A 144,179-nucleotide genomic window follows, 5' to 3' on the forward strand; every position below is an offset into this window, starting at 1 on the left:
TGAAGTCCCTTTTGATTGATTTAAGACTTCTGGTATTGACCTCATCACTTCCCACCTGCATAACTAGCAAGGGATAGTAATCAGAGGGCTGTACTACATTAGGCAGCCTTCTGGTAACAGCCCTGATCTGGGCTCCAGGGAGGCAGCAGGCTACCCTGTGGGAAGGGTCCAGCCGACATATGGGGCCCTCTGTTCCTTTCAGAAGGGAATCACCAATAACAGTTACCCTCCTCTTTTTCTTTTGTGTACAAGTTCTGATGCAAGGGGGGGGCTGTTGTGCAAGGGCAACTGAGGAGGTGAGGGGGACTGGAAGGGGTTTACCTTGCCCCTTCTGACAGGCACCTGTATCCATTCCCCGCTGTTTCTTGGGTCACTTCCCTCTGCTAAGGGGGTCTGCAGAGCCTGGTGCCACATATCTAACTCCCTTTCACATTCCCTTATGGTCCTTAGCCTTTCTACTTCATCCTTCAGCTCAGCCATTAGGTTAAGCAGATCATTGATCTGCTCACACCTAATGCAGGCATTGGCTCTGCCACCCTCGACCTCTCGTGCCAGGCTCCAACACTCGTTGCAGCTGGTTGCCTGAACACCTGCGTGCTTACATGTGGGCTCTGTTTGGGTACCCACAGTTTTACAGACAGCCTGAGACCGAAAATCCTACTGAACCCAAGAAAGATAGAGTGTCCTTCTTATTGATGGGATGTGCCATGGTGGACACTTTGTTTATCACATCCATTGGAATGTAATGGCAACCATCCTGGTACCACACTCCCAGAAACTGGATTTCTCTGGCAGATCCTTTCACCTTGTCTCAATGGCAAAACCGGCTTGCAAGAGAATGTCAATGATTTTGTTACCTTTCTCGAAGACTTCTTCAGCAGTCTCACCCCAGATGATGATATCATCGATGAACTGAATGTGTTCTGGAGCTCCACCTTTCTCCAATCTATCATGGATCACTGCATGACCGATGGTTGAACTGTGTTTCCATCCCTGGGGTAAATAATTGACCATATACTGGACTCCTCCCCAGGTGAAATCAAACTGAGGCCTTCATTCCTCTGCTATGGGAATAGAGAAGAAAGCATTAGCTCATACTGGAGTTCCCTCATGTCCAGTACAGCCCCACACATGGATGGAGTCACTTCATTCAGGGCATGGAAGTCAACTGTGAGACACCACTTTCCATTTGGCTTTTGCACAGGCCAAATTGGACTGTTGAAAGGTGAATGAGTTTTGCTGATGACTCTCTGACCTTCCAGTTGATGAATCAAGTTGTGAATAGGCACCAGAGTCACGGTTGGTTCTGTATTGTCTGTGATGCACAGCTTGAGAAGCAACCGGCAGTTTCACAGCCTCTATCTCATTTTGTCCCACAACTGCAGATTCATCTGAGAGTGCAGGCCTAATAGACAATCTTAATTTTTCTCCATCAATTTCTACAGTTGCTATTCCAAAAGTCCATTGGTAACCTTTAGGGTCTTTGAAATGCCCTTCTCTCAGAAAGTTAATTTCCAAAATGCAAGGTGCTTGTCGTCCTGTTACAATAGTATGTTTCTTCCACTCTTTCCCTGTTAAACTTATGTCAACCTGCAACTTAGTCAACTCTTGAGACCCACCAGTGATTCCTAGAATAGTTATAGACTCTGCCCCTTGATAATTTGATGGTATTATGGTGCACTGAGCTCCTGTGTCAACCAAGGCCCTGTACTTCTGAAATTTTGACATGACAGGCCCAATAGACTCTCTTATCCCCATTATCCCTCTCCTCCCCCTGGCAGGAAGCAAGGCACACCTAATTATGAGAATTGCATTTACATGTGCAGTTGACACAGTGCTTAGTGTCAGAACCACTGTTGGAGTAATTTGAATTGTTCTGGGAAACTGAGGAAGTGGCAGCTACCCTTCTGGTATTGTAACCTCTAGCTCTGCACTCTGCAGCTCCCACACCTTTTTGAAAAGAACAGAAGTGGGCTGATGTGGTGGGTTGAAAATTCCCCCCCAACATAAAATTGCCAGACTAGCTCAGTGAGAAAGCAAATGAAGCTGTATTTACTCGCAAAACTATAATCTAGAAATGAAATGCAATTAATATGTACAAAATATACAATATTTACATATATGTACAATTTATAAACATCACAAGAACCCCCCCTGGACAAACCAGGGGGCTACTGATAGCTTCCCCCTCCCTGCTCCCTTCCCTTTCCCCTGTACACCGGACAAGAGCAGAGAGTTTCTGTTAGTTAGTTAACCATAACAAGAATGCATTCAAGGTCAGCAAAGCCAGCAGAAGCACAAGTTAGTACCTGCCAGAGTGAAGAAGCCAAAAAGAAAGTTAGTCTACAGATCTAACTTTTATGCTTGTTATCTGTCCAATGGGATTATTTAGAACTTGTCATTATTTTCCTTTTTACATCCAATAGTAATTTATTTACATTCTACCACTTTCTGTTCAAGATCTGTGGAAAATTTTCAAGGCATAGCCTTAAACTAACACAGATGACCATCCCAATTATTCATGTTCTCACCAAATTGGTCACGCAGGGTTATCCAAAGACTCCCACGTGATTATTGTTGTCTGTTTTGGATTGGCCTAGTTTGAACTGGCCTTCTAGGAGGACGTCTGTTCCTGACAGCTGAAACTTGTATCCATTTAGAAGAGGAAGGAGTGATGTCATCCCCCTTTGCTGATTTGGATATTGAGGTTTTTAATTCCTCCTTCAGCTCTTTCATGCAATCCTTTATCTCTCTAGTCAGAGTTTTAATGACTGAGACCAAAGAAACATATGTGAGACTATCCTCCAGTTGTCTCATTTAGTCAGTAAAATAATCAACAGTATGAAGCACTCCCCCATAGTTTCTTGCCACAGTTCGGCTTGCCAAAGTACCAGCATAGGAAGGAGGAGCAAGTTTAATGAGTTTCTTGGCAAGACTTGTTCCCACAGGAATTTCATCAGGATTCAGCATACCATCATTTCCATAAATTATTTCTCTCACAACAAACTCTCTCAAGCGCTTGATTCCCTCATCTATTGTAGACCACTTCTGTGGGTTCCAAGGCAAATCATCCCTGGATGGATACCACATCAGCACAGCCAATAAAAGGCGTGTCCACAGAGAAACTTTACCAATGGAACTCCTTATATACTTATCTATTCCAGAATCTTTTGCAAGTGAACCAAATTGTTTTGCAGACTTGTCATTTACTTGTAAAGCAGGAGCACCTGTGTCATAGAACCTTCCCAACCAACTCATTACTAGTTCAGTTTCTCCTCTGAGATATTTTCTTACATGCCTAACTTCCTGCCTGGGTGCATCAGCTGACTGTATATCATCATCTTCTTCTTCATCCTCCTCTTTCCCAGGGTTCCCTACTAGAAGCCTCTGTTGGATCTCCTTAAGTTTACAATCACCTTCCTTGTTTCCTCATCTCTCAGAGGCCTTAACTCTTGGTTAACTTCAACAACAAACAACTGCTATCCAATTGTGAGGATTTCTTCCACAAGTAACTGAAATGTCTTGACCAGTAGGTGGAAAAAGACATTTTTTTTTTTTTTTAGAATTTAATATCAGTCATCCAATTTCAAGTTTCATAAGGTGCAAGCTGTGTATGATGCCTAGACAAAGGTTGCTGATAAAGTGCTGGAATGGCCTTTCTTGGGTTTTACTTTCCTCTCTCTTTGTGGGTTTTCTTCCCCCCTCTTTTCCTTACAATTTTTTTCTTTATGTGTTTTTAATTATTAAATTGTTTTTATCTAAACCCATGATGGACGATGAGAGTTTGCAAGCAGCTGTATGGTGCTTAGTTGCTGACAGGTTAAACCACAACATGTTATCCACAAAAGCTTATCTTAATGGCTTTTATGCTCTCCAAGTACTACCCTGTCAATTTTTTATAACTGAACTGCCAATTTTATAGTACAAGAAACTAGAAAATTCACCTATAAAGTTATACTTAATTTACTGCCATAATTTCCCTAACTGGCCTTAATATAGTCATGACACATAGTAATGTTCTTAAGCCTAAGGAAATAATAGATGTAGCAGTCTTGAAGATACGAAGATGTATAACCTGACATAAAAAACACAGTAGATAGTTATGGATGAGAGGTTATCACAGCTGCTGTGTGAGCCTACCAGGGGTGAGGCTTTGCTTGACCTTCTTTTTACAAATAGAGAAGGGCTGGTGGGAGATGTGGTGGCCGGAGGCTGCCTGGGGTGCAGTGACCATGAGATAATTGAGTTTTCAATATGCAGTCAAACTAAGAGGGGAATCAACAAAACCTCCACTCTGGACTTCCGGAGGGCAGATTTCAGATTACTTAAAGAACTAACTCAGAAGGTACCTTGGGAAACAGCCCTTAAAAACAAAGGGGTCCAGGAGGTCTGAACCTACTTCAAGAAAGAAATCTTGAAGATGCAGGAACAGGCTGTCCCAGTGTGCCAGAAGATGAGCCGACGGGGTAGATGGCCGGCCTGGATGGGCAATGAGCTTCTGGATGAATTAAGGGAAAAAAAGGTGTATCACCTTTGGAAAAAAGGGGAGGTAACCCATGCAATGTTTAAGGATGTTGCTAAGTCATGTAGGAAAAAAATTACAGAGGCAAAAGCCCATTTAGAACTTAGGTCACTGCTGTGAAGGACATTAAGAAATGTTTTTATAAATATATTAATGGCAAAAGGAGGGGCAAGGACAACCTCCACTCCTTAGTGGACATGGAGGGGAATATAGTAACAAAAGACAAGGAAAAGGCAGAGGTAGTTAATGCCGCCTTTGCCTCAATTTTCAATAATAGAATAGGTTGTCTTCCAGACAACTGGCCTCCTGAGCTGGCAGATGGAAACAGGGAGCAGTACAGTCCCCCTGTAATCCAGGAGGAAGCAGTTAGAGACCTGCTGAGCCACTTGGATCCCCACAAGTCTATGGGACCAGATGGAATCCATTCTGGGGTAATGAGAGAGCTGGCAGATGAGCTTGCTAAACTGCTCCCCATCATTTTTCAACAGTCCTGGCTCACTGGAGAGGTCCCAGATGACTGGAAGCTGGCCAGTGTGATGCCCATCCACAAGAAGGGCCGGAAGGAGGAGCCAGGGAATTACAGGCCTGTCAGCCTGACCTCAGTGCCAGGCAAGACTATGGAGCAGGTCCTCTTGAGTGGAATGACATAGCACCTACAGGATGGCCAAGGGATCAGGCCCAACCAGCATGGATTTAAGAGGGGCAGGTCCTGCCTGACCAACCTGATCTCCTTCTATGATCAGGTGACCCGCCCAGTGGATGTGGGGCAGGCTGTGGATGTAGTCTACCTGGACTTCAGCAAGGCCTTTGACACTGTCCCCCACAGCAAACTCCTGGCCAAGCTGGCAGCCTGTGGCTTGGACAGGAGCACTCTGTGCTGGGTTAAGAACTGGCTGGAGGGTGGTGCTGAATGGTGCCACATCCAGCTGGCAGCCAGTCACTAGTGGTGTCCCCCAGGGATCAGTGCTGGGCCCCATCCTGTTCAATATCTTTATTGATGATCTGGATGAGGGGATTGAGTCCATCATCAGTAAGTTTGCAGATGACACCAAGCTGGGGGCAGGTGTTGATCTGTTAGAGGGTAGGAGGGCCCTGCAGAGGGACCTTGCCAAGATGGACAGATGGGCAGAGTCCAACAGCATGAGATTTAACACATCCAAGTGCCAGGTTCTACACATTTGCCACAACAAACCCCAAGCAGTGCTACAGGCTGGGGACAGAGTAGCTGGAGAGCAGCCAGGCAGAGTGGGACCTGGGGGTACTGGTTGACTGTAGCATCTGTTGCATGATGTGGTGAAGAACCTTTGCCTTTGAACATCCAATTCAGAACTGGCAATCTAGGAGCTAGAAGAAGTTGTGACTCAGTTCCAACCACTTCAGAAGCAGCTTTCACTCCTTCATAAGCAGCTAAAATCTCTTTCTCTGTTGGAGTATGGTTTGCTTCTGAGCCTCTGTAGCCACGACCCCAGAAACCAAGAGGACGTCCTCGTGTCTCCCCTGGAGCTCTTTGCCATAAGCACCAGGTTGGACCATTGTCACTCGCGGCCGTGTACAGAATGTTCTTAATGTCTGGACCAGTTCGGACAGGTCCCAGACCCATCGCTTGGACTACCTCTCGCTTGATCTGGTCAAAGGCTGCTTGTTGCTCAGGACCCCACTGGAAACTGTTTCTCTTCTGAGTCACATCATAAAGATTATGTTAGAACTTGCCAAGGTCAGTTATCTCCCCAGCGAAAGAAGCAAGAAGAGAAATGCAGAAACACCCTGCTAGTCTGCTGCAACAGACACTGAACATTGTTTTGAGAACTAAATCTTAAGGGAGCTATCCCTCCAATGGAATAATTTAGATTAAGTATTATTTTCCTTTTTTATATCCAATAGTGATTTATTTACATTCTTACTACTCTCTGCTCGAGATCTGTGAAAAATTTTAAAGGGATAGCCCTAAAACCAGTATAAGGGGCATGATCACTTCCTTAATCCTGCTTGGCCACACTCTTGCTGATCCATGCCAGGATGCTGGTTGCCTTCTTGGCCTCCTGAGCACACTGCTGGCTCATGTTCAGTCATCTGTCAACCAACACCCCAAGGTCCTTTTCTGCTGGGCAGTTTCCAGCCACTCTGCACCAAGCCTGGAGCATCCATGGGGTTGTTGTGACCCAAATGAAAGACCTGGCACTTGGTTTGTTACTCCTTATAGAATTGACCTTGGCCCATTGATCCAGCCTGGCCAGATCCCTTTGTAGACCCTTCCTGCCCTCAAGCAAATCAATACTGCCATCCAATTTAGTGTCATCTGTAAACTTACTGAGGGTGCCTCGATCCAAATCATTGATAAAGATATTAAGAGAACTGGCCCCAGTACTGAGCCCTGGGCAACCCCACTAGTGACCAGCCTTCAACTGGATTTAACTCCATTACCCACCACTCTTAGGGCCCAGCCAACCAGCCAGTTCTTAACCCAGAAAATCCTCCACCCATCTAAGCCATGAGCTGCCAGTTTCTCTAGCCTTTCCCTCTTTCACCAAGTGGGTCACCTTGTCGTAGAAAGAGATCCTGTTCATCAAGCAGGACCTGCCCTTCATGAACCTATACTGACTGGGCCTGATCCCCTGTTTGTCCTGCACATGCTGCATAATGGCACTCAAGATGAAGCACTCCATGACCTTCATTGGCACTGAGGTCAGACTGACAGGTCTGTAGTTCCCCGAGTCCTCCTTCCATCCCTTCCTGGAGGTGGGCATCACGTTTGCCTATATCCAGTCAGCTGGGACCAGCCCACTTAGCCAGGACTGCTGGTACATGATGGAAAGGGGCTTGGTGAGCGCTTCCACCATCTCCTTCAATACCCTTGGGTTTAACCCATCTGGCCCCAGAGACTTGGGTATGTCTAAGTGCTACAATAGGCCACTAACCATCTACTCTGAGATTAACCATCTTCTCTTTCAATTTTTTTTGTCTTCTACATTCTTTTAAATGTTTTTGAAAACTATCCTGTAAACTGAAAAGGGCATTAGTATGGGTTTTATAACTTAATGTCTGTTGCCTTGTGACTGGATTCTTATGGTGAACTGGATTCTCTTAAGTATTTGTTTTGTATCCTCATTAAATAAATAGCAATTTTATTACATAATATTAAGCTACAAGAAAAAAAGAAGTTTAATATGATGTTTCTAGTGAAAATTGGGTTGCACTTATCCAACATAAGTAATAAAGTAAAATGAAATATTAAGAAGCTCTTGACCAGAGTCTCACAGTAGGGATGGGAAGTCCTTTTTCTTGTGTATCACAATTGTTCATATATGTACAGTCATGCTTAATTCCTTTGTACTCCACAAGTAAAAACTCTTTTTAGATTCAGTTATTTGCAGTCCTCAGCTAAGGAAACTAGGCATGCAGGAGACTTGCTCCAGGGAACAGTGTGATACCAACAAAATCTTTATAGATGGTTCATAGAGCATTTTGCAATAAATCTATTCATTCTCTTTTCTGCTATTCCCATCATGAATAAAGAAAGTTATGCATATTTCCTAATACAAGAATAAAGGTGGAAGCTTATACTCTCATCTGAAATATCTGTAACAGGAGAGCATTCAAATTAAGTATTAGTTGTCGTTAGCATTGGAGAACATAGAAAACTTGGAACTTTTGAGAAGGAAATAAAGGTGGCTTTTTAAAATTATTTTATTTAAACTACTTGTATTTTCATTTTTTCATTGATTTCTAATTAACACTGTAATAACTGACTTTTTTTAAAAGACTGAGTAGTGTTCTACTCCAGGAACAAAATCAATTAGGAAAGCAAGAATAGGTATTCCTAGGAGGTCAGAGAATAGTGTCCTGTGATTTTTGATTCTTGTTTTCGTTTTTGTTTGTTTGCTTGTTTTAAAGGGTTTTCTTGAAATATATCACCTTTCATCTTACTGAGATGTTTTTTGTGCACAATACAAATTCTGTTCTAACAGTTCCTTAAAGTGATGATCACAATCTTAAAATTGCATCATGAAACAGTCAGGCATAGTTTTGAAATTAAATTTGAAATGTAATTTAATTAGAATTTGGTCATTGTTTTCTTGCCAAACTAGGCATACAATCCATTACTAATTTGTTTCCTTTCATTGTTGACTAGTGTAACAGGTTAACCTGCCTTTTTCCCTACAACACAGAAGTGAGGGAAAGTAACACACAAAAAAAACCCTCTGGGTTGAGATTAAAAAAGTTTAATATAAATGAAATAACATAATGCACAATTACCTTAGCCTATTTGCAGAAAAAACACATCAAAATGCAGAAAACAGAAGCAAGCAGAAGCCAGCAAGCTAACACCCCACCCCTCCCATCTCATGTCAACCCAAGCAGAAGTAACCCACACTCCCAAACCCAGAAACCAAAAGCTGCACCTGGAACAGAAAACCTTTCATGTTACAATCTGAACTTCAAGCCCTATAATACACCAGCCATCACTTTCATTTTGAAGCTGGCATGGCATGAGCATGGTATGAATAATAGCAGATTCAACTCAACTGTGTCAGTGTGAGCTGAAATCCCCCCCACACCAACAATAACCAGGCTAGCTCAGTCTGAAAGCGAATGAGAGCTGTATTTACAAGCAAATCTACAATCTACGATGAAATGCAATGAATATGTACAAATATACAAAATTCACAACATTTACAAATATATACAATCAACAGAAAAGCACAACCAAGCTCCCTTTGCTTCCCCCCCAAAGGGGTCCTTTCCCAAGGGGCCTCTCTCCCAGGGGCCTCCTCCCCCCAGACTCCCCTGGTAGAAAGCAGAGTTAGCTAAAAGCAAAGAGGCTGTTAACTTAGCTCGCCAAGGTCAGTGTGTTATCTTCAGCCAGAAGAGAAGAAGAAACAGCAGCCAGACAGCCCAGCAAGTTGCCCTGACTGTGCCTACTTTGTTTTGAGTAGTAGTTCTTAAACATTTCTATCTATCCAATGGAAGTGTTTAGAACAATCAGTATTTTGCTTTCTTACACCCAATAGTGACTTATTTACACTCTTTAGCTTTCTCTGCTTGAACTTTGAGAAGAAAAATTAAAGAGACAGTTTCAAACCATCACATCAACCCATGACAGCTAGGAGAGATTTAAAGATATATTTGTAGAAAATACTCCTATTGGTTTAAATGCATCTAACTTTTAAGCATCTTTTGTTCCTGTGGCAGTTTAGGCTGGGTGCCTCCTGTTACTGCCACATAAGTTACACCTCCGGTGTCCTGAGTGTCCAACCCAATAAGGTGGACACAGGAAACGGCGTATTTCTACCCATAAATCCTGCACCCTATAAATCCATCTGCAAAGTCATTCTCTTCCTCTTTCTTCCCTCTCTGCTCCCATGGGAGATGCTCTCTCTTATCGGGTAACGGTGGGGGAGTATCTCAAGGCCTCTTAGGCCTGTCTAGGCCTAATGCCAGGAGAAGAAAAGGGGAGGCAGTCTCAGACCTGGCCAGCCTGAGACTAGCCTAGCAGTGGGAGGGGGAAGAAAGAGCCCTGGGGGGTTTGGTCATACCGTCAGGTGGGGAGAAGGGAAGAGTTGGGAGGCCTTTGGGTGTTGTGTAAGGGACTCTGTATGCTTTGGGATATCTTTTCAACTATGGTTGTAGTTTCTGCAGTTTCACCAATTGCTTTTCCATTTAAACTTTCCATCGCTCTTCAATCTGTTTGTGTGAGTGTCATTCTTTTGTCCTTTATCGGGGCAAGAGAGGATCTGTCTGGCCCCAAACCAGCACAGTTTCTTTACTTGCAACTTTTTTTTTTGCAATGTCTTTGGTCAGATTTGCTGTAGGCTTTATGCTCTGTGTGTTGTCTCACTGATTTCAATGAAATTACCAACACTCCATGAAACTGAGAATGTGTTTTAAAAAAACCAGGATCTGAAGCCCTCTATTGATTTCACCTGTAGAAATTGTCTTAAAGCATACATGCAAATTTTCATCTAGTCTGGGGCTGAATGTAAGCTAACTCTCTTTAGACACTGTATAGGTGTACAAAGAAACATGAAGTATTAGTGTGGGGACACCACTGCTCAGGCATGACTATGCAGCATCCAGATTAGATGTGACTAGAATCCAGTCAGCTGTTGGTATACACGGAGGAACTGATCTATGCATGCTGTCATACTTCTGCCTACCTTCCATCAAGTTCCCAGACCACTAAGAATAATAATTTCACAGCACAATATTAAACCACACTGTGAAATGTTTTCTAGCATTTTTGGAAGCAATACTGAGAATTTAGGTAAAGTTTTCAGGTGGTGATTATCAAAGGATGATAGCTTAAAGCAAATAAATAAGTGACCACAGCATGGGGGAAGGAGGGGCAACTTTTGCTAATCACTTTAATCATATTTCCCTGAGTTTGAGAAATCTGATATTTTAAGTTAATTTTTTTTAAATGCACTTAAACAGGATGATACACTTGCTGAACATACTTGAAAATAATTTTCTGATCATTAGTTTTATTGCTTATAGACAGTTTTTATTGATGTAGAGACATTTAAAACCAGCAATATATGATACTTTTTAAAAATTTTGTTGCTGGAAGCTATTTTCTCATATTAAGACTCTTCTAATTCCAGTTAAGGTTGTAGGGGTTTTTTTGGGTTTTTTTGGAGGGAAGACCAATATTGGATTAGAAGATGAGATATTAGTGTAAAAATGGAAATAAATTTTAGAAAGTTATGTTAGTGATAAAGCAAATGCAATTAAAGTGAATTATCATCCAAAAGATGATTTCTTGGAGGATTTGTTTGTGTATGTATAGCAATTGGCAGGTGATTTCATTTATAATAATGCAGCATGCCTTGGGAAGGAGAAAGAGGTACTTATGACAATATTTGTTCTGTTGTTAGAAAAAGGTTAACAGATTAATCTGATAATCTTAAAATCTGTTCAATAGGTTCTTTGATAAATACATATAAGACATCAAATAAACCCCCAAGAAATACTTTTGAATTAATTTGGTTTTCTTGTGTCACTTTTAAAATATTTTGACTGTAAATCTTCTTCATAATGACTGTATATGGGCCTAATTGTAGTTTCAAAATGTAATGAAAATTCTGTGATGATGTCTGTTTTTCTCTGTGGAAAAGAAACCTGGTGTGGTGCAGCTTTTTCGGGTTGCATTATAAAACTACTAGTAGGAGGTAAGAGAAAAACCCATAAAATCTGAGACAGAGGTTGGGATGTCAATGATTTGGTCTGTATTTAGGGAAAAGACCACAGAGATTCTGCCACAGATTTTCTCTACCTACTGGAAAAGGGAAGATTAGTGTTTTATGTACACTAAATAATATGAATGCGAATGGACAGAACTGTTAATGAGGCATAATGAATCCTTAATTTACCAGCACTGTTAGAAAACTTTTTAAATTCAGATTATGAACCAAAATAAGACTAAATTTTGTGAAATAGAGCAAGGATACCTTTTTACAAAGGAAGTTCACCAATTTGAATTTGTTTATATGCCTGACAAAATATTTTATCTGAAATTCATAATGTTAATTTCTAATTGCAGTGTGAACAATAAATGTAACCTTCGAAACAGCTGTCCAATGCATCCAGGTATATCTAACTGTGGTATTATTTGTTAGTGGATATACTGTAAGAAGTTCCTGAGGAAGGACTGTAGTGTTGTGCCTTTATTGTTAGCCTCAGGTTCACATTTACTCTTCTTGCTCTCCATTAATAGGTAGCATAGATCAGTCAGTGTTAAAGGAGTTGCCTCCTGAGCTCCTTGCAGAAATTGAATCCACCATGCCACTTTGCGAACGTGTGAAAATGAACAAGCGCAAACGTAGCACAGTTAATGAGAAACCAAAATATGCTGAAATCAGTTCTGATGAAGACAATGACAGTGAAGAAGCTTTCGAATGTAAGTAGTACGTTGTTCTATTTCTACTCCTAAAGAAGGCTAAAACTTTAATTTTGCAAAAAGATATATTTTATTTTCTTTTTTTGTTTGCTATCCTAAAACATGAAAATTAAATTGCTGTCCAGACAACTACTTATTTGAGCAAGAACCCTTTTTTACTTGATTTCAATTTGCCACTCAAGATGAAAAGCAGCTAGTTGGTAAATTTCTTTCCCTAATTACCTTATGGGAACCCACTGCCTAGATTTTTTTTTTTCCAGTTGTGCAAGTAAACATTTTTAGCCAATCAAATTAAAGAATCCTAGATGGGATCCTGGGATGTATCAAGAAAGGTGTCCAGCAGGTTGAGGGAAGTTCTTCTACCTCTCTACTCTGCCCTGGTGAGACCACACCTGGAATATTGTGTCCAGTTTTGGTCTCCCCAGTTCAAGAGAGACAGAGACCTGCTGGAGAGAATCCAATGGAGAGCCACAAGGATGCTTAGGGGACTTGAGCATGTCCTCTGTGAAGAGAGACTGAGAGCCCTGGGGCTGTTTAGTCTGGAGAAGAGAAGACTGAGAGGGGATCTGATCAATGTCTAGCTGAGGGGTGGGTGTCAAGTGGAGGGGGCCAGGCTCTTTTCGGTAGTACACAGTGATAGGACAAGAAACAATGGGTTCAAACTAGAACATAGAAGATTTCACCTCAACATGAGGAGAAACTTCTTTACAGTGAGGGTGACAGAGCCCTGGAACAGGTTCCCCAGAAGGGTTGTGGAGTCTCCTTCTCTAGAGACTTTCAAAACCCACCTGGATGCATTCCTGTGCAGACTATCCTAGGTGATCCTGCTTTGGCAGGGGGGTTGGACCTGATGATCTCTTGAGGTCCCTTCCAACCTCTGATATACTGTGAGACTGTGAAAATATACAGTTAAGCACTAATATATTTTACATTATTCTGAGTTTCATTGATAAAAGCATTTTTCTGACATGATAGATTAATACTATTAGTGCCCAGAAGTTTCTTAAAAGATTTCTCCTATTATTTCCATGGTGTATTGCTTGAAAAGATGGAATTATTGTTGATGGTTTCTCAAAATTATACGTCTCTAAGTTAGGAAGGAATTTCATACTTACAAATAAGAGTGTAGTGTGGTAGGTTGAAAATTCCCAACATTAAATTGCCAGACCAGTCCAGTTGGAAGCAAATGAAGCTGTATTTACAAGCAAAACTACAATCTACAATGAAATGAATATGTACAAAATATACAGTATTTACAATATTTACAGGTATTAACAATTTATAAATAGCACAAGAACCCTCCTGGCCAAAAACCAGGGAAGCTGCCAATAGCTTCCCACTCCATGCCCCCCCTCCTTACCCCCGTGGACACAAAGGGACAAGAGAAAAGAGCAGAGGATTATTTTGTTAGGATACTCAGCCAAAACAAAGAACACAGCCAAGGTCAAGCAGAAGCAAGTTAGTGTCTCCCAGAGCAAAGAAGCCAAAAGAGAGAGAAATAGCTTACATTGCCAGCCTTGTGTTTATCATCTATCCAATGGGATTGTTTAGAACTTATTATTTTCCTTTTTACACCCAATGATAATTTATTTACATTCTACCACTTTCTGTTTAAGATCTGTGGAAAATTTTCAAGGCACAGCCTTCAACTGGGTGCAGCCTAAAACTACCACATATAGTTAGTTGGTGTCTATGGTAGTTCTCTGAAATGTCATTAAAATGGAGTGTTCAGTCTGAGTAACATCTTAATTGTATTACCTGTGCAAGGCTATAAAAGTGCCTATTGCTGAGAAGGCATCTTGCTTATAATGATTTTTATCCAAGTTTACACTCTTTCTACCTTTGCTTATCTAAACATCTTATTGAACTTTTGTAAAACTTTTGTTGATTAGTCTTTTTTAGGGTCCAAGAGAAAGATTTGTTTGTCCTGTTTTTTTACTGTTTCAAATTCTCGTCCAACAGATACGCAATGCATATGCACATAAAAATTATAATACTGATATCTCTGCTCTTTATCAAAGCAGCAGAAAACCCGGCCTTTTGTTTGATTGTTTTTAATTTAAAATATAACTGAATAATGCAGTGCTTCTTTAACTGTATGAGATCTTGAAGTAACTTCTATTCAGATTATTTTCTTAATTGAGGATTCCATAGTCTCTGTTTACCATATCAGTTTACCTGTTTCTGATGTCAATAATTTTGAATGGTGAATTAAAAGAAAAGAATAAGTAAAGCAGAATTATTTATTGGTTGGGAATGGAGAGGATTGTCAGGAATTTCATAGAGATTTTTATCTATTTAGCCACACTGGCTGTTGAAATTCTTAAATGCAAAGTAAAACTAATTAAAGAAAGCTTTCACATTAAATTATGTTTTAAGGGATTCTAGATTCACTATATTCACTCAAGATCTGACCATCATTCTACACAATTAATTGAGGACATATCATTTCATAAATATTATAATTTAGTTTTAAAGGATACTGCAGAACTAAACTGAGTTAAAATGAGACAAAATATTCAAGAGAATGAAAGATTTGTGACAAGTACACTGAATAGATTTGTACTGTTACTAATATGTATTTCAGAATTCTTTTGGTTGTCTAAAACTGAACGTTAAAAAAAATCTGAAATAGCAATTGTTATAGAAGAAGATAAATTTCTTCGAGTATCTCATGAGGAAGTGGCATTCTGTTAAATGATGAGAAATTAAAAATTGATTATATCTTTCTCAAACAATAAGCACTGTGTCGGTGTGAGCTGAAATTCCCCCCCCACCGACAATAACCAGGCTAGCTCAGTCAGGAAGCAAATGAAAAGCTGTATTTACAAGCAGAGTCTAAAATCTACAATGAAATGCAATGAATATGTACAAATATACAAAATTCACAACATTCACAAATATATACAATCAACAGAAAAGCACAACCAAGCTGCCTTTGCTTCCCCCCAAGGGGACCCTCCCAAAGGGGCCTCTCTCTCTCCCAGGAGCTTCCCCCCAGACCCCCCTGGACAGAGAAGCAGAGTTAGTTAAGCAGAAAGTTGTTAACTTAGCTGCCAAGGTCAGTGTGTTATCTTCAGCCAGAGGAGAAGAAGAAACAGCAGCCAGAGAGCCCAGCAACTGCCCCCACTGCCGAACGCAGAATGTGCAGAATGCCTACTTTGTTTTGGGTAATAGTTCTTAAACATTTCTATCTATCCAATGGAAGTGAACAATCAGTATTTTGCTTTCTTACACCCAATAGTGACTTATTTATACTCTTTCACTTTCTCTGTTCTGAACTTTGCAAGGAAAAATTAAAAAGACAGTTTCAAACCGTCACAAAGCACTCAATGCATTATTGCATAATTGTTTGACAGAATTCAGAAGGAAATTGGATGTTTTTATTCTGGATAGTCTTTGGTATAAAATGAACTATAACTCTTGAAATATTTGTTAATACTTACATTTTTAGTTATTTTTTTTATGTCCATCAAAATAAACTTTGTAGAGGAATGACTGATTGTGAATAGTTGTTCCCATATTCATCTTATTTGCCTTGCAGAGCCAGCACAACTGTAAAACTTTCTGTTTTGTTGTGAAGCATTGATAAACTGATCAATTTAAATTTCTGCTGAAAAGCAATATTGGAAGTTATTTTTCTCATTGAAGTTTATCTGGGGTCAGAATTCATCCTACAGAGCTTAAATTGGTACTAATGATTTGTAAACTTTGGAGACCAATTTACACAGAATCACACAGAATCACAGGATGGTAGAGGTTGGACGGGACCTCAAAATATCATCCAGTCAACCCCTCCTGCCAGAGCAGGATCACCTAGAGTATGTCCCACAGGAACACATTCAGGTAGTTTTTGAATGTCTCCAGAGAAGGAGACCCCACAACCTCTCTGGGCAGCCTGCTCCAGGACTCTGTCACCCTCACAGTGAAAAAGTTTTTTATGTTCACATGGGACCTCCTCTGCTTCAGCTTGCACCCATTGCTCCTTGTCCTATCATTGGACATCACTGAGAAGAGCCTGGCTCTGTTCTCCTGACACTGCCCTGCACATCTTTATAAACATGAATGAGGTCACCCCTCAGTCTCCTTGTCTCCAAGCTAAAGAGACCCACCTCCCTGTTGCAGTTTAAGCTTTTCCCAGAGCCCAAAAGCAGAGATTTAGGTTGCCTCCACTCTCCCCTTTTCCCGGTAGGGAAAAGCAAATTAGGCAGGAGGAGAGGAAATAGGTAAAAACTATGAAAGAACAGTCTGGAATCGATTTGGAAGTAAAAAAAGTAAATTTAACAAAATATAAAAGGCATTTGAGTAAAAGGAAGGTTACAAAGGTATAAGGAAAAGGGCTAAATAAAAATAGATACAAAACCAGACACAGCTGGCAAAGGATTCTCTGGATATAAGATGGATTCTCTTTAGATGCAGTTCCCTTAGGTGCCTGGAACAGCGTGGACAGGCAGGGCCATGTGGCTAACAGCAAAAGCAACAACAGCAGCAGCAGGGTGTCAGAGAAGTGAGAGCAGGAGAAGAGAGAGTGAGGCAGGAAATTACCCCCTCTTAAACAGGATTGTGGACAGGCAGTGGGAATGGAATAGACTTTGACCTGGAGACCCTTCCCCCTGGGAAGGGGCCAGGTCTCTCTGCCCACCTGGGTCAGGTTTCCTTTGCCCACCTGAGGCTAGGTTTTTTTCCAGCCCACCGCTCTTGGACTGGGCTTAACCCAGCACACTCCACCCGTTCTATTCCATTTCCACTTTCTGCCACAGTCTCTTCATCCAATTAGGAATTGTATCTCTATATGATGAGTATTAGAGTTCCTTTGGCAATTCCTTCTTCATCCCAACTGTCTCTCTCTGAGGACACAGCCTCAAGCTGTGCCAGGGGAAGTTTAGGCTTGAGGTGAGGAGAAAGTTCTTCATGGAGAGAGTTGTTAGACGTTGGAATGTGCTGTCCAGGGAGGTGGTGGAGTCACCATCCCTGGAGGTGTTCAAACGGGGATTGGACATGGCACTTGGTGACATGGTTTAGTAGTCATGAGGTCTTGGGTGACAGGTTGGACTTTGATGATCCTTGAGGTCTTTTCCTACCTTGTTGATTCTGTGATTCTGTGATTCTCAGGGCAGTCTGTCTCTCCAGTGCAGGTCAGTGCAGGTTGTGTTTGAGCAGGGCAGGAATGTGGAGGAAAAATCAGGAAACCAGGAAAAACAGTCCTTTTCTCTGAAGGGAATCAGGAACAGTCTTTTGCTGTAGGGCATCAGGAAAAACCTCTCAGTAGAGCATCAGGAAACAGGTACAGGTGAGATGGTACAGGAGTCCTCCAGGTTGGTGCTTGTGGGCTGTGGGTTCATCTTGGATTCTGGATGCCACGTTGTTATTTAACTAGAAAAGAAACTTATAACCATTTATAACTATTATACATTGACTATATTACATTAACCTATGTTACACACTGGTATTAGACCTTTTCAGCTAAAGTTAGATTTCTTTGTGGCCACACACTGAATATCCCCAGTTTCTAACATGACCCAATATGTGTGACCAGGACCTTCAGCAGAAACCACTCCTCAGGTTGGTTTGCCCCCACTGGCAGCAGGAGAAACCCATACAGTTTTCCCCAATAGATTCTTTTCACAGACCACAGGAACTCCCTTCCACTGTTCGTAACAGGTTAGACTGGGCAGGACCAGCTCGGTTTACAGACCCTCTGCTATTTACTAACCAAGTGGCTTGTGCTAAATGTTTTTCCCAGTTTTTAAAAGTTCCACCACCACCCCCATTGCTTTCAGGGTGGTCTTTAGCAAGCCATTGTAGTGGTCAATCTTTCCTGCAGCTGGTGCATAATATGCGATATGGTAAATCCCTTCAACCCCATCTTCTTTTGTCCAGTTACTTATGCAGTTGTTCTTGAAATGGGTCCCATTATCTCTCTGGGGTACCATGTCTCCACAGGATGTATCTCTTCAGGCCCAGAATGGTGTTGTGGGCAGTGGCATGAGGTGCAGGATAGGTCTCCAGCCACCCAGTGCTTGCCTCTACCACGGTCAGCACACACATGAATAACCTGTGCAAATAGCATCCATCAGTATGTCCACTGATCTGCCATGAGCCCATTGGTATGTGGCATCTTACCCTCAGTGACCGGAAGTGTCATGGGCCCAGCAAACTAAAAATAGCTCATCTTTGTGTTCCCAGTCCAAGTCTATTTGGGAGATTTCAGCAGCCAAATCTGCTTGATGGTTATGTTGGTATTCCTCAGTGGCTCTGCTTTTGGGAATGTGTGCATCAATGTGCTGTACCTTTATTGGCAGCTTGTCCAGATGGGCAGCAATGTCTTGTCAGCAGCCCAAACAGGCTTTCCTTTTCTCTGCCATCCATTCTTTTTCCAGTCCTTCAGCCACCCCTACAAGGCGTTTGCTACCATCCAGGAGTCAGTATAGAGGTAAAGCACTGGCCACTTTTCCCATTCTGCTACATCCAGGGCCAGCTGGACAGCTTTTACCTCTGCATACTGACTGGATTCGCCTTCTCTGTCTCTTGCTTCTGCCACTTGCCTTGTTGGGCTCCAGACAGCTGCCTTCCATCTCCTCTTGCTCCCTACAAGTTGGCAAGATCCATCTGTGAATAGAGCATAGCCCTTTTCATTATCAGGGAGGTCATTATATGGGGGAGCTTCCTCAGCACGGGTCACTGTCTTCTCTGGTGGCATCCCAAAGTCAGCACCCTCTGGCCAGTTGGTGATCACTTCTACTATGCCAGGGTGTTCAAGGTTCCCCATTTGAGCTCGCTGAGTTATCAGAGCTATCCATTTACTCCAGGTGGCATCTGTGGCATGATGTGGGGTTGAGCCCCTCCCTTTAAACATCCACGTCAGGACTGGAAGCCTTGGAGCTAAAAGGAGTCCCAATTACCTCAGAAGCAGCTCGGACTCCCTCATAGGCAGCCAGAATTTCCTTTTCTGTTGGAGTGTAGTTAGCCTCAGAACCTCTGTACCTCTTACTCCAGAACCCAAATGGACGACCTCATGTTTCTCCAGGAGCTTTCTGCCATAAACTCCAGGTAGGACCATTCTCGCCAGCTGCAGTATAAAGTACATTCTTAATTTCTGTCCCAGTTCAAACAGGTCCTAGAGCCATAACATGGACCACTTCTCATTTTATCTGGTCAAATGCTAACTGTTGTTCAGGTCCCCGCTCAAAATCATTTTTCTTTTGAGTTATGTTGAATCTGACTACATGCAGGAATGTGTGTTTTCCAAAATCCCACAAGCCCCAAGAAGGATTGTGTCTTTCTTATTAGTGGGTTGCACCATGGTGGCTACCTTAGTTACCACATCCAGAAGGATATGGCGACGGCCATCTTGCCATCAAACTCCCAGAAACTGGATTTCTCTGGCAGGCCCTTTTACCTTGCTTCTCTTTATGGCAAAACTGGTTTCCAACAGGATATCAATTATCTTCTTACCCTTCTGGAAGACCTCCTCTGCTGTCTCACCCCATACAATGATGTCATCAATAAACTGCAGGTGCTTCACCTTTCTCTGGATCACTCCATGGCAGATTGTTGGGCTATATTTCCACCCCTGAGGGAGATGATTCCAAGTATATTGGACCCCCCTCTAGGTGAAAGCAAAGTCTGGCCTACATTCTTCTGCAATGGGGATGGAGAAGAAAGCATTAGCAATGTCTATTGTGGCATACCACTTGGCCACCTTCGATTCCAGTTCGTACTGGAGCTCCAACATGTCTGGCACAGCAACACTCATCGGAGGAGTCACTTCATTCAGGCCACGGTAGTCCACAGTCAATCTCCATTCCCCGTTTGCCTTCCGCACTGGCCATATCAAGCTGTTGAAGGGTGAGTCTTGCTGATGACCCTCTGGCTTTCTAGTCGCCAAATCAGTTGATGTATGGGGAGCAGGGAGTCATGGTTGGTCCTGTATTGCCTGTGATGTACTATATGAGAAGCAATTGGTAACTTCAAATCCTGCACCTTATGGCTGCCAACTACGGAAGGGTCATCTGAAAGGTCAGGCGTAGTAGACAGCTGTTCCCTGTCTGCAGTCCCTACAGCTGCTACCCCAAATGCCCACTTGTTCTCTTTATGGTCCTTAAAATATCCCTCCCACAGAAAGTCAATGCCAAGAATGCAAGGTGCATCTGGGCCAGTCACTATGGTGTGTTTCTCCCACTCATTCCTGGTCAGGCTTATCTCAGCCTGCAACACAGTCAATTCTTGTGAGCCCCCTGTGACCCCTTGAATGGGCTCGGTCCCTCTGTAGCTTGATGGTATTAGGGTGCATTGGGCCCCTGTGTCCACCAGAGCTCGGTACTTCAGGGCTTCTGAAGTGCCAGGCCATTTCACAAACACATCCCAGTACACTCTGTTGTCCCTGACCTCCGCCTGGCTGGAGGCAGGGCACCTCTAATACTGATGGCGATGTCCACACTTGTCACATGGTCCTGAGTTACTGGCAGAGCTGTCTCTTGGATGAGAGGAACCACTCTGGGAAACTGAGGCAGCCCTACTCCTGAAAAAGTTATTTCCATTGTGGCCACCTTGCAGTTCCTGTATTCTGGCCCAGAGGGCAGAGCTGGGTCGGCCATGCCATCTGTTCATGTTTTCTCCATGGTCACAGAGGGTTCGCCACAGAGACCCCCATGATGCCCCCTGCTTAGCTTGGGCTGATATCCTAGGAGGAGGGCATTTTATTTCTGAGGGCTGAGACATGGATCCTTTCAGAAGGGGAAGGGGAAATGTCATCCCCCTTCTTCAATTCAGACAGGGAGGCTATAAGCTTTTTTATCTCTTGAGTCAGACTTTCTAGGGCTGAGACCATGGACTTGTGATTGACACTGTCTTTGAATTGCCTTAAGTCATTAGCAAATTAGAATCATAGAATCAGTCAGGGTTGGAAGGGACCACAAGGATCATCTAGTTCCAACCCCCCTGCCATGGGCAGGGACACCTCACACTAGATCAGGCTGGCCAGAGCCTCATCCAGCCTGGCCTTAAACACCTCCAGGGATGGGGCCTCAACCACCTCCCTGGACAACCCATTCCAGGCTCTCACCACTCTCATGGGGAAGAACTTCTTCCACACATCCAGCCTGAATCTCCCAACTTCCAGCTTTATTCCATTCCCCCTAGTCTTATCACTACCTGATATCCTAAAAAGTTCCTCCCCAGCTTTCTTGTAGCCCCCTTCAGATACTGAAAGGCCACAAGAAGGTCACCTCGGAGCCTTCTCTTCTCCAGACTGAACAGCCCCAACTCTCTCAGTCTGTCCTCATAGGAGAGGTGCTCCAGCCCTCTGCTCATCCTGGTGGCCCTTCTCTGGACACCTTCCAGCATGTCCATAGCCCTCTTGTAATAGGGGCTCCAGAACTGGATGCAGTACTCCAGGTGGGGTCTCCCCAGAGCTGAGTAGAGAGGGAGAACCACCTCCCTTGACCTGCTGGCCACACTTCTCTTGATGCAGCCCAGGATCTGGTTGGCTTTCTGGGCTGACAAGTGCACATTGACAGCTCATGTTGAGCTTCTCATCCACCAGCACCCCCAAGTCCCTCTCCTCAGGGCTGCTTTCCAGCCAGTCACTGCCCAGCCTGTATTTGTGCTTGGGATTGCCTCGACCCAGGTGCAGGACCTTGCACTTTGTCTTGTTGAACCTCATGAGGTTGGCTTGTGCCCACCTCTCCAGCCTGTCCAGGTCCCTCTGGATGGATCCCTTCCCTCCAGGTGTCTGCTGCACCACACAGCTTGGTGTCATCAGCAAACTTGCTGAGGGTGCACTCAGTGCCACTGTCCATGGCACCAACAAAGATGTTGAACAAGACTGGTCCCAGGATTGATCCCTGAGGGACTCCGCTTGTCCCTGGCCTCCACTGGGACATGGAGCCATTGACAGCCACTCTTTGGGTGCAGCCATCAAGCCAGTTCTTTATCCATCTCGTGGTCCACCCATCAAACCCATGTGTCACCAGTTTGGAGACCAGGATATGGTGTGGGACAGTGTGGAAGGCTTTGCTCAGGTCCAGGTAAATGACATCAGTTGCTCGCCCCTCATCTATTAATGTTGTCACCTTGTCATAGAAGGCCACCAGGTTTGTCAGGCAGGATTTGCCCTTGGTAAACCCATGCTGACTGTACCCAATCACCTCTTCACTATTCTTCTGTCTCAGAAGTGCTTCCAGGAGGATCTGCTCCATGATCTTACCAGGCACAGAGGTGAGACTGACTGGCCTGTAGTTCCCTGGTTCTTCCTTCTTCCCCTTTTTGAAAATGGGAGTAATGGTTCCCCTTTTCCAGTCAGTGGGGACTTCCCCAGACTGCCAGGACTTCTGGAATATAATAGAGAGGGGTTTAGCAACCTCCTCTGCCAGTTCTCTCAGTACCCGTGGGTGTAGCCCGTCAGGTCTCATGGACTTGAACACTTTCAGGTTCTTCAGGTGATCACGAACCTGATCTTCACTTATGATGGGCAGTTCTTCCTTCTGGTTCTTGCCATTAGCTTCCATGACTATTCCAGGAGTGTGGCTGGAGGCCCTTGCAGTGAAGACTGAGGTAAAGAAGTCATTTAGAACCTCAGCCTTATCCAGGTCACTTGTGTCCATTTCACGTGTTTCCTTTCTGAGGGGGCCCACACCTTCCCTAGTCTTCTTTTTACCATTAATATACCTGTAGAAATTCTTAGTGTTCCCTTTAACCTCCCTGGAGAGATTCAAGTCAAACTGTGCTTTGGCTTTTTTAACCAGGGTTCTTGCTGCTCGGGCAGCTTCCTTACCTGCCCCCATTCCAGCTGTCCTTTTCTCAACTCCTTGTAGAGTTTCCTTTTAAGTGATAGCATGTCCAGCAGCTCCTTGCTCATCCAGGCAGGCTTCCTAGCATTCTTCCCTGCTTTTCTCTTTGTTGGTATACATTGCTCCTGGACACAGAGGAGGTGGTCCTTGAATACTGGCCAGCTGTCCTGGGGCCCTCTTCCCTCTAGGGCTTTGTCCCACGACACTTTGGCCAGCAGATCCCTGAAGCCATCAAAGTCTGCACGCCTAAAGTCTAGGGTCGTAAGCTTAGAATATGTCCTCCTGGTTGCCCTGAGGATCTTAAATTCAACTGCTTCATGGTCACTGCAGTCAAGGCTGTCTCTGAGCCTCACATTGGTTGCCAGCCCTTCCCTGTTGGTGAGAACAAGGTCCAGCATAGCACCTTTTCTTGGTGGTTCCTCTACCATTTGGAGGAGGAAGTTGTCATCTATGCAATCCAGGAACATCCTGGATTGCTGGTGCAATGGTGATGGTTGGAGGATTTCCACCATCTCCAGTCAAGATTGTCCCTCCCAGTGTATGTGCATATATAGGAGGGGCACACTGGGTAAGTTTCTTTAAGAGAGACCGTTTCATGCATACATCATCAGGGACCAAGGAGAGTTGGCGATTTCCATAAATTATTTCTAGCTTGGGCATTTGTCATAAACACTTAATCCCCTGTTCCATAGTTGCCCATCTAAATCGGGTCCAGATCATGTCATCTTTGGAGGGGTAACAGTGTCTTACAGCAGCAAGAAGGCAGGCCCAGAGCGTGTGTACACCATCAAGACTTCCTAACTCTTTGTTGACACCCGCGTCATGAGATCACAGCATCACAATACGTTAGAGGTTGGAAGGGACCTCCAGGGATCAAGTCCAACCCCCCTGCCAAAGCAGGATCACTTAGGGTAGTCCACACAGGAATGCATCCAGGCGAGCTTTGAAAGTCTCCAGAGAAGGAGACTCCACAACCTCTCTGGGCAGCCTGTTCCAGTGCTCTGTCACCCTTACTGTAATGAAGTTTCTCCTCATGTTGAGGTGAAATCTTCTATGTTCAGGCTTGAACCTGATGTTTCTTGTCTTATTAGTGTGCACCACTGAAAAGAGATCGTCCCCCTCCACTTGACACCCACCCCTCAGATATTTATACACATTTATGATATCCCCTCTCAGTCTTCTCCAGACTAAACAGCCTCAGGGCTCCCAGTCTCTCTTCATAGGGGAGATGCTCAAGTCCCCTAATCATCCTTGTGGCTCTCCGTTGGATTCTCTCCAGCAGGTCTCTGTCTCTCTTGAACTGTGGAGCCCAAAACTGGACACAGTATTCAAGGTGTGGCCTCCCCAGGGCAGAGTAGAGAGGTAGAAGAACCTCCCCTAGACCTGCTGGCCACACTTTTCTTGATGCATCCCAGGATACCATTGGCTCTCTTGTCCACAAGGTCACATTTCTGTCCCATGATGAACTTGCTGTCCACCAGCACTCCAAGGTCTTTCTCTGTGGAGCTGCTTTCCAGCAGGGCAGCCTCTAACCTGTCCTGGTGCCTGTTGTTATTCCTCCCCAGATGCAGGACCCTGCACTTGTCCTTATTGAACTTCATGAGGTTTGCCTGCACCCAGCTCTCAGCCTGTCCAGGTCACATTGGATGGCTGCACAGCCTGAGGGGTGTCAGCCAACCCCCCCCCCCCAGTTTTGTATCATCAGCGAACTTGCTGAGGGTACTCTCAATTCCCTCATCCAGGTTGTTGATAAAGATATTGAACAAAACTGGACCCAGTTCTGATCCCTGGGGGACACCACTTGCCACAGGCCTCCAAGTTGACTCTGTGCCACTGATGACAAACCTCTGAACTCTGTTGTCGAGCCAGTTTTCAATCCACCTCACGGACCAGTTGTCAGGTACCTCTCCTGTTCTCCATGACTTTTCAAAAATGATGGAGAAAGGTTCAGCAACAGTATCAGCCAGCTCTCTCAGCACTCATGGATGCACCCCATTGGGGCCCATGGACTTGTGTGTCTTAAGATGGTACAAGAGATCTCTAACCTGGTCCTGACTGAGTAGTGGAGTGTCCTCTTCTTGTTCTCTTTCACCCCTCTGGCAAGACTCAGTTCCAGGATGGCCTTGGCCTTCCTTGTTGCATCTCTACATTCTCTGGCTATATCTCTATAATCCTCCCAATTAACTAGTCCTTTTTTCCATATATTGTAAACCTCCTTTTTCTTTTTGAGTTTTACTGAGAGTTCCTTACTTATCTGTGCAGGTCTTCTGCCTCCCTTACTTGATTTTTTTTCATAGGGAATACATTTTTCTTGAGCTTGGAGGAGGTAATGTTTGAATATTAACCAGCTCTCTTGGGGCCCCTTCCTTCCAGAACCCTAGCCCACTGGATATTTCTATGTAGAGTCTTGAAGAGGGTAAAGTTGGCCCTCTTGAAGTCCGGGGTTGAAATTTTACTTATCACCCTGCTTCTTTGTCTGTTGATATTAAACTCTAATATGTCATGGTCACTGAAGCCAAGATTACCCCCAACTTTAACATCTACAACCAGTCCTTCTTTGTTTGTTAATACCAGGTCCAGCATTGCACTTCTCCTTGTTGGTTCTTCAACTACTTGCAGGATAAAGAGAAGAGATGTTTTGCTTCTCTTATCTAATTCTACAGTTTCTGCACCCCCATCCCAACATCTCATGGCCCAGGCCAGTAATGACTCACCATCAGCTCATGCATAATCCAGGTGGATTTGTCAGATCTCCTTTTGAGGCATTGTAGTGATTGTAGTGATGGTTATTACCTCATTATCTGAATCATTGCCATCCACTGGTGGGTCTGGAACTGGTCTGTCTTCTGTAGCTTTTTCCTGCATGTTGTAACAGGGGCCACAGAGATTATGTGTGTAGAAACAGCAGGGGTTAAAGCTGGGCCCCGGGCAGGAGCTGCCGGGGGTGAGGCAAACTGTCAGGGCCGTGGCTGGAGTGGGGCCATGGCTGGAGGTGGAGCTGTGCAGCCGTCCGCGGCAGCCAGACCCCCCCCCCCCCCCCCCTGTGGGGCTCTGTTCCTGCAGCAAACATTGCTGATCGGAGACTCGGTGGAGGTGAGAGCTCTGCCATAAGCAGCAGTCAGAGCATTGCCGCATCCATACCGGCAACACCCACAGCCAGCCACATCCATAGGTTGTCCCTTACCTACTGACATAGTCACTTTATCATAAAAAGCCACTGTTACTCAGCCAGGAATTGCCCCTAGTAAAGCATGGCAATATATCAAGGCAAAATTTTAGTTGTCTTTGTAAAACAGAATAACGTTAAGCAACTAGGTTGCCAAGTCTCATTGGAACTTGCTATGTTATATGGTCAAAGCAATCACCGAATTGGAACATGGATACCCAGTAATAGTCACAAAGTAGATAACTGAAGAAATTATCTTAGTGATCTCTTATGAAAGAATGAAACTTATTGTGATTTGTTCTTATTTTCCTGACTGTTTTAAAGGACAATTGCCCTGTAATTTTGTGTTTAGAAATGTTTGCTGGTGTCTTTGCCAAATTCAAGCACAGCTTTCCTGTAATTCAAAACAAATCACAGGGTCACAGGATTGCAGGATGTTAGGGATTGGAAGGGACCTCTGAAGATCGAGTCCAACCCCCCTGCCAGATCAGGACCATAGAATCCAGAACAGGTCACACAGGAACACATCCATATGGGTCTTGAAAGTCTCCAGAGGAGACTCCACAACCCCTCTGGGGAGCCTGTTCCAGTGCTCTGTGACCCTCACAATGAAGAATTTCCTCCTCATGTTGAGGTGGAACCTCCTATGCTGTAGTTTATATCCATTACCCCTTGTCCTATCACAGGGTGCAACTGAGCAGAGCCTGTCCCTGTCCCTTCCCTCTTGACACCCAGTCCTCAGATATTTATAAACATTTATTAAATCCCCTCTCAGTCTTCTCCTCTCCAGACTACAAAGCCCCAGGGCTCTCAGCCTCTCCTCCCCAGGCAGTGCTCCAGTCCCTTAATCATCCTGGTAGCTCTCTGTTGGACTCTCTCCAGCAGATCCCTGTCCCTCTTGAACTGGGGAGCCCAAAACTGGATGCAATATTGCAGGTGTGGTCTCACCAGGGCAGTGTAGAGGGGGAGGAGAACCTCCCTTGATCTACTGGACACCCTCCTCTGAATGCACCCCAGGATCCCATTGGCCTTCTTGGCCACAAGGGCACATTGCTGTCCCATGGATAACTTGTTATCCACCAGGACTCCCAGGTCCTTCTCCACAGGGCTGGTCTCTCTCAGATCATCTCCTAACCTGTACTGGTTTATTCAAGACCTGCCTGGATGAGTTCCTGTGTGACCTGGTATAGGTGATCCTGCTTTGGCAGGGGGATTGGACTAGATGATTTCTCGAGGTCCCTTCCAGCCCCTGTGCGATTCTGTGATTCTGTGATTATTCCTTCCCAGATGAAAAATTATTAGAGTAATGCCATAACGGAATTTTATATGATAGTTTTAGTGTTCACTTGTTTTACAGAACATCTATACCATAATGTTTAATCTGCAAATGTATCATTCTGTGCTATTAAAAGTAGAATTTTTGTACTTTTAATAAAAATGCATTTAATTTCTAGCTTCTCGTAAAAGACATAAAAAGGGTAGAGATGAAGCTTGGGAATATGAAGAACATGACAGAAGAAATTCTGGTGACCACAGGAGAAGTGGTTATTATGAAGGAAGGAAAACTGGTGGCCGTTACCGTAATCGCAGTCCCAATGACTCTGATATGGATGATTATTCTCCGCCTAGCCTCAGTGAGGGTAACTGATTGTTTTTTTAAAAAAATTATTTTCTTTCATAATACTAGTGTATTTTTAAAGGATCTATTAGACATTTTAAAATAAACATTTTTATCTGCAGTATTTAATATAAGCACAAGAAATGTAGACAATCCTTTATTTTCTTAATTAGTGGCTAGAAAAATGAAGAAAAAAGAAAAACAAAAGAAGAGGAAATCTTATGAACCTAAACTAACACCTGAAGGTAATTTTAGAAGATTTACTTTCTACAGTTTGTATTTTTTGTTTTGTATATAAAATAATGATATATACATTTCTTTTTTCAACCAGAAATGATGGATTCTTCGACTTTCAAACGATTTACTGCTTCAATAGAGAATATTTTGGAAAATTTAGAAGACATGGATTTTACAGCTTTTGGTAATATGTCAGAAAGTTTCAAAATACTTCCTCCGATTAGAAACAAAAAAATTTGCATCCTGATGTTTTCAAACTTCCTTCTTTGATTTAATTGCCTGTGATACATGCTACAGTATACTGCATTTATATGATTTCTACCTTGAGTGGAGGCCTTTACCTTTCCAATTTCACTTGCTGCTACAGAAAGAAGTTCCTCCTTCTTCCTCCCTACAGAATCCAAAGGGACATAAATAGCAGTGAGACAAATAATCCCCTGGAGTGGAAAGGATACCTCCTTGAGATGTCATTAGGGTGTTATTTTCTGTCAAACATATCTTGTTAAACAACGCTAACATAAGATGTTTCTCTTGCCAGTAATGTCAGAGACACATGATTTTGCATCTGTTGTGACCTTTGGCAGAAACAGATCTTGGTTAGTCAATTCAGCATCAGAGTGTTTATGCACTTATGGGTGAGGCACAGAATCACTGTATGCTCCTTACCCATTTCAGTGGAAAATAAGCCAGCTTCCTAGAATAAGTGTCTGATGAAGTAGTTCAAGTTGACCTAGAAGACTTCCTATTTAAATGGATAATGGATCATTCATTAATTTTTTTCCTACCATCTTTGTCACAAGATTAGAGCAAGGAAAGTAGCACAGTAAACAAATCACTACAGCAGTGGTGTCTAACCTTGGATTAAAAAGTGAATTGATTTTTTCTATGTTTTGTAACATCGTGGGGTTTTTTGTGATTAAGATGCAGTGTATCCCAAGGTACTTAATTTCCTATGTGTTTTTCATCTATTGCCTTTCCCCAGATTTGAACCTTAGAATTAGGACTACAATAATTTAAGATTTGTTTTACTGAAATGAGGATGATGATGCAAGAGCTGCAACAAATGGATTTTGCTAAATTATAAATATTTTTAACTTATGATTTGCAGTCATATTTAACAAGTAGTTGTTTTCACACAACCAAAAGTTTTCATCAACAGTCTTCATGGATGGACAGAACTATTAGATGGGGCAGTCAGTTCTTTTGCTTCAGTTATCTTTTTCATATTGGCTATAAAATACTGGTTTTCTTGAAGTCTTATTAAAAATATGATGTATTTTTTTAGGTGATGATGATGAGATTCCACAGGAATTGCTCCTGGGAAAGCATCAACTTAGTGAATTGGGTAGTGAATCTGCAAAAATCAAAGCAATGGGCATTATGGACAAGGTACAGCTTCTCATAGTATTTAACTCTCTTCAAACATTTAATTTTGTTAAACGTACCAAAAATTGTGTCCCTTGTAATATTCACGCATCAACCTATAGACTTTGCTTCTTACAGCTAGTGTTGAGCAACCAGAGTAAAACAGAACCTGCTAGCAAAGTAAAAAAATCCACCCTTTGTGATATATGTGCGATGTAAATGTATGATGTCCAGACAGCATCACACGGAATTGCTTACTTCCTTCCTCTTTCCAGAGTCCTTTCAAACTCAGAAGATTTAATGCCCCAGATTATAAGGTTAATTTTATGTAGATTGCATATTGTAGGGTTTTTGTCATACTCTTCCCAACTTCAGTTCAAGAGAACTTTCTGTTGACACAAACTGTTGATATCGCACCTCTAGAAACAATGTTCTTGCTTTTGTTATCTTCTTACAGCTCTTGGGTTTGATCAGTCTTGTGTTAAATCTTACTCTGCCTGCTCATGACCACTTACTATGTTTATGAAGTGTCTGTGAAGCTACTTACTATGCAAGTCAATCTGAAGGATTTTCTTTAATCCAGGATTTTAGATATTTTTCCTGGTCTTTTATTCAATTTCCCTATTTGTCCTTTGTAGCATGATGTCAGCCCGAGTGTTTCTCTTTCCCAGCAGTTCTTACCCTTAACCTCTGTTCCTTGTGGTTTTTCCACATATATACATACACATATATATGTATACCTAAAATCAGAATTTTGTTGCTTATGAAGGTGAGCACTATTAGTATCTAGATGAATAAAACTGACTCTCTTGGAGTTTAGCATATTATTAAATCATAAATCTGTAGAACATTAGTGAGTGAGTTTGAGTTACTTTTTTTCAACATGCTAATTTTTCTAAATTAACACAGTTATGAATATGTTTTCTTTTTATTAGCACTCAAATATTGGGGAATTTTATTTCTGTTTGTCCATAGAATTTGGATTTTCTCTTAAAGTAAGTTAGAATTTGTGATTAATACTTGGTTTTGGTAATTTTCTGTTTCTAGACTATACAGCATTAATTACAGGTATGCAGTTGTACATATATTTCTATGCATTTTGTGGGTTGAAAATGCAATTTGATTGTAATTTTAGAACATATTTTACTAGTTTAATTGTATTATCAGCATTCCTAATTATGTTTTTTCAGAAACCAGACAAGTCAAGATCCAATCCTTATCTCAGATTGCTTACAATTTAAATTTGTCAGATTAGATAACATCCTTCATCCATGGACCTTTTTTTCCCAGCAATTTGGAAGCTTTTATGTTCCTACAGTTGTTTGGTGTGTTTTGTTTCTTGTTTTAGCTTTCAACAGATAAAACAGTAAAAGTCCTAAATATTTTGGAGAAGAATATTCAAGACGGAGCAAAGCTTTCTACATTACTTAATCATGTGAGTTTCAAATTACATCATTTGACGCCATTGTGTATAATAGGGTTTTCTTCATTTGAGTCCCATATAGTAATAGTTTAAAATACTCCGTGTGAAAAGGATTTCTGATTTAATATGTGATTAAGAAATGCCAAATTTTAAAATTTGAAGCAAAATTAAATTTATTATATTCTTTCAGAACTAAACATTATTTAGTATAGTACTGATTGCTAACAGATGTATTGGGAGAAATTCTCATGACTTAATTTTAAATATTATAGTTTCATCCTGAAATATTCATGGGAACTGGTATAACTTGCACCATTGGACATTTCTTTGCTACTTTCCTATGTGTCCATAAAGCATCCATTGCACAATAGAAGTATTACAGCTTTCATGTAGAGCATATTCTTCTCCTGAGCATTAAGTGCTTTATTTATATTTGCTGTTACACTGCAAAGATGAAGTTACCAATGTAAACAAAATTAACAGGAATGTTAAGATTTTAGCTTTTTTTTTCTGATATACCTAAAACTACATGGGGATTTAGAGGTTTTCTATGAGGCTGAAATTTGTTATTATATATTTTATGTACTTATTAATTTGTTACTACATTTTCTAGTCAAAACAATATTGTAGAAAGAATAGATTTCTTGAATTCTATGGAAAAAGCCTTGATCTGCAGAAATAGAGAGTAATTATGTATATTGGAAAAGAAGAATTTGAACTTGAAGATTAAAACCAGAGATACATTATTTGTACCTAAATATTTTCATCTAGATATTTTGATTCTGAATGTCTTCAGCAGTATAAACAATAAGTGAAAAGAAAGTGCTGGTTTACCTGCTCTAATTCAATATGATTGCATCTTTATTTTTCTTTTAACTTTTTGTAGTAAAACTCAAGATTATAAAGCAGTTAATGAAATTGTCCAATTATTGAAATTCAGAGACAAGGCTTCAATTAAAAAAGAAGTAATCTTTAAGCAAAGAAGTTTTATATTTGTCTTAAAACCCATTAAACATGATTCAGATCATTATGGCAAAGAAAGCCTCTGCTAAGGAGTAAGCTTGCTTCTTTTATGGTGAAGTGAAGATATCCTACCTCCATGTCAGAATATTTTCAAGAGGCAGATTGCACTTGCAAATTCTCTTCATTTCAAAGATTAATGAGAAAAAACAAATAGAAAATATTTAAAACTACTTGGGGTTTGGGTTTTTTGCTTTTTGGTTGGTTTGGGTGGATATCTTATTTTTTTCTTTCTTTTTTAAAGCCTCCTTTTTGTAAGGAACAAATTATTTAAAGCCATTCTATACAAGAAATTTACAGGCATCTCCTGACTTGCAGGTTTCTGTTGATTTTTCAAATATATCTCTTTCTCACATATATAATGCCCTGTGATATTTTTAGATTCACTTCCCTAAAGGGAAAATATTGATGTTTTCACCAACTCCTATTTTCACAAGGAAATGCAACAGTTTTGAACTGTGCTATTGTACAGGCAGTAAAGATTCTTTTTCTCTGTACCAGAGAATTTATTAAAAATTACACCTTTTTTTTTTCTTTCTATTACTGTCTTTATTACAATATTTCAGTAGTACTGGGTGGTCATAATTAACCTCATGTATGTTTGGTTTTATAGCTTGTACAAACACAGAAATACACAGATTCTGTACCCTGTGCTAAATCTAAATGATCATATTTGATGAGACGTTTTAAACCCACTGATAATAGATGGGTCAATCTGTGAAGTGGAGAAAGTTGTATTCTCAGGAGTTTTATGTGACTTAACAGTCTTTTTGTGCAAGAATTCCCTCTAGCAGCAAAAATTAGACTGATCAAAGCAGCAACTGGTGTGTATAGGGCACCAAAGAAAACACAAGGTAATGAGTTTATATTTTTATTAAATATATTATTCTTAAGGACAGAATGTGGCAATCTTCCTTCATAGTACTTAGAATCATAGAATCATTAAGGTTGGAATGCCCTCTAAGATCGTCAAGTTCAACCATAACCTACCACCACCATGCCCATTAAACTGTCCCAAAGTGCCATGTCTCCGCATTTTTGAACACCTCAAGGGATGGTGACTCCACCACCTCCCTGGGCAGCCTGTTCCAATGCCTGACCACTCTTGCAGCAAAGAAATTTTTCCTAATATCCGACCTAAACCTTCCCTGGTGCAGCTTGAGGCCATTTCTTCTCATTCTATCACCTAATACTAGGGAGAAGAGCCCAACCCCCACCTCACTCCAACCTCCTCTCAGGGAGTCATAGAGAGCAATGAGGTCTCCCTCAGCCTCCTCTTCTCCAGACTAAACAATCCCAGCTCCCTCAGCTGTTCTTCACCAGATCTGTTCTCTAGACCCTTCACCAGCTTCATTGCCTTTCTCTGGACCTGCTGCAGCACCCCAATGCCCTTATTGTATTGAGGGGCCCGAAAATGAACCCAGTATTTGAGGTGCAGCCTCACCAGTGCCAGTCTCCAAGGTGAAGGGCTCTAGAGTGGAGGATCACAGTGGGAGAGCCTTCCCAAAGCATCAAAACTCCAGCAAAAGGGCAAAGGCAAAAGGACAAGGAGAGAGAGTCTGTCCCAAACTCCACTTTCCCTCCCAGAGTGGGAAGAGTGAACTCCTGGCAAGAGGCAACTCTGACTCAGTGTGGGTGTGGACAAGAGGGATGGAGACCAAAGCCCTCTGGTACAAGAGCAGCCCCCAGGGAGTGGGAACAACCAGGGGCACAGTAAACATGGCAGGCAAACAGGGTGTGGTGTGGCAGAAGGGTGTGGTGCACCATCTTGTGCAGGCAGGGCAGGCAGCTCCACCAACAGTCATTACCCTCCCAAAAGAGGACCCAGCTGTAGTTTCCACTTGGCCAAAACCCATCACCAGAAGGAATGTGGGGACCCAAACTGAGCTCCCACACAAGCATACAGCTGTCCAGCTCTCTGGCTGCAGGGAATGCCTGAGCCTGTCTCTAGTCCCAGAGAGCAGCAGAGACACCTGTGTGCAGTATGACCGGGGAATGAAGGACTCGTCCTGGTATAAGAGCTGAAAGAGGAAGTGGAAAGGTTAAGGAGCATCAGGAAGTGTGAGGAGAAGAAGATAGATTTGTGGAGCCAGACCTTGAGGGAAAGGCAGCAGATGGAGGCTCCACATGAGGTGGAGGATCCCCTTCCCTCTTGCCACCAGGCAGAAGGAGAGGACCTAAAGGATGGGGGAATGTAAACAGGTCCTTGCTTGGGGCAACAAGCAAATAACCTCCCGGCCTCCTTCACATTCCCACTTGCCCTTACACAATAGATATGTGGCTCTGGAACTTGAGGGCCAAGCAAATGAGGATGTAGATGAAGGTCCATCCAGAGAGTTGCCTGGGGTAAGTCAGCCAGCCCCACATATTATGACAGCCTCCATTAAGAAGAAAAGGAGGGTAATTGTCATAGGCTATTCCTTTCTGAAGGGCACTGAGGGCCAAATTTGCTGACCAGACCCATCCCACAGGGAAGTCTGCTGCCTCCCTGGAGCCCGGGTTAGAGGCATCACCAGGAAACTCCCTGGTCTGCTATGGCCCTCTGATTATTACATGCTACTAGTAATGCAGGTTGACAGTGATGAGGTTGCGGAGAGAAGCCCAGAAGTGATTAAAAGGGATGTCAGGACACTGGGGCAACTGGTTGAAGTATCAGGAGCACAGGTAGTGTTTTCCTCAATCCCTTCAGTGGCAGGGAAGAATACTGAAAAGAACAGGACAACGCACCTGATTAACACATGGCTCAGAGGCTGGTGCCACCAGCACAATTTTGGTTTCTTTGATCACAGGGAAGTTTACATAGCACTGTGCCTGCTGGCAACAGATGAAGTGCAGCTGTCTCAAAGGGTAAAAAAGGATTATTACCCATGAGTTGGCAAGGCTCATCGAGAGGGTTTTAAACTAGGTTCAGAGGGGGAAGAAGCGAAAACCAGGCTCACTAGAGATGAACCTAGGGGTGGCATGCCATTGTTGGGGTGAAATCAATAGCCCAGCTCAAGTGCTGTATTAATTTTGGGTTAAATTAATGAGGCGGGAATTATAAAATATAGTTATTTTTATTTTCCCAAAACTCTGTACAAAACTGATAGAATTATTTACAGGTTCTATTCGGTCGTGAATTCTTCCAGGATGCTTGTGGCAATTTTGATACAATTTAGGGAGTTCAGAGACTGGAAAAAGCTATGACAGAAATAGCTTTACCCACTTATAAATCAAGGGCCAACCAATAACCCTTAGGAAAATATGAGCAGGCCAGGATTTACTCACGAGGATTAAAGTGGGAATTTGGAGATGGTCCCTAGCTCAATCTCTCTGCTGACAGGCTCCAGAAACTGTTGGTTTGTAATCCAGTTCGAGGCTCAGGCTTTATGCCGGGGCTCCGGACCAGGCACTCGAAGCAAGGCAGGACACTCAAGACGACAAGGCTTGAAGTGAGGCGAGGCTTCAGCAGATGAGACCAAGGCTTGAGCGAGGCAGATTTGGGCGAGGAAGATCTGAGCAAGGCCGATCTGAGCAGAAGCCGATTTGAGCAGAAGCCCCTAGGCTACCTAGCGACCTGTATATATACAAAATGCCAGAGGTCACTTGGTCCAATGGGGCACTAAAGCTAACATGCAGCCACCCAATGGAAAAGCGACCATAAAAGGCAGAGGCCAGGACCTCGTATCTGTGGAGGCTTATGTGCTCTGACTCCTGATGGGCATCGTGTTTACCAGACAGGCAAAGTCCTGCCCCCTTTGTTCCTTTTCCCACCTTGGCCTGTTATTGTGGCAGGAAGGAGGGGAGAGAAAGGACCTGTCCAGACATCTTGAGGCCTGTCTGGATTTGTATAGCCCAATATCGTGGTGCTCATTAATTATCCACCCCCTGACTGGTGATGGATGCATCTCCAGTGATGTGCCTCTGTCCCGTGTAGGTGATTCTGGTCTTGGCTGATGTGCTGGAACCAGGTCCTTGGCATGTAGTTGCTTGGTTTGACAGTCAATAGTTGGGGACAATCCACTGGGCACTGATGCGGTGGGTCCTCCCATTGGCGTCCAGGGCTTCCCAGGCATATAAGCCTCTGGGCTTAGTCAATGTCATGGGCACAGTCCCTATAGACGGCAGTTTAACCAGTACAGGTTGGCCCACTTGAATTAAGGACGTATCCTTGGTTCCTTCTGGCACATGGTCAGTGTCCACTACAGGCTCAGCTGGGCAGAAGGCTTTAATCTTGGGGCTGCCGTAAGTTCCCCAGCGATTATTTACAAGAAAGACTGCCTGAGCCAGTCTCTTGTCCCAGCCACCCTTCCAGATGTTTGCATGCCTCTTGATCAGGCCATTGGTTCTCTCCACAATGCCATTTGCCTGGGGGTAATATGGGGTATGGAAGACCCCTTTGACCCCTTCACTACATGCCCAGTCCTGCACTGAGGTTGCAGTGAAGTGTGATCCATTATCACTCTGAATACACTCAGGCATTGGCAGGATACTGAACCAATGCTTCAGGGTCTTAATCGTTTGAGGCCCTGTGGCTGCACTGGTGGCAGTGGCCATGGTCAGGCCAGAGACCACTTCTACCCCAACCAGTATGTATTTTTTACCATGTGAGGGCTTCAGGGGCCCAACATAATCAACCTGCCAGAGAGTCTTATCCTGGCGGATGTGTTGAGCTGGGGCCAGGTTTGGATGGTTGGCCCTCATCCTTATCTGGCATTGTGGACATGCTGAGATTATAGTCTCACATGCTGACAGGGAGACTGACCAGCCCTGCACTCATAGTACAGATTGGCTTTGCCTGAGTGGCCCCTTTTAAGGTGTAGCCACTCAGCTAATCTCTGCCAGTCCTTCCACTCACTGTCCACCACATGGATGCATGCCAGGCCATCCACCTGCTGGTTCCTTTTTGCTACCTGGGGTTTGGCCCTTCTCAATTTCTTCCAGTGCATCAGCTGGCACTGCCACTGCACCAGCTACCCAGCAGGCCCCAAGGAATTTGATTTCCTGTCCTGGGCCTTGGCACTTGGCAGGGGAAATATCTAGCCCATTCTGGGTTAGCAGTTCCCAGATGGCTCCTGCTACTGAGCCCACCTGGTCTTTGTTGTTTCCCCCCCGCTAATATGTCATCTATGTATTGGTAGATGACAACTCCTTCTGGGACCTTGATGGTGTCCAGAAGTGCAGCCAGTGCATTGTGGGCAATAGTGGGTGCGTGCTTATACCCCTGTGGGAGAGGATGGAAGGAAAATTGGACTCCTTGCCATGTAAAAGCAAACTGGGGCTTGTCTTCCTCCCTCAGTGGGATCATGAAGAACATATCACGCACATCCAGGGCAGCCATCCACGAGAGGGATGCGGCCTGTATGGCTGTGACCACTGATGTCAGGCTAGGCACTGCAGCTGCGAGAGGAGGAGTGTTGGCATTTAATTTCCTATAATCTATAGTGAGTCTCCACCACCCATCTGCCTTTTTAACTGGCCAGACTGGGGAATTGTATGGAGAGTGAGTCTTATAGATAATCTGCCTCCTCTCAAGATCAGCGATCACTTCAGTGATGCCTTGCTTGGCTGCTGCAGGCAGGGGGTATTGAGGCACACAAGTAATGCCTGCTTGGGGTAATGCTGGAGCCATCTGTAGGGTGTTTACATGGGCTGTTCTCACCCTCTTGGACTCCACCCCATATAAGCCAAAGCTCCAGAGTGCCCCATTAGGAAGATGCCACCTTTTCCCAGCCAGCACATCAAAGCCCAGTATATTTCTCGAGTAAGGGCTAAGAGCTACTTCCACTAAGGTGCTTCGTTTATCTCCCGGAAGCCACACCCTTGTCTTTGCTAAATAGCAGATATTAGGTGCTCCGGTAACACCCAGTATTTTAATCTTTCTACCGGATGGCTGGATTCCCAGGCTTTTAGCCACTTCAGTGTTTAGGACACTGATCTGGGCGCCCGTGTCAATTCAGAATTTCACAGCCGTCCTGTTTGGTCCAGTTGGAATTAAAATACATGGCTCCCCATTGTCAGACCACTGGCACACCCTAATGAAGCGGTGAGGCTGGCCTGTTGCCTTCACCGCCTCTTTTAGTTTTTTGTCTCCTGACGACCGGGAGTAAAAGGGTTAGTTTTTCCCTCAGGAGAGGCAGTAGGAGCCTCCGCGGGGGACCTGCGGCTCATGGGCTGCAGTCCGTGGCTGAAAACGCTTTTGTTTCTTAAGGACAGCACTAAAATCTTAATTTGCCAGCCAGGTATAGCTTTTAGAGTTACCTCAGGCACACCCAAGGCTAGTGCCTGCTTATAACCATCCCTGTGGGGGTGAGGATGACCTGTGGGCTGGACGCGAGCTGCTCCTCTGCTTGTCCATGTCCCTTCCCCGGTTTTGTCCCGAACAACGCTTGTTGCCAGGGGGACTAACAGCAGGAGGGGACGGTTTCGTAACCTGAACCGCAAGCTTGTCCCGCGATACTGTCTCGGCTTTGCTTTTCCAGGGGCCGCTCTGGTTTCTCTCAAATCCAGAGCGTTTGCCCCCACGATCGCCAAAGCCGAATTTGTGGCCGTGAGCGGACAAATCCAACAACAGCTCAGTCCATGTCATGACGTGTTCCCGGGCATCTTTTGATTTGCGATTTTTCTCTATCACTTTCTCAATTGCCTCCATCCTTTCTGAGGCACGCCCCTTGCAGACTGGGGGGCAGGCCGCGCGTCAGAGGATATAGCCTATCAGGGTCCACTGGTGCACTTATTTCCCCTTATCATAAATTGCCTGCACACAGGCAAGCCTTCAGAGCACCCGGGTGAGTTCAGAGGAACTGGCAACCTCCAATTCAAATGGTCCCCCTCTGTAAACCGGACACAATCTGCTAGCCCAGTATGCTAGCCGCATAGTAAGGCTGTGTGAACCTTCTGGCTCGTGTGTTAAGAAAACGTCCTCGCCCCAATCCCCGGCCGCTTCTTCCAAATCGAGGAAAATTTTATCCCCATCAGTACGGGACACCCGATAGATGTAATCTGCCATGGATTCATCTGGCTCCCTTGCATACTGTTTTTGAAAGTCTTGAGGACTGTTTGGATTTGTACTGGGCCATGTGTCATGGCCTACCACCACAAGTGCGTGGGCCAATGGGATCACCAATGAAAGCAGCATGGGCAACAAACAGGAGAAGCTGAAGGCTCTCATGATTGGAGTGTTGCAGTGGATGTCTATAAAGCTCTTCAGAAGGGAAAGACAGGCCAGCAAGGCAAGGTGGTGAAGCCACTCTTGATATGAGAGAGCAACTGGAATGTATTGAGTTCTGCATAGGAGGAAAAGAAGAATGTGTTGAAAGCATGTGGGTAAGAATTAAGGAACAGGCTAATATGGGTGACATTCTTGTAGGTGTTTACTACATTCACCAGATCAGGAAGAGGAAGTCAATGAGTCTTTCTACAGACAGCTGAAAGTAGCCTCATGATCACACACCCTGGTTCTCATGGGGGACTTCAAGCGCCTTGATATTTGCTGGAAAGGCAATACAGTGAGGCACAAACAGTCCAGGAGGTTCCTGCAGTGCATTGAGGATAACTTTTTGACACAGGTAGTGGAGGACCCTGCAAAGAGACATGCACTTCTGGACCTTGTTCTAATAAACAATAAGGTCTGGTTGGGGATGTGAAGGTTGGGGGCAGCTTTGGCTGCAGTGACCATGAGGTGGTGGAGTTCAGGATCATGCAAGGAAGTAGCAGGGTAGTAAGTAGGATTGCAACCCTGGACTTCAGGAGAGTCAACTTTGACCTCTTCAGAGACCTACTTGGAGCAATCCCATGAAGGAAAGGGGGCCCAAGAGAGCTGGTTAATATTCAAGCACCACCTCATCCTAGCTCAAGATCAGTGCATCCCCATGAGTGAGAAATTAAGCAAGGGAGACAAGAAACCTGCATGGATGAGCAAGGAACTTCTGGAAAAACTCACACGGAAGAAGGAAGCTGACAGTATATGGGAAAAGGGACTGGCCATTTGGGAGGAATATAGGAACATTGCCAGAATATGTAAGGATGCAACAAGGAAAGCTAAAGCCTTCTTGGAATTAAATCTGGCAAAGGATGTCAAAAATAACAAGAAGAACTTCTTCAAGTACATCGTCAGGAAAAGGAACACCAGGCAAAATGTGGGTCTGCTGATGAATGAGGTAGGTGACCGAGGATGAAGAGAAGGCAGAGTTCCTGAATGTCACCTTTGCTTCAGGCTTTACTGCTAAGGCTGGCCCTCAGTCCCTGGAAAGAAGAGAGAAAGTCTGGAGGAAGTCTGGTAGGTTGAAAGTCCCTTCTCACATTAACAACACCAGACTAGAGAGAAAGAAAGTCTGGAGGAAGGAAGACTCTCCCTTAGTCAAGGAGGACTGGGTAGGAGATCATCTAGACAAGCTGAACACCCACAAATACATGGGTACTGATGGGGCTAGGTTATTGCTAAGTCTCTCTTCAGCATTTCTGAAAGGTCCTGGAGAACAGGGGAGGTGCCTGAAGATTGAAGGAAAGCCAGCGCCACTCCAGTCTTCAAAAAGGACAAGGAGGACACAGGCAACTACAGATCAGTCAGCCTCACTGGAAAGGTGATGGAGCAGCTCATTCTGGAGGTCATCTCTAAGCACATGGAGGAAAAAAAGATTTATCAGGAATTGTCAACATGCTTGACCAATCTGATAGCCTTCTATGATGGTGTGACCAGCTGGGTAGATGAGGGCAGGGCAGCAGATGTTGTCTACCTTGACTTAAGTAAGGCTTTTCACAGTTTCCCATAACATCCTCATAGGGACCCTGAGGAAGCGTGGGTTAGAAGAGTGGATGGTGAAGTTGATTGAGAACTGGCTGAATGACAGAGCTGAGTGTTGTGATCAAGGGTGCAGGGTCTAGTTAAAGGTCTGTGGCTAGTGGTGTTCCCTGTGGGTTTGTACTGGGTCCAGTCTTCAAAATATAAGCCACCTGAATGAAGGGGCAGAGTGCACTCTCAGCCAGATTGTTGATGATACCAAACTGGGAGGAGTGGCTGATATACTGGAAGGCTGTGCTGCCATCCAAAGAGATCTGGACAGGCTGGAGAGCTGGGCAGAGGAGAACCTCATGAATTTCAACAAGGACAAGTGTAGAGTCCTGCACCTGGGGAGGAACGACCCCCTGCACCAGTACAGGTGAGGGGCTGACCTTTGGGAAAGCAGTTCTGTGGAGAAGGACCTGGGAATGCTGGTGAACAAGTACATCAAGAGCCAGCAATATGCCATCATGGCCATGAAGGCCAATGGCATCCTGGGGTGCATCAAGAAGAGTGTGGCCAGCAGGTAGAGGGAGGTTCTCCTTCCACTCTGCCCTGCCCTAGTTAGATCATATCTGGAATATTGTGTGCAGTTCTGGGCTCCCCAGTTCAAGAGGGACAGGGAACTACAGGAGAGAGTCCAACTGAGGGCTACAAGGATGATTAGGGGACTGGAGCACCTCTCTTAAGAGGAGAGGCTGAGAGACCTGGGGCTGTTTAGTCTGGAAAAGAGCAGACTGGGAAGGGATCTGTCGTGGTTTAATGAGCGGACAGATTATTGATGCTTATAAATATCTAAAGGGTGGAGGTCATGAGGACGGAGCTGGGCTCTTATCAGTAGTCACCAGTAATAGGACAAAGGGCAATAGGTACAAACCAAAACACGGGAGGTTTTACTTGAACTTGAGGAACTTCTTTCCTGTGAGGGTGCTGGAGCACTATAACAGGCTGCCCAGAGAGGTTGTGGAGTCTTCTTCTCAGGGATGTTTCAAAACCCACCTGGACACGTTCCTGTGTGACCTGATCTAGATAAACCTGCGTTAGCAGGAGAGGTTAGACTAGATGATGTCTGGAGGTCCTTTCTAACCCCTACCATTTTATGATTCTATGAGTACAGGGGAATGATCACTTCCCTACTCCTGCTGGCCACACTATTGCTGATCCAGGCCAGGATGCTGGTGGCCTTCTTGGCCACCTGAGCACACTGCTGGCTCATGTTCAGCTGGCTGTCAACCAACACCCCCAGGTCCTTTTCTGCTGGGCAGCTTTCCAGCCACTCCGCCTGAATCCTGTAGTGGTGCACGGGGTGGTTGTGACCCAAGTGCAGGACCCAGCACTTGGCCTTATTAAACTTCATACAACTGATCTCAGCCCCTTGATCCAGACTGGCAAGATCCCTTTGCAGAGCCTTCCAACCCTCAAGCAGATCAACACTCCCACCCAATTTAGTGCCATCTGCAAACTTAAGGTGCTCAATCAGATCATCCAGATCACTGATAAAGATATTAAAAAGAAGTGACCCCAGCACTGAGCCCTGGGGAACCCCACTAGTGTCCACCCAACAACTGGATTTAACTCCTTTCCCCACCACTCTTTAGGCCCAGCCATCCAGCCGGTTCTTAACCCAGCAAAGCCTCCACCCATCCGGGCCATGAGCTGACAGTTTCTCCAATAGGATGCCATGGGAAATGGTGTCAGAGGCTTTACCAAAGTCCAGATAAATAGCATCCACAGCCTTTCCTTCATCCACTAAGCAGGTCACCTTGTCATAGAAGGAAATCAGGTTGGTTAAGCAGGACCTGCCCTTCATGAACCCATGCTGACTGGGCCTGATCCATTGGTTGTCCTGCACATGCTGCATAATGACACTCAAGATGAACCACTCCATGACCTTCCCTGGCACTGAGGTCAGACTTTCAGGCCTGTAGTTCCCTGGATTCTCTTTCTGGCCCGTTTTGTAGGTAGGCATCACATTGGCAAGCCTCTGGCGGTCTGGGACCTCTCCTGTTAACCAGGACTGCATGGACAGTGGCTTGGCGAACTCCTCCAGCAGCTCTCTCAGTACTCTTGGCTAGATCCCATCTGGCCCCATAGACTTGTGAGTGTCCAGGTGGCCTGGCAGGAGGGATTAACTGCTTCCTCCTGGGTTATGGGTGCTTGTTCTCCATCCCTCTCTTCTAGCTCAGGGGGCTGAATACCACGAGAATAACTGGTCTGAGGCAAAGAAGGCATTAAGTACCTTAGTCTTCTCATCCATGGTGGCAATGTTCCCCTCCACATCCAATAAAGGGTGGACATTCTCCTTGGTTCTCTTTTTTTGGTGCTAGTTTAATACAGCCTGCTTTCCCCCAACACAGAAGTGAGGAAAAGTTACACTCAAAAAAAAACCCCACTGGGTTGAGATAGAGAGCTTTACTGAGAAAAATGAGACCATACAATGCACAATTAACTTAGCCTATTTGCAGAAAAGCACAGCAAAATGCAGAAGGCATCAGGAGAAGCCAGCGACCCCCCCCCCCCCGCAGCCAGCCCATTAGAAAAGGCCAACACCCCAAACCCGGAAAACCAAAAGCAGCAACTGGAACCGGATTAAACTCAACCCATTACATTAATGCATTTGTAAACAATTTTTTTGTTATTCTTCACGGCAGTGTCCAGATTGAGTTGTAGCTTATAGCCATCCACTGCAACACTCCAGTCATGAGAGTCATCCCACCATGTTTGATGGTGACCAAGTCATAGCTGTCCTGCTGTACAATGGCTTCCAGTGGCTTCTTGATGATACACAGAAAGCTTCTTTGTGTTTCACCAGAAAAATACAGTGAGATATTGAAGACTTGCAATTTAAGGTTACAAACCTGTTGCTAGTAAAACAAACATTATTTGATTTCTAAAACAAACTATTTTTGTATCATAAGGGAAATATGTATTGTGTATATATGTATGTCAGTATATTAAAATAATGTTATCTTTTACTTGGTAAGGATAAAAATTTAACTTCTTGTTCACACTTTCATGTTTTTTATCACCTGTTACAGAACAATGACACTGAAGATGAAGAGAGATTATGGAGAGATCTTATTATGGAGAGAGTAACGAAATCTGCTGATGCTTGTCTTACTGCTATCAATATTATGACATCACCGAATATGCCTAAAGCTGTATATATTGAGGATGTAATAGAAAGAGTTATTCAATACACAAAATTTCATTTGCAGAATACTCTCTATCCTCAATATGATCCTGTGTATAGAGTGGATCCTCATGGTGGTTAGTATGTTAAATGTTTTGCATTTAATGTTTTGTCATCATATATGTATCTTCTGATGAGAGTGTCCAATTTCAAGAATTTTTAAAATCTTGCATCCAGAGTTCAGAGCAATTATGAAAATACAACATTTTTGCTTTCTAATTGATTCTACTGAAGAGTTTTTCTTCCGTAAGCAATTGCATTTGCAAAGCTGTAATCAGGGAGTTATTTTGGGAACATTTTATGAAGATGATCATCTTTCTAGTATTTGATGTAAGTAAAACACTGAAAAAAAATTAGTAAAGATTTTTTTTCCTAGGTGGTGTTTTAAGTTCAAAAGCAAAACGTGCCAAGTGTTCCACCCACAAGCAAAGAGTTATAGTGATGTTGTATAACAGAGTTTGTGACATTGTCAGCAGTTTGTCAGAGTTGCTAGAGATACAGCTTCTTACTGATACAACTATTCTTCAGGTAAGTTTTATCAGAAGAATTTCTGTCTAAGAATGTTTTTCTTTTCCCAGAGAGACTGTAAAGTGTGATTGTCTCAATGACATGAAGTATGAAATAAGTACAAACTTTTGAATGATTAACATCAGTGACTAGTTTGTTGTGTAGCATGTAATATGCAGGAGAAGAGCATTTAATGTTCAAATCTTATGGCTTTTATTGTACATTGAAAAATGTTAACTGTATTCAAATATCATTTAATAACTTGATTTGCAAATAATAAGTAATACTACTTGTTGTTGAATACCTTACCTGCTGAATGAATAACCTACTTGTAAAAGTGCATAAATATCAGTTTGTTACTCGAAATATACTTACAATAGCTTCTTTTCATTGATAGGTGTCATCTATGGGAATAACACCTTTCTTTGTAGAAAATGTCAGTGAACTACAGTTATGTGCCATCAAATTAGTGACTGCAGTAAGTAATTTTTAAGATGCATTTTCATGTTCCTATACTTCTGAGAGTTATCAGTGCATTTACATAGGCTGTATTTTTGCTGGTAGCAAATTGTAGTTTAGAACTACTTCTATTCTTGCATGTTTTTACAATTTGATATAATAATCTAGGAACAGTATTAAATTTACTCGAGCTGCTACTCCTATTTGCAGAGTACTCTATAGGAAGAAATAGCCTACTTAAGCCAAGGAATTTACTTACTTTTGGTTATATTGTTTAAAGTGTAAGCACAAGCCTCTTCCTCTCACCTGTCCTTTGTTGATTTAAGAAATCTTAACAACATGGTTTTCCTTATTTCCTTTGTTAAGATTTGAATTTATGCAGTGGAATAAGCTATAGAACTAGTAGGATGTTTCTATATAATAGAAGATCCTTTTCCTCAGAACAAGTGGCTATCAGAAAAATTCATGGGGCAGCTAAAATAGTATTTAATGAAAACTGCAGTGCAACACAGTTGTGCTTGTTCAAGTGGAAGTTTTCCAACTTTAGAAGGATCATACACTCCAATATTTATAAAAGTAATTCTGCCTAAACAACAGGAGAGGCAAACTCTTCCATTTATGTGGTCAGGCTTGTGTATTTCACATCAAACAAACATTAAAGCTTAAGGTATGAAGTAAAACTGGTTTCTCAAATGTGCTCTAAAACCATACATGTGTTCATGTTAATTTATGTTACCTTAGAGATTTGCTCTATACTGGAATCTGAAATCTTAGCATGACAACTGTGACTTTCTTATACAGTGTATTGTACCATTGGCAAAAATTTTTTAAACATACAATATTTTTAAAAGCTAATACACATTTATGCTATCTGAAGATTTTATATATTTTATAAAGAAATATTTGCTTTGAAAAAACAAAGAAATGTATTAAAAATTAAGTATGCACTAAATATAATTTAAATGTCATGTAAAGTGGATGTGCCTATATATAATTTTTAACAATCTCTTTAACAAGCAATATTTTGTGTAACAACAAATATTTTTTTAATGATCCTGTAACTGTTAAATAGGTATTCTCCAGGTATGAAAAACATAGACAGTTAATACTAGAAGAAATTTTCACTTCCCTTGCAAGACTACCAACCAGCAAGAGGAGTTTGAGAAACTTCAGGTAATTTCTGACATTGATAAATTTACAGTTTCATAGATGTAGGATTTTAGGCTTCAGTATCAACTTGTTCTTTAAAAATCTACAATTCCACAACCTACACTTTGCTAGATGTTGATATTTCAAAACCTCTACAGTAAGAGCAGAATTGTCTGACAAATATATTTTGTAATAATAACTGTTTCTTATGCCATCATATTTATGCCTACTTAATAGGAAAATTCTTCTTGAATTTCTTTGAGGATGCACTCAGAACACTCTTTCCAGGTCTCCTTTGAATGAGTTTAATTTAGGAACTACTCAGTTCACTTCAACTGTTTTTTAAGTGCTTCAAGCTGCATTTCCGTGCATCTTCTGAATAATAGTATAGGTTGTGATTCAGTTTGAGAAAGAATCTGACTTGAAATGGATTTCAGTTAAAATTGATGTTGGACACTTTAAATGGTTATAAAACATTTGTTGGTGTGTTGATTTTGTTCTATGATTGCATACATCTTTTTCCCAAGAGAGAAATGAATAGTCCAGTCCAGGATGGATGAACAGGAAATATCCAGGAAAAGAAATTAACTGGAACTTTGAAGTTGAATTCAGCAATCCTAATGTTAACATGAGTGCTTGATCCTAGTATTTCCAATTGTTTTGGTTATAGACATCAGAGATCTAGGAAATAGGAAGGTGTTAGGCATAGGAGTATAAATGGTAGATACCCTCTTTGAATTAGGACCTTTACTAGAAGGAAGGCACTATTTCAAGGTCATAACTGCAGTTTTTCTTTAGAGTCCTAGCTCTGATCTGTTGAGGGACATTCTGTCTGTGACTACAATCATGAAGAGTACAGCTAAAATTTGATATGAAAATATTTTTCTCTGTACAAGTAGTCAAAAGATAACTTCATAAAGATAATAATTGTGATATGTTTTGTGTCATTATTTTGATAATTTGTGGATAATTATGTCAGAGTTTATCACATTTTCATATTGTTAAGGGTAGCATTAAGTGGGGTTTATGTATGTATGGATAGCAAACACGATACTATTTGTCAGGTTAAATCACTTGGATGGGGAGAAATGTAAGGGGGACTGGATTCCAACCTAAAGATGTTCTTGCATGCTGAAGTTTATACTCTGCTATGCTACTTAAGATTGCCACAGGTGTAACTCTTGTATAAGCAAGTCCAGGTTTCTCTTGTGTAAAAGTCTTGCACATTTCACATGCATTACTTATGTATGTGAAAATATATAAATAATAAAATATTAGGACAAATTCAGTAGATTTTTTTATGTTGTGTTGGAAATATATATGACATTATACATAATAAGCCTATTAGTAAGTGCCTTAGCATGTAGATGTTGGATTTATTAAGTATTTGTGTAGATTTTTCAGCTGCTGATAGCCCATCTGTGAGCTGTTTCAGTTCATCTGGCCTGAAAATAATACTGGTTTTGTTAGACCTAATTTTTGAGTGCATAAGAAAAGGAAATTACTAGATGTGGTGGGTTGAAATTACCCCCCCAACTAATTGGAAATTACCTCCAGAGAAAATTTTTTAAAAACCCAAACAAACTCAGAACTCAGAAACAAAATGAAAGCTATATTTACAAAAGGTAAACTAAAATCTAGAAGTATAAAATGCAATGAATATGTACAAAATATATTTAAACATATTTACAACTCAACAATCAGAAGTACCACCCCTGTCATCAATGAACTGAATGTGTTCTGGAGCTCTACCTTTCCCCAATGTATCATGGATCACTGCATGACAAATTGTTGAACTGTGTTTCCATCCCTGGGGTAAACAATTGAACATATACTGGACTCCTCTCCAGGTGAAAGCAAACTGAGGCCTGCATTCCTCTGCTATGGGAATAGAGAAGAAAGCATTAGCAATGTCTATGGTGGCATAACCATTTGGACTCTTTGGATTCCAGCTCATACTGGAGTTCCAACATGTCTGGTACAGCTGTACTCCTAGGTGGAGTCACCTCCTTCACAATTCTGCTTGCCAAAATATCAGCATAGGAAGGAGGAGCAAGTTTAATGAGTTTCTTGGCAAGAGCCATTCCCACAGGAATCTCATCAGCATTCAGTGTACCTTAATTTCCATAAATTATTTATCTCATAGCAAACTCCCTCAAATGCTTGATTCTCTCATCCATTATTGACCATTTTTGAGGTTTCCACCATAAATCATCCCTGAATGGATGCTGCATTAGCACAGCCAATAAAAGGTGTACCCACAGGGAAGCTTTACCAGTGAGACTCCCTATATACTTATTGATTCCACTATCTCTTGCAAGTGAATCTAACTGTTTAGCAGACTTGTCATTTACTTGTAAAGCAGGAGGGCCTGTGTCGTAGCACCTTCCCAAGCAACTCATTACCGGTTCAGTTTCTCCTCTGAGATAATCTTTTCTTACATGCCTAATTTCCTGCCTGGGTGCGTCAGCCATCTGTATATCATCATCTTTAGCTGAGTCATCTTTCCTGGGGGTTCGTATTAGAAGCCTCTTTTGAATTTCCCTAAGTTTATAGCTACCTTCCCTGCTTCCTGGTCTCTCATACTCATAAAAATCTTTACCCTGTCCTGCACCATCATCAGTATCTGTCTGTGGCTTCACTATCTCTAAGACTAACTTTCTATTCCTCCTTGGGATGGTTTTAAGGCTATACCTTTAATTTTTCTCCACAAAGTTCGAGCAGTAAAGTGAAAGAATGTAAATAAATCACTATTGGGTATAAGAAAGCAAAATAATGATTATTCTAAACACTTCCATTGGAAAGATAGAAATGTTTGAGAGTCAGTACTCAAAACAAGGTACAGGCAGTCTCTCTCAGTCTGTCTGATCTGCATTTCAATTCTGGCTGTATAACACACACCCCCGCATACTGACCTTGACGAGCTAAGTTTAACAAACCTCTCTCTGCTTCTTGGCTTTCTTCCCTTTTGCCTGCTCTGGGACTGTCTGTTTGTCTTTTTGCTTTATGTGGAGGTGGAGTTGGGGCTGGAGCAGAAGGGACCCTTCTCCCAGTCGCTGCTGTTTCCACAGAAACAGATGCTGCTTGGGAGCTTGCTGTCGATCCGGCAGAAGCAGATGGGGCTGGCACAGAAGCAACTTTAGTGGATGTGCCCTTGGCAGACCCCACCACAGCCACTGGACTCGTTTCCATTCCAGCTGCAGTGGGCAGAAGTCCCTTTGCCTCTCTAGCCTTGCTAATGGCTTCTGCAGCCACCACTGCCTGCACCGCCTCTGCCTGCTGAGGTGCCGGCACTGCCACCGGAGCTGCTGCTGCAGCCACCACTTGTGACTGCCCCCCCACCTAGGGTTTTCATTAGTGCTGCTGCCTCTTTCTCTTTGATTCAAAACAGCTTTCCCATTAACTCCTGCCTCCCTGCTACAGCCCATAGAAAAGTTAAAAATTCCACTGGGTGCCTGTTCTCTGCCGGTTGCTGCCTCTGCTTCTCCTTGCTTCTGTCTCTTCCTCATTACTGGAACTGCTTGCATTAGACCCAGATCTCTTACGTCTTTTTCTCTGCTTAGAGATAGAGAGATTAACTGCATATTTATCTTGGCACAATGCTATTGCTAAGCCAATCACAACCACAACAGCTAATAGATTTAGGCATATTGAGCAGACCAATGGAAGATTTAACTCCTCAAAATAACTTTCAGTTATAGGAACAGAGAATTCAATAAACTCATATGGGACATTGTAGTGGGTTGAAATTACCCCCCAACTAATTTGGAGAACTACCCGCCAAACTAAAATTGCCAGACCAGCTCAGTTTGGGATGGAAGCAAATGAAGCTCTATTTACAAAGAAACTACAATCTAGAAATATGAAATGCAAATGAATATGTACAAAATATACAATATATGTACTATATATATATATATATTTACAATTCATAAACAATGCAGAAACTCCTCAGACCCCCCCTGGATGGATCCAGGGGACCGTTCACCTCCTCCCCCACTCCCTCTCTCCTTCCTGTTGCCTCACACAGTAGTCAAAACAGAGATACTTGGTAAGGCCATGGAAGAGAGAGAGAGAATTTGCAAGCAGAAGCGACAGAAGAAGAAAGAACTGTTTAGCTTCTGCTCTATACTCCCATTAGCAATCCAATGAATTATATAGACCTTATCATTATTTTCCTTTTGCATCCAATGGTAATTTTCAGTCTTTGCAGTCAGGATCTAGGCTAAAGTTCCCCCTTCAAATGGTAACAGACATTTACAGTGACATTACTATATCCCCCACATCCCACAAAACCAAGGCAGTAATTCCCAAACCTGCCTAACAAGCCTCTAAACCAGTTAAACAGTTTCTTTGCTATAAACCAGCAAATACAGTCAAACATTGCCGAAACAATCCAATTATAAAGCAACACACTTAAACCAGAATAGACCAAATGCCACAAAATCCAGAATAACTTCATTTTGGCTTCCTTATTCTGATTATCAATTAATCAATCAAGCAAAGCCCCATGCTGGGTGCCAATAATAAAATGTGGTAAGTTGAAATTAACCCCCAACTACTTGGCTCTGGCCAGCCTGATCTGGCTCTGGCCAGCCTGATCTAGTGTGAGGTGTCCCTACCCATGGCAGGGGGGTTGGAAATAGATGATCCTTGTGGTCCCTTCCAACCCTGACTGATTCTATGATTCTATGATTCTACTTGGAAATTACCCCCAGATTAAAATTAAACAAACAAAAAAAAAGAAAACCAAGCTCAGAACTCAGACGCAAAATTAATGCTATATTTACAAAAGGTAAACTAAAATCTAGAAGAATAAAATGCAATGAATATGTACAAAATATATTTGCATATATTTAGAATTCAACAATCAGAATTCCCCCCCCAGGCAGTCCAGGGGCACCATTAGGAGTCTCCTCCCCTCTCTCCCTCCCTCCCTTCCTTCCCTTCCTGGTGCCTCACACTCGGTAGTCAAAACAAAGATTATCCCAGGAAGGCCACAGAGAGAGAGAAAAGTTGCAAGCATAAGCAACAGAAGAAGAAAGAAAGAAAGAAAGAAAAGAAAGAAAAGAAAGAAAGAAAGAAAGAAAGAAAGAAAGAAAGAAAGAAAGAAAGAAAGAAAGAAAGAAAGAAAGAAAGAAAGAAAGAAAGAAAGAAAAAGAAAGAAAGAAAGAAAAAGAAAGAAAGAAAGAAAGAAAGAAAGAAAGAAAGAAAGAAAGAAAGAAAGAAAGAAAGAAAGAAAGAAAGAAAGAAAGAAAGAAAGAAAGGAAAGAAAGAAAGCAATCTGTGCAACCAAGTATAAGCTATTCAGTGAATGAATGGAATGATATATACCTTTCAGTTGTTATTGTTCTGTGTCCAATGGTAATTTATTTACCATTTTTAAGTCTATGGAAAATCCCACTAGATAAATATTTAGAACACATATTTCTAACTTTGGTTTGTTTTGTCTTTTTTGTTTAGTTTTAGTGTTAATGCTGTCTTTTTTTATTAACAGGTTAAACAGCAGTGAAACTGATGGAGAGCCTATGTATATTCAGATGGTAACAGCACTAGTTCTGCAGCTTATTCAGTGTGTAGTGCATTTGCCATCAACAGAAAAAGACTCTAATTCCGAGGAGGAATCAAACAAAAAAGTAAGATTTTTATATTTTTTAACTTTTTTTAAAAGAAAAACAAGTGTGTGTGTGTGTGTGTGTGTGTGTGTGTGTGTTCAGGAATGACTTTGTAGGTATAGTATTTTATATATGGTTCTGTAGTAATTAAGTGTTGCAATACTGTCTGCTGTAATTATTTGATGAATGGCTGATCTGGAAATCATATTTCTGTGTACACTAACAGACAAATCTTGTTATTTTTAGGTGGATCAAGATGTGCTTATTACTAACTCTTATGAAACAGCCATGAGAACAGCACAAAACTTCCTTTCTATTTTCCTTAAGAAGTAAGTACTGTTGCGTTCTTTAGTGTATTGATGAAAGCAACTCCAAATAAAATCTGTCACATGTTAAGACAAACCAAACACTTCACAATGCTAAATGCCTACTAATAAAGTTATTTATAACAATATATTTTAAAGATCCCTGAAAGAGATACTCGTCTTCTGTTGGAACAGAAACTGATGAGAGTTATTTATGCATTTAAGAATCTGTCTGATTTAGTTTATGTAGGATTCTTTCATCAGGGCTCTTCTACTCATCTGAAGTATGGAAGAGAAGGCTGAATAAATATTTAACTGATGAAAACAGATTCTTTCAGACATCAGAATGACAAAGATGTAAACCCTCTAAGATTATTTTCATTTCAATACATTTAGGAATGTCAGTAGCTCAACACAGGAGGAAAAACATACCCAAATAACCAAAGGATTTGCAACAAAAAGTCCTGAAGTTTTTATCATATGTTAATTTTTACTGTTAAACCAAAAGTTTATTTTTTAGCCATCTAGCAATCTCTCTGCATACTTCTGGTATTTTTTTGTTTTACATTCTGATTTTAACCTTTGCGGAGTATAATACCGTGATGACTTATCACTGTGAGGTAAGTCAGACCAGATTTCAAACCTTCTAAATACCCAGCCTATCTTATAGAATATTGATTCAATATTGAATAGAATATTGATTATAGAATATTCATTTATCAGTAGCCTGGAGAAGGAAGCTGAGGGGAGAGCTCACTGCTCTCTACAACTCCCTGTTGGAGTGAGGTGGGGGCCAGCCTCTTCTCCCAGGTAACAAGTGATAGGACAAGAGGAAATGGCCTCAAATTGCACCAGGGGAGATTTAGATTGGATATTAGGAAAAATTTCTTCACAGAAGGGGTTCTCAAGCATTGGAACAGTCTGCCCAGGGAGGTGGTGGAGTCTCCATCCCTGGAGGCATTTAAAAGACATGTGGATGAGGTGCTGAGGGATGTGTTTTCATGGTAGTGGCTTAGAAGCAGGGGTAGGATTGCAAGCTCTAGGCGAGCAGTTAGACTTGATCTCAAAGGTCTCTTCCAACCTCAACAGTTCTATGGTTCTATAAATGAATGAACCCATTTTTTCTGCTAATATTTTGTCTACTTTTTAGAATTGCATAAAACTGGTTTTGTGGTTAAGCATAGGACTACTTCTGTTTTCATCAGAAGAAAAGCTTAAATGGCTCAAATTACAAAATGCATTTTCTTTTAAACAGGTGTGGCAGTAAACAAGGGGAAGAAGATTACAGACCACTGTTTGAGAACTTCATTCAAGATCTTCTTTCCACAGTCAATAAACCAGAATGGCCAGCTGCAGAGTTGCTACTTAGCTTATTGGGAAGGCTATTGGTAAGGAATTCTTGTTTTTAACTATTATATTATGTCTTATAACAATGAAATGTTATTTCAGCTTGATCTATTACAATGTCATGGGTTGAGTTGAATCTGCTGCTGTTATTCACACCATGCTGCAGTCATGCCAGCTTCAAAAAATGAAAGTTCTAACTGGAGCAAAGTATGATGGGGCTTGAAGATCAAATTGCAACATGAGAGGCTTTCTGTTCCAATTGCTGCTTTTGGGTTCCAGGTCTTGGGTGTTGGCTCCTTTCTGCAGGCATGGAGGTGAGGCAGGTGGGAGTGGGGTAGCACACTGGTTTTGGTTTTCTGTTTTATGCTCTGGGTTTTTTGCTGTATTTCGCTGCGCTGCTTCTGCAAATACACTAAGCTAAGGTAATCATGCATTGCATTATTAGATTAATTCGATTATTACCTAAGGTAATTATGCATTGTGATTGTGATATGTTATATTAAAGTCTTAGCTTATTTCTTTATCTCAACACTGAGTTTTATGTATTCCTTTTCCCCTCACTTTTGTGTTGGGGGCACAGGCAGGTTAGCCCTGGCATTAACCTGTTACATACAGGAACTCTTTCTGATTGTTGACACACACATGCAGCATTTAAGGATTTTCTTACATGTATCACCATTATGTAATGTATAGAAAATAAAATTTAGGTCAGAAGATCATTGATGTGGAACTTAGTGAAAATCATATGTATATAATTTCTCCTAGAAGTCCAATTCTACTATTCCATGACATTTTCCACACTAAAAAAAGCCATTGTATAGCATCTAATAAATGTAGATATTTATTGGGAATAAAGTGAGACTAACAGCTGTAATTTTTCATGTTAAATACTCCTTTGGAGTATTCCTTTAGCACGGAACCTGAAAACAAATAGTTCGGTCTTTTGCCAATAATAATACATTCTGTGATTTACTTACAGAATGTGAATATTTTCATTGACATGTACTTTGAGAGTTGTTCTTCAGTATTATAATGTAATTAACACTGTAATTTGAGCTGTTTCTTGGAAAAATATTTTACAGTCACTTGCCTGATAAAATGTAGCTTGCTTTATACTTGTGTGAATAATGAGGAAGTTGGATTATGGTGTTTAAGATCTATGCTATTGCAAAGGATATCTGCTGATCTGATGTCCAGTTTAGTCTATAAAAACACAAATTTTTTAAAAAGTAAATATTAAAAAAAACACTCTTAATAGACATATTTAGAAAGAGAGAGAAATAATAAATGAAAAAGCATTAAAGTAACAAGTATATCTTTGATTTAATAGTAAATTACATAATTTTATGCAGCATGGAAATTAGGTGGAATTTTTAATAAGGTCAAGCAATGTCTTGTGAGAATTTCAGTTGCACAAATAATTTTTTTATAACAGTTTATTCTACTTTTCTTAGGTTCACCAGTTCAGTAACAAATCTACAGAAATGGCATTAAGAGTTGCATCACTTGACTATCTTGGAACTGTAGCTGCAAGACTCAGGAAAGATGCAGTCACTAGCAAAATGGATCAAGGATCTATAGCCAGAATCCTCAAACAGGTATGTGAGACATCTTGTACCAGCTGGATTGAGATGTATCAATTTAAAATTTTGAACATTTTAAAGATATGTGAAAAACCAGCATTGTGGAGAATTTTTTGTTGTCATTTAGATTTCTGAATTAGATATACTCCATTTATAAGTATCGCATTTGTTAATTCATGTCTTTCTCACACATTCTCCCTAGTGATCATATTAAGTTGTTAATTACAATGATAAAACCAGTTTTCTTGTGACAGTATAGAGGAAATAACGGACTGGCAGCTGCATTTTTTCCTAAGAGGCCTTAAAAATGTGTATGTGTACATATGCATGCACATTTACTATTGCAAAGTGATAATTGAGCTTATGGCACTCATAGGCTTTAGACAGCTAAACTGTTAGGCCTGTAAGGTTAGTTTATGTGATGTAGCAAGTATTAATTGGAGGTGCTTGGGTTTGGGAGTTTTTGGGTTGGTGGTTTTTCATGTTTGGGGTTTTTTGACTAAACTTGCATAGATCTTATGGATGTATATTTGCATTTCTTCTAATGCTGCTTATCAAAATGCTCCAAATCTACAAACATGGCATCAATTAACGAAGCAATGTATACTGCTGGGCTCTCTAGAGTATGTAGTATGATGAGAAAATATCAGTTTTTGTACATTTCTTATGTAGCATTATACATTTCTTTCTGAACTACTAATTGTTTTCATCATGATTAGACCTAAGGTTGAGTAGTCATACCAAGTTCATTTCCCTTTCAGTTACCTGAAAAGACCCCAGATATATGTATTTTATAATGACTGTTACAAATTTATGTTGAAGGAAAAACTTGTGCAATTTGCAGGCATTCAAAAAAAGAATGAAAATTCATCTACTCCTATAAGACTGATACTTCACATAACTTCTGTCAATTAGAATATTGCAGTATCACAGAATCGCAGAAACGTATACAGAAACTTTCAGGTTGGAAAAGACCCTCAGGATCACCAAGTCCAACTGATAATCTACTCTACAAGGGTCACCCCTAAACCATATCCCCAAGCACCACATCCAAATGACCTTTAAACACATCCAGGGTTGGTGACTCAAACACTTCCCTGAACAGCACATTCCAATTCCTGGCCACTCTTGCTGGGAAAATTTTTTTCCTAATGTCCAGTCTAAACTTACCCAGTCACAGCTTGAGGCTGTTCCCTCTTGTTCTATCGCTAATTACCTGGGAGAAGAGACCAGCACCAACCTCTCCACAACGTCCTTTCAGGTAGTTGTAGAGAGTGATGAGGTCTCCCCTCAGCCTCCTCTTTTTCAAACTAACCAGCCCCAGCTCCTTCAGTTGTTCTTCATAAGATTTATTCTCCAGGCCCTTCACCAGCTTCATTGCTCTCCACCGCACTTGCTACATCACCTCAACATCTCTCTTGTAATGAGGTGCCCAAAACTGAACACAGCACTTGAGGTGTGGCCTCAGCAGCACCGAGTGCAAGGGGACAGTCACCTCCCTACCTGTGCTGGACACAGCATTTCTAATCCCAGCCAGGATGCCATTGGCTTTCTTGGCCACCTGGGCACACTGCTTGCTCATATTAAGCTGCTTGTCGATTAGAACCCCCAGGTCCCTTTCTGCTAGACAGCTTTCCAGCCACACTTCTCCAAGCCTGTAGTATTGCTTGGGGTGGTTGTGTCCCAAGTGCAGGACCTGGCATGTGGCCTTGTTGAAGCTCATCCTGTTAACGTTGGCCATGGATCCAATCTATCCAAGTCCTTCTATAGAGCCTCCCTACCCTCATGCAGATCAACACTCCGCCAAACTTGGTGTCATCTGTGACCTTACTGATGACACACTCTATGTCTTCATCAAGATCATCAATAAAGATGTTGAACAGAAGTGGTCCTAACACTGAGTCCTGAGCATCAAATCTTTATGTCTGTGGCTTAATATACTATATACTCCTATGTGCTAAGGGGATATATGCATTGCCAGCAGATCCAGAGAGGTGATTCTGCCATTTTGCTCTGGTGAGACCTCACCTGGAGTACTGTGTCCAGGTCTGGAGCCCTCAGTATAGGAAGAACATGGATCTGATGGAGCAGGTCCAGAGGAGGGCCACAAAAATGATCTGGAGGTTGAAGCACCTCTGCTACGCTGACAGGCTGAGAGAGCTGGGGTTGTTCAGCCTGGAAAAGAGAAGTCTCTGGGGAGACCTAATAGCAACCTTCCAGTACCTGAAGGGGGCCTACAAGAAGGATGGAGAGCAACTGTTTACAAAGGCCTGTAGTGATAGGATGAGGGGCAATGGCTTCAAACTAGAAAAGAGTAGATTTAGATTGGATGTTAGGAACAAGTTCTTTACTATGAGGGTGGTGGAGTACTGCAACAGGTTGCCCAGGGAGGTGGTTGGGAACCCATCCCTGCAGATATTCAAAGTGAGGCTGAACAGAGCTCTGGGCAGCCTGATCTAGTTGAGTATGCCCCTGTTTGCTGCAGAGGGGGGGTGGACTAGATGACTTTTGGAGGTCCCTTCCAACCCAGACCGTTCAGGGACCGGGTAGACCTTCTTCACCACTGTTTCTTCTTCACTACTTGGGCAATCACTGTAGTTGCTGTTTGGGTCCCCATCTTAACCACGGTATCCTCAGGTGTCGTTTGGGTGCCTGCCTCTATCACAGTCCTTTGAGAGTACTGAACTGTGGCTTGGTAAGCGCAGGCCAGGCCCCCATACAGTGCTAGTTTTCATTGGGGTAAGTGAGGCACCCTTCTATCAGGTGGTGCGTCAGTTTGCTAGGGTCATTTGCCTGTTCTGGGGTAAAGCCAAACCCAATACAATCTCCACTCTCAGTCAGATTTCTGCACTGGCCAGATGGGACTATTAAAAGCCGAGTGTGTCAAAGGCTGATTCTGGCCACAGAATGTATCATAGAATCATAGAATCAGTCAGGGTTGGAAGGGACCACAAGGATCATCTAGTTCCAACCCCCCTGCCATGGGCAGGGACACCTCACACTACATCAGGCTGGCCAGAGCCTCATCCAGCCTGGCCTTAAACACCTCCAGGGATGGGGCCCCAACCACCTCCCTGGACAACACATTCCAGGCTCTCACCACTCTCATGGTGAAGAACTTATTCCTCACTTCCAGCCTGAATCTCCCCACTTCCAGCTTTATTCCATTCCCCCCAGTCCTGTCACTATCCGATAGCCTAAAAAGTCCCTCCCCAGCTTTCTTGTAGGCCCCCTTCAGATATTGAAAGGCCACAAGAAGGTCACCTCGGAGCCTTCTTTTCGCCAGACCGAACACCCCTAACCCTTTCAGTCTGTCCTCATAGGAGAGGTGCTCCAGCCCTCTGCTCATCCTGGTGGCCCTTCTCTGGACACGTTCCAGCATGTCAATATCCCTCTTGTAATAGGGGCTCCAGAACTGGACGCAGTACTCCAGGTGGGGTCTCCCCAGAGCTGAGTAAAGGGGGAGAATCACCTCCCTTGACCTGCTGGCCACACTTCTCTTGATGCAGCCCAGGATCTGGTTGGCTTTCTGGGCTGACAAGTGCACATTGACAGCTCATGTTGAGCTTCTCATCCCCCAGCACCCCCAAGTCCCTCTCCTCAGGGCTGCTTTCTAGCCAGTCACTGTCCAGCCTGTATTTGTTCTTGGGATTGCCTCGGCCCAGGTGCAGGACCCTGCACTTTGTCTTGTTGAACCTCATGAGGTTGGCTTGTGCCCACCTCTCCAGCCTGTCCAGGTCCCTCTGGATGGCATCCCTTCCCTCCAGCGTGTCTGCTGCACCACACAGCTTGGTGTCATCAGCAAACTTGCTGAGGGTGCACTCAATGCCACTGTCCATGTCACCAACAAAGATGTTGAACAAGACTGGTCCCAGGACTGATCCCTGAGGGACTCCGCTTGTCCCTGGCCTCCACTGGGACATGGAGCCATTGACAGCCACTCTTTGGGTGCGGCCATCAAGCCAGTTCTTTATCCATCTCGTGGTCCACCCATCAAACCCATGTGTCACCAGTTTGGAGACCAGGATATGGTGTGGGACAGTGTGGAAGGCTTTGCTCAGGTCCAGGTAAATGACATCAGTTGCTCTCCCCTCATCTATTAATGTTGTCACCTGTTCATAGAAGGCCACCAGGTTTGTCAGGCAGGATTTGCCCTTGGTAAACCCATGCTGACTGTACCCAATCACCTCTTCACTATTCTTCTGTCTCAGTAGTGCTTCCAGGAGGATCTGCTCCATGATCTTACCAGGCACAGAGGTGAGACTGACTGGCCTGGAGTTCCCTGGTTCTTCCTTCTTTCCCTTTTTGAAAATGGGAGTAATGTTTCCCCTTTTCCAGTCTGTGGGGACTTCCCCAGACTGCTAGGACTTCTGGAATATAATAGAGAGGGGTTTAGCAACCTCATCTGCCAGTTCTCTCAGTACCCGTGGGTGTAGCCCGTCAGGTCTCATGGACTTGAATACTTTCAGGTTCTTCAGGTGATCACGAACCTGATCTTCACTTATGATGGGCAGTTCTTCCTTCTGGTTCTTGCCATTAGCTTCCATGACTATTCCAGGAGTGTGGCTGGAGGCCCTTGCAGTGAAGACTGGGGTAAAGAAGTCATTGAGAACCTCAGCCTTTTCCAGGTCACTTGTGACCATTTCACCTGTTTCATTTCTGAGGGGGCCCACACCTTCCCTAGTCTTCTTTTTACCATTAATATACCTGTAGAAATTCTTAGTGTTCCCTTTAACCCCCCTGGCTAGACTCAATTCAAACTGTGCTTTGGCTTTCCTAACCAAGTATACTGGTTTGAGGCCAGACAGATCCTCTCTTGCCCCGAGAGGGACAAAACAATGACACTCGCACAAACGGATTGGAGAGTGATGGAGAGTTTAAATGGAAAAGCAATTGGTGAAGCTACAGAAAACTACAAAGCATGGTGCCAAGAATATCCCAAAGCATACAGAGCCCCTTACATAATACCCAAAGGCTTCCCAATCCTTCCCTTCTCCCACCTGAGGGTCTACCCAAACTCCCAGGGCTCTTTCCTCCCCCCTCCCACTGCTAGGCAAGTCTCAGGCTGGCCAGGTCTGAGACTGCCCCCCCCTCCATTCTCCTCCTGGCATTAGGCCTAGACAGGCCTAAGAGGCCTTGAGATACTCCCCCGGCATTACCCGATAAGAGAGGACATCTCCCGTGGGAGCAGAGAGGGAAGAAAGAGCAAGAGAATGACTCTGCAGATGGCCTTATAGGGCGCAGGATTTATGGGTAGAAATACGCCGTTTCCTGTGTCCACCTTATTGGGTGGACATTCAGGACACCAGTGGTTTAATTTATGTGGCACCCAGCCTAAACTGCCACACCAGGTCTCTTGCTGCTCGGGCAGCTTCCTTATATACCCCCATTCCAGCTGTCCTTTCCTCCATTTCTTGTAGAGCTTCCTTTTAAGTGATAGTGTGTCCAGCAGCTCCTTGCTCATCCAGGCAGGCCTCCTAGCATTCTTCCCTGCTTTTCTCTTTGTTGGTATACATTGCTCCTGGACACAGAGGAGGTGTTCCTTGAATACTGGCCAGCTGTCCTGGGCCCCTCTTCCCTCTAGGGCTTTGTCCCATGACACTTTGGCCAGCAGATCCCTGAAGCGATCAAAGCCTGCACGCCTGAAGTCTAGGGTCGTAAGCTTAGAATATGTCCTCCTGGTTGCCCTGAGGATCTTAAATTCAACTGCTTCATGGTCACTGCAGCCAAGGCTGTCTCTGAGCCTCACATTGGTTGCCAGCCCTTCCCTGTTGGTGAGAACAAGGTCCAGCATAGCACCTTTTCTTGGTGGTTCCTCTACCATTTGGAGGAGAAAGCTGTCATCTATGCAATCCAGGCACATCCTGGATTGCTGGTGCCTAGCTGTGTTGTCCTTCCAGCAGATGTCAGGGTGGTTGAAATCCCCCATGAGGACCAGGGCTTATGACCTGGAAGCCGCTTCTGTTTGCCCTTGCTCAATAGATTGCAGCAAGGGATCTGCTCTGCTATGTACGAAACCCTGACCCAGAATCAGGTGGCCTATGAATGAGCACCAGGTGCCCCACAATCGAGGGCTGATGACTCCTTGGATCTCCAGCTGATGAATCAGCTCATGGATGGGAGCCAGGGAATCTCGGTTTGTGCAATATTGCCACCGGTGCACCATCCTGGTAGCAATTGGCACCTGTTGTTACTCAACCTGCAGCAATTCCACAATGAAGTGATCCTCTGAGGGGCCAGACATGGTAGACAGCTGTCTGATCTTTGTATTCACTGTGGCTACACCAAAAGCCCATTGATATCCCTTTGGGTCCTTGAAGTACCTTCTCCTGAGGTAATCTATGTCAAGCATAAAAAGGACCTCTGGGCTAGTCACAATGGGATACTTGTCCCCTGTTAAGCTCACACCAGCCTCAAATACAGATAATTCTTGGCAACCTCCTGTCACTCCAGAGATCCAGATAGGTCCAATGCCTCCATATCCTGATGGCATCCATGTATATTGTGCACCAGCATCTACCAATGCCTCATACTTCTTTGGGTCTGATGTCCCAGGCCATCAAATCCACACAGTCCACTATACTCTGTCAAAATATTTGATTAAAGAATTATTAGTTGTATTGGTAATTGCATAATATTTACCTCAGTGTATTTTATATGTGGACATGCAAATTTTCAGATGATAATTACCACTGTGCAATATTCTATTTTATAGCTATCTTTCTATTTCTGATAGATAACAGGAGGAGATGATGAAATTCAACAGCTGCAAAAGGCTTTGCTCGATTATCTGGATGAGAACACAGAAACTGATGCATCATTAGTGGTAAATTTCAGCTTTCTGATGTCAAGTATATATAAAAATAATTTCAGTAACATGTATTGAATAAAACAATTTTGTCATGCATATTAGTGCTTCAATTAAATTGTCACCCTAACATATACTGTTGATTATATTTTCCAAAATATGGTTGATGAATTAGACTCACTTAATCTCATTATAAATCTGTTAATTTCACTCTTCTGTATCTGTTGATTTTGTTTTCTATGTATCCTGCTGGATTTCTCCAGTTTTCTCGGAAGTTTTATATAGCACAATGGTTCCGTGATACAACTATGGAGACAGAGAAAGCAATTAAATCTCAGAAGGATGAGGATCCATCTGAAGGAACTCATCATTCAAAAGACGTTGAGACCACAGGGCAAATCATGCATAGAGCAGAAAGTCGCAAAATGTTTCTTCGCAGCACCATTAAAACTGCTCCATCTCAGTTCAGTACATTAAAGTATGTTTCAGCACTACTGATTTCTTTATTAACCATACATTTGATGTGTTTTTTTTATCATTTGTGCTAAACACATCCCAATTAAAACATTGGATTTGTTGCAGGATGAATTCTGATACTGTGGACTATGAAGATGCATGTTTGATTGTTCGCTATTTGGCCTCTATGAGGCCATTTGCCCAGAGCTTCGATATTTATTTGACACAGGTAAACTGTGCTAGATGTCTTAGTACAGTGAAACACAGTTGGTTTCTGATTCCAAACACTTTTGCAGTTCTGTTCATTGTAGAGCACAGGTATTTAACAGGCCATGATAACACCATATGCTTTCATATTCTGTATTGATGACATAAGTGCTTATATTTCTTGCATGCATTTCATATGTCACATCATATGTACATTTTATTTGTCCATGTTCGTATATGGAAAAATCATTGTTAGATGTACAATAGTAAAAGGACAATTACAAAATGTTGAAATCTTTCTTACAGTTTCTGTAAGATGTATGCTCATTTGATCTTAATTTCATTTGAAAATACAAGCCAACTTGGTCAGTTGCTTGAGTGCATATTTCTGTCACTTTGGAAGCTGTTGTTTGAACAGTGTGGTTTCTTTCCTTTTCTGGAAGAAAAGCACTAACATGTTGGTATGGTGACATGTTTGAACTTCAGTACTGGCTTAGTTGTTTAGTTTAGGTTATGTTACTTATATTGATCTGCATACAGAGCCATTCTTAAAATTACAGTCCCCAAATCCAAATCTCCTGTTGTAGGAACCATGGTGAAAGCCACAATTGGATGGCAAAAGTAGAGTTTAAATTGAAGGGACTTAAAGTGAACATATGTGTAAATCCTGTTTGGACCAGTCTTAGAGATGTAGCAAATCCTAGTAAATATCCATGCTCAGTTATCAATGTCATGCACTATCACTTGCATGCACCTTTTTACTGTTTGAGAAGATATATAGTTTTTAGTAGACAGATATTCTTTAGTTAAATCATTTGCATGCTATTCTGCTGCATTTTTGCCTGATAAACATTGTTTGCTACCTGCAGAAAACAATTGAATCTTTCTGTTTTTTTCTTTTATTAGATTCTACGTGTACTTGGTGAAAATGCAATTGCTGTTCGAACAAAAGCCATGAAGTGTTTGTCTGAGGTTGTTGCTGTAGACCCCAGTATTCTAGCCAGGGTAAAAAAAAAGAAAAAGAAAGAAATACATCATGCACATGCGTTCTTCTGTCATACTTGAAAGAAATCTTTATTTCTTATTTTGGATCTGTGTTTTATTTATTCTTTTTAGCTGGATATGCAACGAGGTGTTCATGGACGATTAATGGATAACTCCACTAGTGTACGGGAAGCAGCTGTGGAGCTCCTTGGCCGATTTGTGCTCTGCCGTCCTCAGCTTGCTGAACAGTATTACGACATGCTGATAGAAAGAATATTGGTACATTGACTCGTAATATTTATGATAAAAATAAGCATCATTGGAAAATTTGTTTTCAACTGCGTTTATATGTTTAATAATACAGAATGATGGGTTGGACTCGATGATATCTGGAGGTCCCTTTCAACCTCTAATGTTCTGTGATTCTGTGATCCAAGAATAAATTATATCTTATTGTTTTAATGGGGAACATCATGCTTTTAAGACCAACCCTGTAAAATGCATCACTTGTTTCTAATGAAGCTTTGTTACATCAGAAGGTAAACATACATAGAAAGTTGTATTGCATCAGAACCAGGATTATATTCCTTTTGATTCCTTTATTAAGGTACAAATTAAGTGAAATGAGGAATTTTGCCCCATTTCTAAAGTCTGAGATTGGGTTACTGAGGGCAGTTCAGTAGTGTGGGTGATGAAGATAGATCTACAACACAGTAATCGATAACATTGCTATTCGTAATCCAAAAGAAGAAAAAAGATAATGCTATGTTTTAGAGTTTTAAAAGACTTCATAGTAGTTTTTTGTATAAAATGTGGGGTTTTGCCTGGACGTTCAGATAAAATACAATGTTAAATTAACTGTAAGATAACACTAGCTTTTAGTATCCATGTCAGCTTTTTAGTAAAATGCTACTCATTTTCTATAGTTACATGATTAAGCATTTGTAAAGGGTTCTAGACGTGCATATGAGCATAAAGTTGTTCATCCTGACATTCAGATTAAATGAGTTTTGATAAGGTAATATGAAATGAAACTACTCATCCTTCTCCTTAAATGATGCCTAGGAAAATGGAAAAGATTTGCTGCATGTATGTTATCCATAAACTTTATTCAAAGGCTTTTGAACTATTACAGTTCACATCTACAAACGATCTTGTGTGTTCCAACACAGTAGCTAAAGCATCATCACATCTAACTTGTAAGGTCTTGAATTAAGAAATGGAATTATACATTTGTAACATTATGAGCTCTTAAATGGGAGGATATAAATGGAGGAAGCAATTAGGTATTCTGTGGACTCAGACAGACTCTTTAGAATTGTTGCAAATAAAGTGGCACAAGTTATGCTGACCTTTTCTATAAATGCACTCCAGAATATTTTCACTGCCTTTTCTAAATACGTTTTGCAGGTCAGATCGGGTGATCTTCGAATATCAATTCATATGTCTGACTTGTTTTCAAGAGCGTAATGCTTTTCTCCTCACAGGATACTGGTATCAGTGTCAGAAAAAGAGTCATAAAGATACTTAGGGATATCTGCATTGAACAACCAACATTTCCCAAAATTACAGAGATGTGTGTGAAAATGATTCGGAGAGTCAATGATGAAGAAGGCATTAAGGTAGAATGAAACATATTCTTCAGGATTTTAATTATCATAATGTCTTTCTATATTTTGACCCTCCAAAAATTCATTGGTCCTTTGTAATTTTTATTCACTTTCAATTTTTGAGAGCAAATATCTTAGCTTTCTACATTGGTGTCTGACTTAGTTTTCTTTCTTTTCTTTCTTCTATTTTCTTCAAGTTCTTGCTGACAATCAAAAGGTTTTTAAAAGTTATTCTTTAGAGTTTTGAGTTGTTTTTCTCCTTGCAAGTGTTGTCTTTAGTACTTCTCTTTTCTGAAAAGTAAAATTGGCATTTAAAGCTCCTTTCTGCAGACAAAATAAACTAAGTCAAAATTAAATACTTGATGTTAGTATATACCAAGTTTGTAAGTTCTGTGTATATGAAAAAAATATAAAGTATTCATCTGTGCTAATTTTGCATTAATTCTGAATGTTTAATGAATATGTTATTCCCCCTAAAATGTTACTTATGTGACCATATTCTACTATTTGTGCTATGTATATGCAGAAGGGCATAAAACTAAGTGTTGAATCATAAACCTGACACTGATATTTGTGGTTTGATTTAACAAAATTTATTTTTAAATTGCTGAGTAATTATGAATACATATATAATAATTATGTATTGAGCTTTTAGTGAAATTTGAAAACTGCAACTTTAAAGCTGCAGCATATATTTTTGTCACTTGAGATACATTAATGCCAAATGCCTTTCAAAGACGACTGTTAATCAAGAAGTAGATGAATAGCTGGATCCCAGGAGCTGCTAGGAAAGAAGGATGACCTTGTTCTCTCTCCTCTTTTCCCCTGCCTTTCCAATGACATCAGAAAGATGAGGCAGTATCTGCAAAGTATTTTTTTTTATGTTTCCATGAATGAGGACTGCTTCTTACAACCATATGCTTTATAAGTAACTCAGGAACAATTAGTTCACTTTCATTCTATTCCATCTTTTCCTCCATCCAAACACATAGGAAGGGAACTTACTTCCTATGTTTGGGTGGAGAGACACTGCTTCTCTCTCTTCTCCACTTTGTCACAGCTGTTCTGAAAATGCCAAAGTAATCTACAATTGCTGCTAACTTTGCTGTAGAAATTGTAATATTGCATTTGGCTGTCAGCATCTCAGGGTACTACATTTTCCCAAGGAATGCAGATTAGTGCAGGAAAGTGGTAACTCCATTTTCTGTAGTATCATTCTGTAGATCATTTTAGTGAAGCTTGCTTTAGAGGCCAGTATAAGTGCTATAATAGTAGATCTGGGTGTGTCTCATAATATTCTCTACAACAGTCTCACTTAGGTTGAATAATTTCTTACAAAATGGCATGTATTTTCAACAAATCTATTGTATGGATGTAACAGAAATAATACCTATGTGCCAAGACAAGTGTATTTATTTCTGCTAACGTGTTTTGTTGTTTGTTTTTTTTTAACTTCAGAAGTTAGTAAATGAGACATTCCAGAAGCTCTGGTTTACTCCTACTCCACACCACGACAAAGAAGCAATGACCAGGAAAATACTAAACATCACTGACGTGGTATGATAAACAAATTTGAATTGATTGTGTGCAGACTGTAGGAAACTTTAAATGCTCACTAATCTGCTGGGAAGTAACAACTGAGACCACATTATATTCAGGTTGTGTAAAATACTTGTTCAGTTAAACCACAGCAAGTTTCTGTTATATTTAACATTTTCCAGAAAATGCTCATAGCAGCATATAATTAAGTCTAATTAAGAAGTTGTCTCTTAAAAGAAAAAATATTTTGAAAGGTTAATAAGCTCTTTTAACAAATACAGGGTCATGTTCCCACCCAAGGTAAACTAGGGTCTGCATAGTTTATCTACTTTTCAGGAGCAGCAAATTAAACAAAAAACATCTATTTCAAATAAAATGTTTATACATATTTAGTGAAAATGTGTTGTGTGAAATCACTGTGCTGAAGAGGTATTTTAATATCAGTTATACCAAGATGTAAATATCAAAGTACTTGCTTTACTACATATAATTTTGAGCTTAAACTCCATCTTGCTTTTCAAGATTTTTACTAAATGGCATTGTAGTGTGCATTTTTCCAGACTGGGAAGTTAGTTGATTTGACTTCAGCCTAATTCTCAGTTCTCCCATCTATTCTATTTTGGAGATCCTGTGAGCTGTTCCTGATGTGGTACCAGTGAAGGCTTAGTCTGTTTATATAAAAATATGTATATGTATAGATGCACATGTTCATTTTTTGTATGTCGGGCTTGTACTTGTGCTTTAATCTGTACAAAATGTTGTTGTACAAAACCAAAATTTTATTTACATTAGATCCAGCAATCTCCAGTAAAATGTGTAGGCCTTGTGTTGTATGGGATGCAAGTTCTGGGATCACTTAAATGTGAGAACTGTTTTTCAAATGCACAAGAAGGTTTCTGACCTCCAAAGATATTGTACTGGATGTATATGAAAATATTATCTATGCATGTTTACTGATCTTTTTTGATGACATCTGTATTGAAGTAATTTTTCTTCTGATACCTTTTTTAACCATTTATTCTCAAAACTATTTTTAGGTTGCAGCTTGTAGAGATACAGGGTATGATTGGTTTGAACAACTTCTTCAAAATGTAAGTAATGAGTTTGAATATATGGCACAATCATTGTAAGAATTTCAACGTTTCTTTTGGTAATAAAACACACTGAAGGGAGACTACACAGAGCAGTCCTTTACAGTAAAATTAAATTCGTGTCCTTCAAACATCTGACCTTTTTAAAATCTTCATTGGTGTGATTTTCTTTGTCTCCAATGAGTTTCTTTCTTTCCATATGATCTGTTTTAAAAATACTTTGGGGGGGGAGAAGTTTTGCTTGGTTGATTTTAATTTCATATTCTCTTCAGTAGTGAGTGACGTAACATGAAGTCCACAGCTATGATACTTAATTCTGAAATGAGGCCTCTAGTGTAATGCAAATTTTTTTAGTGGTAGATAAATGCATTTACACATCCAATATATTTGTTACTCATTTTATAGAAGCAATGGATCTTCAGAGTTTAGCTTACTTATGCATTATATTTTACCCTGATTTTTCTAAGAAATAAGCTTGCTTTGTTTATATCTCTTGGCCTATGTTATCTTTCTCCTCTACAACTTGTATGTGCTTGCTAATTTTCCAGCAAAATTAACGCTAGTATACGTGGAGGAATTGGAAGTCTCCAGAGATTTTGCTTTAGTCTGGAGTGCCATGAAATAGGTAGCCAAGTAAACCAAAGTGCTTCTTAATGTATGCACTGAAGAAAAAGCTATAATACTGGCTCAATTAAATTAGTTGATTTAAATCTTCATAGAACTATGTTTCATTTTGGTTTGATATTTTTGTTCTGTGTCAAAACCAAAGTTCTTTTTGAATTTGCTACATTTTTTTTCTCTAAGCATTTTAAAAAGCCTTCTAATTCATTAGTTAGTGCTGGCAAGTATGACTGCATTATTGGTTTCTGCATGATTTAATTAAGCACAAAGTTAGCGTTCATCCCAATGCAAAAATCAGTATAACTTTTTGGTCCTTTTGTCACAGCTAATTTTTCTTCTCTTGCATTTCGGTTTGATTTTTAACTTCCCTTTACCGTGTATCTTTTATGGAGAAGTTAAATGCTTTTGTAGTTCAAAATCCTTGTGTATCTGTAGTAATTATTACAAAAACAGCATGTATCCAATGTAAATGAATGCACACCTAATAATAAATAATTTTTTATTTCATCTGCTATAGCTGTTGAAGTCAGAAGAGGATGCCTCATATAAACCTGTGAAGAAAGCCTGTACTCAACTTGTTGACAATTTGGTTGAGCACATTCTTAAATATGAGGAATCCTTATCAGGTAATATTGTTTACAACCCAGTAGCTCCTTTGAATTTTATATGATACTGTAACAGCAGTGGTTCAATTTACTATCACAAAAAGTTAGTTACACAATTTGATATATGAAACTGATAGTAATGAATTATTGTATGTAAGTTTGTTATGAACTTTTGAGCACTGTATAATAATAAAGCATCCCTAATTTTCTCTAGCTAACCTCAATAACAGAACTACTTTTAAAATAAATTCTTTAAACTTCTAGGTCACTGAAAACAAAACAAACACGGCAAGCTTTATTTGCATTAATATTGTTTTACACTTATAAATTAGGTATCATTGACTGGGTCAGTGTTCTATGTACAGTAAGTAGTTTAAAAACTAGTGAAGACTTTGAAGCATCTTTGCTTCTTATACCACATATTTTGTGATCACATACAAATGTCAACACATTATGTCCTCATCTCTAATCTAATAAGAATATTTGTACTGATCTTGAAAGATATATTATGAAAGATATATTAATATGATGGTTTGGCCATATGTTTTTCATTGCCGAACATTACTTTGTGTATTTTCTAATTTTTTTGCAGATTCCGACAACAAAGGCGTGAATTCTGGTCGCTTGGTTGCTTGCATAACCACTTTGTTCTTATTCAGCAAAATCAGGCCCCAGCTAATGGTTAAACACGCCATGACCATGCAGCCATACTTGACCACTAAATGTAGTGTAAGTAGGGAAAATTAGAAAAGCAGTCTTATTTTTTCTGTTCCCCATATATTTAAGCATGGAAATGAATGACCATCTTGTATGCTTGATGAAACTGAAGATAGGAAAATAGAAATAAAAATTGTTTTTATATTTCATGAACATCATATCTTCTGAAGATATATAGAGCCTTCTAATGAACTCTATAGCTTCCAAGATGCTGTTCCTCACCCTCTACATTCACGTTTTACAGCCAAATGAAACTGAAACCTGTGCCACCTCTTTTGCCTGTTATGAAATAATATCTTACAATTGCTTTGGTTTACAGAAACAGTCTAAAAAGTAGTTAAAATTTAACACACAAATCATAAAACTAAAAGTACAGTTCCATAAAATAATGATTTAACATATAGTAAATATTACTGAAGGAAAATGTCCTGCTCTATCCTCTTCAGTACTCTCCCTTCCCTAGCTCTGGTGTTTTTGTACTCCCCTGTAAGACAAAAATGGCAGAGAGCTATAATGCTGAACCCCTTCCTCTGAAACACTGTTTTGCTTTCTGCCATTTTGATTAGCACAATTGGCTCAGTGAAGGTTGTGATAAACCCCTGATCTGGCAGAAGGAGTAGGGCAGGATCATGCAGCCATGGCTCAAGGAAGTGTTTGGCTGGGTGGGTGGCAGCAATCCATTATATTAGGTCAGCTGCCCAGGAAAGGGCAGGCTTGAAGAATACAAATAACAAATATAATAAGAATACTAATAACAAAGCTTAGCTTGTAGGCATAGCCTAGCATTCTACAGGTTTAGCCCTGGGGCATCTCTTGGCACATCTACAACATACTTTTAAATCTGCATCTGGTCAAACAATATAGGAAAGGATTATCTGCTTATAACTTCCTTCAACGTCTTTTCAGTGTGTTTCAGAAATGTTGTACTTATACAGGTTGAGTCAAATTATAGAATTACCAGTCAGCTCGAATATTTAAAGAGTTTGATAGTAACAACTTGAAATTATCCTATTGTGATTAGTGAGCTTGATTTGTCAAAAAAATTTCTAGCAGGTTGTATATTTAATATATGTTTTCCATAGAGTCTTCACTTGCACATACAGTCATGATAATGCAAACTAATAATAATTTTAATTGCAATTTCTGTATTTGTGTGCATTATTATCTGTTTTCTTTAAACCACATTCAGCCATAGTAAAACTTCATTTGTTGCCAATACCTGTTCAGAGGTGTTGTATGCTCTCTAGTGTGTATACATCAGGAAAGGTTCCTAGATTTATTACAGGACTCCAAAAAACTAGCAGCACCAAAAGTTTTCAGGTCTGTCACAGCCTTGATGAAGTGAAGTTCTCTGTCAAAAATTTTTTTTTTAATTTTTTTTTTCCTCTGAAAGTTCAGTAGAAAACAAGAACTTGCTTTCAAAATATGTACTTTAAAAGCAGATGTAAACTATATAAATGGTCTTTTAAATCTTTATAAAATATTTTACATAAGATATATAATTGTATTATACTATTATGTATGTGTGTTATATTAATATGTATTGGTATGTAATTTGATTGTATTAATATTGTTATGTAATATTAATGCATATGTATTATGTAATACATATTAATAATGCTTAACTTATAGGTAACAGCCAGAAATGTTAAATGCTATAAATACTGTTGTTTCAGACCCAGAATGATTTCATGGTGATCTGCAATGTTGCAAAAATCTTAGAACTTGTAGTGCCACTAATGGAGCACCCAAGTGAGACATTTCTTGCCACTATTGAGGAAGACCTCATGAAACTTATCATCAAATATGGCATGACAGTAAGCTTTTATTTGCTACTATTCAGTGGATTCCCTTCCACATTGCAATACATGGTTTTGATTTAAAGAAAGTCTATATTAATTATGAAGATAATTTTTGAGCCACAAAAAAAATTAATGTTCTTGGTTTATCAGTGTTTGTGTGTATTGTTGCTGTATTTTAACAATTTTAAGTTTGGGCAGGTTTTCATAGCAGTCTAGGAGATGGGCATTACATCTGTTAGATCCTTAGTTTTAGTTCTACATAGCTTTTTCCTGCATAAACTCACAAAAATCTCAGCTTTAACTTCTAAATGTATAACTCATTTGTTCTTTCTTGATCCTAGGTTGTCCAGCATTGTGTGAGCTGTCTTGGGGCTGTTGTGAATAAGGTCACCCAGAACTATAAATTTGTGTGGGCCTGTTTTAACAGATACTATGGTAATTTAAATCACAACATGCATTTGTCACTCTTCAGTTTTGGCTATAAGTCCTTTTGTAGGGATACACCATGACTTAATACTGTGATCAACTTTTATTTTGCTGTAGGTGCACTTTCAAAATTAAAAAGTCAACACCAAGAAGACCCCAACAGCACAGTACTTACTGCCAATAAGCCAGCACTCCTTAGGTCACTTTTCACTGTTGGAGCATTGTGTCGGCATTTTGATTTTGATCAGGAGGATTTTAAGGGCAACAGTAAGGTAAAATAATTTGTATTTGTGTTCTGTGACTTATGTTTGTTTAATGTTCCACGTCAATTTGAAAGCAGTGTTCATTGTCCCTCAAAAAATATCTTCTCACTCTACAACACCCTGAAAGAAGGTTGTAGTGAGGTGGAGGTTGATCTCTTCTCCCAAGAAACAAGAAATAGGACAAGAGGAAATGGCCTCAAGTTGCACCAGGAGAGGTTTAGATTGGATATTAGAAAAAACACTGAAATAGGCTCCCCAGGGAGGTGGTTGAATCCCCATCCCTGGAGGTGTTTAAATGATGAAGAGATGTGATGCTGAAGGACATGGTTTAGCACCAGACTTGGTAATGTTAGAGAATGGTTGGATTCGGTGATCTTCAAGATCTTTTCCAACTTAAATGATTCTATGAGTCTATGTATTTTTTTAAAAATGTATACAATATAGGCCATACAGTAAGACTATGTTTCTCCTTTTTGGTTTTTATGCATTTTATAAGAGATTAAAAATATCTGTTTCATTTTCAAATAGCTATTATTTTTGTTTTTATTTCCTCAGGTTAACATTAAGGATAAAGTACTTGAACTGCTGATGTATTTTACAAAACATTCAGATGAAGAAGTACAGACAAAAGCCATTATTGGCCTTGGTAAGAAATATTAATAGTTTTTATTATTCTACTATAGTAAAAAATCCATGCATTTCAGAAGGAATTAATTTATTTGTGTAGTAACAGGGGTGTTTGTTTAAAATCATAGTTCACTGCATGTTTGTCATGGATTAAGCTGAATCTGCTGCTCACTTTTGTGTTGGGGGAGCAGGCAGTTTAGTCCTTGTGCTAAACCATTACAATGTTATATCTGAGAACTGGCTATAGAAACGTAGTCAAAGGGATATTCTGAAGTTGCATACTTCTTCAGCAGAGCAGATGCTTTTGACAGTGAATACCTTTTCTGTGTGACCAAGTCTTAAAAAGCATCAGGTTTCCAAATTAATGGAGATATTATTTTTTCCCCATGTGAAAGTGTTAACTCCAAATCTTCTTTTGCAGTCCACCAAAGTATGATTAAAGAATAACTAGAAAAAATGCCAGAAAAACTTTGAGACTTTTAAGTGTAAGGGCAGATATTCCATGGGAGTCAAGGGAACTCTAGCAGTTTGTACCAGCTGGGGGATGCTCTGTGAGATGTAATGAGGTATTGAGATGATGTTGTAGTCTAAATATTACAATTTGTTTTGGTATTTTGACAATGTTTAAATTTTAAATAATTTCTTTATCTGAAGGCATTAGTATGGTATCTCTGTGACTTACAGTAGTACATGAACTGACACTGAGTGGTTTGTATCATGTTCATCTTCTGCTCAAGGGCCAAAACAATACATGTGAGAGGATCTTGTTTGGACAGATAGGCCTTGGTTTCTGGAAGAGTTTAGTTCATGCTTGTGGCTTATTCTAAAGAAAGTTGTCTCCCATGCATGTGAGCTTACATTGTATGATTTAACTGTAGACATGAATTTGCCTTCTGATGCTGCTTTTTAGGTGACTTTTTAAATATCCTTCTTCAGTTTAGGCTAGGGAGGACTGTGAGGATAAGGACTGAAACTGAATCTTGATTTGATATTCTCTGAGGAAACTATTTCAGACAACTGAGTGGGATTAATGGCTTTAGAGTTGCCACTGTTGCAGATGCAATGCTACGGTGTTCTGGACTACCTGGAGGTTTTTCTAGGCATTGTATCAAGATGCACAACACTTACTGTAGTTCATTCTAATTTAATTGTCCTCTACACAATGTTGCACATGGGATAGGGCTATCTTCCTAACCATAGACATGATTGCTGTACTCATGGATGCTGAGAATGTTGCATTTGTCAAAAATGTCTCTAAATTACAGACCGATCAGTTCGGGGTAAGAAAAGAAAACAGAGGTGGCTATCACTAGGCATTCTTCAGATTTTTATTTTTCCTCTGCCCGTAAGCACATTAGTCTTTATTTTAATTAAAACTCAGACAACTGTTTTCAGTGATATATTAATCTCATTTAAGTACTGATTCCATTTTGAAGGTAACTGCTGGATGTACAGAGATGTGGTAGGCAGTGCAAAGTTCTACCTTACAGACTGATAATTGAACCCAGCTGTCAAATCCAGTCAACACTTGTGTGCATCAATAAGATTAAAATGACTTAACAACCTAATTTAACGTTTATATACGATGAAGGCATCGCATGAAGTGTGTGTGCTTTCCTATCGGTAATTATTAGTGTGTCTTTTCAGTAAGGACACTCAACGGTTTTAGCCTTTGTTTTGGGATATCACTGTTGTCAAATGATTAGTCTTAACCATAAGATTAAGGATTATGGTTATGCTTCTCTTCCAAAGAAATTTTGTAAGTATCTAACAGGCAAGGTCTTATTCAGCCAAGTTCAGTGCTTACTCTTAACAGAGTGAAAACAAAGGTATGAAGAGAACTGGTTCAAGGGTAGCCTGAGATGCGAAGTCAGTCCTTAAAAGAACACAGGAGATACCTTTTTTCATCTCCTATGACAAATCCTTATGCCAAGTAATGGTTCATTACACATACATACAAGTGCATTTTGTTTTTAAAATTAACCTTAAGAAATGGGTTGGACTTTCTCAAAGGCAGTCAAGATATTTATAAACATCAATATGCACCTGTATAAAGTGCACAATTATACTACATACTCCAAAGAGGAGCATCAATCTTTTTTCTTTCACCTCTTTCCCCTCTATCTTCCCTGCCTTCTCTCCTCTTCCTGTTTTGAGACTGAAATGAGATCTTAAACACACAGGTCTTGCCTTAGACTTAGCCTTTACCTACACTTGTTTGTGTGCACAGAGCTAGTTTTAAAAACTCAACTCTATCTTCCCTTTGTTACAGCCACTTTTGCATAATTTTATTTACTTTCACTTCCCCCCCGTTCTTCTTTTATGCTTGTTTTCTGTGTGTTCATTCAGAGTCTTAGTTTTCTGTGGTCATGAAAAAATGCACTTATTATCTGCTTTCCTCACAGTCTTAAAAAAAATGAATCAAGTAGTTAAACTTAGTTTAAATTGAAAAATTATGTTCCCATTACAGTTTTTTTATGGTTCTCTGTAAGATTTTGTCAACAGCATTTCTAAATCTATATGTGTGATCTAAAATGATATATACACAAAAATGATTAAGGGAGTGGAACATCTTCCTTATGAGGAGAGACTAAGGGAGTTGGGGCTCTTTAGCTTGGAGAGGAGGAGACTAAAGGGTGACCTCATTAATGTTTATAAATATGTAAAGGGTGAGTGCCAAGAGGATGGAGCCAGGCTCTGCTTGGTAATGCCCAATGACAGCACAAGGGGCAATGGGTGGAAGTTGAGGCATAGGAAGTTCCACAGAAACAGGAGGAAAAAATTTTTCCCTGTGAGGGTGACAAAACACTGGAACAGGCTGCCTGGGGGGGGGGGGGGGTGTGGAGTCTCCCTCTCTGGAGAAACTCAAAACCCACCTGGATGTGTTCCTGTGTGATCTGCTCTAGGTGATCCTGCTCTGGCAGAGGGGTTGGACTGGATGAGCTTTCAAGGTCCCTTCCAGCCCCTAACATTTTGTGATTCTGTGATACTGTCACTAATTTAGATCAGAGTTTTATGAAATAAAGACTGCCCTGACTAAGAATAAGGAGTTCTTTGTCAAGGGTAAGGCTGCAGATCAAAGCAATTGTATAGTGTACATCTTCTAATAGATGTAGTCTTGGGACTGCCTCAGATAGCGAATACAGTAAAATGAAATTTATACCTCTCGCTGTCATTGTTCATATACCTATTAAGGCCTTCTCTTGAAAACAGGGGGCCTATAGGAAAGCTGAAGAGGGATTATTTATAAGGGCCTGTGGTGATAGGACAAGGAGCAATAGTTTGAAACTAGAGGGAAGATTTAGATAGGACATTAGGAAGAAGTACTTTACGATGAGGGTGGTGAGACACTGGAACAGGTTGCCCAGAGAAGTTGTAGACACCTCATCCCTGGAAGTGCTTAAGACCAGGCTTGATGAGACTTGGGGCTAGTGGGAGATGTCCCTGCCCATGGCAGGGCGTTGGAACTAGATGATCTGGAGTGAGTGCAGAGGAGGGCAATGAAGCTGATGAAGGGCCTGGAGAATAAATCTTATGAAGAGCAACTGAAGGAGCTGAGGCTGGTTAGTTTGATAAAGAGGAGGCTGAGGGGAGACCTCATCACTCTCTACAACTACCTGAAAGGACGTTGTGGAGAGGTTGGTGCTGGTCTCTTCTCACAGGTAATTAGTGATAGAACAAGGGGGAATAGCCTTAAGTTGCAACTGGGAAGTTTTAGACTGGACATTAGGAAAATTTTTTTCATGGAAGGAGTGGTCAGGCATTGGAATGGGCTGCCTAGGGAAGTGTTTGAGTCACCAACCCTGGATGTATTTAAAGGTCGTTTGGAAGTGGTGCTTGGGGATATGGTTTAGGGGTGACCCTTGTAGAGTAGGGCTCTGGGTTGGACTTGGTGATCCTGAGGGCCTTTTCCAACCTGAACATTTCTGTGATTCTGTGATCTTTAAGGTCCCTTTCAGCTCAAGCCATGCTATGATTCTATGAAAAATATGTTTTTTCTTTTAAGGTTTTATTTTTTAAATACTTGTGATATTTATAAATTTTTCCACATTTGCTCCACCTGCATATGAATAACTATTTACAGTTTCAGGAGTACACTGAATATGCTTCCAGATCTGTATAACACTTCTTAGTGCAACTGCCCTGGGTCAGCACCCCATCTATCTATCAGAGTCATGGCTAATAGAACTCCTTGTAAGCTTAGAATGGTGTCCATATGAAAAAGCACTATTGTTTTTAATAGAAAAAGCTATGTTATTGGGGGATGTGTGTGTGAGTGATAAATTTCATACCTCTATTTTGAAGGAAGATTTTAAAAGCAAAAATACAATTTCTAGATAATAATGTGGAATATTTCCTCTTTTCTTCCCTCCTTAGGATTTGCATTTATACAACACCCAAGTTTAATGTTTGAACAGGAAGTGAAGACTCTGTACAACAGCATTCTTTCAGATAAGAACTGTTCAGTAAACTTAAAAATCCAGGTTTTAAAAAACCTCCAGACCTACTTGCAGGAGGAGGATACACGTATGCAGCAGGCAGACAGAGACTGTAAGTGTTGAGCTCTATGCTATCAAGGCATGCAAGCCCTAACTTTCTTGTATATAATTACTATATGTGTGAACTGAGTCACTTAAGGTTGTTACCTAATCGATAATATTGTACACGAAGTATCTTAGAATAGTTTTCAAAAATTCATTATGTGCATAGGTATATTGAGAAGTGTAGCTTATTATTTTCAAGTTGCATAAATCCTGAAAGCAATCCAGAATGCATAATTGCTGTAATAATGATAGTAACACTTTTAATCAAAATCTTCTCTAAGCTTAATTTGCAGATATAACATAAGAAATTTTTAAAATTAAAACTTATTGAGGAACAAGACTTGAAAGTCATAGCTTTAGTTTTCTGAAGTATATTTGCCATCAAACTGTTCTGTTTCTCATGAGATCGTGAACCCATTCTACGACAGCTGAAATGTGTGTGTATTGTAAAGCTTAAAAATCAATATGCATCAAGTAATGGCAAAGTAAATGATTATACTGTGATGAGTGTGCTATTGCTTTTGTCCTTTTTACAGGGAAAAAAGTAGCAAAGCAGGAAGACCTGAAAGAAATGGGTGATATTTCCTCAGGGATGAGTAGTTCCATCATGCAGCTGTATCTCAAACAGGTCCTTGAGGCTTTCTTTCATACCCAGTCCAGTGTACGTCACTTTGCTCTAAATGTCATTGCCCTGACATTAAACCAGGGTCTCATCCATCCTGTTCAGGTATGGTAGGCTTTTACGATGGGGGGGTTTGCTGTTCAGGTTTTCAGAGATTTTTACACTTACTAGATACATTTCCAGTTTTTGTCTTCCAACTATGTTATAGCAATTTCTTATTGTAGCAAGGAGCCTTTACAGAAAACATATTCTGAAATCTGATGTATATGGTTTAGCAAATGAAGTTTTAAATGCTGTACTTTCTTGTCTTTGGATCAAGATGTACTTGATGCCTAAAGAGTACTTTCAGATGTACACTGGAGCATATTTCTGTTACACTTAGAAATTTCAGATGTATGACAAGCTGTTTTCTTTGATTCTTTATCCTGAAAACTGTGTTAGCTTGTCTCTACTTCAATCCTCATGTCCTTCCACTATGGAATTCCAGAGTCAATGTCAGAACTTCATTTATCATCTCCATTATTCTTTTTTTTTTAAATTATACATTTATACCACAGCCATTGTGCAGGTTCAGTCAGAGGTGACATTGTTTTTTTTTTTAATTATCTTTTTTTTTTTTTGTAGTATAAATTGACATTAAAGTTTGAGAGAAATGGAAATACTGCCTGAAAACTCACACAACTTCTGTCATTTATAATGCTGGTCTGTTGCATATTATGTAATATTTTCTTGCAAAAAGTAGTCTCTTAGTAAGTTGCATACAGCTTCCTATTCTAGTTTCTGCAGTGGTCAAAATATAACAAGAACAGTGTAATAGAAGATCAAAGAATGAAAGAAAGAGGAGGTACAATGACTGAATAATAATTTCATTTGTTTTTCAAGTGTGTGCCATACTTAATTGCTATGGGCACAGATCCAGAGCCCTCTATGAGAAACAAAGCTGATCAGCAGTTGGTGGAAATAGACAAAAAATATGCTGGGTTTATTCACGTAAGTAATTGTAATTTATAATTTTAAAATATGCTGTTAGGTTCTCTGGTGAATTAACACTTGAATAGGCCTCCGCTGCAGATTAAGAAAGGAAATTCTGAAGGCTGAGAACTTGTGAAATTGTGGCATAGTGCCATTAGTTTTCGCTTAAGATCTGAAATTGAGCTACAGCGTCCTCTTCTTATTTCAGAAGGCCCTAGTCTACATTGTACTACATTGTGGGACTTTCCAAATCTGATTGTATTCCAGTGAAATTGGAGCATTGTACTATTCATGACATCCAAACAGATAACTAATCCAGTAGGTGAAGGCTAGCAGATAAAATTTACTATGTAGGCAGCTGGAATTTAAGGCAATGTATAGATGAAGAGACAACTACACAGAACAGAAGCAGAGGTTGGATATACAGCCTAGCTAGAGATTGTTTGTTCTGAAACTAGAACAGGAGCCCTGAGGTAAGTAAAATCAGCTGGAAAGTACAGAATATATGCAAACCCCTCATTTTATATTTGTCAGTTCTATTGTACTAATATGGATTCAGATGTTGGCTTCACTACAAGTGACATCAAGCATACACATTTAGTAAAATATTCAGTTCATGTATGGAATGTCTGGCCGCAGTGGGTAAACAGATTAGCTGTATATTTCTAACACAGAATTTACAGTGAAAGCATTTTTAAGACATTTTGATCTCTGCCACTAATTCTGTTTTAATCTGTTTGCCAACTCATAAGGTAGTGCGCCACAGTGCATGTTTGAAAGTTAAACTTCATATGAGCATCCACATAAAAGGAAATAAGATAAAAAATGAGCTAGCAGTTTCTGTTGACAGGCATTTGTTTGATTTTCCACCTTCATTTTTACTCCTTTGAAAGCAATGGCTTAAATAAAAATAAATACTTTACTTTTCCATTTCAGATGAAAGCTGTGGCTGGTATGAAGATGTCTTACCAGGTACAACAGGCAATCAATACCTGCCCAAAGGATCCTGTAAGAGGTTTTAGACACGATGAATCATCCAATGCATTGTGTTCACACCTATACTCCATGATCCGAGGAAATCGACAACACAGACGAGCATTTCTAATTTCTTTACTCAACCTCTTTGATGATACTGCAGTAAGCATCATAGAATCATAGAATTTTTAGGGTTGGAAGGGACCTCAAGGATCATCCAGTTCTAACCCCTCTGCCATGGGCAGGGACACCTCACACTAGATCAGGTTGCTCAGAGCCTCATCCAGCCTGGCCTTAAAAACCTCCAGGGATGAGGCTTCCACCACCTCTCTGGGCAACCTGTTCCAGTGTTGCACCACCCTCATGGAGAAGAATTTCCTGCTAACATCCAATCTGAATCTACCCATTTCTATTTTTATTCCGTTCTCCCTAGTCCTATCATTACCTGACACCCTAAAAAGTCCCTCCCCAGCTTTCTTGTAGGCCCCCTTCAGATACTGGAAGGCCACAATAAGGTCTCCTCAGAGTCTTCTCTTCTCCAGACTGAATAGCCCCAACTCAGTCTGTCTTCATAGGAGAAGAGCTCCAGCCCTCTGATCATCCTCATGGCCCCTCTCTGGACACATTACATCACGTCCAGATCCTTTCTGTAATAGGAGCTCCAGAACTGGATGCAGTACTCCAGATGTGGTTGCACCAGAGCAGAGTAGAGGGGGATAATCACCTCCCTTGACCTGCTGGCTACGCTTCTCTTGATGCAGCCCAGGATGTGATTGGCTTTCTGGGCTGCAAGTGCACACTGGTGGCTCATGTTGAGCTCATCCACCAGCACCCCCAAGTCCTTTTCTTCAGGATCACATTTCCTTCACTTAAAAAGAAAATAAAATACAGCATTACAAGCTTAAATTCTCCTTTTACTATGTATTTTTATGATATAATTGTTGATAACTTTATTTCTCCAAGGTACTTTGTTTTGCTTTGCAATATAAGATATTTACATATATAACAGAATGCATCTGCTACTTTTTTATTGTTCTGTACCTTTCTGTACTTAGTTTGGATTGATCAGAAATATTATATCTGTAGGTATGACTGAATTTACATAAACATATACGTTCTTTACAGTGGGTTTGGTGAGTGTGTAGAATAAATTTTGTGATCACATTTTTCTCTAAGACTGTTAGGATAAATCTAAGATATTTCTATATATATTTATATGCACCTTTTTTTAACTTCCAGAAAACAGAGGTGAATATGCTCTTGTACATAGCAGACAATCTAGCCTGTTTTCCTTATCAAACACAGGAAGAGCCACTGTTTATAATGCATCATATAGACATTACACTATCAGTTTCTGGTAGCAACCTACTACAGTCATTTAAAGAGGTATGCACATTTATATTTTAGTATATTTATTATGATGGCAACTTCTCTATAATTTTGTCAATTTTTCAGTGAATACAGTACCATTATTATGATATGGACCAGTAGCATTACTTTGCAACTGATAATTAGAAAGCAAACAACCCTTTCTGTTCTGGCCTACATCTGGTAGACAGTAGTTAAAACCTTTCCTTACATTTCTGCTTATGTCATTAAGAATGACAAATTTTGAGATCTTAATACTCAATCTCTATCATTCCTTAATATTGCTGAATTATTTGGAATTAATATTAATTGCATGCATCTTGGAAGTACATGAACCCAGAATCATCATGAAATACTGGTTTATTGTGTTCATATAATTTTCATAATAAAATCCAGTTTGCTGTTTCTTTTGTTGTCAAGTAGTTGATGGCAGTTGCATGTGTGTCACCTAGGAGACTTTGCATTTTTTTATTGCAAGAAAAGAGTGCACAATATGTCTTTTCTTAAGGTAGCATATAAGAACCTCAATAATGGTGTAGTATCTGTTATTGTGGCAATACATAATCCTGTAAGAAAAAGGCCTCCATTTCTTAAAGACTTCAGTGTCTTCATTTACTGGACAACTTTAGGAGTATAAGGTCCAAACTGTCAGGGAGCAAACTTGTTTCAAGAATGTCCAATCTGACTCTTAAGTACAAGTCAAAATTGATACCTGTACACTACACTGCTTTGAATTCTCACCCTACTAAAGTCAATTTTTAATCTGCTAGAAAGTGACAGTACATTGTTTAGATGAGGGACCAGTGTATAGCATCAGCACATAGAGGATGAGATCCTACTTGGAGCATCTTAAGTTCTATGTTATGACAAATCATACTGTGTGCAGTAATAATATAGAGCTTCACAATTTCATGCTTGCAAGTAGTAGAACTGATTGTTAGTAATACTATATATATGATAACTTGAGGATTTTTCTGGTCAGCAGTGTAATTAGTCTCATATAACTTTAACAGAGACAAAGGTTAAAACCTAGGACTACTCTGTACCAAAGTACATATGGAAATATATATAACATGCAAAATTATAATCAGGTCTTTTTGCCATAAATTAATTTAATCTTTGAATATCGAGTTATGAAGTAATAACATTGTTCAGAGAATTCTTCCTCATTTAAGACAGTAATGAATTTGGAAATATATTTTTTAGAAACATTCATGATACTACTTATGCTAATTTTAGAATGTCTATTAAATTCTCTGTCTTGCAGTCTATGGTGAAAGACAAAAAAAAGGAAAGAAAGCCTTCATCAGACGAGGAGACTGAGAGTGACAGTAAAAGTGATAGTGAGAGCGAAAGTGAGGAGGAAGCTTCTAAGCCTCGGAGGTTACGGAAACGAGTAGACTCTGATTCAGATTCTGATGAAGAAAATGATATAAATGCTGTGATGAAATGTTTACCAGAAAATTCAGCTCCTTTAATTGAATTTGCAAATGTCTCCCAAGGCATATTATTACTTTTGATGCTGAAACAGCATTTAAAGAACCTCTGTGGATTCTCTGATAGGTAAGGATATTTAGATAATAGGCCATCTTTTTACCTGGTGAGTAAGGATTAAGTTTGGAAGTTGCTGTTCTGAAGTTGATTGTTAATAATTGTTAAAGCAATAGATTTGTATAAGAGAAAAGCATAAATATAATAGATGGAATCAAATAAAACTTTGGTTTAGAAAAAGCAACAATTTTATTTTTTTATCAAGATGTCTACTGTATACAGAATGATTAAAATATAACTGTTTATATTGAAGATTTTAAAAGCTTTTCATTGAAAATGCGTTTGGACTTAAAAGCTCTTCTGTTTTCTTTAAACAGTAAAATTCAGAAATATTCTCCATCTGAATCTGCAAAAGTTTATGATAAAGCGATAAACAGGAAGACAGGAGTTCATTTCCATCCAAAACAAACTCTGGATTTTCTGCGGAGTGATATGGCTAATTCCAAGATCACAGAAGAAGTGAAGAGGAGTATAGTAAAACAGTACTTAGATGTAAGTAAAGTTGCTTTGCAGAAAATCTGAAATCCTGTTGAACACAGTATAAACTTGAAAGTTTGATACTGATGTGTTAACATTTCAAAATGTTACGTTTCTGATAATCTCATGTGATATACTGATAACTCACCATTTCCTTTAAGAATTTCTAGCAGCATTATTTTTCAATGTCTTCTAATTTAAACACAATAAAAAATAATTAATTTCAACAAAACGATGTTCATCTTTACAGAGTATTTTCTAATTTCTGGTATCGATCTTGTATACCTCTACCATACAATTTGTTCGCTTTATCCCTGACTGTTTCCATCGTAGGAACAGAGACTAGATCTAGTGTTTTTACCTTTACATTTTTGGAAACACAAGAAAAAAGCATTTACATATCTACTAGAAAATGAAAGTAAAAAGTTCATCGAACAAAACACAAGCTGTCTGCCATTTGTTTTACCCTGTTTATCTTTTGTTGTTTTTTTGTTGTTGTTGTTTTTTTAATGTAGTGTGCAATTAATATCTGTTTTTAAAGTTAGAATGTGGACTGATCTGTTTTCTTGGGCTTTTTTCTAATAGTTCAAGCTCCTTATGGAACATTTGGATCCTGATGAAGAGGAAGAAGATGGAGAGGTGTCAGCTAGCACAAATGCTCGGAACAAAGCGATTACCTCGCTGCTTGGAGGAGGCAGTCCTAAAAACAATGCAGCTGAGACAGAGGATGATGAAAGTGATGGGGAGGATAGAGGAGGAGGCACTTCAGGGGTGAGGCGGAGGAGGAGTCAACGTATTTCGCAGCGTATTACATAAAATTATTTTTATGTGCTTATAAATGTCAGTCTATTATATTAAATGTATACCAAGTAATGTAATACACATGAAAAAGCATTTTGTAGATAGAGATTCTCTACTTAACCATTTATACAACTTTTGTAGAAAGTTTAACAGAAAAGACAATAAAAAAAACAAAAAAAAAGAAAACAGCAAAAAAACAACAACAACAAAAAACCCCAATAACAACTAGAAAATGAGATTTATCCCGTATAAAAATTTATTAATTTCCCTTTGGAATGTACTGTGTGTTATCCTTTTTATTGTTGCCAAGTTTTTATGTAGCTTTATGATTTGTGTGTATATATAATTTTATATATCAATAAGAGATAAAGACACGGGTACAAATTAAGAGTATGTGGTTTTACAAGGTTATGTTAACCCCTTGGCGCTGGCGGTCACGGTGCGTCTCATTGCCGGCAATGGAATGTTTGCTGGGAAATCCCAACTCCTGGCGTCAAGGGATTAAAAGCAATAAAAGCAATAATTTCACTAAAGTTCTTTTGTGTAACACTTGGTCTTTTTTCCCCCCCAATGTTTTAGTCATTGAGAAAGTCAAAACGAAATTCAGACTCTACGGAGTTGGCAGCACAGATGAATGAAAGTGTTGATGTCATGGATGTCATCGCTATTTGCTGTCCAAAGTACAAAGACCGACCACAAATTGCAAGAGTAGTACAGAAAACCAGCAATGGCTTCAGTGTTCAGTGGATGGCAGGCTCCTACAGTGGCTCCTGGACAGAGGCTAAGCGCCGTGATGGCCGCAAACTGGTGCCTTGGGTAGACACTATTAAAGAGTCAGACATTATTTACAAAAAAATTGCTCTAACGAGTGCTAATAAGCTGACTAATAAAGTCGCGCAGACTTTACGATCGCTGTATGCTGCCAAGGATGGAACTTCCAGCTACTGAATTTGTACATGCAGCCAAATTTACAGGAATTGAAATAACAGAAAATCTTGAAATATCAACTTTCTGATAAAAACAAACAAACAATCAATTAAAAGAAGAGTAAGAATGGAACCTGGGACACAGGAAAAAAGAAGGAAATGTTTAGTAAACATTTATGTGGGAGCTTCCTTCGCTGTTGTGCAGCAGAAACTTCTCAGTTCATTTTTACTCCCACTGTATTATAGTTTAACAAGAAATTGTTTATATCTTGGAAAAAAACCTTTCTGTTTAAAAAAATAAACAAGTGAATGTTGAAAATTAGTCTGTTAATGTTCTTAATAAAGTGTTCTTGGATTTTAACCTAGCAATGGATGGCTTTCTTTAGCTTAGGCCAGTTTCCAGGGAAACTGTTTTTCCAGGCTGTAAAATGGCAGAATCTCCTGGATATATAATTTATTCTGTTGAAGAAAAAAGAAAGCATGCAGTATCTATGACCTATCTGCAGGAGGAGTTTTTGTAAATGTAGATTTTGATGTATTAGGTCACCCTGAAATAATACAAGAAAAAAAAGGATCCCCAGCAAATCTGGTGGAACAAATACTGCAATAAATTTTTTTTACTTCTTTGTTACTTGTCTGTTTCCACTTGACTTTTTTTATTGTAAAGATCTGTTTAAATCCATTTATATTATTTTGCAGTCGTTTATGTAAAATTTACTATAGCAGTGAATTTCAAAACAAGACATAAAATATTGTTTATACAGTTTGTATAGACTGACTTCTGAATAATTGGTATCTTTTTATTTTTATCCCTTAAAAGATATAAACACAAGTTAATTGCAGGGTTTTATTGTATCCTGCAATATTTAGCATTAACTATATGATTTAGCACTGTGCCAAACACATTTTCAAGAATACATTTTGATATAAAAAGAAACTATAGTTTATTCCTTGTATGTTTCTTTCTAATGCTGTCCAAATGGTAATTTATGATAGTTTAAATTTGGGGTAAGCTGAACGAGTATTTTACTTGGACTAACTGGCTATGTATGCATTTCTCTGGGTTAATATGCAGAGATTTGTGTCAAAAGGAGACAGTTACCAGTATCTAAGGAGTGAATGCGTATGAATCTGACTAATTATGCTACCTTCCTTCACAAATGACTTTTTAAAAAAATGTTTGTATATTAGCCTATTTTTTTTTACTAACTGAAAGATGTTTTCACATTTTGTAAACTGAAAAAAATACTTTTGAAAGCTTTCAGAAGCATTTGTTTCTACAACATTGCCACAAGCCTTTCATAAGCAATTTGCCTTCCTAGAGAGTAACAAAAGCAGCAGATTTGCAAACAGAAAAAAAATAAAGCAACTAAACTTTTTAGAGGAGTATCAAACCCTGCTGTGTTTTCAAATGTGTTTATCTAAAACAAGTATTCTTCAATGCTTCAATCTTTCTCTTATGCTTATTTTCTTTTACAAATTTAATTTATGGTTTTTAATGAAAGTAATAGTAGCAGTATTCCAAATTTTTCTCATGTACAGAAAGAAAACAACATTAAACTGAATCAGTCCCTCCTCAGAATCTAGTTAGTAATTGTTCCCATGGGAAATGCCTTTTTGTTGTATCACCACTGGAATTTTTTTAAACAGAAATATTTTCTCACCTTTTTGTTTTCATTGTTCATGGTGTTCACTGTACAAAAAGCCCCATCTTTTGCTAAGGTAGTTATTGTTAAAGTAGGGAGAAGTACAACAAACAGAAGTCACCCCTGCAACTCTGAAAATGGGACGTTTTTGTAGCAAAAGATTAATTACTCTATTTCTCAGGGTCTATTTCTCACCTTTTATACTGGGAATTTCATACTTTGAAGGGGAATGTATGGCATGCCACATTACTAGTAGAAATAATTGAAAGTATTTCACAAGGAAACTCCCAAATGATTTAAACCAAGGATTTCATACAGATGCAGTCTAAAATGAAATTGTCACTAGTCTGTTAGGCATTTCTGATGCTATTTACATTACAGAATCTTATTTTTAATAGGTAATACAAATGTTTCCTTGATCATAAACAAATTGTTTCCTGGTCATGTGGCTTTCCCAATGGCAAAGAGGTTTCTTTATTTCTATTTGTTTGGTATTTATTAAAATAAAATTATCAGAAATTATAATTAAACAATAGAAACCTGAAGCATACATGCTCCTTGATAGAATCTATTTGCTAGACTTATAAAATTAATTCTAGATTATTGAGTAAATTGAACAATATTCTCACTAGTTGAGTTGAATTTTCCCATTCTGTACTCCCTAGAGTAATATCTAGGGGGTTTCTGCTTATCAGAAAGATTCACAGCAAGTAATCTGAAAGATGGAAGTAGAGTTCATTTTTGAGAAAAATATTTGTTAGCTTCATATAACTTGAGCTGATAATTTTCAAAGATATAAATTAGAAAGGCATTGTAATTTGTGCAGTAAGCACTGCTCAGCAATAATGAAAACATCCCTGAATTATCAACACTGTTTCCAGCACAAATCCTCTTCCAAAATGAAACTTGCAGGTTTTTATCATAGAATGTGCATACACTTCATTGATCCCATTCTCATTGTGCTCACAATGCTCAAATTTTGCCTGGGGCACCTATGAAGCATCCAGGGAATCCATACTTTTATTATTCTGAGAGAATTCTTGCCAGTCTATGTTCAAACCATCAGACATAACTATGTAGGTTCTAGTGTCTACATGATTCGGCTGTGCTTTCCAACCTAATTTTTTACTTCTCTGTATGAGGAGGGAATAATTTTCATTGGTGTGTGTGCAACTGTGTGAAATGTCTCTTCCAAACATCCTCTTAAAAAAACAACAACTTACTTAACCTGAGGGTTGGTTTAGGAGGAAGTGAGGGGTGTGAAGGGCAAGTTTATCCTGTGTGGAACAGCTGTAGCTCAGGCAACCAAACACCAGTGTTGTGATTGTACAAGTGTGGCATGTATTTTAGCCATCATCTGTCCAGACAAGGGACCCTACAACACTGGAGTTGTGAAAGTATGTTACCAAATAACTGACTGTACGAGTTAGTTTGTAAGATAGTGGCAAGTGTTTCTCAGGATTTTAGTGACTATTTAAAACTTTTTGGTTTGACTTCAAAAGAGCTTTTCTCTATAACTTTACTTAGTAAAGCTCTGTTGAAAGGCTCATATTTTTTTTTTAAGACAAATATCCTAGTTCCTAAAAGTGAAAATGATGATTTAGCTGATTTTCACCCCCACCTCCCCAGGGTATTAACTATTAAACATTGTACAGCCTTCTACACACCTACTCTTTGGGCAACTCTGGTAAGTACTGGATGCTTCATGGCTAGTGGAATTTTTTCCTGCTTTCAATGTTAAATGATGGCTAGGAAACCCATTCAAACAGGTCACTTCCTTAAATATCAAATATTAGGTGGGTGCACAGTTGTTCATCACAAGGTGTGTATTTCTCTCAAAAGGTCCTTTTCATCTTTGTATTTTCTGAACTTGCCTTCTTTCTATTTGGTGTGTCTTTATATATCAGAAAAAAACTGCACACAAATAAACCCTTTTATTATTTTATCTTATTTAAAAATATTCCAACTGAGGATCAGGTTAGTCTTGATGCTTTACCTCTTCCGTCTTACATAAAGCTGTGCAACGTGATTTCAGGGTTGTATGTATTCTCTTGGTAGTAGCTATTAATGAATATTTGTTCATTTTTCTTACAAAATTTTACAAATTTTAGTGCAGACTGTAGCACTTGCCAAGTACATTTCCTTGAAGCCTGTGTAGGATCTTTAAAGTAGCTTGTTCCAGAACTAAACACACTCTTTTCCATCTTGAGAAGGTGAGTGTGACCTAGGAAGTACAAAATGCATCTACCTTTCCTTGTATGTTCCTTGTGAATGATACCTTTATTCTTTACTGATGGAGTATTTTTTTGAAATAAAACATAGATGCCAGCCCTGTGTATCTTAAGCTGTCTTTTCACATAATGACATATCTTTAGTGTTCTCTTAGTTGAAATACCTCAGCCAGAGCTCTGACAGAGACAGACTTCTGCTCAAGATGTATAGCTAAAGACAGCCAATGACTAGTAAGTACCACTTTCTTTATTATTCCAAGTCCCTTAGTAATAAAAATATCATATTAAAGAATAAAGATTATCAAAATAGCATCTTCTTTTGTAGCTTCCTCTTTTTTCTTCTTCCTATGCTAGATCTTTTGTTTTCTTGGGGATTTGGGGTGAATGTTGTTGTCAGTGTCTCTCCATTGTTGATTTTTGTGGGTTTGATTGTTTTTATGACTTCCTGGAAGAAAGTTGTTTTTTTAATTTCTGGAAGAAATTAATTTGGGATTTTTGTGGGTTTTTTTTTAAGCTTTCTGACTGAAGCTACCAAAGAAACCAAACCCAAAAATATATAATAAGATGTCAAATGTATGGAATTAAATAAAAAATATAGAAAAATTTGTTTCAGTCATTCTTATAAAAAGGATACAGAAATTTCAGTTTCTAAGTTTATGTGTATGGTTTGACCCAATAAAATACTCCTATACTTAAAGCTGTGAAATTTCAGTATCTTGGAGTCACAGGGAAATGTTTCACTACAAAACTGCTAAAGAAAATTTAGGTTTCTTCTGGTAGATCTCCAAAAGAAGTGTTAAATAAAAATTGCTGTACTTGTGCTACTTGAGCTGTTCTAAACAATGGGTAGTAGTCAACCCTTTTTTAAAAAATTCTTTTCCTCCATTTCTCTTCTTTTATTATATCATTCTAATTATACACTAGATTATATAGATTATATTGCCCAAATTTTCTTCCTCTGTATTTCCATATATTCTTAACTAATTTTTACTTCCATCTTTCTGCAACTGATCTGTTTCATAGCATATTCTATTTGGCTTATGTGCAGAGCCTTCTGGTTAACATGCAGACATAAATCAGAAGTTGTCTCATGAAAGCAGGATTGTGCGCTAGTATTAATTTTTGCTCTTCCTTCCTCTGCATGCCTTTGCATCAGACACTTGGAAAAAGGAAGAGATGATCTTTTACCTTGGATGACACTTTCAAAGAGTACAGTAAAAATGATTTTGGAATTAGCCCTTCCAGTCCAAGGTTAAGACAACTCCAAGGTTCCATGTTGCGCTTGGCTGTTTTCATAGATAGACAATGTCTCTGTTAATTTTTCTAGTAGGATCAATGGGATATTTGTTTGCACTGAGAATTATGCTGTTGGTGGCTTTGTCAGAAGTGTTCCTATTTTGCTTTTATCTTGTAGCCAGAGCCAATACACAACCTCTGCCAAGTGTTTTAGAGATCTTCCAAAACTTACTGTCTAGTTTTCTTGCTATGAGTCAGAATAGGTGTTTACATTCATCTTAGCATCCAGCTATGTTCCTACTAAGTCTAGACCTCCCTGTGTTCATGGGATATCAGAGAAAAATCCAATTATATAGAATTATAGAACTGTAGAATCATATCAGATGGAAAAGACCTTGAACTGTGCTCTGGTTTGAGGGCCAGACAGATCGTCTCTTGCCCCGAGAGGGACAAGAGAATGATACTCACACAAACGGATTGGAGAGTGATGGAAAGTTGAAATGGAAAAGCAATTGGTAAAACTACAAAAAAACTACAAAGCATGGTGCCAAGAATATCCCAAAGCATACAGAGTCCCTTACATAACACCCAAAACCCTCCCAACTCTTCCCTTCTCCCCACCTGAGGGTATACACAAACCCCCAGGGCTCTTTCTTCTGCCCCCCCCTACTTCTAGGCTAGTCTCAGGCTGGCCAGGTCTGAGACTGCCCCCCCCTTTCCCCTCCTGGCATTAGGCCTAGACAGGCCTAAGAGGCCTTGAGATACTCCCCCACCATTACCCGATAGGGAAGCATCTCCCACGGGAGCAGAGAGGGAAGAAAGAGGGAGAGAATGACTTTGCAGATGGATTTATAGGGCGCAGGATTTATGGGTAAAAATACGCTGTTTCCCATGTCCACCTTATTGAGTGGACACTCGGGACACCAGAGGTGTAGCTTGTGTGGCAGTAACAGGAGGCACCCAGCCTAAACTGCCACAAACTGTCAACCTAAGACCACCATGGCCATTAAACCATGTCCAAAAGTGCCATGTCTAAATGTATTATGAACACCTCCAGGGACAGTGACTCTACCACCTCCCTAGGCAGCCTGTTCCAATACCTGACCACTCTTACAGCAAAGAATTTTTTCCTAATATACAACCTAAACCTCCCTTGGTGCAATTTCAGGCCATTTCCTCTCATCCAATCACCTCATATTAAGGAGAAGAGATCAGTCCCCACCTCACTCCAACCTCCTGTATCAGTGTGAGCTGAAATTCCCCCCACACCAACAATAACCAGACTAGCTCAGTCTGGAAGCGAATGAAAGCTGTATTTACAAGCAGAATCTACAATCTACAATGAAATGCAATGAATATGTACAAATATACAAAATTCACAACATTTACAAATATATACGATCAACAGAAAAGCACAACCAAGCTCCCTTTGCTTCCCCCCAAAGGGGACCTTTCCCAAGGGGCCTCTCTCCCAGGGGCCTCCTCCTTTCCCCATACCCCCTGGCAGAAAGCAGAGTTAGCTAAAAGCAAAGAGGCTGTTAACTTAGCTCGCCAAGGTCAGTGTGTTATCTTCAGCCAGAAGAGAAGAAGAAGCAGCAGCCAGACAGCCCAGCAAGGAAGCGAACTCCCCACTCCGACTGCAGACTCCCCACTTTGTTTTGAGTAATGGTTCTTAAACATTTCTATCTATCCAATGGGAGTGTTTAGAACAATCATTATTTTGCTTTCTTACACCCAATAGTGAGTTATTTACACTCTTTTGCTTTCTCTGCTTGAACTTTGCAAAGATAAATTAAAGAGACAGTTTCAAACCATCACACCTCCTTTCAGGGAGTTGTAGAGAGCAATGAAGTCTCCCCTCAGCCTTCTCTTCTCCAGACTGAACAACCCCAGTTCCCTTAGCTGCTCCTCACCAGCCCTGTTCTCCAGAGCCTTCCCCAGCTTCGTTGCTTTTCTCTGGACCTGCTCCAGCCCCTCAGTGTCCTTCTTGGAGTGAGGGCCCCAAAACTGAACCCAGGATTCAAGGTGCAGCCTCACCAGTGCCTAGTACAGGGGCACGATCACTTCCCTACTCCTGCTGACCACACTATTCCTGATCCGGGCCAGGATGCTGGTGGCTTTCTTGGCCACAATGTTGGCACGTGTTCAGCCGGCTGTCAACCAATACCCTCTGGTCCCTTTCTACCTGGCCGTTCTCCAGCCACTCTGTCCCCAGGCTGTAGAATCCAGTGCTTAGACTTGTTAAATCTCATGCCGATGGACTCTGCCCATCTATCCAACCTGTCAAGGTCCCTCTGCAGAGTCCTCCTACCCTCTAAGAGATCAACAGGTCAATCAGCACCCCTAGGTCCTTTTCTGCTAGGCAGCTTTCCAGACACTTTGCCCCAAACCTGGAACATTGCATGGGGTTGTTGTGACCCAAGTGCAGGACACAGCACTTGACCTCATACAATTGACTGTGGCCCATTGATCCAGCCTGGCCAGATTCCTTTGCAGAGCCTTCCTGCCCTCAAGTAGATCAACACTCCCACCCAATTTAGTGTCATCTGCAAACTTACTGAGGGTGCAATCAATCCCCTCATTCAGATCATTGATAAAGATAGTAAAGAGAACTGGCCCCAAAACTGAGCCCTGGGGAACCCCACTAGTGACTGGCCACCAACTGGATTTAACTCCATTCCCAACTGCTCTTTGGGACCAGCCATCCAGCCATTTCTTAACCTAGCAAAACCTCCACCTACCCAAGCCATGAGCTGCCAGTTTCTCCAGGAGGATGCTGTGGGAAATGGTGTTCAAGGCTTTATCAAAGTCCAGATGGACAACATCCACAGCCTTTCCCTCATCCACCAAGTGGGTCACCTTGTCATAGAAGGAGATCAGGTTGGTCAAGCAGGACCTGCCCTTCATGAATCCATGCTGACTGGATCTGATTCCCCGGTTGCCCTGCACATGCTGCATAATGACACTCAGGATGATCTGCTCCATGACCTTCCCTGGCACCGAGGTCAGACAGACAGGTCTGTAGTTCCTGGGGTCCTCCTTACTATCCTTGTTGTAGATGGGTGTCACATTTGCCAGTCTCCAGTCAGCTGGGACCTCCCCACTTAGCCAGGACTGCTGGTAAATGATGGAAAGCAGCTTGGGGAGCACTTACACCAGCTCCCTCAGTACCTCGGGGGGCTGGGTACCCAGAGAACAACTGGTCTTACTAGTAAAGATTAACGCAAAGAAGGTATTGAGTCGCTCAGCCTTTTTCTCATCCTTGACCACTCTGTTCCCCCTACATCCATGTGATGGTTTGAAACTGTCTTTTTAATTTTTCCTTGCAAAGTTCAGAACAGAGAAAGTGAAAGAATGTAAATAAGTCACTATTGGGTGTAAGAAAGCAAAATAATGATTGTTCTAAACACTTCCATTGGATAGATAGAAATGTTTAAGAACTATTACCCAAAACAAAGTAGGCACTCTGCACATTCTGCGTTCGGCAGTGGGGGCAGTTGCTGGGCTGTCTGGCTGCTGTTTTCTTCTTCTCTTCTGGCTGAAGATAACACGTACTGACCTTGGCAGCTAAGTTAACAACTTTCTGCTTAACTAACTCTGCTTCTCTGTCCAGGGGGGTCTGGGGGGAAGCTCCTGGGAGAGAGAGAGGCCCCTTTGGGAGGGTCCCCTTGGGGGGAAGCAAAGGGAGATCGGTTGTGCTTTTTCTGTTGATTGTATATATTTGTGAATGTTGTGAATTTTGTATATTTGTACATATTCATTGCATTTCATCGTAGATTTTAGACTCTGCTTGTAAATACAGCCTTCATTTGCTTCCAGACTGAGCTAGCCTGGTTATTGTTGGGGGGGGGGGGATTTCAGCTCACACCGACACACTTTTTATTTTTGGCACCCAACTTGGGGCTCGATTGCTTGTTTGATTTATTTCTGCTCAGATTAGGAAGCAAAATGAAGCTGTTTTGGATTTTGAGTAATTTTATTTCATCTATTATCGGTGTGATTGTCTACAGATGGGCTGTTACCTGCATGATAGACAAGATTGTGAGATATGTGGCATATAAGTCATTTCTTTGGGTTAAGAACAAGTTACTGAATGTTGGTGAATTCTGTTGTGGTCTTATTGGGCTAAGAAGCTATGGTAACTCAACTATGGATGTGCTAGCAGACACATTTGAGTTTGTTACTCCTCTTACAACTACAGAGGGTCCTTGGAACCAGTGGTACCCTAGATATCTTGTGCTAGCCTTAATCTTAATTTTGTTGCTTCTTGGAATAATCATATGGCTACTGATAGCACTGTGTCAAGAAAGACATAAGGCTACTTGCTCTTCCAACTCTGCTGTGAATGTGAAAACCAAGCCAGTAAATTTGGTGGCCACTGTAACCAGAAAGCGTAAAGGAGCTGCAGGAGGAGATGCAGATGCTGCAGGAGATGGTGCAGATGGAGATGAGGGTCCTTCTACTCAGGGTCCCTCTGTTAAGAAAGATCCTTCTGATGAGGAAGAGAGGGTTAGCCTTAAAACTCTGGTAGACCTCTTGAGACCCCACATGGATGATGGAGATGTAGGTCAGGATGTAGACCCTGGTAGATTAGCAACTGCTGGCAGAGCCTCTGAACTCAAGGAAATTCAACGGAGGATTACAACAGGATTATGGGGACAGCGACCTCAGGATGATGATGATGATGATGATGATGAGGATGACATACAGTCAGCTAATGCACCCAGACAGGAAATTAGACATGTGAGGAAGGATTACATCAGAGGAGATAATGAGCCAGTCCTGTCTTGGCTAGCCAGGTGTTTTGATATGGGAGCCCCAGCATTGGTGGTAGGCGACAAGTCGGCCTCTCAGTTGGGGATGCTCTCAAAGGATACAGGCATAGACAGGCACCTAGGCAAGTGCATTGGTAAAGTTTCTCTGTGGGCACGCCTCCTACTGGCAGTCTCGCTGAGGTACCCCAGCAGAGATGATTTACCATGGAACCCTAAGCCTTGGACCACAATAGCTGAGGGAATCAAGCGTCTGAGAGAGTTTGCTGTGAGAGAAGTAATGTATGGAGATCATAAGACTCTGAATCCTGATGAAATTCCTGTTGGAACAGGCCTTGCCAAAAAGCTCATTAAGCTTGCTCCTCCTAATTATGCTACTATTCTGGCAAGCAGGATTGTGGCAAGAAATTATGGTGGAGCACCTCCTACTGTTGGCCATTTCACTGACCAAATGAGGCAGTTGGAGGATAGTCTTGCACGTACTTCTTTGGTTTCAGCCATTGAAACTTTGACTGGAAAGATGGAGAATTGCATGAAAGAGCTGAAGGAGGAACTTAAAACATCCATATCCAACTTGATGAAGGGGGATGATTCTGATTCCTCTTCCTCCAGATGGATACAAGTTTCAGCTGTCAGAAACAGACGTGCTTCAAGAAGGCCATTCCAGAATAGGTCAAACCAAAACAGACAGCAGAGGCAATCACGTGGCAGTATCTGGATAACTCTGCGTGATCAGTTTGGTGAGAACATGAACAGATGGGATGGTCAACCAACTTCTGATCTTTTCAAGAGGTTACAGGAGCTGCAGAGGGGCAGATCCCGAGGTAGCAATACCAGGAGGGTAGCTGTCGCTTCCTCAGTTTCCCAGAACAACTCTGATAGCTCCAACAGTGATCCTAATTCTGGTGCTGGACGTTGTGCCAGCTGTACATGTGGAGGTAATCCCCACCATTAGGGGTGCCCTGCCTTCCGCCAGGGGGAGGTAAGGGATAATGGAGATAACAGAATCTATTGGGATGTGTACATCCAGTGGCCTGGCACTTCAAAATTTCAGAAGTACAGGGCCTTGGTTGACACAGGAGCTCAGTGCACCATCATACCATCAAATTATCAAGGGGGAGAATCTATAACTATTCAGGGAGTCACTGGTGGATCTCAAGAGTTGTTTAAGATAGAGGTTGATATAAGTTTAACTGGGAAGCAGTGGAAGAAACATACTATTGTAACAGGTCCTAATGCACCTTGTATTTTGGGAATTGACTTTCTGAGAGAAGGGCGTTTTAAAGACCCTAAGGGTTACAAATGGGCTTTTGGAATAGCAACTGTAGAAATTGATGGAGGAAAATTGAAGTTGTCCATTAGACCTGAGCTTTCAGATGAATCTGCAGTTGTGGGACAACATGAGATAGAGGATGTAAAGCTGCCGGTTGCTTCTCAAACTGTGCATCACAGACAATACAGAACCAACCGTGACTCTTTGGTGCCCATTCAAAACTTGATTCGTCAGTTGGAGAGTCAGAAGGTCATCAGCAAAACTCATTCACCTTTCAACAGTCCAATCTGGCCTGTGAGAAAGCAGAATGGAGAGTGGCGTCTGACAGTTGATTTCCGTGCCTTGAATGAAGTAACTCCACCCATGAGTGCAGCTGTACCAGACATGATGGAACTCCAATATGAGCTGGAATCCAAGCAGGCCAAATGGTATGCTACCATAGACATTGCTAATGCTTTCTTCTCTATTCCCATAGCAGAGGAATGCAGGCCTCAGTTTGCTTTCACCTGGAGAGGCATTCAGTACACATTCAATCGTTTGCCCCAGGGGTGGATTCACAGTTCAACCATCTGCCATGCAGTGATCCATGATGCTTTGGAGAAAGGTGGAGCTCCAGAACACATTCAGTTCATCGATGACATCATCGTCTGGGGTGAGACTGCTGAAGAAGTCTTCGAGAAAGGTAACAAAATCATTGACATTCTCTTGCAAGCTGGTTTCGCTATCAAGCGAGACAAGGTGAAAGGACCTGCCAGAGAAATCCAGTTTCTGGGAGTGCGGTGGCAAGATGGTCGCCGTCACATCCCAATGGATGTGATAAACAGAGTCTCCACCATGGCAAATCCCATCAACAAGAAAGAAACTCTGCGTTTCTTAGGCATAGTGGGATTTTGGAGACTGCACATTCCTGGATACAGTCAGATTGTGAAACCTCTCTATGATGTGACTCGAAAGAGAAACAGTTTCCAATGGGGTCCTGAGCAACAAGCAGCCTTTGACCAGATCAAGCGAGAGGTAGTCCAAGCGATGGGTCTGGGACCTGTCCGAACTGGTCCAGACATTAAGAACATTCTGTACACGGCCGCGAGTGACAATGGTCCAACCTGGTGCTTATGGCAAAGAGCTCCAGGGGAGACACGAGGACGTCCTCTTGGTTTCTGGGGTCGTGGCTACAGAGGCTCAGAGGCAAACTACACTCCAACAGAGAAAGAGATTTTAGCTGCTTATGAAGGAGTGAAAGCTGCTTCTGAAGTGATTGGAACTGAGTCACAACTTCTTCTAGCTCCTAGATTGCCAGTTCTGAATTGGATGTTCAAAGGCAAAGGTTCTTCACCACATCATGCAACAGATGCTACCTGGTCTAAGTGGATGGCTCTGATAACACAGAGAGCTCGAATGGGAAATCTCGAAAGGCCTGGTTTGGTGGAGGTGATCACAAACTGGCCAGAAGGCACAAGCTGTGCAAAACCTCCAGAGGAGAGAGTAACTCGTGCTGAGGAAGCTCCTCCTTACAGTGATCTGTCTGATGATGAAAAGAGATATGCTTTGTTCACAGACGGTTCCTGTCGTCTTGTTGGGAACAAGCGGAGATGGAAATCTGCAGTGTGGAGCCCAACGCGCAGAGTTGCAGAAGCGAGAGATGGAGAAGGAGAATCCAGTCAATTTGCAGAGGTAAAAGCTGTCCAGCTAGCTCTTAACGTAGCTGAACGTGAGAGATGGCCAAAGCTTTATCTCTACACCGACTCGTGGATGGTAGCCAATGCCTTGTGGGGTTGGCTGAAAGACTGGAAGAAGAATGGCTGGCAGAGGAAAGGAAAGCCAATCTGGGCTGCAGATCTGTGGCAAGACATTGCTGCTCGCATTGAGAGAATCCCAGTGAAAGTGAGACACATCGATGCTCACATTCCTAAGAGCAAAGCTACTGAGGAACAACAACACAACCATCAGGCAGATCTAGCTGCAAGAGTTTCCCAGGTGGACACAAACTCTGATCCTGATCCTGATCTTGACTGGAAACACCGAGGTGAGCTGTTCTTAGCTCGGTGGGCCCATGACTCGTCAGGACATCAAGGCAGAGATGCAACCTACCGATGGGCTCGTGACAGATCCATTGACATTTCCATGGATGCTATCACACAAGTCATCCATGACTGTGACATTTGTGCTGCTATTAAGCAGGCAAAGCGGATCAAGCCCTTGTGGTACGGTGACCGATGGTCCAAGTACAAGTATGGTGAAGCCTGGCAGATTGACTACATCACTCTACCTCGTTCTCCATCTGGTAAGCAGTATGTGCTGACTATGGTAGAGGCAAGCACTGGATGGCTGGAAACTTATCCAGTTCCTCATGCAACTGCACGTAACACCATTCTTGGCCTGGAGAGACAAATCCTGTGGAGACACGGAACTCCAGAGAGGATTGAGTCAGACAACGGAACTCATTTCAAGAACAATCTTGTAAAAAACTGGGCCAAAGAGCACGGCATCGAGTGGATATTCCACATTCCCTACTATGCACCAGCTGCAGGGAAGATCGAACGCTACAACGGTTTGCTGAAAACCACTCTCAAAGCCATGGGGGGTGGATCTTTGAAAAACTGGGAGAAACATTTAGCACAAGCAACCTGGTTGGTGAATAGTAGAGGTTCAGTGAATCGAGCTGGACCTGCCCAATCAGATTTGTTGCGAAAGGAGGAAGGTGATAGAGTTCCTGTTATCAGAGAAAAGAATCTGTTAGGCAAAACTGTTTGGGTATTTTCTCCTTCAGGAGAGGCCAAACCTGTCCGAGGGGTGGTTTCTGCTGAAGGTCCTGGTCACACCTATTGGGTGATGCAAGAAAATGGTGAAATTCAGTGTATTCCACAAAGAAATCTAACTTTGGCTGAGAGAGGTTAAATTCAGAGTGTTGCGCAGATACAGCATCGCGCCCAAGAGGAGAGTCCATGAGATCTACGGTGCACGAACCCTGAGAGCCCTGAGTCACCTGAGAGTCCCTGTTCCTTTCTTCGCTCCATCTGCGAGGAAACAAGCTGTTTGCTGTTTTTCCTGTGATTTGACTCTTTTGAATCATCTACATCTGAGATAGCCGGAATGGACTATGGTCTTTATTCACCTATTGTTGTAGATATTATTTTAGATTAGATAAATGATAGTAGCAGCCAATGGAATTGTTTAGAAGGGGTGGACTGTGATGGTTTGAAACTGTCTTTTTAATTTTTCCTTGCAAAGTTCAGAACAGAGAAAGTGAAAGAATGTAAATAAGTCACTATTGGGTGTAAGAAAGCAAAATAACGATTGTTCTAAACACTTCCATTGGATAGATAGAAATGTTTAAGAACTATTACCCAAAACAAAGTAGGCATTCTGCACATTCTGCGTTCGGCAGTGGGGGCAGTTGCTGGGCTGTCTGGCTGCTGTTTCTTCTTCTCTTCTGGCTGAAGATAACACACTGACCTTGGCAGCTAAGTTAACAACTTTCTGCTTAACTAACTCTGCTTCTCTGTCCAGGGGGGTCTGGGGGGAAGCTCCTGGGAGAGAGAGAGGTCCCTTTGCGAGGGTCCCCTTGGGGGGAAGCAAAGGGAGATCGGTTGTGCTTTTCTGTTGATTGTATATATTTGTGAATGTTATGAATTTTGTATATTTGTACATATTCATTGCATTTCATCGTAGATTTTAGACTCTGCTTGTAAATACAGCTTTTCATTTGCTTCCAGACTGAGCTAGCCTGGTTATTGTTGGTGGGGGGGGGAATTTCAGCTCACACCGACACAATCCATCAAAGGACAGAGATTCTCCTCAGTCCCCCTTTTGTTGCTAATGTATTTGTAGAAGCATTTCCCATTCTCCTGAACAGGTGAAGCCAAATTAACATCCACTTGGGCTTTGGCCCTTCTAATTTTCTCCCTACACAGCCTCACAACAGCCCTGTAGTCCTCCCGAGGGGCTGGCCCTTCCTCCAGTGACCACAGACTCTCCTTTTCTCCCTAAGCAGCAACCAGATCTCCCTATTCAGCCAGGTCCTTTCTTCCTTGCTGACTCACCTTTTGGCAAATGGGGATGGCCTGTTCCTATACCTTTAAGACTTCCCTTTGAGCAGTGACCAGCTTTCCTGGACTCCTTGGCCCTTCAGGACTGCCTCCCATGGGATTCTCTCCACCAGGCTCCTCGGTGCCATGGTCTAGTTGATTGGATAGGGCTGATGATAGGTTGGACTGGATGATCTTGGAGGTCTCTTCCAACCTGGTTGATTCTATGATTCTCAGAGGGCACAGTCCAACATGGCAATGTGTGTGCCATTGCAGCTAATGGGAAAATAGACCAGACCAATCACAACGGTAGCAGGTATGATTATGGTGGTTCCTCTTACTCTTCTCCGAGGTCAGTTTCTTACTCCATTAAGTCTCTGAAGTGTCTGTATACCAATGAAAGAAGCATGGGGAATAAACAGGATGAGCTAGAGATCTAGGTGCAGATGAAGGGCTACAATCTCATTGCAATCACAGAGACATGGTGGGATAGCACCCATGACTGGAGTGTTGTCATGGATGATTATGTACTTTTTAGGAAGGATAGACCAACAAGACAAGGTGGTGGAGTCGCTCTCTTTGTGAGTAAGCAGCTAGAATACATCACACTCAACCCAGGAGGGGATGAAGAAAGTGTTGAAAGCTTATGGGTAAGAGTTAAGGGACATGCAAACATGGGTGATACTGTTGTAGGTGTCTACTACAGACCACCAAACAAAGAAGTTGTCTATGAGGCCTTTTGCAGGTAGCTGGAAGTAGCCTCAAAATCACATATCCTGGTGCTCATGGGTGACTTCAGTCACCCTGATATTAGTTGGAAAGATCATACAGCCAGGCATAATCAGTTCAGAAAGTTCCTGCAGTGCATTGATGACAACTTTCTGATGCAGGTGATTGAAGAAGCAATGAGGAGAGGTGTGATTATGGATCTTGTATTAATGAACAAAGAAGGTCTGGTCAAGGATGTTAAGGTAGGAGGCAGCCTTTGCTGTAGTGATCATGATGTGATAGTGTTTAGTATCGTTAGGGAAAGAAGCAGGGTAAATAGTAAAATTTCTACCCTGGACTTTAAGAGGGTGTCCTGGGTGTCCCCCACACAGATGGGGGGCAAAAAAGGGCCCGGAAGGCAGAGTTGTTAGTTGAGATAAGGACAATTTACTATCTTATTGCAGAGATATCGCATTACACAAAAGAAAACAGGAAAGAAATACCAGGGTATGCAGCAGCAGGAGAAACCAACAGAAACTCAAACCGTCCACAAACCACTCAAACCGTCCACAAACCACTCAAACCGAAAAAACAGAACAAAAAGGGCCACACCCCTGCCCAGAAGGTGGGGAAGAAACCACAAAAACCCAGAACAGGAAAGTTTACAAGATATAGAATATATTTCAAGACCCGTAAGCCCCATCCAACCCCTTCCTGTCATGCAGTGTGCATGATATTAGCATGGTGTAGAATATTTGATCTAGCTGGCATTGTGCCACTGGGGGGGGGGATGGGGGAGATCAGGGGGTGAGGGGAGCCACCCAGGCGAGCCCATTGTCACATGGCTGCTCTGATGCTGGGATATTGGAGCCAGTGGTTTGTAATTAGAAGGCATGAAAGCCAAGCAGTTGGGATCCCTGTCTAGGGAAGGGGACATTGACAAGGTGTAGTGAAGGCATCATATGCCCAGAATTATGCCCCCAGATACCGGCAAACTTGTCCCAACATGTTCTGGTAAGTCCCCCCTTGCCACCCTCCTTTCAGGAGAGGAGGACAAAGGCTCAGGTGCCAGCCTGTCTCCTAAGGGGTAAACAACTGCATGCATCCATCGCATGGCATGCTCATGCTCTTTCCATCTAAGGGCATAATTCTAGCTTCACCTTTTCTATAGGTTGAAGTAGGTTGTTGACAAGTGTGCCCATTGGCCAGATCCAGCCTTGAGGAAATCTATAAGTACTACTCCATTTGTTTACTTCTTTGCTCTCTCCTTTTGCCTTCACTCTCTTGTAAGCTCGTGCTGCGTAAGCTGTAAGCCTTCTCACACGCAAGCATACTGGAAGCCTCTGCGAATACAGAAGCCAGCCCACCGAGCCACTCGAGGAACCCGCAAAGGAGATCCCTTCGCCAAACCGGCATCATAGGCCCAGTCGAAAGGACTGAGGAAAAGCCCCGAGAGAGGGTAAGCTTTAACCCAAAGGGGAAGGACCAAGCCCGAGCCTGGCTAGTCCAGATCCGCTGCAAGCTAATTAAGCAGCCATAAGCAGCCATAAGCAGAAACGCATCTTGCGTAGCCCCCGCCGTTTGTGGGAGAGAAAAGGAGCCGCAGCCGCTCCAGGCCCTAAGTTGTCAGGGCAAAGCACCCGGGATTTCCCCGAGGGAAAGAGAGAGCACAGATAGCCTCTCCATTGAAGTCAAAGGCAAAGACTGCAGCATTGTAATTTAAATGGAAAGCAGTTGCCCAGATATTCGGCAGAGTCAGCTCACTTCGAGGTGAGCCGAGGGGGAAGTGTCGCTTCACTGCACCCCCCACCGAAACCCGGCCCCGTCGCAGAAGAGCCGATCCTCTGGTCAGGGAGCCACTCCAACCCTAAGAAAAGCCACCTCCCCATGACCGCGGGAGAAGGAAACGAAGCCACCCCTCCCCGCAGAGCGTGGGAGGAGAAAGTAAGCCTTGCCCCCACCCGCAGAGGCGGGGGGGAGAAAGAAGGTCGCCGCCCGAATGGGAGCAGCCCCAGGCAGAAAGCCGGCAGCAGACAAGCAGCGAGCCTGCGTAACCCGGCAATTTGTCTCACTACATAGAAAGAATGTATCTTTCCATGCATACAACATTCAGTAACCTTCTATTCAAAGTGCCCGTGCGTAGCCACGTGATATTTCCAGCTTAACTTGCCTCGTGATAACATTATAAATATCTCTGTACATAGTTGCAAGCCACAAGCGCCTTGTCGAGTCTCCATCTAGTGGACAAGTGGCGGAACTGCACTTTTAGTTCCCTTAATTAGAAATTGACTGTAAATATTATAATCTGGTATAATTGTAAATACTAAACCAATTATGGACTATATTGTTACAACCGTGCATCCGAATCAATATATATACGGTGATTAATCGAATATTCATAATTTAATAATTAATAAATAATAATGTCATAATTCATATTTCATAATTCATAGTTAATAACCATCATCCTCCATCCCTAATCACCCCTCCACGACACAAGGTCATTGGAAAAACGGTACAAATCCTTAGCCTCTGGAGACAACTTCTATTAGGTGTGAAGGATAGGTACCCCATCAAGGAAGATATGATGAGTCAGCTGGGAAGGTGGATCACCATGGAGATAGCCATCCAGGGAACTAGCTGCACTGGAACTGTTCTATAATACATGAATGACAATCCTCAGCCTACACACCCTGATGAAGTCGAATGCATATCAGCCATGTGGAGAAGGTTTCTAAGTGCACCACCATCATATGCCAGCTCATTGACAATAATATCCTGGGCCATGAGAGATGGCTGAGGACAAACAGTGGATACAGCAATGGAAGGAAAACAGCTAGCCAGCAGAGGTAAACACATCTGGGCAGCTGAACTGTGGCAAGATATTGCTGCTCAGGTAGAGAACTTGGTGGTCAAAGTATGTCACATGGATGCCCATGTACCCAAGAGTTGAGCCACTGAATAACATCAAAACAACCAGCAGGTGGATCAGGATGCTAAGATTGAAGTGACTCAGGTGGATCTGGACTGTCAGTGTGTGATGGTTTGAAACTGTCTTTTTAATTTTTCCTTGCAAAGTTCAGAACAGAGAAAGTGAAAGAATGTAAATAAGTCACTATTGGGTGTAAGAAAGCAAAATAACGATTGTTCTAAACACTTCCATTGGATAGATAGAAATGTTTAAGAACTATTACCCAAAACAAAGTAGGCATTCTGCACATTCTGCGTTCGGCAGTGGGGGCAGTTGCTGGGCTGTCTGGCTGCTGTTTCTTCTTCTCTTCTGGCTGAAGATAACACATACTGACCTTGGCAGCTAAGTTAACAACTTTCTGCTCTAACTAAACTCTGCTTCTCTGTCCAGGGGGGTCTGGGGGGAAGCTCCTGGGAGAGAGAGGCCCCTTTGGGAGGGTCCCCTTGGGGGGAAGCAAAGGGAGATCGGTTGTGCTTTTTCTGTTGATTGTATATATATGTGAATGTCGTGAATTTTGTATATTTGTACATATTCATTGCATTTCATTGTAGATTTTAGACTCTGCTTGTAAATACAGCTTTTCATTTGCTTCCAGACTGAGCTAGCCTGGTTATTGTCGGTGGGGGGGGAATTTCAGCTCACACCGACACACTTTTTATTTTTGGCGCTCCAACTCGGGGCTCGATTGCTTGTTGATTTATTTCTGCTCAGATTAGGAAGCAAAATGAAGCTGTTTTGGATTTTGAGTAATTTTATTTCATCTATTATCGGTGTGATTGTTTACAGATGGGCTGTTTCCTGCATGATAGACAAGATTGTGAGATATGTGGCATATAAGTCGTTTCTTTGGGTTAAGAACAAGCTACTGAATGTTGGTGAATTCTGTTGTGGTCTTATTGGGCTAAGAAGCTATGGTAACTCAACTATGGATCTGCTAGCAGACACATATGAGTTTGTTACTCCTCTTACAACTACAGAGGGTCCTTGGAACCAGTGGTACCCTAGATATCTTGTGCTAGCCTTAATCTTAATTTTGTTGCTTCTTGGAATAATCATATGGCTACTGATAGCACTGTGTCAAGAAAGACATAAGGCTACTTGCTCTTCCAACTCTGCTGTGAATGTGAAAACCAAGCCAGTAAATTTGGAGGCCACTGTAACCAGAAAGCGTAAAGGAGATGCAGATGCTGCAGGAGATGGTGCAGATGGAGATGAGGGTCCTTCTACTCAGGGTCCCTCTGTTAAGAAAGATCCTTCTGATGAGGAAGAGAGGGTTAGCCTTAAAACTCTGGTAGACCTCTTGAGACCCCACATGGATGATGGAGATGTAGGTCAGGATGTAGACCCTGGTAGATTAGCAACTGCTGGCAGAGCCTCTGAACTCAAGGAAATTCATCGGAGGATTACAACAGGATTATGGGGACAGCAACCTCAGGATGATGATGATGATGATGGTGATGAGGATGACATGCAGTCAGCTAATGCACCCAGACAGGAAATTAGACATGTGAGGAAGGATTACATCAGAGGAGATACTGAGCCAGTCCTGTCTTGGCTAGCCAGGTGTTTTGATATGGGAGCCCCAGCATTGGTGGTAGGCGACAAGTCGGCCTCTCAGTTGGGGATGCTCTCAAAGGATACAGGCATAGACAGGCACCTAGGCAAGTGCATTGGTAAAGTTTCTCTGTGGGCACGCCTCCTACTGGCAGTCTCGCTGAGGTACCCCAGCAGAGATGATTTACCATGGAACCCTAAGCCTTGGACCACAATAGCTGAGGGAATCAAGCGTCTGAGAGAGTTTGCTGTGAGAGAAGTAATGTATGGAGATCATAAGACTCTGAATCCTGATGAAATTCCTGTTGGAACAGGCCTTGCCAAAAAGCTCATTAAGCTTGCTCCTCCTAATTATGCTACTATTCTGGCAAGCAGGATTGTGGCAAGAAATTATGGTGGAGTGCCTCCTACTGTTGGCCATTTCACTGACCAAATGAGGCAATTGGAGGATAGTCTTGCATGTACTTCTTTGGTTTCAGCCATTGAAACTTTGTCTGGAAAGATGGAGAATTGCATGAAAGAGCTGAAGGAGGAACTTAAAACCTCCATATCCAACTTGATGAAGGGGGATGATTCTGATTCCTCTTCCTCCAGATGGATACAAGTTTCAGCTGTTAGGAACAGACGTGCTCCAAGAAGGCCATTACAGAATAGGTCAAACCAAAACAGACAGCATAGGCAATCACGTGGCAGTATCTGGATAACTCTGTGTGATCAGTTTGGTGAGAACATGAACAGATGGGATGGTCAACCAACTTCTGATCTTTTCAAGAGGTTACGGGAGCTGCAGAGTGGCAGATCCCGAGGTAGCAATACCGGGAGGGTAGCTGTCGCTGCCTCAGTTTCCCAGAACAACTCTGATAGCTCCCACAGTGATCCTAATTCTGGTGCTGGATGTTGTGCCAGCTGTACATGTGGAGGTAATCCCCACCATTAGGGGTGCCCTGCCTTCCGCCAGGGGGAGGTAAGGGATAATGGAGATAACAGAATCTATTGGGATGTGAACATCCAGTGGCCTGGCACTTCAAAATTTCAGAAGTACAGGGCCTTGGTTGACACAGGAGCTCAGTGCACCATAATACCATCAAATTATCAAGGGGGAGAATCTATAACTATTCAGGGAGTCACTGGTGGATCTCAAGAGTTGTTTAAGATAGAGGTTGACATAAGTTTAACTGGGAAGCAGTGGAAGAAACATACTATTGTAACAGGTCCTAATGCACCTTGTATTTTGGGAATTGACTTTCTGAGAGAAGGGCGTTTTAAAGACCCTAAGGGTTACAAATGGGCTTTTGGAATAGCAACTGTAGAAATTGATGGAGGAAAATTGAAGTTGTCCATTAGACCTGAGCTTTCAGATGAATCTGCAGTTGTGGGACAACATGAGATAGAGGATGTAAAGTTGCCGGTTGCTTCTCAAACTGTGCATCACAGACAATACAGAACCAACCGTGACCCTTTGGTGCCCATTCAAAACGTGATTCGTCAGTTGGAGAGTCAGAAGGTCATCAGCAAAACTCATTCACCTTTCAACAGTCCAATCTGGCCTGTGAGAAAGCAGAATGGAGAGTGGCGTCTGACAGTTGATTTCCGTGCCTTGAATGAAGTAACTCCACCCATGAGTGCAGCTGTACCAGACATGATGGAACTCCAATATGAGCTGGAATCCAAGCAGGCCAAATGGTATGCTACCATAGACATTGCTAATGCTTTCTTCTCTATTCCCATAGCAGAGGAATGCAGGCCTCAGTTTGCTTTCACCTGGAGAGGCATTCAGTACACATTCAATCGTTTGCCCCAGGGGTGGATTCACAGTTCAACCATCTGCCATGCAGTGATCCATGATGCTTTGGAGAAAGGTGGAGCTCCAGAACACATTCAGTTCATCGATGACATCATCGTCTGGGGTGAGACTGCTGAAGAAGTCTTTGAGAAAGGTAACAAAATCATTGACATTCTCTTGCAAGCTGGTTTCGCTATCAAGCGAGACAAGGTGAAAGGACCTGCCAGAGAAATCCATTTTCTGGGAGTGCGGTGGCAGGATGGTCGCTGTCACATCCCAATGGATGTGATAAACAGAGTCTCCACCATGGCAAATCCCATCAACAAGAAAGAAACTCTGAGTTTCCTAGGCATAGTGGAATTTTGGAAACTGCACATTCCTGGATACAGTCAGATTGTGAAACCTCTCTATGATGTGACTCGAAAGAGAAACAGTTTCCAATGGGGTCCTGAGCAACAAGCAGCCTTTGACCAGATCAAGCGAGAGGTAGTCCAAGCGATGGGTCTGGGACCTGTCCGAACTGGTCCAGACATTAAGAACATTCTGTACACAGCCGCGAGTGACAATGGTCCAACCTGGTGCTTATGGCAAAGAGCTCCAGGGGAGACACGAGGACGTCCTCTTGGTTTCTGGGGTCGTGGCTACAGAGGCTCAGAGGCAAACTACACTCCAACAGAGAAAGAGATTTTAGCTGCTTATGAAGGAGTGAAAGCTGCTTCTGAAGTGATTGGAACTGAGTCACAACTTCTTCTAGCTCCTAGATTGCCAGTTCTGAATTGGATGTTCAAAGGCAAAGGTTCTTCACCACATCATGCAACAGATGCTACCTGGTCTAAGTGGATGGCTCTGATAACACAGAGAGCTCGAATGGGAAATCTCGAAAGGCCTGGTTTGGTGGAGGTGTTCACAAACTGGCCAGAAGGCACAAGCTGCGCAAAACCTCCAGAGGAGAGAGTAACTCGTGCTGAGGAAGCTCCTCCTTACAGTGATCTGTCTGATGATGAAAAGAGATATGCTTTGTTCACAGACGGTTCCTGTCGTCTTGTTGGGAACAAGCGAAGGTGGACATCTGCAGTGTGGAGTCCAACGCGCAGAGTTGCAGAAGCGAGAGATGGAGAAGGAGAATCCAGTCAATTTGCAGAGGTAAAAGCTGTCCAGCTAGCTCTTAACGTAGCTGAACGTGAGAGATGGCCAAAGCTTTATCTCTACACCGACTCGTGGATGGTAGCCAATGCCTTGTGGGGTTGGCTGAAAGACTGGAAGAAGAATGGCTGGCAGAGGAAAGGAAAGCCAATCTGGGCTGCAGATCTGTGGCAAGACATTGGTGCTCGCATCGACAAAATCCCAGTGAAAGTGAGACACATCGATGCTCACATTCCTAAGTGCAAAGCTACAGAGGAACAACAACACAACCATCAGGCAGATCTAGCTGCAAGAGTTTCCCAGGTGGACACAAACTCTGATCCTGATCCTGATCTTGACTGGAAACACCAAGGTGAGCTGTTCTTAGCTCGGTGGGCCCATGACTCGTCAGGACATCAAGGCAGAGATGCAACCTACCGATGGGCTCGTGACAGATCCATTGACATTTCCATGGATGCTATCACACAAGTCATCCATGACTGTGACATTTGTGCTGCTATTAAGCAGGCAAAGCGGATCAAGCCCTTGTGGTACGGTGACCGATGGTCCAAGTACAAGTATGGTGAAGCCTGGCAGATTGACTACATCACTCTACCTCGTTCTCCATCTGGTAAGCAGTATGTGCTGACTATGGTAGAGGCAAGCACTGGATGGCTGGAAACTTATCCAGTTCCTCATGCAACTGCACGTAACACCATTCTTGGTCTGGAAAGACAAATCCTGTGGAGACACGGAACTCCAGAGAGAATTGAGTCGGACAATGGAACTCATTTCAAGAACAATCTTGTAAAAAACTGGGCCAAAGAGCACGGCATCGAGTGGATATTCCACATTCCCTACTATGCACCAGCTGCAGGGAAGATCAAACGCTACAACGGTTTGCTGAAAACCACTCTCAAAGCCATGGGGGGTGGATCTTTGAAAAACTGGGAGAAACATTTAGCACAAGCAACCTGGTTAGTGAATAGTAGAGGTTCAGTGAATCGAGCTGGACCTGCCCAATCAGATTTGTTGCAAAAGGAGGAAGGTGATAGAGTTCCTGTTATCAGAGAAAAGAATCTGTTAGGCAAAACTGTTTGGGTATTTTCTCCTTCAGGAGAGGCCAAACCTGTCCGAGGGGTGGTTTCTGCTGAAGGTCCTGGTCACACCTATTGGGTGATGCAAGAAAATGGTGAAATTCAGTGTATTCCACAAAGAAATCTAACTTTGGCTGAGAGAGGTTAAATTCAGAGTGTTGCGCAGATACAGCATCGCGCCCAAGAGGAGAGTCCATGAGATCTACGGTGCACGAACCCTGAGAGCCCTGAGTCACCTGAGAGTCCCTGTTCCTTTCTTCGCTCCATCTGCGAGGAAACAAGCTGTTTGCTGTTTTTCCTGTGATTTGACTCTTTTGAATCATCTACATCTGAGATAGCTGGAATGGACTATGGTCTTTATTCACCTAGTGTTGTAGATATTATTTTAGATTAGATAAATGATAGTAGCAGCCAATGGAATTGTTTAGAAGGGGTGGACTGTGATGGTTTGAAACTGTCTTTTTAATTTTTCCTTGCAAAGTTCAGAACAGCTTTTCATTTGCTTCCAGACCGAGCTAGCCTGGTTATTGTCGGTGGGGGGGGAATTTCAGCTCACACCGACACACACAACCCTTATCACAGAATCACAGAATCACAGAAATATTTAGGTTGGAAAAGAACCTCGGGATCACCAAGTCCAACTGATAACCCTACTCTACAAGGGTCACCCCTAAATCACATCCCCAAGCACCATATCCAAATGACCTTTAAATGCATCCAGGGTTGGTGACTCAAACACATCCCTGGGCAGCCCATTCCAATCCCTGACCACTCTTGCTGGGAATTTTTTTCCTAATGTCCAGTCTAAACCTACCCAGTCACACCTTGAGGCTGTTCCCTCTTGTTCTATCACTAATTACCTGGGAGAGGAGACAAGCACCGACCTCTCCACAACGTCCTTTCAGGTAGTTGTAGAGAGCAATGAGGTCTCCCCTCAGCTTCCTTTTTTTCAAACTAACCTGCCCCAGCTCCTTCAGTTGTTCTTCATAAGATTTATTCTCCAGGCCCTTCATCAGCTAAGTTACCCTCCACTGCACTGGCTCCCTCACCTCCACATGTCTCTTGTATTGAGGTGCCCAAAACTGAACACAGAACTCAAGGTGTGGCCTCACCAGTGCCAAGTACAAGGGGACAATCACCTCCCTACTCCTGCTGGACACAGCATCTCTAATCCAGCCAGGATGCCATTGGCTTTCTTGGCCACCTGGGCACACTGCTTGCTCATAATCTTGCTTGTCTATTAGAACTCCTGGGTCCCTTTCTGCCAGACAGCTTTCGAGCCACATGTGCCCAAGCCTGTTGCATTGCTTGGGGTTGTTGTGACTGTGGTAGTTTCAGGTTGTGCCTAGAAAATTTTCCACAGATCTTGAACAGAAAGTGGTAGAATGAAAATAAATCACCATTGGATGTAAAAAGAAAAATAATGATAAGTTCTAAACGATCCCTTTGGATAGATAACAGACATAAAACTTAGATCTGTAAACTGTCTTTCTCTGGTGGATCTCAAGAGCTGACTATGATGCAGGTTGACATAAGTTTAACTGGGAAAGAGTGGAAGAAACACACTATTGTGACAGGACCAGATGCACCTTGTTACCGCGATGCAGAGACGGGACAAAGCTTGATGCAAGCAAGGTGTCAGTTAATTGTATACAGCTTTTCCTTTATATAGGTTAACATAATATCAGAAGGCAGCTTGTAATTGGTCATTAGTATGTCCAAGCGATAGTTGTAAACTCATGATTGGCTACGGAGAGAAAGCATCACGCAAACGCATATATTTTTCCAAGGCTTAAACAAACGTCAGGCAAGAGATAAAGGATTCTATAACTCTACATTCCACTGTCCTAACTTTTGCCTAGTTCCTGTTATCAGGTAACTGCATAATCCCCACAGGTCACAGTGACCATTGGGAGTCACCTATCTGTGTTTTTCTTTCTACACAGCTGCATTCCATTCCCAAGGTTTACAACCCATCAGAGATACAAGATCTCCTTCTATCAGTAAAGCAGTGTCTGGAGTTCTGGTCCTTAAATCAATTCCTTCATTTCCCCCTTCTTGTTGAAGAATAAGAATTCTCTTAAGAGACCGATTGATTAAGCCTTGTAAGCATTGCAATATACAAGGTAACAAAAGCAATAAAAGGAGCAAAACAGCAAAAGCATAAATGATTGTCTTAGCAAGACTACAAAGCCAGCCAGAAAGTCCCCAACTACCAAATATTGTATCTAACCAATCCCAACTATCATCTTCACTAAGTTTAGTAACCCCTTCTTCAAGGGTCTGAATACTATGATGGATAGATACAGAGTGATCAGAAAGATTCATACAACACATACCATCAAAATCCTCACAACCATGTCCTTGCGCTAAAAGCAAAAAATCTATCGCTACTCTATTTTGTAGCGTAGCATGACGAACACTATCACCATCTAATAAGAGATTAGAAAGTGTACTACTAGTTGCATTATTCTGTTTAGCAAGCCAACAACCTATTCTATCTAACGCTGATAAAGCCTTTGTAGCGGCAATCCATGGTGCCAAAACAGAAGCTGTAAAACGTTGGCTAAAAGAGACCAAAAATCAACGTTATCATCACACTCAAGGGCAAACACATGGATGCTCTGCTTCATTCTGTGATGTAAGCATTGTTGGTGTGATAATCGATGTTGAAAAATAGAAGATGTATTAGGGGTTAATACAGAAAGCCGTCCAAGGCTGCATGGGCCTCCTTTTATATGGGAGGGGATCGCAGCCCAGGCTCTATCTCCACAAATGAAAAACATGCCTCCTGGCATTGCAAAGGAATGTTGCTTGATTTAGAAATGTTAGGTGCCATATAGTTACACCACGAATTAGCATTCCGGAACACAGGATGGTTAGGAGAAACATCCCATGCCCTAGATTGATTTTTCCCCGTATAATTAAAATACAGGCAAAAATCCATTTTAACAGATCCTAAAAGTTCAAGCTCTTGTGGTTCTAAATTAGCGTGTGGGAGATGGGGGGTCCAAAAATCCCACTTATCTGTTAGTTTTCTACTAGGCTGTCTAATTACAGAAGAGAGAGTTAATGGGACTGGCCAATTATCTAAAGGCAATCCCACAAGGCAAGTAGAAAAGGGATTATCAGGAGAAGCAGTGGCCAGGCATAAAGTATCCTGACCTGTTAAATTAGCAAGCCTAATCCACACGTTAGTTTTTGGCAAAGGAGGGGGAAAGAGGGTTCCCCATGATTCTACAAATCCTATCCCTAACACAATAAAAGCTATAAAACAAAACATCATTAAGTCTCTAAAAAATTCAGTTGTGCCTTTAGTTGTTTTCAAGCAGTAGTTACATGGGTCTTCCACTGTCGTTGTCAGCTATTCTTCTGCTGAATTGCCATCCTGATGCATTAGAGACTCTCGAAAAGGTCAGACGTTCTTTGCTGGGATCCACCGAGGGCCTCTTTCTGTTGAAACACAAGCATAACCTCTGCCCCATGTTACTAGAGGATACAGGCCTAAAATCGTATTTGTCTCAGGATTATGAATCTAAACTGGTGCTTTCTCTCGCACTTCCAAAGATGGATTAGCACTAAAATGTCTAACAATAGGAGGGTTATCATCTAACAGAGAACAGTTCAAAAAATTAAAAACATATAAGGCTTTCTGCAACCTTTCCTCCAGTGTTGTACTGGTGGGCAGCAAATTCTCCATGGAACAATGTGACCTTGTGGCCAAGAGAGCCAATGGTATCCTGGGATGCATCAAGAAAAGTGAGTCCAGCAGGTCTAGGGAAGTTCTTCTACCTTCCTACTCTGCCCTGGTGAGATCACATCTGGAATATTGAATCCAGGTTTGGGCTTCCCAGTTCAAGAAAGACAGAGAACTGATGGAGATAGTCCAACAGAGGGCCAGGAGGATGATTGGGGGACTTGAGCATCTCCCCTATGAAGAGAGACTGAGATCCCTGGGGCTATTTAGTCTGAAGAAGAGAAGACTGAGAGGGGATCTTAAAAATGCATATAAATATCTGAAGGGTGGGTGTCGAGTGGAGGGGGTCAAGCTCTTTTGGGTGATGCACAGTAATAAGACAAGAAACAAAGGGTTCAAACTTGTACATAGAAGATTTCACCCCAACATGAGGAGAAACTTCTTTACAGTGAGGGTGTGATGGTTTTAAGAATGTCTTTTTAAATTTTCTTCACAAAGTTCAAGCAGAGAAAGTGAAAGAATGCAAATAAATCACTATTGAGTATAAGAAAGCAAAATAATGATTATTCTAAACACTTCCATTGGAGAGATAGAAATGCTTAAGAACCACTACTCAAAACAAAGTCTCTCAGTCTCAGCTTGCTTGGTTTCTGTCTGCCTGCTTCTTCTTTTTCTGGCTGAAGGTCACACACCTACACACTGACCTTGACAAGCTAACAGCCTCTCTGCTTCTTGACTCTCTGCCTTCTGCCAGGGGGGTCTGGGGGGAGTCGTTCTGGCTGGGGGGGGAGGGGAGACCCCTTGGGGGAAGCAAAGGGAGTTTGGTTGTGTTTTTCTCTTGATTGTACATATTTGTAAATGCTGTGAATAGTGTATATTTGTACATATTCATTGCATTTCATTGTAGATTGTAGTTTTGCTTGTAAATACAGCTTTCATTTACTTCCAGACTGAGCTAGCCTGGTTATTGTCGGGGGGGGGGGGGGGGGATTTCAGCTCTCACAATGTTACAATTCATATTTTGGTGCTCCAAAGCGAGGTGATTGCTTGTATGATTTATTTCTGCTCAGATTAGGAAGCCAAATGAAGCTGTTTTGGATCCTCTGGCATCTTATATATTCTGTTCTCAGTGTGATGATTTATCAATGGGCTGCTACTGCTATGATAGATAAAATTGTAAAATATGAGGCATATAAGCTGTTTCTTTGGGGTAAGAACAAGTTACTGAAAGTTCTTGAGTACTGTTCTGTTTTTATTGGAGTTATGGTAATTCAACTGCAAATCTGCCAGCAGAAGCATTTGAGTTTGCTAGTCCTATTGCAGAAGGTTATGTGAACAAATGGAACCCTAAATTGATTTTTATGCTAAGATTGAATCTGGTGTTTGTTGCAATAATCATATGGCTACTGGTAGCACTGAGTCGAGAAAGACGTGGAGCTACTTGCTCTAACAGCTTGTGCAGACATAAAAGAAAACTCAGAAGAGCTCAGAGAGATCTGGAATTTGGTTCAGATTTTGACTACAGTGTCCAGGAGATCACAATTAAGTGCAGAGAAGACAAAGCTTGTGAGAAAGCTGCCAATAGCTTTGGCTCTGAGCCAGTAGCAGCAGCTGCAGGAACTCTGCCAGTAGCTCTGGGAATTTTGCCAGGATTTGAGATAAATGCCACGGCTATGCAGGCAGGCGCCATTAACGAGGCACAGTCTCTTACCCCCTCTGCTGCCGAGATGGAAGCAGCAGTGGCTGTAGGGCTGCCTGGTCACAGAATCTCTTTGTTCCCACTGATCTTGCTGTCAATGTGGAAGATAAACCAGGGAATTTAGTTGCTACTCTCACGAGAAAGTGCAAGGGAGCCACGGGAGAAGGTGCAGATGCTGCAGGAGAGAATGCAGAAGGTGCAGAAGGAGATCAGGATCCTTCCGTTCAGGGACCCTCTGTTAAGAAAGATCCTTCTGGTGAGGAAGAGAAGGTTAGCCTTAAAGTCTGGCAGACTTCTTAAGACCACACATGGATGATGGAGATGTAGGACAAGATATGAGACCTAGCAAATTAGCGAATGCTGGAGATGCCTTTGAACTCAAGGAAATTGCATGGAGGATTGCAGCAGGAGTATGGGGACAGCGAGCTCAAGAAGATGATGATGATGATGACGATGATATACAGTCATCTAATGCACCCAGACAGGAAATTAGACGTGAGGAAGGAATACATCAGAGAAGACACTGAGCCGATCCTGAGTAGGCTAGGCAAGTGCTTTGAGATGGGAGCCCAAGCCTTGATTGCAGGTGACAAGTCAGCCTCCCAGTTGGGGACGCTCTCAAAGGATACAAGCATAGACAGGCATCTAGGCAAGTGCATTGGTAAAGTTTCTCTGCGGGCACACCTCCTACTGGCAGTCCTTATGAAGTATCCCAGCAGAGATGATTTACCATGGAGCCCTAAGCCTTGGACCACAATAGCTGAGGGAATCAAGCGTCTGAGAGAGTTTGCTGTGAGAGTAGTCATGTACGGAGATGATAAGATGCTGAATCCGGAAGAAATTCCTGTTGGAACAGGCCTTGCCAAAAGGCTCATTAAGCTTGCTCCTCCTAATTATGCTACTATTCTGGCAAGCAGAATTGTGGCAAGAAATTATGGTGGAGTCCCTCCAACAATTGGCCATTTCACTGACCAAATGAGGCAATTGGAAGATAGTCTTCCACGTACTTCTTTGGTTTCAGCCCTTGAAACTCTGTCTGCAGAAATAAAGAATTGCATGAAAGAGCTGAAGGAGGAACTTAAAACCTCCATATCCAACTTGATGAAGGGGGATGATTCTGATTCCTCTTCCTCCAGATGGATACAAGTTTCAGCTGTTAGAAACAGACGTCCTCTAAGAAGGCCATTCCGGAACAGGACAAACCAAAACAGACAGCAGAGGAAATCACGTGGCAGTATCTGGATAACTCTGCGTGATCAGTTTGGTGAGAACATGAACAGATGGGATGGTCAACCAACTTCTGATCTTTTCAGGAGGTTACAGGAGCTGCAGAGGGGCAGATCCCGAGGTAGCAATACCAGAAGCGTAGCTGTCACTTCCTCACTTTCCCAGAACAACTCTGATAGCTCCAACAGTGATTCTAATTCTGATGCTGGACATTGTGCCAGCTGTACATGTGGAGGTAATCCCCACCATTAGGGGTGCCCTGCCTTCCGCCAGGGGGAGTCTCCGCCATGGCAAATCCCATCAATAAGAAAGAAACTCTACGTTTCTTAGGTATAGTGGGATTTTGGAGACTGCACATTCCTGGATACAGTCAGATTGTGAAACCTCTCTATGATGTGACTCGAAAGAGAAACAGTTTCCAATGGGGTCCTGAGCAACAAGCAGCCTTTGACCAGATCAAGCGAGAGGTAGTCCAAGCGATGGGTCTGGGACCTGTCCGAGCTGCTCCAGACATTAAGAACATTCTGTACACGGCCGCGAGTGACAATGGTCCAACCTGGTGTGTAGGAAATTGTCCAGAGTCAGGACACGGACTCAATATGAGTTAAAGTGCTGCTTAGCCAGAGTGAAGACACAGGTCCAATATGAGTTTAGAATCTTGCTCATTTGTTATTATAAGACACAGGCTTTTATAGTATTATGTGCTGTCCACACGAATAACATTAGCCTGCAATTGGCTAACATACATTGTTCACGCGCCCGTTACTGTACACTGATTGGAATATGATATCGGCAATGTTTTCCTGCATTGCAGCTCCAACACCTGGCTTCATGTCCTGTTTAGTGCTCTGCCAAGCTTTCTCTTATCAGCCTCTCAAGGACATGTCAGCCTGTTTATAGTTAGTTTAGCTTGGACTTTGCAGCTCATGGCCTTTTATCTTCTGGCCATGTGCTTATGGCAAAGAGCTCCAGGTGAGACACATGGGCGTCCTCTTGGTTTCTGGGGTCGTGGCTACAGAGGCTGAGAAGCAAAGTGCACTTCAACAGAGAAAAAGATTTTAGCTGCTTATGAAGCAGTGAAAGCTGCTTCTGATGTGGTGGGAACTGAGTCACAGCTTCTTCTAGCTCCTGGATTGCCAGTTCTGAATTGGATGTTCAAGGGCAAAGATTCTTCACCACATCATGCAATGTATTCTTCCTGGTCTAACTGGATGGCTCAGATAACACAGAGAGCTCGAATGGAAATCTTGAAAGGCCTGGTTTGGTGGAGGTGATCACAAACTGGCCAGAAGGCACAAGCTGTGCAAAACTTCCAGAGGAGAGAGTAACTTGTGGTGAGGAAGCTCCTCCTTACAGTGATCTGTCTGATGATGAAAATACATATGCTTTGTTCTGCTCTGATGCGAGAGACGGGACGCGGCCTGATGCAAGCCAAGTGTCAATTTATTGCACAAAGCTTTTTCTTTATATAGGTTAACATAGTATCAGAAGGCAGCTTGTAATTGGTCATTAGTATGTCCATACTACAGTTGTAAATTCATGATTGGCTACAGAGAGAATGTATCACACAAACGCATATATTTTTTCCAAGGCTTAAGCATACGTCAGGCAAGAGATAAAGGGATTCCATAATTCTGTCCTAAGTTTTGCTTTGTTCTTGTTATCAGGTCCCTGCATAACTCCATTAGGTCACAGTGGTCGCTAGGGAGCCGACCTGTCTGTGTTTTACTTCTAGCTGCGCTCTGTTCCCAGGGTTTGCATCTCTTTCTATCAGTAAGACAGTGTCTGGAGTTCTGGTCCCTAAATCAATTCCTTCATTGTTCACAGACAGTTCCTGTCATCATGTTGGGAACAAGCAAAGGTGGAAGTCTCCAGTGTGGAGTCCAACATGCAAGGTTGCAGAAGCAAGAGATGGAGAAGGAGAGTCCAATCAATTCGCAGAGGTAAAAGCTGTCCAGCTAGCTCTTAACGTAGCTGAACGTGAGAGATGGCCAAAGCTTTATCTCTACACCGACTCATGGATGGTAGCCAATGCCTTGTGGGGTTGGCTGAAAGACTGGAAGAAGAATGGCTGGCAGAGGAAAGGAAAGCCAATCTGGGCTGCAGATCTGTGGCAAGACATTGGTGCTCGCATCGACAAAATCCCAGTGAAAGTGAGACACATCGATGCTCACATTCCTAAGAGCAAAGCTACAGAGGAACAACAACACAACCATCAGGCAGATCTAGCTGCAAGAGTTTCCCAGGTGGACACAAACTCTGATCCTGATCCTGATCTTGACTGGAAACACCGAGGTGAGCTGTTCTTAGCTCGGTGGGCCCATGACTCGTCAGGACATCAAGGCAGAGATGCAACCTACCGATGGGCTCGTGACAGATCCATTGACATTTCCATGGATGCTATCACACAAGTCATCCATGACTGTGACATTTGTGCTGCTATTAAGCAGGCAAAGCGGACCAAGCCCTTATGGTACGGTGACCGATGGTCCAAGTACAAGTATGGTGAAGCCTGGCAGATTGACTACATCACTCTACCTCGTTCTCCATCTGGTAAGCAGTATGTGCTGACTATGGTAGAGGCAAGCACTGGATGGTTGGAAACTTATCCAGTTCCTCATGCAACTGCACGTAACACCATTCTTGGTTTGGAGAGACAAATCCTGTGGAGACACAGAACTCCAGAGAGGATTGAGTCAGACAACGGAACTCATTTCAAGAACAATCTTGTGAAAAACTGGGCCAAAGAGCACGGCATCGAGTGGATATTCCACATTCCCTACTATGCACCAGCTGCAGGGAAGATCGAACGCTACAACGGTTTGCTGAAAACCACTCTCAAAGCTGTGGGGGGTGGATCTCTGAAAAACTGGGAGAAGCATTTAGCAGAAGCAACCTGGTTAGTGAATAGTAGAGGTTCAGTGAATCGAGCTGGACCTGCTCAATCAGATTTGTTGCGAAAGGAGGAAGGTGATAGAGTTCCTGTTATCAGAGAAAAGAAACTGTAAGGTAAAACTGTTTGGGTATTTTCTCCTTCAGGAGAGGCCAAACCTGTCCGAGGGGTGGTTTCTGCTGAAGGTCCTGGTCACACCTATTGGGTGATGCACGAAAATGGTGAAATTCAGTGTATTCCACAAAGAAATCTAACTTTGGCTGAGAGAGGTTAAATTCAGAGTGTTGTGCAGATACGACATCGTGCCCAAGAGGAGAATCCATGAGATCTACGGTGCACGAACCCTATGAACCCTGAGAGCCCTGAGTCACCTGAGAGTCCCTGTTCCTTTCTTCGCTCCATCTGCGAGGAAACAAGCTGTTTGCTGTTTTTCCTGTGATTCGCACATTTGAATAATCTACATGTGAGATAGACGGAATGGACTATGGTCTTTATTCACCTATTGTTGTAGATATTATTTTAGATTAGATGAATAGTAGGAGCAACCAATGGAATTGTTTAGAAGGGGTGGACTGTGATGGTTTGAAACTGTCTCTTTAATTTTTCTTTGCAAAGTTCAAGCAGAGAAAGCGAAAGAATGTAAATAAGTCACTATTGGGTGTAAGAAAGCAAAATAACGATTGTTCTAAACACTTCCATTGGATAGATAGAATTGTTTAAGAACTACTACTCAAAAGAAAGCGGGGAGTCTACAGTCTGCAGTCGGGGCAGCTTGCTGGGGTATCTGGCTGCTGTTTTTTCTTCTCTTCTGGCTGAAGATAACACACTGACCTTGGCGAGCTAAGTTAACAACTTTCCTGCTTTAGCTAACTCTGCTTTCTGCCAGGGGGTCTGGGGGGGAAGCCCCTGGGAGAGAGGCCCTTTGGAAAGGTCCCCTTTGGGGGGAAGCAAAGGGAGCTTGGTTGTGCTTTTCTGTTGATTGTATATATTTGTAAATGTTGTGAATTTTGTATATTTGTACATATTTATTGCATTTCATCATAGATTGTAGATTCTGCTTGTAAATACAGCTTTCATTTGCTTCCAGACTGAGCTAGCCTGGTTATTGTCGGTGGGGGGGGGGGGAATTTCAGCTCACACTGACACAGGTGAGAATGTGGTTTGTGCTGAATATCTATTTAGGGTAGAAATCTAGTGGTTTTATGTTGATGTCTGCTGGTTTCTTACGAAGATGTGCTCATTTCTGCTGGAAATCTACCACTTCAGACTTGAAACCTTGATGTTTGATGTAGAACTCTACTTCCTTGTTTTGAAAATCTAGTGGTCTGTGCTGGAAATCTACTGATGGTGTTGAACTCTACTGGTTTTTGGTGGAAATCTATTGGTTTGTAGACGTGATGGTTTGAAACTGTCTTTTTAATTTTTCCTTGCAAAGTTCAGAACAGAGAAAGTGAAAGAATGTAAATAAGTCACTATTGGGTGTAAGAAAGCAAAATAACGATTGTTCTAAACACTTCCATTGGATAGATAGAAATGTTTAAGAACTATTACCCAAAACAAAGTAGGCATTCTGCACATTCTGCGTTCTGCAGTGGGGGCAGTTGCTGGGCTCTCTGGCTGCTGTTTCTTCTTCTCTTCTGGCTGAAGATAACACGTACTGACCTTGGCAGCTAAGTTAACAACTTTCTGCTCTAACTAACTGTGCTTCTCTGTCCAGGGGGGTCTGGGGGGAAGCTCCTGGGAGAGAGAGAGGCCCCTTTGGGAGGGTCCCCTTGGGGGGAAGCAAAGGGAGATCGGTTGTGCTTTTCTGTTGATTGTATATATTTGTGAATGTTGTGAATTTTGTATATTTGCACATATTCATTGCATTTCATTGTATATTTTAGATTTTGCTTGTAAATACAGCTTTTCATTTGTTTCCAGACGGAGCTAGCCTGGTTATTGTCGGTGGGGGGGGGAATTTCAGCTCACACCGACACACTTTTTATTTTTGGCGCTCCAACTCGGGGCTCGATTGCTTGTGATTTATTTCTGCTCAGATTAGGAAGCAAAATGAAGCTGTTTTGGATTCTGAGTCATTCTATTTCATCTATTATCGGTGTGATTGTTTACAGATGGGCTGTTTCCTGCATGATAGACAAGATTGTGAGATATGTGGCATATAAGTCGTTTCTTTGGGTTAAGAATAAGTTACTGAATGTTGGTGAATTCTGTTGTGGTCTTATTGGGCTAAGAAGCTATGGTAACTCAACTATGGATGTGCTAGAGGACACATTTGAGTTTGTTACTCCTCTTACAACTACAGAGGGTCCTTGGAACCAGTGTTACCCTAGATATCTTGTGCTAGCCTTAATCTTAATTTTGTTGCTTCTTGGAATAATCATATGGCTACTGATAGCACTGTGTCAAGAAAGACATAAGGCTACTTGCTCTTCCAACTCTGCTGTGAATGTGGAAACCAAGCCAGTAAATTTGGTGGCCACTGTAACCAGAAAGCGTAAAGGAGATGCAGATGCTGCAGGAGATGGTGCAGATGGAGATGAGGGTCCTTCTACTCAGGGTCCCTCTGTTAAGAAAGATCCTTCTGATGAGGAAGAGAGGGTTAGCCTTAAAACTCTGGTAGACCTCTTGAGACCCCACATGGATGATGGAGATGTAGGTCAGGATGTAGACCCTGGTAGATTAGCAACTGCTGGCAGAGCCTCTGAACTCAAGGAAATTCATCGGAGGATTACAACAGGATTATGGGGACAGCAACCTCAGGATGATGATGATGATGTTGATGATGATGAGGATGACATACAGTCAGCTAATGCACCCAGACAGGAAATTAGACATGTGAGGAAGGATTACATCAGAGGAGATAATGAGCCAGTCCTGTCTTGGCTAGCTAGGTGTTTTGATATGGGAGCCCCAGCATTGGTGGTAGGCGACAAGTCGGCCTCTCAGCTGGGGATGCTCTCAAAGGATACAGGCATAGACAGGCACCTAGGCAAGTGCATTGGTAAAGTTTCTCTGTGGGCACGCCTCCTACTGGCAGTCTCGCTGAGGTACCCCAGCAGAGATGATTTACCATGGAACCCTAAGCCTTGGACCACAATAGCTGAGGGAATCAAGCGTCTGAGAGAGTTTGCTGTGAGAGAAGTAATGTATGGAGATCATAAGACTCTGAATCCTGATGAAATTCCTGTTGGAACAGGCCTTGCCAAAAAGCTCATTAAGCTTGCTCCTCCTAATTATGCTACTATTCTGGCAAGCAGGATTGTGGCAAGAAATTATGGTGGACCACCTCCTACTGTTGGGCATTTCACTGACCAAATGAGGCAGTTGGAGGATAGTCTTGCACGTACTTCTTTGGTTTCAGACATTGAAACTCTGTCTGGAGAGATAAAGAATTGCATGAAAGAGCTGAAGGAGGAACTTAAAACCTCCGTATCCAACTTGATGAAGGGGGATGATTCTGATTCCTCTTCCTCCAGATGGATACAAGTTTCAGCTATTAGGAACAGATGTGCTCCAAGGAGGCCATTCCAGAACAGGTCAAACCAAAACAGACAGCAGAGGCAATCACGTGGCAGTATCTGGATAACTTTGCGTGATCAGTTTGGTGAGAACATGAACAGATGGGATGGTCAACCAACTTCTGATCTTTTCAAGAGGTTACGGGAGCTGCAGAGGGGCAGATCCCGAGGTAGCAATACCAGGAGGGTAGCTGTCACTTCCTCAGTTTCCCAGAACAACTCTGATAGCTCCCACAGTGATCCTAATTCTGATGCTGGACGTTGTGCCAGCTGTACATGTGGAGGTAATCCCCACCATTAGGGGTGCCCTGCCTTCCGCCAGGGGGAGGTAAGGGATAATGGAGATAACAGAATCTATTGGGATGTGTACATCCAGTGGCCTGGCACTTCAAAATTTCAGAAGTACAGGGCCTTGGTTGACACAGGAGCTCAGTGCACCATAATACCATCAAATTATCAAGGGGGAGAATCTATAACTATTCAGGGAGTCACTGGTGGATCTCAAGAGTTGTTTCAGATAGAGGTTGACATAAGTTTAACTGGGAAGCAGTGGAAGAAACATACTATTGTAACAGGTCCTAATGCACCTTGCATTTTGGGAATTGACTTTCTGAGAGAAGGGCGTTTTAAAGACCCTAAGGGTTACAAATGGGCTTTTGGAATAGCAACTGTAGAAATTGATGGAGGAAAATTGAAGTTGTCCATTAGACCTGAGCTTTCAGATGAATCTGCAGTTGTGGGACAACATGAGATAGAGGATGTAAAGCTGCTGGTTGCTTCTCAAACTGTGCATCACAGACAATACAGAACCAACCGTGACTCTTTGGTGCCCATTCAAAACTTGATTCGTCAGTTGGATAGTCAGAAGATCATCAGCAAAACTCATTCACCTTTCAACAGTCCAATCTGGCCTGTGAGAAAGCAGAATGGAGAGTGGCATCTGACAGTTGATTTCCGTGCCTTGAATGAAGTAACTCCACCCATGAGTGCAGCTGTACCAGACATGATGGAACTCCAATATGAGCTGGAATCCAAGCAGGCCAAATGGTATGCTACCATAGACATTGCTAATGCTTTCTTCTCTATTCCCATAGCAGAGGAATGCAGGCCTCAGTTTGCTTTCACCTGGAGAGGCATTCAGTACACATTCAATCATTTGCCCCAGGGGTGGATTCACAGTTCAACCATCTGCCATGCAGTGATCCATGATGCTTTGGAGAAAGGTGGAGCTCCAGAACACATTCAGTTCATCGATGACATCATCGTCTGGGGTGAGACTGCTGAAGAAGTCTTCGAGAAAGGTAACAAAATCATTGACATTCTCTTGCAAGCTGGTTTCGCTATCAAGCGAGACAAGGTGAAAGGACCTGCCAGAGAAATCCAGTTTCTGGGAGTGCGGTGGCAAGATGGTCGCCGTCACATCCCAATGGATGTGATAAACAGAGTCTCCACCATGGCAAATCCCATCAACAAGAAAGAAACTCTGCGTTTCTTAGGCATAGTGGGATTTTGGAGACTGCACATTCCTGGATACAGTCAAATTGTGAAACCTCTCTATGATGTGACTCGAAAGAGAAACAGTTTCCAATGGGGTCCTGAGCAAGAAGCAGCCTTTGACCAGATCAAGCGAGAGGTAGTCCAAGCGATGGGTCTGGGACCTGTCCGAACTGGTCCAGACATTAAGAACATTCTGTACACGGCCGCGAGTGACAATGGTCCAACCTGGTGCTTATGGCAAAGAGCTCCAGGGGAGACACGAGGACGTCCTCTTGGTTTCTGGGGTCGTGGCTACAGAGGCTCAGAGGCAAACTACACTCCAACAGAGAAAGAGATTTTAGCTGCTTATGAAGGAGTGAAAGCTGCTTCTGAAGTGATTGGAACTGAGTCACAACTTCTTCTAGCTCCTAGATTGCCAGTTCTGAATTGGATGTTCAAAGGCAAAGGTTCTTCACCACATCATGCAACAGATGCTACCTGGTCTAAGTGGATGGCTCTGATAACACAGAGAGCTCGAATGGCAAATCTCGAAAGGCCTGGTTTGGTGGAGTTGGTCACAACCTGGCCAGAAGGCACAAGCTGTGCAAAACCTCCAGAGGAGAGAGTAACTCGTGCTGAGGAAGGTCCTCCTTACAGTGATCTGTCTGATGATGAAAAGAGATATGCTTTGTTCACAGACAGTTCCTGTCGTCTTGTTGGGAACAAGCGAAGGTGGAAATCTGCAGTGTGGAGCCCAACGTGCAGAGTTGCAGAAGCGAGAGATGGAGAAGGAGAATCCAGTCAATTTGCAGAGGTAAAAGCTGTCCAGCTAGCTCTTAACGTAGCTGAACGTGAGAGATGGCCAAAGCTTTATCTCTACACCGACTCGTGGATGGTAGCCAATGCCTTGTGGGGTTGGCTGAAAGACTGGAAGAAGAATGGCTGGCAGAGAAAAGGAAAGCCAATCTGGGCTGCAGATCTGTGGCAAGACATTGCTGCTCGCATCGACAGAATCCCAGTGAAAGTGAGACACATTGATGCTCACATTCCTAAGAGCAAAGCTACAGAGGAACAACAACACAACCATCAGGCAGATCTAGCTGCAAGAGTTTCCCAGGTGGACACAAACTCTGATCCTGATCTTGATCTTGAGTGGAAACACCGAGGTGAGCTGTTCTTAGCTCGGTGGGCCCATGACTCGTCAGGACATCAAGGCAGAGATGCAACCTACCGATGGGCTCGTGACAGATCCATTGACATTTCCATGGATGCTATCACACAAGTCATCCATGACTGTGACATTTGTGCTGCTATTAAGCAGGCAAAGCGGATCAAGCCCTTATGGTATGGTGACTGATGGTCCAAGTACAAGTATGGTGAAGCCTGGCAGATTGACTACATCACTCTACCTCGTTCTCCATCTGGTAAGCAGTATGTGCTGACCATGGCAGAGACAAGTACTGGATGGCTGGAAACTTATCCAGTTCCTCATGCAACTGCACGTAACACCATTCTTCGTCTGGAAAGACAAATCCTGTGGAGACACGGAACTCCAGAGAGGATTGAGTCAGACAACGGAACTCATTTCAAGAACAATCTTGTAAAAAACTGGGCCAAAGAGCACAGCATCGAGTGGATATTCCACATTCCCTACTATGCACCAGCTGCAGGGAAGATCGAACGCTACAACGGTTTGCTGAAAACCACTCTCAAAGCCATGGGGGGTGGATCATTGAAAAACTGGGAGAAACATTTAGCACAAGCAACCTGGTTAGTGAATAGTAGAGGTTCAGTGAATCGAGCTGGACCTGTCCAATCAGATTTGTTGCGAAAGGAGGAAGGTGATAGAGTTCCTGTTATCAGAGAAAAGAATCTGTTAGGCAAAACTGTTTGGCTATTTTCTCCTTCAGGAGAGGCCAAACCTGTCCGAGGGGTGGTTTCTGCTGAAGGTCCTGGTCACACCTATTGGGTGATGCAAGAAAATGGTGAAATTCAGTGTATTCCACAAAGAAATCTAACTTTGGCTGAGAGAGGTTAAATTCAGAGTGTTGCGCAGATACAGCATCGCGCCCAAGAGGAGAGTCCATGAGATCTACGGTGCACGAACCCTGAGAGCCCTGAGTCACCTGAGAGTCCCTGTTCCTTTCTTCGCTCCATCTGCGAGGAAACAAGCTGTTTGCTGTTTTTCCTGTAATTTGACTCTTTTGAATCATCTACATCTGTGATAGCCGGAATGGACTATGAGCTTTATTCACCTATTTTTGTAGATATTGTTTTAGATTAGATAAATGATAGTAGCAGCCAATGGAATTGTTTAGAAGGGGTGGACTGTGATGGTTTGAAACTGTCTTTTTAATTTTTCCTTGCAAAGTTCAGAACAGAGAAAGTGAAAGAATGTAAATAAGTCACTATTGGCTGTAAGAAAGCAAAATAAAGATTGTTCTAAACACTTCCATTGGATAGATAGAAATGTTTAGGAACTATTACCCAAAACAAAGTAGGCACTCTGCACATTCTGCGTTCGTCAGTGGGGGCAGTTGCTGGGCTGTCTGGCTGCTGTTTTCTTCTTCTTCTCTTCTGGCTGAAGATAACACATACTGACCTTGGCAGCTAAGTTAACAACTTTCTGCTTAACTATCTCTGCTTCTCTGTCCAGGGGGGTCTGGGGGGGAAGCTCCTGGGAGAGGGAGAGGCCCCTTTGGGAGGGTCCCCTTTGGGGGAAGCAGAGGGAGATCGGTTGTGCTTTTTCTGTTGATTGTATATATTTGTGAATGTTGTGAATTTTGTATATTTGCACATATTCATTGCATTTCATTGTAGATTTTAGACTTTGCTTGTAAATACATCTTTTCATTTGCTTCCTGACTGAGCTAGCCTGGTTATTGTCGGTGGGGGGGGAATTTCAGCTCACACCGACACAGTAGTGGAAATCTATCACTGCAGAGCAGAAATCTACTGGATTGGTGGCGAACTCTTGTGGTTTGTGACAGAAAACCACAAACCTGTGGCTGACACAGGCACCCAAACATCACCTGCAGATACTGTGGCTGAGATGGGGAACCAAACAGCAACCAGAGTGATTGCCCCAGTACTGAAAAAGAAGTAGTAGACAGGACCCTATTGTTGATCAGTAAGGGAGGAGTAGGCTTCTGATCAAGGGGCTGGTCCATCAACTGGGAGATCAGATGGAGTGTGTGAAATCAAGCAGTAAGCAGAGACTACCCGGTCCCTGACCTCAGCAGAACTTAGAGCTATGCGTAAGGATTACAGCCGTCAGCCAGGAGAGCGGATTGCTGCCTGGCTGCTCTGGTGCTGGGATAACAGGGCTGACAGTGTGATGGTTTGAAACTGTCTTTTTAATATTTACTTGCAAAGTTCAGAACAGAGAAAGTGAAAGAATGTAAATAAGTCACTATTGGGTGTAAGAAAGCAAAATAACGATTGTTCTAAACACTTCCATTGGATAGATAGAAATGTTTAAGAACTATTACCCAAAACAAAGTAGGCATTCGGCACATTCTGCGTTCGGCAGTGGGGGCAGTTGCTGGGCTGTCTGGCTGCTGTTTCTTCTTCTCTTCTGGCTGAAGATAACACGTACTGACCTTGGCAGCTAAGTTAACAACTTTCTGCTTAACTAACTCTGCTTCTCTGTCCAGGGGGGTCTGGGGGGGAAGCTCCTGGGAGAGAGAGGCCCCTTTGGGAGGGTCCCCTTGGGGGGAAGCAAAGGGAGATCGGTTGTGCTTTTTCTGTTGATTGTATATATTTGTGAATGTTGTGAATTTTGTATATTTGTACATATTCATTGCATTTCATTGTAGATTTTAGACTCTGCTTGTAAATACAGCTTTTCATTTGCTTCCAGACTGAGCTAGCCTGGTTATTGTTGGTGGGGGGGGGAATTTCAGCTCACACCGACACACTTTTTATTTTATGGCGCCCAACGTGGGGCTCGATTGCTTGTGATTTATTTCTGCTCAGATTAGGAAGCAAAATGAAGCTGTTTTGGATTTTGAGTAATTTTATTTCATCTATTATCGGTGCAATTGTTTACAGATGGGCTGTTTCCTGCATGATAGACAAGATTGTGAGATATGTGGCATATAAGTCGTTTCTTTGGGTTAAGAACAAGTTACTGAATGTTGGTGAATTCTGTTGTGGTCTTATTGGGCTAAGAAGCTATGGTAACTCAACTATGGATGTGCTAGCAGACACATATGAGTTTGTTACTCCTCTTACAACTACAGAGGGTCCTTGGAACCAGTGGTACCCTAGATATCTTGTACTAGCCTTAATCTTAATTTTGTTGCTTCTTGGAATAATCATATGGCTACTGATAGCACTGTGTCAAGAAAGACATAAGGCTACTTGCTCTTCCAACTCTGCTGTGAATGTGAAAACCAAGCCAGTAAATTTGGTTGCCACTATCACCAGAAAGCGCAAAGGAGCTGCAGGAGGAGATGCAGATGCTGCAGGAGATGGTGCAGATGGAGATGAGGGTCCTTCTACTCAGGGTCCCTCTGTTAAGAAAGATCCTTCTGATGAGGAAGAGAGGGTTAGCCTTAAAACTCTGGTAGACCTCTTGAGACCCCACATGGATGATGGAGATGTAGGTCAGGATGTAGACCCTGGTAGATTAGCAACTGCTGGTAGTGCCTCTGAACTCAAAGAAATTCAACGGAGGATTAAAATAGGATTATGGGGACAGCGACCTCAGGATGATGATGAGGATGATGATGATGAGGATGACATACAGTCAGCTAATGCACCCAGACAGGAAATTAGACATGTGAGGAAGGATTACATCAGAGGAGATAATGAGCCAGTCCTGTCTTGGCTAGCCAGGTGTTTTGATATGGGAGCCCCAGCATTGGTGGTAGGCGACAAGTCGGCCTCTCAGTTGGGGATGCTCTCAAAGGATACAGGCATAGACAGGCACCTAGGCAAGTGCATTGGTAAAGTTTCTCTGTGGGCACGCCTCCTACTGGCAGTCTCGCTGAGGTACCCCAGCAGAGATGATTTACCATGGAACCCTAAGCCTTGGACCACAATAGCTGAGGGAATCAAGCGTCTGAGAGAATTTGCTGTGAGAGAAGTAATGTATGGAGATCATAAGACCCTGAATCCTGATGAAATTCCTGTTGGAACAGGCCTTGCCAAAAAGCTCATTAAGCTTGCTCCTCCTAATTATGCCACTATTCTGGCAAGCAGGATTGTGGCAAGAAATTATGGTGGAGCACCTCCTACTGTTGGCCATTTCACTGACCAAATGAGGCAATTGGAGGATAGTCTCGCACGTACTTCTTTGGTTTCAGCCATTGAAACTTTGTCTGGAGAAATGAAGAATTGCATGAAAGAGCTGAAGGAGGAACTTAAAACCTCCATATCCAACTTGATGAAGGGGGATGATTCTAATTCCTCTTCCTCCAGATGGATACAAGTTTCAGCTGTCAGAAACAGACGTGCTCCAAGAAGGCCATTCCAGAATAGGTCAAACCAAAACAGACAGCAGAGGCAATCACGTGGCAGTATCTGGATAACTCTGCGTGATCAGTTTGGTGAGAACATGAACAGATGGGATGGTCAACCAACTTCTGATCTTTTCAAGAGGTTACGGGAGCTGCAGAGGGGCAGATCCCGAGGTAGCAATACCAGGAGGGTAGCTGTCGCTTCCTCAGTTTCCCAGAACAACTCTGATAGCTCCAACAGTGATCCTAATTCTGGTGCTGGACGTTGTGCCAGCTGTACATGTGGAGGTAATCCCCACCATTAGGGGTGCCCTGCCTTCCGCCAGGGGGAGGTAAGGGATAATGGAGATAACAGAATCTATTGGGATGTGTACATCCAGTGGCCTGGCACTTCAAAATTTCAGAAGTACAGGGCCTTGGTTGACACAGGAGCTCAGTGCACCATCATACCATCAAATTATCAAGGGGGAGAATCTATAACTATTCAGGGAGTCACTGGTGGATCTCAAGAGTTGTTTAAGATAGAGGTTGATATAAGTTTAACTGGGAAGCAGTGGAAGAAACATACTATTGTAACAGGTCCTAATGCACCTTGTATTTTGGGAATTGACTTTCTGAGAGAAGGGCGTTTTAAAGACCCTAAGGGTTACAAATGGGCTTTTGGAATAGCAACTGTAGAAACTGATGGAGGAAAATTGAAGTTGTCCATTAGACCTGAGCTTTCAGATGAATCTGCAGTTGTGGGACAACATGAGATAGAGGATGTAAAGCTGCCAGTTGCTTCCCAAACTGTGCATCACAGACAATACAGAACCAACCGTGACTCTTTGGTGCCCATTCAAAACTTGATTCGTCAGTTGGAGAGTCAGAAGGTCATCAGCAAAACTCATTCACCTTTCAACAGTCCAGTCTGGCCTGTGAGAAAGCAGAATGGAGAGTGGCGTCTGACAGTTGATTTCCGTGCCTTGAATGAAGTAACTCCACCCATGAGTGCAGCTGTACCAGACATGATGGAACTCCAATATGAGCTGGAATCCAAGCAGGCCAAATGGTATGCTACCATAGACATTGCTAATGCTTTCTTCTCTATTCCCATAGCAGAGGAATGCAGGCCTCAGTTTGCTTTCACCTGGAGAGGCATTCAGTACACATTCAATCGTTTGCCCCAGGGGTGGATTCACAGTTCAACCATCTGCCATGCAGTGATCCATGATGCTTTGGAGAAAGGTGGAGCTCCAGAACACATTCAGTTCATCGATGACATCATCGTCTGGGGTGAGACTGCTGAAGAAGTCTTCGAGAAAGGTAACAAAATCATTGACATTCTCTTGCAAGCTGGTTTCGCTATCAAGCGAGACAAGGTGAAAGGACCTGCCAGAGAAATCCAGTTTCTGGGAGTGCGGTGGCAAGATGGTCCCCGTCACATCCCAATGGATGTGATAAACAGAGTCTCCACCATGGCAAATCCCATCAACAAGAAAGAAACTCTGCGCTTCCTAGGCATAGTGGGATTTTGGAAACTGCACATTCCTGGATACAGTCAGATTGTGAAACCTCTCTATGATGTGACTCGAAAGAGAAACAGTTTCCAATGGGGTCCTGAGCAACAAGCAGCCTTTGACCAGATCAAGCGAGAGGTAGTCCAAGCGATGGGTCTGGGACCTGTCCGAACTGGTCCAGACATTAAGAACATTCTGTACACAGCAGCGAGTGACAATGGTCCAACCTGGTGCTTATGGCAACGAGCTCCAGGGGAGACACGAGGACGTCCTCTTGGTTTCTGGGGTCGTGGCTACAGAGGCTCAGAGGCAAACTACACTCCAACAGAGAAAGAGATTTTAGCTGCTTATGAAGGAGTGAAAGCTGCTTCTGAAGTGATTGGAACTGAGTCACAACTTCTTCTAGCTCCTAGATTGCCAGTTCTGAATTGGATGTTCAAAGGCAAAGGTTCTTCACCACATCATGCAACAGATGCTACCTGGTCTAAGTGGATGGCTCTGATAACACAGAGAGCTCGAATGGGAAATCTCGAAAGGCCTGGTTTGGTGGAGGTGATCACAAACTGGCCAGAAGGCACAAGCTGTGCAAAACCTCCAGAGGAGAGAGTAACTCGTGCAGAGGAAGCTCCTCCTTACGTCTGATGATGAAAAGAGATATGCTTTGTTCACAGACGGTTCCTGTCGTCTTGTTGGGAACAAGCGGAGATGGAAATCTGCAGTGTGGAGCCCAACGCGCAGAGTTGCAGAAGCGAGAGATGGAGAAGGAGAATCCAGTCAATTTGCAGAGGTAAAAGCTGTCCAGCTAGCTCTTAACGTAGCTGAACGTGAGAGATGGCCAAAGCTTTATCTCTACACCGACTCGTGGATGGTAGCCAATGCCTTGTGGGGTTGGCTGAAAAAATGGAAAAAGAATGGCTGGCAGAGGAAAGGAAAGCCAATCTGGGCTGCTGCTCGCGTTGAGAGAATCCCAGTGAAAGTGAGACACATCGATGCTCACATTCCTAAGAGCAAAGCTACTGAAGAACAACAACACAACCATCAGGCAGATCTAGCTGCAAGAGTTTCCCAGGTGGACACAAACTCTGATCCTGATCCTGATCTTGACTGGAAACACCGAGGTGAGCTGTTCTTAGCTCGGTGGGCCCATGACTCGTCAGGACATCAAGGCAGAGATGCAACCTACCGATGGGCTCGTGACAGATCCATTGACATTTCCATGGATGCTATCACACAAGTCATCCATGACTGTGACATTTGTGCTGCTATTAAGCAGGCAAAGCGGATCAAGCCCTTGTGGTACGGTGACCGATGGTCCAAGTACAAGTATGGTGAAGCCTGGCAGATTGACTACATCACTCTACCTCGTTCTCCATCTGGTAAGCAGTATGTGCTGACTATGGTAGAGGCAAGCACTGGATGGCTGTAAACTTATCCAGTTCCTCATGCAACTGCACGTAACACCATTCTTGGCCTGGAGAGACAAATCCTGTGGAGACATGGAACTCCAGAGAGGATTGAGTCAGACAACGGAACTCATTTCAAGAACAATCTTGTAAAAATCTGGGCCAAAGAGCACGGCATCGAGTGGATATTCCACATTCCCTACTATGCACCAGCTGCAGGAAAGATCAAATGCTACAACGGTTTGCTGAAAACCAGTCTCAAAGCCATGGGGGGTGGATCTTTGAAAAACTGGGAGAAACATTTAGCACAAGCAACCTGGTTGGTGAATAGTAGAGGTTCAGTGAATCGAGCTGGACCTGCCCAATCAGATTTGTTGCGAAAGGAAGAAGGTGATAGAGTTCCTGTTATCAGAGAAAAGAATCTGTAAGGCAAAACTGTTTGGGTATTTTCTCCTTCAGGAGAGGCCAAACCTGTCCGAGGGGTGGTTTCTGCTGAAGGTCCTGGTCACACCTATTGGGTGATGCAAGAAAATGGTGAAATTCAATGTATTCCACAAAGAAATCTAACTTTGGCTGAGAGAGGTTAAATTCAGAGTGTTGCGCAGATACAGCATCGCGCCCAAGAGGAGAGTCCATGAGATCTACGGTGCACGAACCCTGAGAGCCCTGAGTCACCTGAGAGTCCCTGTTCCTTCCTTCGCTCCATCTGCAAGGAAACAAGCTGTTTGCTGTTTTTCCTGTGATTTGACTCTTTTGAATCATCTACATCTGTGATAGCCGGAATGGACTATGGTCTTTATTCACCTAGTGTTGTAGATATTATTTTAGATTCGATAAATGATAGTAGCAGCCAGACCCCCCTGGACAGAGAAGCAGAGTTAGTTAAGCAGAAAGTTGTTAACTTAGCTGCCAAGGTCAGTACGTGTTATCTTCAGCCAGAAGAGAAGAAGAAACAGCAGCCAGACAGCCCAGCAACTGCCCCCACTGCCGAACGCAGAATGTGCAGAATGCCTACTTTGTTTTGGGTAATAGTTCTTAAACATTTCTATCTATCCAATGGGAGTGTTTAGAACAATCTTTATTTTGCTTTCTTACACCCAGTAGTGACTTATTTACATTCTTTCACTTTCTCTGTTCTGAACTTTGCAAGGAAAAATTAAAAAGACAGTTTCAAACCATCACAAGAGGTTTCACAATTTGACTGTATCCAGGAATGTGCAGTCTCCAAAATCCTAGTAGACAAAGGGCATAACCCTGCTGCAGATTATATTTTAATATTAATAAATAATAATTAATATTTTATTAATATAAAATTTGCCTTATTAATATTTCATAATTCAATTAATAACAAATTAATACATTTCCACCACAATTCAGTAGATTTCAACATCAACTCAGCATATTTGTACACTAAATCCTTAGATATTCAGCACAAACCAGTAGAATTCCACAGCAAACCAGTAGAGTTCATCATCAAACAAGTAGATTTCTAGTCTGAATCAGTCGAGTTCCATAAAAATCTAATGAATTTCCACTCAAAATTAGCAGAGTTCTACAGCAATCAAGGATATTTCTGCATGTAACCATTTCATTTCTGCTCTAAATCGGTACATTTCTGCCACACAGCAGCAGAGTAAAATACCAATACAGGAAATTGATACTCTACATCAGTAGAAATGAGTGGATTTTCATAAAAAAAACAGCAGACACAACATCAAATCAGCTCTTTTCTACCCTAAATCATTAGATATTCAGCACAAACAAGATTTCCACCACAAACAGCAGAGTTCAGCAAGAAACCAGTAGATTTCTCATGTGAATAGGTACATTTCCAGCAGAAATGAGTAGATTTTCACATGAAACCTGTGGAGTTCTACATCAAACCAGTCAATTTCTGTTCTAGAAGATTTCTACCAAACCCCAGTATATTTCAACACCAAACCAGTAGATTTGTAATCTTCATTGGGAGATTTTCAGAAAAAAAAGGTAGATTTCCACCAGAAACCAGGTTCAGGATCGAACCAGTAGATTTCTAGACTGAAATGGTAGATTTGCAGCAGAAATGAGTGGATTCTCACAAGGAACCAACAAAATTCAAAATCAAACCAGTAGATTTCTACCCCAAATTGTTAATATCCACCACATACCAGTAGAGTTCAGCATCAAACAAGAAGATTTCTATTCTGAATCTGCTGATTTCCATCAAAATCTAATACATTTCCACCCAAAACTAGCAGAGTTCTACTGCAATCTAGGATATTTCTGCATTTAACCAGTTTGTTTCTACTCTAAATTGGTACATTTCTGCCACACAGCAGCACAGTACAACACCAATATGGGCAATTTATACTCTACATCAGTAGAAACGAGTCGATTTTACCAAGAAACCAGCAGACATGCCATCAAACCAGCCGTTTTCTACCCTAAATTATTAGATAGTCAGCATAAACCGGTTTCCCACTACAAACTAGTAGAGTTCAGCATGAAACCAGTAGAATTCTCATATGAATCTGTAGAATTCCAGTGCAAACAAGTAGATTTTCAAAAGAAACCAGTTGAGTTCTACATCAGACCAGTAGATTTCTGCTCTAAATAAGTAGAGTTCTGCCAGAAACCAGTAGATTTCAGCACTAATTGTCACGGAGAGGGGGATTAGTAATGGAGGATGACAGTTATTAATTATGAATTATAAAATATTAATTATGAAAATTATTATTTATTAATTATTAAAATAATGAATATCTATGAATCACCTTATATATATTGATTCAAATGCACAGTTGTAACAATATAGACCATAACTGGTTTAGTATTTACAATAATACCCAATTATAATATTTACAGAACCAATTTCTAATTAAGGGAACGACAAGTGCAGTTCCACCGCTTGTCCACTAGATGGAGACTCGACAAGATGCTTGCGGCTTGCAACTATGTACAGAGATATTTAGAATGTTATCATGAGGCAAGTTAAGCTGGAAATATCACACGGCTATGCATGGGTGCTTTGAATAGAATGTTACTGAATGTTGTACACATGGAAAGATACATTCTGTCTTTCTGTGTAGCGAGGCAAGTTGCCGGGTTACGCAGGCTTGCTGCTTATCTGCCCAGGGCTGCTCCCATTCGGGCGGCGACTTTCTTTCTCCCTCCCACCTCTGCGGGTGGGGGCAAGGCTTATTTCTCCTCCCACGCTCTGCGGGGAGGGGTGGCTTGGTTTCCTTAGTGGGGTTAGAGCAGCTCCCTGAAAGGAGGATCGGCTCTTCCGCGACGGGGCCGGGTCCTTTCGGGGTTGGCCCTCGTGATCCAGGTGGCGGTCCCAGTAAGCGGGTTTCGGTGGGGGGTGCAGTGAAGTGATGCTTCCCCCTCGGCTTGGCTCGAAGTGAGCTGACTCTGCTGAATATCGGCAACTGCTTTCCATTTAAATTACAATGCTGCAGTCTTTGCCTTTGACTTCAATGGAGAGGCTATCTGTGCTCCCTCTTTCCCTCGGGGAAATCCCGGGTGCTTTGCCCTGACAACTTAGGGCCTGGAGTGGCTGTGGCTCCTTTTCTCTCCCGCAAACAGTGGGGGCTACGCAAGATGCGTTTCTGCTTATGGCTGCTTATGGCTACTTAATTAGCTTGCAGCAGATCTGGACTGCCTGGCTCGGCTTAGTCCTTCCCCTTTTGGGTTAAAGCTTACCCTCTCGGGGCTTTTCCTCAGTCCTTTCGACTGGGCCTACGACGCTGACTTGGTGAAGGGATCTCCTTTGCGGGTTCCTCAAGCAGCTCGGTGAGCTGGCTTCTGTCCATATGCAGACGCCTCTAGTGCGCTTGCATGTGGGATTGAGAAGACTTGGGGTTTGCCGAGCTTCTGTGGCTCAGCCAAAGCGAGAGAAAGCAAAAGGAGAGAGCAAAGTAGTAAAACTGAGTGGTACTTATAGATTCTTGAGGCTGGATCTGGCCAATGGGCACACTTGTCATCAACCTGCTTCAACCTATAGAAAAGGTGAGGCTAGAATTATGCCCTTAGATGGACAGAGCATAAGCATGCCATGCGATGGGTGCATGCAGTTGTTTACCCCTTAGGAGACAGGTTGGTGCCTGGGCCTTTGTCCTCCTCTCCTGAAAGGAGGGTGGCAAGGGGGGACTTACCAGAACATGTTGGGACAAGTTTGCCGGTATCTGGGGGCATAATTCTGGGCATGTGATGCCTTCACTACACCAATCCAGAAGATTTTTAGTCTGAATAGGTAGATTTCCCACTGAAATGAGTGGATTTTCAGAGAGTTCAACAAAACCCAGTAGATTTATACACTAAATCATTAGATATTCAGCCCAAACCAGTAGATTTCCTCAACAAACAAGGAGAGTTCAACACCAAACAAGACGATTTCTAGTTTGAATCGGTGCATTTCCAGCAAAATCTATATAAATTTGCAGCCAAAATTAAGAGTTCTACTGCAATCTGGGATATTTCTGCATTTAACCGTTGAATTTCTACTCTAAACCAGTACATTTCTGGTATAAACGTGGTGGGTTGAAAGTCACTTCACACATTAACACCACCAGACTACCTCAGTTCAGAAGCAAATGAGGCTGTATTTACAAGCAAAAACTGCAGTCTACAATGGAATGCAATGAATATATACAAAACATACAGTGTTTACAATATTTACAGATATGTACAATTAACAGAAAGAGCACAAAAGCCTCCTGGCCAAAGCCAGTGTAACAGTGTCAGAGCTGAAATCCCCCCACACCGACAATAAACAGGTGTGGCAGTTTAGGCAGGGTGCCCCCTGCTACTGCCACATGAGACACACCTCTGGTGTCCTGAGTGTCCACCCAATAGGGGTGGACACAGGAAACGGCATATTTCTACCCATAAATCCTGCACCCTATAAATCCATCTGCAGAGTCATTCTCTTCCTCTTTCTTCCCTCTCTGCTCCCATGGGAGATGCTCTCTCTTATCGGGTAATGCCAGGGGAGTATCTCAAGGCCTCTTAGGCCTGTCTAGGCCTAATGCCAGGAGGAGAATGGAGGGGGGGGCAGTCTCAGACCTGGCCAGCCAGAGACTTGCCTAGCAGTGGGAGGGGGGGAAGAAAGAGCCCTGGGGGGTTTGGGTATACCCTCAGGTGGGAGAAGGGAAGGATTGGGAAGCTTTTGGGATTATGTAAGGGGCTCTGTATGCTTTGGGATATTCTTGGCACCATGCTTTGTAGTTTTCTGTAGCTTCACCAATTGCTTTTCCATTTAAACTTTCCATCACTCTCCAATCTGTTTGTGTGCGTGTCATTCTTCTGTCCCTCTCGGGGCAAGAGACAATCTGTCTGGCCTCAAACCAGTACAACAGGCTAGCTCAGTCTGGAAGCAAATGCAAGCTGTATTTACAAGCAAATCTACAATCTATGATGAAATGCAACTAATATGTACAAATATACACTATTCACAACATTTACAAATATGTACAACCAAGAGAAAAACACAACCAAGCCCCCTTTGCTTCCCCCAAGGGGCCTTCCCCAAGGGGCCTCCCCTCCCCCCCCAACCAGAAGGACTCCCCCCAGACCCCCTGGCAGAAGGCAGAGAGTCAAGAAGTAGAGAGGCTGTTAGACTTAGCTTGCCAAGGTCAGTCTGTTATCTTCAGCCAGAAAAGAAGAAGCAGCAGGCAGACAGAAACCGAGCGAGCAAGCTGAGTCCCAGACTGCCCAACTCCCCAACCTTGTTTTGAGTAGAGGTTCTTAAACATTTCTATCTCTCCAATGGAAGTGTTTAGAACAATCATTATTTTGCTTTCTTACACCCAATAGTGACTTATTTACATTCTTTCACTTTCTCTGCTTGAACTTTGAGAAGAAAAATTAAAAAGACAGTCTTAAAACCATCATAGCCAGGAAAGCTGTCCCTCTGCCTCCCCTTTCCCTGCCTTCTCCAGAGCCCCCTGGCAAAAGGAAGAAAACACAAGAAGCAGAGAGGTTGTTAGAACTTAGCTTTCAAGGTCAGTATGTTTTCTTCAGCGAAGACAGCAAAAAGAGAAATGCAGAAGCACCCTGCTAGACTGCCCAGGAGAAAAACACCAGACAGACTGAACTTTGTTTTGAGAACTGAATATTAAAGGTTCCTATCTCTCCAATGGAAGTGTTTAGAATAATCATTATTTTGCTTTTTTACATCCAATTGTGATTTATTTACGTTCTTTTACTTTTCTGCTCAAAGTCTGTGAAAAGAAATTAAAGGCATAGCTGTAAACCCACCACAATCCATCCCTTCTAAACAATTCCATTGCTTGTTAGCACTATCCATCTAATCTAAACCAATATCTACAACAAGTGAATAAAGTTCATAGTCCGTTCCAGCTATCTCAGATGTAGATGATTCAAAAGTTCGAAACACAGGAAAACATAAAAGTTTGTTTCTTCGGAGATGGAGCGAAGAAAAGGAACAGGGATCCTCAGGTGACTCAGGGCTCTCACGGTTCTTACAGTTCATGCAGCATAGATTCCTCATGGATTCTTCTTTTGGGCACGATGTTGTATCTGTGCACTCTGAATTCAAACTTTCTCAGCTAAAGTTAAATTTCTTTGTGGAATTGTGATGGTTTAAAACTCTCTTTTTAGTTTTTCTTCTCAAAGTTCAAGCAGAGAAAGTGAAAGAATGTAAATAAGTCACTGTTGGGTGTAGGAAAGCAAAATAATGATTGTTCTAAACACTTCCATTGGATAGATAGAAATGCTTAAAAATCTCTACTCAAAACAAAGTTGGAGCAGTCGGGGTCTGACTTTGGAACTTGCTGGGCTGTCTGGCTGCTGCTTCTTCTCTTCTGGCTGAAGATAACACACTGACCTTGGTGAGCTAAGTTAACAGCCTCTTTGCTTTTAGCTAACTCTGCTTTCTGCCAGGGGGGTCTGGGGGGAGGAGGCCCCTGGGAGAGAGGCCCCTTTGGGAAAGGCCCCTTTGGGGGGAAGCAAAAGGAGCTTGGTTGTGCTTTTTCTGTTGATTGTACATACTTGTAAATGTTATGAATTGTGTATATGTGTACATATTCATTGCATTTCATCATAGATTATAGATTTGCTTGTTAATACAGCTTTCATTTGCTTTCCAGACTGAGCTAGCCTGGTTATTGTCGGTGTGGGGGGATTTCAGCTCTCACACTGATACAGGAATACACTGAATTTCTCCATTCTCTTGCATTACCCAATAGGTGTGGCCAGGACCTTCAGCAGAAACCACCCCTCGGAGAGGTTTGGCCACTCCTGAAGGAGAAAATACCCAAACAGTTTTGCCTAACAGATTCTTTTCTCTGATAACAGGAACTCTATCACCTTCTTCCTTTCATAACAAATCTGACTGAGCAGGTCCAGCTCAATTTACTGAACCTCTACTATTCGCCAACCAGGTTGCTTGTGCTAGATGCTGTAGGAAGACAGCAACCTTTGAACAACTTTTGAGAAGGCTATGTTTTGTCTTTGATTTGGAAAGAATGTAAACACCTTGTAACTGAAGAGAAAGACTAGGCAGAAGTTGACTGGATATGTTGAGAAGCTTGTTTGTCACTATTAACCTATTGTATGCTTTGCTTGGACCCATGTCAGTGAAAGGATAGCCCACTGGGATGTGGCAGCTTTGTATTAGAAAACTATATAAGTTGACTATGTAACAGAGTAGTAGGCTTTGGCTTATGCTTGAGCTCTTGCTTTGCTTTGGCTTTTGCTTGTGCTTAGTGCTTTGCTTAGTTGCTTAGGCAATAAATCCTTTTGCCTTTCGCAATAAGAGTCTTCTCATCTTGGCGTCACCTGGAAACACCATAACCCGCAGCCTATGAGAAGAACACTACAGCTACAATTATAAATGGTGACCCTAACGTGTCTTCACTCGGAAACAACTGTGGAGATGTGTGCTTGCCACCATCAGTAATGGTGGTCCCAACGTGACCCTTGTGGGGTTCTCGAGGGACTAATTTCCATGGAAGAGTGGCTGCTGATGGTCCCCAATTTAGCTTAGTAGGACCTGAAAGGAAGGCTACAAGTCTGAATGAAATTTACAAGCAGGACCTGAAAGGAAGGTTAAAACCCAAGATGAAATTTAAACGCACCTCTAGGAAAAAGAAGAAAAATGAAGAATTAAAAAATAAAAGAAAAAAGAAAAAAAAAGAGAGAAGAAAGTAGAAGAAACGACGAAAATAAGTCAGAGTAGGACCAGCAAGGAAGGTTAAAAGTCCAGACGAAGATTACAAGCAGGACCCGAAAGGAAGGTTAAAACTCTGGATGAAATTTAAAAGCATCTCTGGGAAAAAGAAGAAGAAAGAAGAAAAAAATTCAGAGGTAAGCAGTTGGGGCAATTATAAAAGGGAGTTATACTTTTTATTTTTCTGGTGAGCACAAAATGGGGAAGCTAATGTCTAGAGAAGAGAAGTCTAAGAAAAGAAACTTTCTGCTTTGCTTGCATGGCTTAGAGAAAATGCAAAAAAAAATGCACGGTGCAAAACGCTGTTGAACCTACAACCTGGGAGAAGGGAAAGAAAAGTTTTGATTGATGCCACTAAAGCTGCCGCTGCTACTGCTTCAGATCAAAGCTGTGCCTTCCCCCCCCCCTCCTCCTCCGAAGCCACCACCATTGTAGCTTGGACTTTGCCACAGCTCTCTGCCCACCTCCATCCCAGCTGCTGCCAAACTCCACTGTCTCCTCCATTGCTTCCACTGCAGCCCTCTGCCCCCCTGCTACTAGCTTCTGAAGCTAATGCCCTTTCACCCACCCCTGTGGCTACAATGCAAGCGGGACCATTACGTGATCCTACAGAAACTTGGAAAAAAATTAGATAACAAGTGATGGAAGGAATCATCATCAAAAACTTAGAAAAAAGCAAATTTGGACAGGAAAGCACAACTAATCCATTCAGAACTTTCTTCTAAAAGATTCAAAATCTGCACATTTCTGAAGACAACAGCTACAACCATCTCTTCCCCCCCCCCCCAAACATGGTAATTAATAATATTAATAATACAATATAACTGATAATGGTTAAAATTTAAGTAGAATCAGTTATTCTATGAGTTCAGAGGTCAAGTTTCTTTCAGGGTTTAAACCCCTTTCCCCCTTCCTTCTAATGTGCCGGCAGTTTTAAAAGAGCTCTATGTAATATCCCAGTATATCAGAGGTTGGAAGGGACCTCAAGAGATCATCGGGTCCAACCCCCCTGCCAAAGCAGGATCACTTAGGATAGTCCGCACAGGAACGCATCCAGGTGGGTTTTGAAACTCTCCAGAGAAGGAGACTCCACAACCCCCCTGGGGAGCCTGTTCCAGTGCTCTGTCACCCTCACTGTAAAAAAGTTTCTCCTCATGTTGAGGTGAAATCTTCTGTGTTCTAGTTTGAACCCATTGTTCCTTGTCTTATCACTGTGAACCATTGAAAAGAGCCTGCGCCCCCCTACTTGACACCTACCCCTCAGATCTTTATAGACATTGATCAGATCCCCTCTCAGTCTTCTCTTCTCAAGACTAAATAGCCTGAGGGATCTCAGTCTCTCTTCATAGGGGAGATGCTCAAGTCCCCTAATCATCCTCTTGGCTCTCTGTTGGATTCTCTCCAGCAGGTCTCTGTCTCTCTTGAAATGGAGAGCCCAAAACTGGACACAGTATTCCATGTGTGGTCTCACCAGGGCAGAGTAGAGAGGTAGAAGAACTTCCCTAGACCTGTTGGACACACCTTTCTTGATACATCCCAGGATCCCATTGGCTCTCTTGGCCACAAGAGCACATTGTTGTTCCATGGAGAACTTGCTGTCCACCAGCACTCCAAGGTCATTCTCTGTGGAGCTGCTTTCCAGCAGGGCAGCCCCTAACCTGTACTGGTGCCTTTTGTTATTTTTCCACAGATGTAGGACCTTGCACTTGTCCTTATTAAACTTCATGAGGTTTAATTTTAACATAGTTTTTAAAGTTTTTTTAGGGATTTTTGGTATTAGTAAGTTAGTAGTTTGATATATGAATATTATAAAAATGTGTGGGTTTTTTGGTCTTTTCTTTGTATTTACAATAGCTTTAAGATAAGGATTGTAAAAATATAAAAAACAAAAAATGAAAAAAAAAGGGAAAAAGCAAAGTCTAGGAAAGGGATGCATATTTTTTTTAGCTACAAGTTTTAGTTATACCAGCAAGGAAAAGTCAACCCTGGAAAGATTAATTCTGCAACTCAGTGCTGCAAACATCTCAGCAGAAATCAGTACAAGAATCAAAGGATGGGACAAACAGCATTGGCAAAGAATCTGAAAATCATCACACCTAAGACTCATCACAATGACTGTCATCATAAACTGAGATCCAAAGCATCAGTCTGAGGCTTGATTGCACAAAAATGTCACCAGAAAACATCTGAATTAGGACTGACTATCATAATTGTTTAATTGTTCTGTATTTAGGGAATATGTTCACATGGATTTGTATGTTAACTCACCAGAATGTCATAGTTAAGTAATAATGTCAAATGTTTAAAGGGAAGGTCAAAATGGATTATAGCACAAAAGATATTTCCATTTTTAAATTAGAAAAACAAAACAGTGGGAATTGTAGGTATTATGTCACAAGAAAGCATAGTTAAAGCATGTTATGTTTTCAAATTTTCATTTTTTGGTGTGGTTTAACAGCATTTATGAAAGATTAAAAATTTTAGAGGCTTTTAATTGGAAGGACTTAGTAACTTTCCTTAGGAGAAACAGAGAAGTAACTATCTTGTTTGTGTCTTGACCTTGTGAGATAAGAGAAAGGACTGTGCGCTTGTTACTGTAACTGCAGAACTTTTTAATCTTCACCCATGTATTGTGCCAATTGTGCTAGAATGAAATCTACTTTAATTTAATTATAAGGGAATACAGAAACTACAGTGCATGATGTAATCAGATTGAATTTACATCAGCGAAGATGCCTTTTTACCTTGCTGTCTGCCTACACAGAAATACAGAAGCACCCTGCTATACTGCCCAGCAGAAAAACACCAGACAGACTGAACTTTGTTTTGAGAACTGAAACTTAAAGGTTCCTATCTCTCCAATGGAAGGTTTTAGAATAATCATTATTTTTCTTTTTTACATCCAATTGTGATTTATTTACATTCTTTTACTTTTCTGCTCGAACTCTGTGAAAGAAATTAAAGGCATAGCCTTAAAACCACCACACATAAACCAGTAGAGTTCAGCACCAATCCAGTTGATTTTTACTCATCATTGGGAGAATCTCAAAAACAACTGATAGATTTCCACCAAAACCCAGGAGAGTTCAGCATCAAACACATAGATTTCTTGTCTGAATTTCTGGATTTCCAACCGAAATGAGTGTGTTTTCACAAGAAACCAATGGAGTTTCTCAAACCAGTTGGTTGATTACCAACCAAATGAGGCAATTAGAGGATAGTCTCACATATGTTTCTTTGGTCTCAGACATTAAAATTCTGACTGGAGAGATAAAGAATTGCATGAAAGAGCTGAAGGAGGAACTTAAAACCTTCATATCCAAATTGTTGAAGGGGGATGATCTTAATTCTTCCTCTTCTTTCAAATGGATACAAGTTTCAGCTGTCAGGCACAGATGTCCTCCTAGAAGGCCAGTTCAAACTAGGCCAATCCAGAACAGACAGCAGCAGTCATGTGGGAGTCTTTGGATAACCCTGCGTGATCAATTTGTTGAAAACATGAATAAATGGGATGGTCAGCCCACTTCTTTTCAAGAGAGTTCAGGAGCTGCAGAGTGGCAGAACCAGAGGTAACAATGCCAGAAGGGTGTCTGCCACTACCTCAGTTTCCCAGTGAAGCAGAAAAACGAAAGAGGCAGCTTCCCGCTGTACCCTGAAACGAGACTCGAACTCTGATGGGTTACTCTGAACAGCACTTTATTGTGAGGGGTTAGCAGGAACAGCAGCGTTGGGTCACCTCCTCAGAGAGTGACAAAGAATCAG

The 144,179-nt window shown here is 42.1% G+C and overlaps 1 protein-coding gene across 1 annotated transcript; it reads left to right on the top strand.

The window, feature by feature from the left end:
• Positions 1–12,236: 12,236 nt before the first annotated feature.
• On the top strand, positions 12,237–84,968 carry LOC128979900 (nipped-B-like protein; the record flags this gene model as incomplete). The annotated part of the gene is made up of 37 exons (XM_054398297.1): positions 12,237–12,419; positions 27,830–28,015; positions 28,167–28,238; positions 28,325–28,414; positions 29,516–29,619; positions 30,944–31,030; positions 43,835–44,066; positions 44,366–44,517; positions 44,894–44,974; positions 46,028–46,128; positions 51,602–51,740; positions 51,966–52,048; positions 53,280–53,412; positions 54,826–54,969; positions 61,691–61,780; positions 62,026–62,240; positions 62,345–62,447; positions 63,332–63,430; positions 63,542–63,688; positions 64,897–65,031; positions 66,478–66,576; positions 67,596–67,649; positions 68,788–68,896; positions 69,468–69,604; positions 71,269–71,409; positions 71,736–71,829; positions 71,938–72,092; positions 72,639–72,729; positions 77,088–77,261; positions 77,791–77,981; positions 78,759–78,866; positions 79,785–79,985; positions 81,063–81,209; positions 82,459–82,754; positions 83,060–83,234; positions 83,805–83,990; positions 84,600–84,968. Coding segments are annotated over 37 exons (5,303 nt in total), but the record flags the coding sequence as incomplete, so codon positions are not given.
• Positions 84,969–144,179: the final 59,211 nt, after the last annotated feature.

The sequence above is a fragment of the Indicator indicator genome, assembly GCF_027791375.1.
Source record: "Indicator indicator isolate 239-I01 chromosome W unlocalized genomic scaffold, UM_Iind_1.1 iindW_random_scaffold_51, whole genome shotgun sequence".
In the NCBI taxonomy this organism is placed as follows: Eukaryota; Metazoa; Chordata; class Aves; order Piciformes; family Indicatoridae; genus Indicator; species Indicator indicator.